Source organism: Trachypithecus francoisi, unplaced genomic scaffold (assembly GCF_009764315.1).
Source record: "Trachypithecus francoisi isolate TF-2019V2 unplaced genomic scaffold, Tfra_2.0 Lachesis_group20, whole genome shotgun sequence".
NCBI classification, from domain to species: domain Eukaryota; kingdom Metazoa; phylum Chordata; class Mammalia; order Primates; family Cercopithecidae; genus Trachypithecus; species Trachypithecus francoisi.
In genome coordinates this window covers 13,119,378-13,253,421 of record NW_022681466.1, presented here as the reverse complement: position 1 = coordinate 13,253,421, position 134,044 = coordinate 13,119,378, and the positions used below count along the sequence as shown (strand labels likewise).

The 134,044-nt window shown below is 56.8% G+C and overlaps 10 protein-coding genes and 1 long non-coding RNA gene across 18 annotated transcripts; 3 read left to right on the top strand and 8 right to left on the bottom strand.

Moving 5' to 3' along the window:
* Window positions 1-4,591: 4,591 nt before the first annotated feature.
* On the bottom strand, window positions 4,592-13,982 carry GCGR (glucagon receptor). Of its 4 annotated transcripts, XM_033182626.1 has the most exons (14): window positions 13,865-13,982; window positions 9,113-9,350; window positions 8,674-8,776; window positions 7,668-7,775; window positions 7,468-7,589; window positions 7,272-7,378; window positions 7,040-7,196; window positions 6,790-6,949; window positions 6,656-6,716; window positions 6,348-6,417; window positions 5,935-6,023; window positions 5,649-5,787; window positions 5,538-5,579; window positions 4,592-5,120 (listed from the first exon to the last, which is right to left on the bottom strand). In XM_033182626.1, the coding sequence occupies exons 2-14, from the start codon at window positions 9,170-9,172 to the stop codon at window positions 4,884-4,886; spliced, it is 1,455 nt and encodes a 484-aa protein (XP_033038517.1). In that variant the 5' UTR covers window positions 9,173-9,350; window positions 13,865-13,982; the 3' UTR covers window positions 4,592-4,883. The 4 variants fall into 4 exon arrangements, with proteins under 4 accessions (XP_033038517.1, XP_033038516.1, XP_033038518.1 ...); XM_033182625.1 differs by having other exon boundaries at window positions 4,601-5,120; window positions 5,538-5,787; XM_033182627.1 differs by lacking the exon at window positions 8,674-8,776 and having other exon boundaries at window positions 4,601-5,120; window positions 5,538-5,787; window positions 7,691-7,775; window positions 13,865-13,959.
* A 12,775-nt stretch (window positions 13,983-26,757) lies between these two features.
* On the bottom strand, window positions 26,758-28,269 carry LOC117066837. The gene is made up of 3 exons (XR_004430516.1): window positions 27,984-28,269; window positions 27,407-27,544; window positions 26,758-27,158 (listed from the first exon to the last, which is right to left on the bottom strand). It is a non-coding gene; the product is annotated as an uncharacterized LOC117066837 (long non-coding RNA).
* Window positions 28,270-45,122: 16,853 nt separating this feature from the next.
* On the bottom strand, window positions 45,123-46,146 carry LOC117066576 (the record flags this gene model as incomplete). The annotated part of the gene is made up of 1 exon (XM_033181950.1): window positions 45,123-46,146. A coding segment is annotated over one exon (996 nt), but the record flags the coding sequence as incomplete, so codon positions are not given.
* SLC25A10 (solute carrier family 25 member 10) lies at window positions 45,228-54,424 on the bottom strand. The gene is made up of 11 exons (XM_033182620.1): window positions 54,036-54,424; window positions 51,150-51,269; window positions 50,510-50,624; window positions 50,368-50,416; window positions 50,073-50,114; window positions 49,217-49,260; window positions 49,003-49,073; window positions 48,587-48,679; window positions 48,211-48,288; window positions 46,345-46,401; window positions 45,228-46,256 (listed from the first exon to the last, which is right to left on the bottom strand). Exons 1-11 carry the CDS (start codon window positions 54,126-54,128, stop codon window positions 46,155-46,157), a joined length of 864 nt encoding a protein of 287 aa, XP_033038511.1. The 5' UTR covers window positions 54,129-54,424; the 3' UTR covers window positions 45,228-46,154.
* A 4,700-nt stretch (window positions 54,425-59,124) lies between these two features.
* MRPL12 (mitochondrial ribosomal protein L12) lies at window positions 59,125-63,667 on the bottom strand. The gene is made up of 5 exons (XM_033182621.1): window positions 63,448-63,667; window positions 62,580-62,766; window positions 62,294-62,377; window positions 59,602-59,736; window positions 59,125-59,519 (listed from the first exon to the last, which is right to left on the bottom strand). Exons 1-5 carry the CDS (start codon window positions 63,519-63,521, stop codon window positions 59,403-59,405), a joined length of 597 nt encoding a protein of 198 aa, XP_033038512.1. The 5' UTR covers window positions 63,522-63,667; the 3' UTR covers window positions 59,125-59,402.
* A 1,301-nt stretch (window positions 63,668-64,968) lies between these two features.
* HGS (hepatocyte growth factor-regulated tyrosine kinase substrate) lies at window positions 64,969-84,722 on the bottom strand. Of its 4 annotated transcripts, XM_033182616.1 has the most exons (23): window positions 84,556-84,722; window positions 82,975-83,059; window positions 82,270-82,345; window positions 81,609-81,701; window positions 79,816-79,939; window positions 78,112-78,164; window positions 77,613-77,681; window positions 76,475-76,599; window positions 74,233-74,311; window positions 74,063-74,161; window positions 73,850-73,945; window positions 73,372-73,428; window positions 72,969-73,007; window positions 72,755-72,898; window positions 72,600-72,659; window positions 71,815-72,028; window positions 71,301-71,473; window positions 71,084-71,224; window positions 70,833-71,007; window positions 66,602-66,735; window positions 66,400-66,519; window positions 66,086-66,172; window positions 64,969-65,595 (listed from the first exon to the last, which is right to left on the bottom strand). In XM_033182616.1, the coding sequence occupies exons 1-23, from the start codon at window positions 84,590-84,592 to the stop codon at window positions 65,485-65,487; spliced, it is 2,391 nt and encodes a 796-aa protein (XP_033038507.1). In that variant the 5' UTR covers window positions 84,593-84,722; the 3' UTR covers window positions 64,969-65,484. The 4 variants fall into 4 exon arrangements, with proteins under 4 accessions (XP_033038507.1, XP_033038509.1, XP_033038508.1 ...); XM_033182618.1 differs by lacking the exon at window positions 72,600-72,659; XM_033182617.1 differs by lacking the exon at window positions 73,372-73,428.
* Window positions 84,723-84,739: 17 nt separating this feature from the next.
* Window positions 84,740-87,451, top strand: ARL16 (ADP ribosylation factor like GTPase 16). The gene is made up of 5 exons (XM_033182623.1): window positions 84,740-84,963; window positions 85,062-85,120; window positions 85,538-85,651; window positions 86,476-86,591; window positions 86,746-87,451. The coding sequence occupies exons 1-5, from the start codon at window positions 84,903-84,905 to the stop codon at window positions 86,915-86,917; spliced, it is 522 nt and encodes a 173-aa protein (XP_033038514.1). The 5' UTR covers window positions 84,740-84,902; the 3' UTR covers window positions 86,918-87,451.
* A 10,148-nt stretch (window positions 87,452-97,599) lies between these two features.
* Window positions 97,600-104,780, bottom strand: CCDC137 (coiled-coil domain containing 137). 2 transcript variants are annotated; one of them, XM_033182612.1, is made up of 6 exons: window positions 104,539-104,749; window positions 102,856-102,989; window positions 100,375-100,603; window positions 98,754-98,836; window positions 98,427-98,506; window positions 97,600-98,089 (listed from the first exon to the last, which is right to left on the bottom strand). In XM_033182612.1, the coding sequence occupies exons 1-6, from the start codon at window positions 104,670-104,672 to the stop codon at window positions 97,880-97,882; spliced, it is 870 nt and encodes a 289-aa protein (XP_033038503.1). In that variant the 5' UTR covers window positions 104,673-104,749; the 3' UTR covers window positions 97,600-97,879. The 2 variants fall into 2 exon arrangements, with proteins under 2 accessions (XP_033038503.1, XP_033038505.1); XM_033182614.1 differs by having other exon boundaries at window positions 97,654-98,089; window positions 102,856-102,986; window positions 104,539-104,780.
* A 4-nt stretch (window positions 104,781-104,784) lies between these two features.
* On the top strand, window positions 104,785-106,420 carry OXLD1 (oxidoreductase like domain containing 1). Its single transcript, XM_033182615.1, has 2 exons — window positions 104,785-104,919; window positions 105,837-106,420. The coding sequence occupies exons 1-2, from the start codon at window positions 104,860-104,862 to the stop codon at window positions 106,254-106,256; spliced, it is 480 nt and encodes a 159-aa protein (XP_033038506.1). The 5' UTR covers window positions 104,785-104,859; the 3' UTR covers window positions 106,257-106,420.
* Window positions 106,421-117,925: 11,505 nt separating this feature from the next.
* Window positions 117,926-120,793, top strand: PDE6G (phosphodiesterase 6G). Its single transcript, XM_033182611.1, has 3 exons — window positions 117,926-118,503; window positions 119,583-119,623; window positions 120,112-120,793. The coding sequence occupies exons 1-3, from the start codon at window positions 118,358-118,360 to the stop codon at window positions 120,186-120,188; spliced, it is 264 nt and encodes an 87-aa protein (XP_033038502.1). The 5' UTR covers window positions 117,926-118,357; the 3' UTR covers window positions 120,189-120,793.
* A 1,669-nt stretch (window positions 120,794-122,462) lies between these two features.
* Window positions 122,463-129,439, bottom strand: TSPAN10 (tetraspanin 10). Its single transcript, XM_033182609.1, has 3 exons — window positions 128,805-129,439; window positions 125,618-126,255; window positions 122,463-123,321 (listed from the first exon to the last, which is right to left on the bottom strand). The coding sequence occupies exons 1-3, from the start codon at window positions 128,838-128,840 to the stop codon at window positions 122,928-122,930; spliced, it is 1,068 nt and encodes a 355-aa protein (XP_033038500.1). The 5' UTR covers window positions 128,841-129,439; the 3' UTR covers window positions 122,463-122,927.
* Between the last annotated feature and the right edge of the window lie 4,605 nt (window positions 129,440-134,044).

The following is a 134,044-nucleotide window of genomic DNA, read 5'->3' as shown; positions in this document are numbered from 1 at the left end:
GGGAGGCTGAGACGGGCGGATCACGAGGTCAGGAGATCGAGACCATCCTGGCTAACAAGGTGAAACCCCGTCTCTACTAAAAATAAAAAAACGGCCGGCGCGTGGGCTCAAGCCTGTAATCCCAGCACTTTGGGAGGCCGAGACGGGCGGATCACGAGCAGGAGATCGAGACCATCCTGGCTAACACGGTGAACCCCGTCCCTACTAAAAATACAAAAAATTAGCCGGGCGAGATGGCGGGCGCCTGTATCCCAGCTACTCGGGAGGCTGAGGCAGAGAATGGCGTAAACCTGGAGGCGGAGCTTGCAGTGAGCTGAGATCCGGCCACTGCACTCCACCTGGGCGACAGAGCGAGACTCCGTCTCAAAAAAAAAAAAAAAAAAAAAAAAAAATACAAAAAACTAGCCGGGCGAGGTGGCGGGCGCCTGTAGTCCAGCTACTCCAGAGGCTGAGGCAGGAGAATGGCGTAAACCCGGAGGCGGAGCTTGCAGTGAGCTGAGATCCAGCCACTGCACTCCAGCCCGGGCGACAGAGCAAGACTCCGTCTCAAAAAACAAAACAAAACAAAAAACAACAACAAAAAAAACAAGTGAGGAAACAGAGACCTCTTTCAGGGGGGTTAAGTTCTTATGAAAATTGTAATTAATACTTATCGAGGCCGGGCGCAGTGGCTCAAGCCTGTAATCCCAGCACTTTGGGAGGCCGAGACAGGCGGATCACGAGGTCAGGAGATGGAGACCATCCTGGCTAACACAGTGAAACCCCGTCTCTACTAAAAATACAAAAAATTAGCCGGATGCAGTGGCGGGCGCCTGTAGTCCCAGCTACATGGGAGGCTGAGGCAGGAGAACGGCGTGAACCCGGGAGGTGGAGCTTGCAGTGAGCCGAGATTGTGCCACTGCACTCCAGCCTGGGCGACAGAGCGAGACTCCATCTCAAAAAAAAAAAAAAAATACTTATCGAACATGAACAATTTCCTAATAGCCGATATACCCAGCTCACATTTCCCACATGACTACATTAGCACATTCCCGGTGGGTTGTTGACAGCATGGGAAGGCGGAGCCCATGTGTCCCCAGCCTCCATCTGTAACATGCCCCTCCTTTTCCGCCATTCGTGTAAGGACCCCCGGGAGTTTGACAGTTGTGTACCCCACATTCTGCCTTTGGCTGGCTGCATCCTTGTGGTGTCAACAACCCTGTTTCCCCTGTACTTCTGTCAAGTGAGGTGTGGTGCAGAGGCCTGATTGGATTCCTAGGAGACTTCAGGTGTCAAAGCATCTGGCCGCTGTGTGGGTCTGGGGTAGAAGCAGGGGTCCTGTTAGGAGTGGACAGTGGGAGGAAGAAGCTGGGGGGAGGGTGAGCAGCTCGCTGTGGACATCCAGCTGTAGCTGCCAAGCTGCAAACTGGGTCTAAAGCGTGGGTTCAGCAGGGCCACAGGCGGGGAGATATACAAAGAGTTCGCTGAGCACTGCTGATTTTTAAAAATTGATCAAGAAGAAATGAGGGTGGTGCCTGGTTCGTGAACACAACAGGGAGAGGAGGAAGGAAAAGGAACAGCGGAGGGCGAGGTCAGAGAAACAGCAGGCAGGGGGAGGACCCGGGGCCGAGTGCTGCCAGGACGTCTGGGGTAGGCTGAGCCAGCCCACGTAGTGGACCTGTAGCCCCAGCCATCTCCCATCCACCTTGCCTAGAGATGACCACTTGGAACTCTTCACTTCATTCTTTATTTTTAAATTTTGCTCTGTATTTTTATTTCTAACGTGAATTATTCTCGATTTTTCCCATTTTGTTGTCTCCCCCATCCCCAGTACAGACGTGATATTCCCGTCTACCACCCTGGCTAGAGTGCAGTGGCGTGATCTTGGCTCACTGCAACCTTCGACTCCCAGGTTCAAGCGATTCTCCTGCCTCAGCCTCCCGAGTAGCTGGGATTACAGGTGCCCACCACCATGGCCGGCTACTTTTTGTGTTTTTAGTAGAGACGAGGTTTCACCATGTTGGCCAGGCCAGTCTTGAACTCCTGACCTCAGGTGATCTGCCCACCTTGGCCTCCCAAAGTGCTGGGATTACAGGCGTGAACCACCGCGCCCGGCCTCATGTATTTAGTTCTCTATGTACTAGTCACTAATTAAGTCCTGAGCTCTCTCCTCTAAATCTTAGTGCATTCAATCACTTTCATCCCCTTGAGGGTGTCTCTCCTGAGCCTTCTGCCTGGCTCAAGGTCCCCTATTCCTGTGACGCACCTCTGGCTCTCCTAGGTTTGATCCTTGATGTGGTTCATGTCTTCCTTTTTCCTGGTCTCCACTCTCATTTTAGTAGTATGTGTGTGTCCACACACACCAGATTCCAGGGGGTCAAAGTCATCTCCCTCCCAGCCATGCACACACAGCATACAACTCTTGCAGATACCCCTTTGGGGTGCCGGGCATCATATACCTGCCCCATTGTATACACACAGGTGCGTATTTCCCTTCTTCCACATTCACACAGCCTTCCCCATGCAGCATGCTCTCACACACACACACACACACCCTGCTAGCAACACCCATACATTCCTGTGGGAGAAGGGGCTGAGGCACAGGAGGTAGAGGTGGGAGGGGAGGCAGAGATGGGGAAGGGGCAAAGGGCCCAAGTTGGAGGGAGATACTGTGTGGACTGACTTAAAAAAATGGGTCCCGGCTGGGCGTGGTGGCTGATGCCTGTAACCCCAGCTCTTTGGGAGGCCGAGGTGGGCAGATCACTTGAGGCCAGGAGTTCAAGACCGGCCTGGCCAACATGATGAAACCCCATCTCTACTAAAAGTACAAAAATTAGCCAAGCATGGTGGCGGGCGCCTATAATCCCAGCTACTTGGGAGGCTGAGGCAGAGAATCGCTTGAACCTGGGAGGCGGAGTTTGCAGTGAGCCAAGATCATGCCACTGCACTCCAGCCTGGGCAACAAGAGTGAGACTCCATCTCCAAAAAAGAAAAAAACAGTCCCTCCACCTACCTGCCTGCAGGGCTGCCTGGTTAGGGCCAGTGTTTATTGCCTGGGTGAGTCCACCCCCTGCCAGTCCCCAGCTCTGCCCAACTCCACCAGCCGCTCCAGTTCCCTTAGGGATGAGGGCGGGGCAGGGGTGAAAGAGGACAAGGGCAGAGGGACTTGGGAATGGGGAGGGCTGTCAGGAGGCCCCAGGTGAGGGGCATTTCCCTAGGGCAGTCACCGGCCCTGAGCTCAGCTGGCGTGAAGGAGAATGTCCACCTCCCTTGTGCTGACTTGGAGCAGCCTTGTGCCCACACAGGCACCCGGGCATCCAGGGCTCAGAGGAGAGCCAGGACCTGAGGCCGGAGGGGGTAGAGCTGGCCTGAAGTCTTAAGGTCTGAGGCCACAGGCCTCCAGCAGGTGCAGCTCAGGGGACCGTCTCCTGGCCTCGCAGCCCCAATCACAGCAACCCCAGGGCCCCAGAAGGGTCTAGCCTTGCCTAATTAGCTGGCTTCCCTCCCTGCTGTCCACAGGCCCTGTGGTGGGTGGCAGGGTGAGGGCCCCCCCAGGAGGGCCCCAGTGCCTGGCGGGTGAGTAATTCTATTTACCTTTCCTCAGAGGCCTCCTGTCCCCTCATTTGCCCCAATTAGTCCGGCTCTGCCCGAGCGGCTCCAGCCCACGTGGCCCAGGCAGGGGCTGTGAGCACCCCTTCCCCCAGGGCCCAGCGGCACCTCCCAGCAGCTCCTCAGAGCAGGGGCACCTGGCTGGCTCCCTCCCCAGCCCATGGACACACCTCAGCAGGTCTCACAGCACCTACCGTAGGGACCACCCGGAGGACGGACCACAGGCCCCTCATGGTCTTCCACCCGGGACTTATCTCCACCCCCGCTGTGTGGTCCCTGGGCCCTTAGGTTCAGGGTGTGCCGCAGACAGTGGGAGACCCCACCCTCAAGCACCTCCTGTGTCCAGCATGCAGGAGGCAGCGCTTTCCTGGTGCTCCCTGGCTGGCAAGCAGGGCACCCACCCACCATGCAGTGGCAGGAGGACTGGCGTAGGCTGGACCTCTGTGTGGCGCGCAGCGGGTCCTGTGCAGAGTTTGGGCAACCTGCACTGCTTCGTCACCTGGACCCGAGGCAATGTTCAGGCCCATTTCTTCCTGCTTCAGTCTGCTCTGTGGCCTGCAAATTGCCCGAGGGGGCTGGAGCTGAGATGAAGTGGAGGCCAGGAGGCTCAGAGGAAGGGCGGGCTGGTGAGCCAGGTACCGGTGTCCTCACTGCCTCCAGGGAGAAGATACCCTCTGGGTGAATCCAGTGCTCATGGGGTGGGTTGGGGGACTGTGATGCCTCATGCTCCCTTAGCCACTGTGCCCCTCACAATGGTGACCCTCTGGTGGCCAAAGCGTCCAGGGGGACTGCCCACCAGAACCAGGATGGGGAAGTGGCCAAGGCCTGCTCAGATGGGCACAGGCTGGCTGCCTTCGGGATCCTCTGGGGTTCCAGTGCCAACTCTCTGTGAACTGGGACAGCAGGGGTCTTTCAACAACCCGCACTGGCGCTGACCACCCACTGCTGTTCCATTCCCACTGCTTCGGCCCCACATTTCCAGCCCTGCCTTCCAAGACATGCGCGGTGACCACGTGAGCTCTTTATTGTTAGAGAACATCTCCACACACATAGCACGTGCCAACATACATGGCGACACTGGTGAGCAGTTCACAGCACAGCCCCCACCCCCGCCCTGGACTCCTCAGCTCGCCCCTGCACCAGGGACAGGGCAGGTGCAGGGAGAGGAGGCCCCATCTCGCGGACTGCCACACTGGGGGTGGGAGATAGGCGGGGACTGCTGTTGGCTCCCCGCCTCAGCTGGGCGTCCGGTTCTGGGTTGTCCAGCGATGCTCTCTAGGTGCCTGAGTCCAGCCCTAGCTGGGGTCCCAGCAGGGTTCAGAGGGGTTCTCAGTCAACCTAGAGAGGCCACCAGCCAAGGGGATCTCCGCAGATGAGTCCTGGCTGCCACCACCCCTCCCAGACTGCAGCTTCTTGCCAGGAAGTCCTCGGCCAGGCGCAGATGGGGCCTTGTGGTTGCTGGTGCTCCGCTCCTCCTGCAGCACTTTGCCCAGGCGCCAGCGGTGCCAATGCCGCCGAAGCTCCGACTGCACCTGGGGTGGGGGGTGGGGCAGGCCAGTCCCGGGGTCTGCCTGTCCTCTCTGCCCCACCGGGACCTGCTGTGGGCCCCGTCGGAGATGCCCAGTCTCCACTCTGAGGCATGCAGAGCGACACAAGCTCCCTGCTGGGCACAGCTATGCCACCCAGCATCGCCACGGAAAGCACAGTCTGCAGACACCTGGGAACCCCCACTGTGGACACCCTAGCGATGGGCTGAGGCCAACCTGTCTTGGAGGTCTGACACCCAGCGCCACGGCAACTGCACCCAATAAGAGCAGGTGGAGGGAAAGGCTTGGGCCACATGTGTTCCAACCCCTGGGCAGGGGTGGGGCTGGCATCCCTGTGCCACTCTCTGCCCCTGACCCTGACGGCCAGGGCTGATGGTCTCAGACGCCCCCACTCCCACCTACCTCCTTGTTGAGGAAGCAGTAGAGGACAGCCACCAGCAGGCCCTGGAGAGAGATGGTGGTCAGGGGTGGCATGCTGCGCCCCGGGTGGGGGAGCCGCGGGCGGGCAGGCACCTGGAAGGAGCTGAGGAAGAGGTCAAAGAAGAGCTTGGCAAAGCGCAGGGTCCCCTGGGCGTGCTCGTCCGTCACAAAGGCGAAGACCACTTCGTGGACACCCAGCAGGGGGATGAGGGTCAGTGTGGACTTGGCCAGCCTACAGAGGCAGAGCCTGAGTCACCCACCACCCTCGCCCTCCGCCCGCACCATCCACGTGGAGCTTGGAGTCCCCACCCCCAGCTGCCCTCTGGCCCTGAGGGTCTCCAGGTCTCGAGGCGCCGGCCCACCGTGGCACTGCACCCACCGGAACTTGTAGTCTGTGTGGTGCATCTGCCGCGCCCGCAGCTTGGCCATGAGCAGGTGAACAATGCGGACGAAGATGAAGAAGTTGATCTATGTGAGAAGGGCACGAGTCAGGGGCACCCTGAGCCCCAGGGGATGGCTCTGTGCCCTTGGAAGGCCCCACCTGACCCTCCTGCAGGTGGGTCTGGCAGCCAGATAGGCCCTGAGCCACAGAGCCCTGGGGCTGGTGGGCACCCAGCCAGGGAGGAGCAGCCTGGCTCAGTGCCTAGGGTGCTGGCCAGTGTCCTGGTGTCCTGTCTGGGTGCCGGCTCCCTCCTGGCCCTCCCAGGCAGGACGCTGCTGTCTCCTGGGGCAGCTTCAGGACGCCAAGGGAGGAGGGGCCTGGCTTGCGTTCCTTGCTCTTCATTTCCTCACCAGGATGGCCAGGAAGACAGGGAACCGTGGGATCCACCAGAAGCCCATGTTCTTATTGCTGGTCCAGCACCTGTGAGGCCGGGCCACTCACAAACTGGGGCACAGCCCCCAGCCCCTCAGCCCCTCAGCGCCCCGGTCCTGATCTTGTCAGGATCTAATTCAGGCCTCAGGAAAGGAAGGGAGAAGGTCACGAATGACCACCCTCCCCAGGCACCAGGCTCATCCCCCGCCCCTCCCTGCCTCGGGCCAGAGCTCCACACCCCAGGTCCCCGGCCCCTTCCCCGGGCCATCCGGCCACTCATACTCACTGGTTGTTCTCGAACAGACACTTGACCACCACCCAGGGGATGATGAACAGCATGGGGGCACCTGTGGGGGCAGCAGCTGTGGTCTCAAGGCCCGGCCAGCCGGCCCCGACCCCCTCCCGTGTCGGCCCACTCACCCCAGCCGATGCCCAGGTAGAGGCTGAAGAAGCTCCTCTCAGGGAGGGTGGCCAGGCCCATCAGGTTGTGCAGGTACAGGCCCTCCACCAGCAGCCAGCAGTAGTTGGCCACGACGCCATATTGCATGAACACCGCGGCCACACGGCAGCCGGCCACCGCCTGGCACAGGTGCAGTGTGAGCGCGACCACGTGGCCACCTGCCTGGCTGCCCGCCCGCCTGCCTGTGTGGGGCCGCCGACGGGGACTCACTCCATCACTGAGCCAGGTGCGGACACTGAGGTCGTCGCCAATCTTCTGGCTATAGCGGGTCCTGAGCAGCCCATCGATGACCAGCACGGAGCTGGCCTTCAGCACGAAGGACGCAAACAGGTTCGCATGGATGGCGTTGCGGGTGCAGTGCAGCTTGCTGTGGGGACAGCCAGTCAGCGACCGCCCTCCTCCCTGCCCTCTGCGGCCGCCCCGGGCACTGGCGGGATCCTACCTGAGGCCCCCCAAGATGGCCAAGGCGAGGAGCAGGGCCCCCAGGGACAGGCTGTAGCCCACCGTGTACATCACCTGGAAGCTGCTGTACATCTTAGCCACCTCCTTCTGCGAGTTACAGTGGCCTGTGAGGGCCGGGCGGGGACCCTGTGCCCATTCCCATCCAGCCCCACCACACCCGCCTGCCGCCGGCTGACCTGGACCTCAATCTCCTCGCTGTCCATCTGGCACTGAGAGGCATCACGCCAAGGCTGCCCCCGGGGTCCGCGCACCCACTGACCATCGGGCCCACATCTCTTGAACACGAAGCGGTGTTGCACTGCGGGTGTTGGGGGAGGCTGGGGTCAGCCCCACCCCTGGGCCTGCCCCTCCCACAGTTCCTCCCCTCTATGGGTACCTTTGTGGTACCAAGGCAGGTACCAGGGGCAGGAGATGTTGGCCGTGGTATTGGCGGGGGTGTCTGGCCAGCAGGAATACTTGTCGAAGGTTCTGTTACAGACCAGCTCTGCAGGGCAGGGCAGGGTAGGAGAAGGGGCTCCCTCAGCAGGCCTCTTGCCTCTCTCTGGAAGCCTGAGCTGGGCTGTCACCTCCCCCAGGACACGACCTGGGCTGCTTCCTCCCCCCCGACCTTCACCTCCCCCATCTGACCTCCACCTTCCTCACCTGACCATCCATCTCCCCTGGGCCAGCCTCCCCTAGCACTCCCAGCCCATCCCGGAGTTCCAGCTCTGCAGGACACCTTCCCTCAGAGAACCCCCATCTCAAATGTCCCCCAAACCCACACTGGGGTCCCCCATTCTCCGTGACTTTCTCGCAGTACCTCCCTCTCTGGGGGCCGAACCCCAAGGCCATTTTCATCCACTCCAGGTGCACTGCCAAACCTGTGGCTGCCACACCCGCTGCCCTCTGCCCAGTGGAGTCTGCCTCCCTCGTCTGAACCGTGGCACTGCCTCCCAGGTAAGTCCTCCAGCCCTAGCCTCGCCCTGCACCCCAAGTGTCCAGGCCATGATATGCACTCTCCACCCAAGCCCTCCCAGGCCTGTGTGCTCTGCTGACCCTCTGGATCCCACCTCCCACACCCTGGCACTGTCTGCCCACTGAAAACTCCATGGGGCTATAGGCGGTATTACGCGTCTGGGCCGGGGGGCACGCAGCAGCAGCCGGTTCTGGGGCAATTCCACTGTTCTGTTATTTCCTGGCTCTGCGGCCTTAGGCAAGTCCCCAGCTCTGTGGCTCAGCTACCTGGCTACCTCACCTGCCCATGGTGGTGGGGTCTGAGGAGTGACAGGGCCCCTTGGCGGGGTCCTCAAGGCCTGCATAAGCACCCAGGAACCTTCCCATGAAGAGAGCTCAGGAAATGCTGAGGCCAGGCACAGGCTGAAAGGCTCTGGGTGGGGGCTCACCCGTGGGAGGGGGCAGCAGGCTCAGGTTGTGGTGACACTGGTCACCGTAGAGCTTCCACTTCTCAAACAGGAAGTCCATCACCTGAGCAGAGGGGGCCTGTGGCTGGGGGACACATGCACAAGCAACCATACAGACAGGCAGGCAGGCAGATGGACACACAGATAGACAGACACGCAGACGGACAGACAGACAGACACGCAGGCAGGCAGACAGGCAGACAGATAGGCAGACAGGCAGACAGACAGACAAATAGGCAGACAGGCAGAAAGAGACAGGCAGGCAGACGGACAGATAGGCAGACAGGCAGACAGACAGATAGGCAGGCAGGCAGATGGACAGGCAGGCAGACGGACAGCCAGGCAGGCAGGCAGACAGACAGCCATCAGTGTGCAGTCCTCAGGAGGGCCCCTGGGTGCTGAGGGTGCTGTGAGTCCTCACCTGGCAGGCCAGCAGCAGCAGCAACAGTAGCAGGGGTCGACGTGGCTGATAGGGGGGCATGCCTCTGGGCAGCTAGCTGCCTCCCACATCTGGCAGGGGCTGCACAGCTGGGGCAATGCAGTCCTGGTGGGTGTGCGTGCTCCTCCGAGGGCAGCTGCGTGGCAGAGCAGCAGAGCCTGGGGAGCCCTGGCCAGTGGGGGGGCCCTCCCCTTAAGCTGCCCCTCTGAGCCTCAGAGTCCTACGGATAAAGAGGGAGCTGGGGGCTGGGCATGGTGGCTCACGCCTGTAATCCCAGAACTTTGGGAGGCCGAGGCGGGCAGATCACAAGTTCAGGAGATCGAGACCATCCTGGCTAACATAGTTGAAACCACGTCTCTACTAAAAATTAAAAAATTAGCTGGGCGTGGTAGTGGGCGCCTATAGTCCCAGTTACTCGGGAGGCTGAGGCAGGAGAATGGTGTGAACCTGGGAGGCGGAGCTTGTAATGAGCCAAGACGGAGCCACTGCACTCCAGCCTGGCAGACAGAGTGAGACTCTGTCTCAAAAAAAAAAAAAAAAGTGGGAGCTGGGAGGGAGGAGACCCCAGCAGGAGTCACTCCTTGCCAGTAGGAAGTGGAGCTGGCTTTCCTGCCACCCAGGGCTGGCTGGCTGGCAGTTCTGAGGGTCCCAGAGCCCCTTGTCTCAGTGCTGTTGGCAGCCACCCTCCTGCTGGGTGACCTAACGCTCTTGGCAGGGGACCAGCCTCCCCAGATGCTGACCTCCTCCCTCAGTTGACAGCCCCCCATCGGTTCCGGTCCTCACCATCCTCCTCACCTATTCTTAGCCCCTGGGAAAGTTGGCTTGCCAGGCTGACCCAAGCCAACGTGCCGAGCCTGAGGGTGGTGGTGCCCAGACCTTCCATCACTTGGCCCCAGTGCCACGGTGAGCAAAGTGGCTGGGCTGGTTTGCAGCTGTGCCAGGCCAAGTGTGTGGGACCCACACTCGGGGGTCTGTGTCACATGCATGCCCCTGCCCAGCACTGTGGTGCCTAGGTGCCCCATGGGTGCCGTGCAAGGCTTGGTTGGGCTTCCTGGGTCCCATGGGACACTACAGGCTGGCTGCACATTCCTTTGAGATTAGCACTGCCAGCGCCGGCTGGGAGGAGGAGCTGGCCTAGGGTGGGGGCACAGGGTGGGGAGGACAGCCCCCGTGGTGCCTGCCAGGGCTGTGGGAGTCACAGCACCTGGTCCCAGGCCAGAGCCAGCATCTGAGCTGGGAGTTCGGGGTGGCAACAGCTCCACAAATTGGCTTTTCACTGCTGCAGAGCCTAGTTTCTGCACCAACCGAATTCTGTGGGAGAAGCAGGGAGGGTCTTCCCGTGGGGCCTGTGTGCAAGTGCCAGGGCCCGCGAGTGGCTGGCTGTGAGCCCCCAGGCTGCGATGAGCTCCTCTTTGGGGCACCCTCAAACGGAATAAGAGGTGTGGATGGATGGCTGGGCAGATGGAGGGCCCGCCAGCTGGAAGGCAGTGCCAGGAAGAAGCCAGGGAGAGGGACGAGGAGAAGGGCGAGGGCTGCAGCTGGAGCAGATGATTTCCGGGCAGGGCTGGACAGCTGGCTGCCATGGGACAGCCTGGATTTTAGCCTCCTCCAGGCAGCTGCTGGGTGAGCCTGCGTGGGGCCAGCACCACCTGGGGCTCCTCCTGCTAACAGGGCCTGAGATGCACCAAGCAGGGTGACAGCTGAATGACAGGGACAGGCACCTGCGTCACAGCCTGCTAAGGGGCTCCCAACCGCAGCCCTTGGGCCCTGGGCTCAGGTAGGGGCCGATGGGAGGCAGGACCTGTGCATCGCTGATCCCCAGTGCCTGAGCCAGATGAGCAGCCATGCAGGCTTAGTACTGGGGCGAAGGACCCATGGAGTAGGGAGGGGCTCTCCCTGGTGGAGAAAGCAGCAGGCGGGTGGGGGAGGAGCAGTTTTGGCGTCCCCAGCTCTGGGGTCACCCAAGGGGCCTTATCTTTCCTGATTCTGCTCAAACAGCCCCATCTGCTGCCACTGCCCTGGGCGGCTCTGGCCACTGAGCTGGGCTGGGTGAGGAGCAGCAGGAGCCGCCTCTCCCCGCTGTGTGCATCCCCAACCCAGCGGGGTCCTGGAGGAGGGGCCCTGGGGGAGGGGCACTGCTAGGTCGGCAGGCTCAGGGGTGCAAGGGAGGCCTGGGGCTCTGGGCAGGGGACGAGGAGAGAGACAAAGAGCAGCTGGAGCAGGGTGGATGGTGGCGATACAGGCAGGGGCCAAGGAGGAAGGACACTGGCTGATAAGCTGTTCTCTGCCTGGGGGCCCTGCAGTGGGGTTGGGGACATGTGTGCTCACCCTGGGGAGAGGACAGCCCAGCCAGGAGCTTCCTGGGCAAAATGACAGCCCCTTAGAGCCCAGCATGGCCAAGCCTGGCTCTGCCCCAACTCTGCCAGAGAAACAGGAGCCATTCAATGACTGCCATGTTGACCCCAGAGCCACTGGGAGCACCCCCAAGCCAGTGCGAGAGGAGATGGTGCCTCCACACACAAGGTCCTCGAGTGCCCAGGCCCCACCTTCCAGCCGTGCATGCAGTCTGGAGACCCCAGCGAGCTGAGGGAGCAGTGGGCTGCCCAGTCCCCCAGGCCTTTCTTTGAAGCAGTCAGGGCCCAGAAGTGGGGAGGAAGAGGGAGTGGGGCTCTCTGTGTCCCCCCAACCTCAACAGAAGGTTGGGAAAGTGGGGCTGGGGATCCTGGAGGATTCCCCCGACAGCTCAGCATCCACAGGCCACAGGTGGGCTCCCCATCAGGGCACCCCTAGTCCTGGATCCCTAGGGGTCAGGGCCTCTGAATACAAGAGGTGGAGTGGGGGGCAATTCTCCACTGGGTCTCTGATAGTGAGGCAGGAGGTGTAGAAGTGTGGGAGTCCTCCGTTCCCTGCGGGCGGTGGGTCCCATGTGGGTAGGGAGACTCCAGCCCCTCATCCCAACAGGGGTGGGTGGAGCCGGAGGGTGGGCCAATTTCCAGCTGAGCACCCAGGAGAGAGCCCAGCCTGGAGAGCAGGGCTGAGACCGCTGTGGTCCTGGGACGGGGATGATGATTTAACTTCCCAAGTGGGGACCCTGCCCCGTCACTGAAGGTGACACCAGCCTGAAGGGAAAAAGGGAGGCTCCTCTGATGATCTCACCCAGCCCTCTCCCCCAACAGGAGACACTGACACCCCCGGGCCCCTGTCAGGCCGAGATCAATGTCTGTTGACTGAAGAATTGGACAGAAACTCCCAGCTGTGGAGGTGCCACTCGGGGCTCCCCAAGGCCGCAGTGCCCCTTATTACCCTGCTGGTGACGCTGCTGGTAGGTGGTACGACCCACCAGGGACCCCACCCTTAGCCTTCACAGTCCAGGTGATCAAGCTCCTTCTCAGGCCTTGGAGTCAGCTGAGAATTAGGGGAGGGGCTCCCGAGGTGCCCAGTGCGGGGGGGTGGTTCCCGAGGTGCCCAGTGCGGGGGGGGTTCCCGAGGTGCCCAATGCGGGGGGGGTTCCCGAGGTGCCCAATGAGGGGGCTCCCAAGGTGCCCGGCCCGCCTTTCCTAGCCCCTCCACCGCACACAACCCCCTTCCTCCCTCCCACAGCCGCCTGCCGGGCCACACCAGCCACCACCAGGCCTTGGGGCCACCTGAGCTCCACTGCCCCGCCCCTCTGCAGGGCTGGCACCCCCTGTCCTGTCCCATGTCCGCCCTGGCAGAACACGTGACTCTTGGGTGCTCATGGTTCCGTCAGGCTCCAATTCCCACTGGGGGTGGCTGAGGGACCCGCAGACCTGGAGCTGGGTCCCTGGATGGGTGGAGCGGCCACTGGTTCAGGAAGGCAGCGGGGCTGCCAGGGCGTCCGCAAGGGGCCTCTCAGACGCTTTAAGGGGCCGGGATGTTTTTGTGAAACCAGAGAAGGCAGCGGAAGGTCAGGGCACCAGGGCGGGATCAGGGGCCACAGGCTGTTGACAGAGCCCGATCCCTGAGCCCTCACCTCGTGGGGGCGGGGCAGGCCTGGGTGCCAGCCTGGGTGCGCCCCGATCCCCCAACCCTCATGCCCCCAATAGCAAGGGCAGCAAGCAGCCCTGGCCGGTCCTTGGAGGATGCGGGCGCCGAGAGGGCTGGGGTCGGTCGGTTCGGCGTCGGAGCCTGAGCCCGGTGGCCGAGTCGGGCCGGTGGTGGGGGCGCCGGAGAGGCCGGAGCCGGGCAGGGCAGTGACCCGCTTGCTGGGGTCAAAGTCGCCAGTGTGGGCCGCGGCAGAGGAGCGGCCAGGCGGGGCGCAGACACCCCTCACCCCATCCCGGGCCGCATCGGTGCCACCGGGCAGTCCGGGGGCAGGAGCCCGCCGAGGGGAGCGAGCGCTGGAGAGACCCCGCGCCTCGGGGGCGCGTCCGCGGCCCTTGTGCGCTCCCAGGGCGGCGGGCCCGGGGCCCAGAGCGGGGAGTGTGGCCGCCGCAGGGCGCCAGGCAGCCAGCGACATCCCCCCCCCGAGCCGCGCGCCCGGGACCAGAGAACGGGGGAGGGGCTGAGACCCCTGGGCCTGCCCGACGGTGCGAGACCGGGTGGTGTCCGAGCCGGAGTTGGGAACGGGGGTGTCCGACGGGACTGAGGACCGCACCAGCCCAGGCCCCGGAGACCGCCCGGCCGGCTCCCTCCTCCCCGCGCCGGCCCCGCCGTCTCTGCCCCCACCGGCTCGGCTCCCGAACGTCCCCTCGGGGCCGCGGCCCAGGTGCTCACCGCGCGGCGCTGCGGGGGGCTCGGCTCGGCTCCCCGCCGTCCTCCGGGCGCGCTCGGGTCGGGCGCCGGTGACCGCTCGTCTCCGCAGCGCTGCCGGATCGGGGTCGGTGCAAACTTTCCGGCTGCGACGCAGGGCGAGGGCGGCGGCGGAGGGCGGGCGCGGGGGCGGCCCCGCGGGGGTGGGAGCGACAGCCGAGGGTCCCCGCCCGCCCTCCGCGCAGCCTCCCGGCGAGCTTCGGTCCTGCCCACCCTGCGCGGGGAGCCCCGGCGAGCGCCTGGTATCCGCGGAGCGGACCCCGCCGCTGGCCATACGCAGACCCGGCGCCCTGAAGCCCACCCCGCGCCCCACAGACCTTTGTCCCACGGGTCCTGGTTCCGCAGACCCCAATCCTGCAGACCCCGGACCCCGCGGACCCTGGCCCGGCAGGTGGTGGTCGCGATGGGTCCCGGCTCCCGGCGGGGACACCCTGGGACGTGGAGGGTCGCGGCGGGGCGTGGGGGCGGTGGCTCAGCGCCCCTTCCTCTCACTCCCTCCGCGTCCCTGGGCGCCCCCTCGCCCGCTTTCTCTCGCGGCCCCAGGTTCTCACCGCTTCTTTCCTCCTGCCTTCCTGATTTTCTGGAAGGACCGACACCCCCGCTCGCCCCCACCGCGGCTCCGGGTTCCTTTCCCTGCAGAGCAATGGGGGCTGGAGTGGGGCCGACATGGGTGACATGGGTGGGCCGGCAGGGCGGTCCCTGGGGTGCCCTTTAACTTTTTTTGTGCCACATTTCCCGGTCTCCGGCCAGTCCTGTCCTCTAAGGCACCTCCAGCAGCGCTGACCCTGGTCCCCCACCTGCTGGTCCTGCGGCTGCGGGGCGCTCTCTCCGTCCCACCCCCTCCTTCCACACCACCTCCTTTCCTGGGAGTGGAGAAGCCCCAGCCAGAACCCCTGCCTTCCCCAAGAGGCACGCTAAGGGGGACATTCTCCCCTTCCTCGTTTCTCCTAAAGCCAACATCACGCCTGGCTTTGGGGCCGCCAGAACCTCAGCCCGCGTCCCTCCCCTTCTACCTCCAGCCTTCCCTGCTCTGTGCCCAGTGATCTTGGGGTCACCACAACCCCATGGACGCCTTGAGACCTCACGTTTCCTGGCCTCTGGGACACTGATAGTCATGCCTTCCTTCTGGAAAGTTCTTCCTGAGGCTGTGGGTTCCAGGATGAGCGCTCTCCTCTTCCCACTTCCTCCCCTTCTCCTTCCCCCTCCTGCCTTCTCCCTGGAGAGGTCTTCCTCCAAGTCCCAGTCTTCTTCCCCACCCAGAGCCCCTCCCACTAACACTTGTCTTCAGTGTCTGTCTCTGTCCGGATGGTGCCTCCGCCCCCACTGAGAAGCCCTCCCTCTGGCATCTCCACTCCATCTCTGGGTCCTGCTGCTCCTGTATTTCCCTAGATCTGTCCTGGCCACCCTCATCCTGGGACATGCCCTGCTCATGGAGGGCTCCTTTCATAGATGCTGTCCTTGGTCTTGGGGGTCCTTTCTCCTTAATTCTGCTTCTGTTTTAGGGGACTTTGGAACCCAGAGTCCTAACCCCAGCCATTCCCCCTCCCAGGGGCCACTTCCCTCTGAAGCTTAGCCCAGCTCTGTGACCCCCACAGGCCTGCCCCCACCTGGTCCTCACTCCCCTGCATAGCCACACTGTGGGGACTCCATGCTTCCCGGCCCATAGGAAGCCCTGTTCGCGGAGAGGGGCATTCTGTTGTAGTCCCAGCAGTGGCCAGAGGCAAAAGTCAGAAGGCAAAGGGCATAAAAGTTTGTCTGTACCTGCCAGCATCTGCCCTTGCTACCGCATCCTCTCCCCTCTGCGCCCAAACCATCCCTCAGCTCCTGCCCCCACCTCTCCAGAGGCGCAGACAACAGGGTTCTGATCTTGGCTAACGGTGCTCCCCCCACCAGCCTCAGTCTGAGACCTCTGTGAATGGGGGTGATGGGATGATGGGGACCACCTCCTGGTGGCTGCAGGGACTTGGGTGAGGGTGCTGCAGGCTCTGCCTAAGTCAAGTGCTGCGGGGCTGAGGAGACAGTGCTCCGGCCCTGGAGATGAGTCCTCCCTGCCCTCCTGTGTCCAGCTTTGTTTCCTGGAGGACAGGTCCCTGCGGGGCAGAGGCCCAGCAGTCCCAGGTAAGCGCTGGGTGGCTGGAGTCTGGTACCCACAGGAAGAGAAGTAGAAGAATAAATTTGGAGTGTGTGAAGGGGGCAAAACTTGAAAGGTTCGGATTCAGTGTGGGGAAGGAGAGGGAACAGATGGGGTGGGGACCCTCCCCTGGGTTGAGTGACCCTTATTTATATGACTGAATCCATGACAAGATTCTTTGCTTGACCAAACTGTAGTCTGGCTTCAGAACCTTCTCGCAGGCTCATCTGCATTCTGCCTTGTAAAAATCCAGATTTAGCAAGAACTCTGCTAAGTTAGTTTGGCAAGAAGCCTCCATCCCCCACATCTGATCAGGATCCTCAGCCTCCACCACCCCCGGGCGATGTCTGCTCACCCTGACTGCCTTCAGTAAGCTTCCTGTTACCTGGGTAGGGTCCTCAGCCTCTGTCACCCCCAGAATCCTCCAGACAGGTGTTTCGTCCCAGTTATTTTCCACCCACTGACCCCGCCCTGCTCCTGGGATCTAAATCCCCACTCGCCCATGCCACATTCAGAGTTGAGCCCAGGTCTATACTAAAATCTTTTCTCCCCTATTACAATAGTCCTGAACAAAATACGTTTTTCAACTGCTATCCAGTTCTGGTTTCCCTTACATTGGTGAGCCATATAAACAGAGGGCAGCTGGGAATGGAGGGGGCGGGGCCTTCCCACGCAGCAGTGGGGGTTGGGGGACCTGCCCTCCATCCAATCCCTAGGGCCCTCCTCATTGCAGGGGGCCCTCTTGGAGGTGTGCTTGGTCCTGTGCTGCAGGGTGTGCTGGAGCGGGGCTGGGGGCTGGTCTGCACCCCCAATCCCTGAGATGTGGGTTTGTCTGTGCTGAGGATTCTGGAGACGGCACCTGCAGAGCTTAATTTTGGCGTTCGGCGAGACTTCTGGAGCCCATACTGCCCGCAAGGCTCGGTGCCTGCCACCGAGACTCAGAAGCCCCACCCTGGAGTTCTGAAAGAGGCTGATGAGGAGGAGGGTAGAAAGGGGCAGCCAGAAGCCAGGGTGGAAGGACCAGGGGTGGGAGGGGAGGCTGCATCTGGGTCCAGAAAAGGTGGAAATGCAGGAAGGGAAACAGGAGGGTGGTGGGGCCGCCCCTCAGAGAGAACCTCTGTGAGCATTAAAGGGCATTTTTCCCCAGGTGTCTTTACTGTGCATTAATATATTTTTACTTTGATACAGTTTTGTAACCAGTGTTTCTCCCCACAACCTATAACACAAGCATTTCCTCACATTAATAAGAAGGCTCCTCCACATCATTAGGCAGAGGCACTTAGTATTTGACGGTGTGGGATGGTCAGGTTTTACTCAACCACTGCAGTACTAAGAAAGGCACAAATCTTATGACAAAGTGAATGGACCTGCAAACTGCATCCTAGCACCTTTTGCCCTTAGATGTGAATGCAAAGCAAGACCTCCAGGTATATGAGGGCGACCAATCACTTGGAAAAGAGGAAACTGGAGGAAACAGAGCTACTGCAGAGAACAGAAGAAAACTTCAAGAATATTTTAACCACTCTGATTATCCTTAGAGATATGAAAGGATGATGACCCCATAAAAGCTAGAACAGAATGCTTTGGAAAACAAGCAGAGGACAGGAAGAGCCCTTGCCAGCTACAAATAGAATATCTGAAATTTAAAAAATTTAATAGAAGGATTGAAAAATTGAGTTGAAGGAATCTCTTGGAAGAAACAACAAAAAGGCCGGGTGCGGCGGCTCCACCTTGTCATCCCAGCACTTTGGGAGGTTGAGGTGGGCTGATCGCCTGAGGCCAGGAGTTCAAGACCAGCCTGACCAACATGGAGAAACCCCATCTCTACTAAAAATACAAAATTCGCCAGGCGTAATGGCGCATGCCTGTAATCCCAGCTACTCGGGAGGCTGAGGCAGGAGAATTGCTTGAACCCAGGAGGCGGAGGTTGCAGTGAGCCAAGATCACGCCATTGCACCATTGCCTGGGCAACAAGAAAGAAACTCCGTCTAAAAAAAAAAGAAGAAGAAGAGAAACAAGAAAAATCAAAGAGGAATAAAACATAACAGAGATTGGAGGGTTCACTAGAAAGTTGAGGCTGGGTGTGGCAGCTCACACCTGTAATCCCAACACTTTGGGAGGCTGAGGTGGGTGGATCACTTGAGGTTAGGAGTTCGAGACCAGCCCGGCCAACATGGTGAAACCCCGTCTCTACTAAAAATACAAAAATTTGCCTGGTGTGGTGGTGGGCTCCTGTAGTCCCAGCTACTTGGGAGGCTGAGGCAGGAGAATCACTTGAATCTGGGAGGTGGAGGTTGCAGTAAGCTGAGATCGTGGCACTGCACTCCAGCTTGGGCAACAGAGCCACGCTCTGTCTCGGAAAAAAAAAAAAGAAGAAAGTTGAGTGTCTGAGGTTGGTTGGAGTGGCTCACACCTGTAATACCAGCAGTTTGGGAGGCCAAGGCAGGAGGATCGCTTGAGTTTAGAAGTTCAAGACCAGCCTGGAAAACATAGTGAGACCTCATCTCTACAAAAAAAATAAAATAAAAAATTAGCCAGGCATGGTGGTACATGCCTGTAGTCTCAGCTACTTGGGAGGTTGAGGTAGGAGGATTGCTTGAGCCCAGGAGGTGGAGGCTGCCGTGAGCTAAGATCGTGCCATAGCACTCCAGCCTGGACAACAGAGCAACAGCCTTCCAAAGTGCTGGGATTACAGGCATGAGCCTTGCACCTGGCTGGTTTGTTTGATTTTTTTTTTTGAGACAGAGTCTCCCTCTGTGCCCAGTACAATGGCGTGATCTTGGCTCACTGCAACCTCCGCCTCCCAGGTTCAAGTGATGCTTGTGCCTCAGCCTTCCGAGTAGCTGGGATTACAGGTGTGCACCACCATGTCCAGTTATTTTTGTACTTTTAGTAGAGACAGGGTTTCACCACTTTGGTCAGGCTGGTCTCAAACTCCTGACCTCATGATATGCCCACCTGGGCCTCCCAAACTGCTGGGATTACAGGTGTGAGCCACCACACCCAGTCGCATAATTTAAACATTCTAGATAGTCTTTACCAGATTTTTTTTTTTTTTTTTGAGACAGAGTTCTGCTATTGTTGCCCAGGCTGGAGTGCAATGGCACGATCTCAGTTCACTGCAACCTCCACCTCCTGGGTTCAAGTAATTCTCCTGCTTCAGCTTTCCGAGTAGCTGGTATTATAGGCATGCACCACCATGCCTAGCTAATTTTGTATTTTTGGTAGAGACGGCAGGGTTTCTCCATGTTGGTCAGGCTGGTCTTGAATTCCCGACCTCAGGTAATCCGCCCGCCTCGGCCTCCCAAAGTGCTTGGATTACAGGCGTGAGCCACTGCGCCGGGCCTGCCTTTTACCAGATATTTGTTTCATAAATATTTTCTTCAGCTCAATGGCTTGCTTTTTTTTTTCTTTTTTGAGACAGAGTCTCGCTCTGTCGCCCAGGCTGGAGTGCAGCGGCACAATCTCGGCTCACTGCAAGCTCCACCTCCTGGGTTCATGCCATTCTCCTGCCTCAGCCTCCCAAGTAGCTGGGACTACAGGTGCCCGCCACTGCGCCTGGCTAATTTTTTGTATTTTTTTTAGTAGAGACGGGGTTTCACTGTGTTAGCCAGGATAGTCTCGATTTCCTGACCTTGTGATCCGCCCGCCTCGGCCTCTCAAAGTACTGGGTTTACAGGCATGAGCCACCGCACCTGGTCCCCCCTCTTTTTTTTTTAAGACTGAGTTTTGCTCTTGTTGCGAAACTCCACACCTGGCCATTCTTTCATTTTCTTAATCATTTTGCAGAGGGAAGTTTTTAATTTTGATAAAGCCCAAATATAAAATTTTTTCTCGGCCAGGTGCAGTGGCTAATGCCTGTAATCCCAGCACTTTGGGAGGCCAAGGCAGGCGGATCACAAGGTCAGGAGTGTGAGACCAGCCCGGCCAATATGGTGAAACCCCCTCTCTACTAAAAAAAATACAAAAATTAGCCAGGCGTGGTGGTGCATGCCTGTAATCCCGGCTACTAGGGAGGTTGAGGCACAAGAATCACTAGAACCCAGGAGGCAGAGGCTGTAGTGAGCCAAGATTGTGCCATTGCACTCCAGTCTGGGTGACAGAGGGAGACTCCTTCTCAAAAAAAAAAAAAAAAAAAGATTTCAATTGAGATTCAGTTGAATCTATAGGTGAGTTTGGAAAGCACGAACATCTTCACAACACTGAATCTTCCAGTCCATAAGCGTGATAGATCTCTCAATTTATTTGGATCTTCTTTAATTTCAGCAATGTTTTTTAGTTTTCAGTATGCCAAACTAGTACATTTCTTGTTAGATTCTTCCCTTAATATTTTAGGATGTTCAAAGCTATTATAAATTTTAATTTTGGCCGGGCGCGGTGGCTCGTGCTTGTAATCCCAGCACTTTGGGAGGCCGAGACGGGTGGATCACGAGGTCAGGAGATCGAGACCATCCTGGCTAACACGGTGAAGCCCCGTCTCTACTAAAAAAATACAAAAAATTAGCCAGGCAAGGTGGCGAGTGCCTGTAGTCCCAGCTACTCAGGAGGCTGAGGCAGGAGAATGGCGTAAACCCAGGAGGCGGAGCTTGCAGTGAGCTGAGATCCGGCCACTGCACTCCAGCCTGGGCGACAGAGCGAGACTCCATCTCAAAAAAAAAAAAAAAATTTAGTAGGGTGTGGTGGCATGTACCTGTGGTCCCAGCTACTTGGGAGGCTGAGGTAGGAGGATCCCTGAGCCTGGGAGGTTGAGGCTGCAGTGAGCTATGATCACACCACTGCACTCCAGCCTGGGTGACAGAGAGAGACCCTGTCTTAAAAAAAAAAAAAAAAGAAATGAAAAGAAAAGAAAAGGAAGAGAGACGAGGACACAGATACACACAGAGGGATGACCCTGTGTGAGGACTCAGGAGAAGAGGGCCATCTACAAGCCAGGGAGAAAGGCCTCAGGAGGAACCAACTCTGCAGACACCTTGGTCTCGAACTTCCAGCCTCCAGGCCTGTGGGAGAATGGGCTCCTGCTGTTGGAGTCCTTTCTGCGGCACCTTGTTACAGAAGCGCCAGAAACGAATGCAGCTCTACTGCAGCATGGACAGCGAGCCTCGTTCCCAAAGCCAGAGTGCAGACGGGGCCAACACTCGGGCCCAAGCTTTGATCCCAGGGTAATGGAGCCTGGTCTGCCTCCCGTGTTGGAGTCAGGGCCCTGGTGGCAGCGAGTGGGTGGGATGCTATGACCTGGACGGGGTATTGGGTAGAAGCCTCTTAGATCCCTGCCCTCTGTTCCCTCCGCAGTGGCGGGAGTGGCTCCCACTGCCAGGATCTTGCAAAGGTCTCCCCCAAGGCAAGTGTCCTCCTTAGGGTCTGTCCTGTCTCCCGTAAAATTCTAGGCCAGTAACTAGGGCGTTCTGTCCCTGTGACTGGAGGGTGTGGGTCATTCTGCAAGGAGCTGCGGCCGGCAGGACGGGGCGGACAGGTAGAAATGGAGATGGAGGATGCTGGAGGGGAGGGTGGCAGAAGGCCCGAGTGGAGCCTTTATTGATTGATAGGATCATTTTCCAAATCCTGGTAAGGATGCCGGGAACCAGGCTGAAACCACTGCCAGGTCAGCTCCTGGGAGCTGGGGGCAGGTGCACAGGCTGCCTCGGCCCAGTGTCGAGGGAAGGCCGGGAGACGGAGGAACAGGAGTGCTGGGTTGGGTGTTTTTAAGCTGGGAGGTGCTAGTATTGGAAAAGGACCTGGAGGACGCTCTGGTCGCCAGGCAATAAGGAATCACTGGCCCTCAGCATCAAGGAGGAGCTCAGTGTTCCCCTGAGCCCGGGTTGATGGCAGGAGAGCCTCCCTTGGAACTGGCTCCCAGTATACTGGGGTGAGGGGACCCCGGAATGGCAGCAACAAGGAATGCGTGGCCCTTCGACAGGAGGCAAGTCAGGCGTGGCTCCCAGGGGCTTGGGCCTGCAAGAGATGAGGACTTGGTATCCTAAGGGCAGGCATAGCTATCTACTGACGATAACAAATCACTCAACACTCAGTGCTGTAGAAGAGTACGCATGCATTTATTTATTTATTTATTTATTTATTTATTTTGAGACAGTCTTGCTTTGTTGCCCAGGCCGGAGTGCAGTGGCGCGATCTCGGCTCACTGCAAGCTCTGCCTCCCGGGTTCACGCCATTCTCGTGCCCCAGCCTCCTGAGTAGCTGGGACTACAGGTGCCTGCCACCACGCCCAGCTAATTTTTTGTATTTTTAGTAGAGACGGGGTTTCGCCGTGTTAGCCAGGATGGTCTCAATCTCCTGACCTCGGAGCACACATTTATTATCTCCAAGTAACTGTGGGACAGAAGTCTGGGTCCCCTGCTCAGGGACTTTCACAAGCCTGCAGCCGAGGTGTTGGCCGGGCCTGTGGGCATCTCAAGGCCCGATCGTGGGGTCCCTTTCCAAGCTCACCTTCTGCCATCTCAGGTCTCGGGTCCCTGACTGCTGTCTGGAGACATCAGTTCTTGCCATGGGGGCTTTTTCTCGGGGCAGCTCAGTACCTGGCAGCTGGCTCTGCTCGGAACGTGTAAGACAGACAGACAGGAAAACAGAAGCCCAGTGCTGGCGTGACCTCCCCTTGGAAGGGAAGCCTGTCACTTTGGCCACCTCCTATTCATAGAAGCGAGCCCACTCCCACCCACGCTCAAGGTGGGGGCAACTCACTGGGCATCAACATGAGTGGGCTCAGGGGGCCACCCCAGAGGCCGTGATGGATACAGGAAGCGATGGATGAGCAGCTGGGAGTGCCGCAAAAGAGACAAGAGTGGGTGACCTGCCGGGCACAGCAGCTCATACCTGTAATCCCAGCACTTTGGGAGGCTGAGGCGGGTAGATCACCTGAGGCTGAGAGTTCGAGACCAGCCTGACCAATATGGAAAAACCCGTTTCTACTAAAATACAAAATTAGCTGGGCATGGTGGCGCATGCCTGTGATCCCATCTACTCGGGAGGCTGAGGTAGGAGAATCAGATTAACTCGGGAGGCAGAGGTTGCGGTGAGCCAAGATTGCGCCATTGCACTCCAGTCTGGGTGACAAAAGCAAAACTCCGTCTCAAAAGAAGAAGAAGAGTAGGTGGCCCCTTGCTGACATTCCAGACCTGAGCCACACAGGGAGGGAGGAAACCACACAGGTCACTTGTGAGCTGTGATTACAGGCCAGGCACAGCGACTCACATCTGTTATCCCAGCACTTTGGGAGGCCAAAACAGGAGGATTGCTTGAGACCAGGAGTTTGAGACCAGCCTGGGCAACATAGTGAGACTCTGTCTCTACAAAAAAAATTTTAAAATTAGGCCAGGTGTGGTGGCTCACGCCTATAATCCCAGCACTTTGGGAGGCCGAGGCGGGCAGATCACGAGGTCAGGAGATAAGACCATCCTGGCTAACATGGTGAAACCCCGTCTCTACTAAAAAATAGAAAAAATTAGCCGAGTGTGGTGGCGGGCACCTGTAGTCCCAGCTGCTCAGGAGGCTGAGGCAGGAGAATGGCATCAACCTGGGAGGTAGAGCTTGCAGTAAGCTGAGATCGCATCATTGCACTCCAGCCTGGGCGACAGAGCTAGACTCGTTTCAAAAAAAATAAAAAATAAAAAATTAGTCAGGTGCAGTGGCACGTGCTTGTGGTCCCAGCTACTCAGGAGGCTGAGGTGGGAGAATCGCTTGAACCTGGGAGGTGAAGGTTGCAGTAAGCTGTGATCTCGCCACTGCACTCCAGCCTGGGCAACAAAGTGAGACTCCATCTCTAAAAAAGTATTAAACATAGGCCAGGTGTGGTGTCTCACACCTATAATCTCTGCACTTTGGGAGGCTGAGGTGGGTGGATCACCTGAGGTCAGGAGTTCAAGACCAGCCTGGCCAAGATGGTGAAACCCTGTCTCTACTAAAAATACAAAAATTAGTTGGGCGTGGTGGTGGGCGCCTGTAATCCCAGCTACTCAGGAGGCTGAGACAGGAGAATCGCTTGAACCCGGGAGGCAGAGGTTGCAGTGAGCCAAACTCGGGCCCCTGCACTCCAGCCTGGGCGACAGAGTGAGACTCCATGTCAAAAAAAAAAAAAAAAGACAAGACGGCAGTGCCCATCTTATCCCTGTTAAATCCATGGGCACGATTCCCACAAAAACCAGATGGGCCCTGGACAACCATAAACTCAATAGAGCAGCAGCCACACAGCAGTGGCTGAGTCAACTTGCTGTCTTCCCTGGAGTGAGCCACACAGCGCTGGCCCACGGTACGTGGAGACAGACCTAGTGAGCGTGTGCTCCCCAGCCCGGCTCAGCAGGGAGGCAGCTTGCATTCACCTGGAGCCCGCTCCGTCCGCAGTCCCTGTCCCACCCGAGTGTGTTAACGCTCCTGCCGTCACCAGCAATTCTAGTGCTTGAAAAGCCCAAATGTCAGTTGAGACATTGTTGGTTGTAAGTCCCTGGAAACTCAACTGAAATGGGCTGGAAAGATAAACGGATCACATCACTAGATGATTTGGGGAGCACCCCCAGGAGCAGCTGACTGGGGGCCTGGCTCCCTCTCTGGAGTTCCCTGTGCTCCGCCCACCGCTGCGTTGGTTTCAGCCCCAGGCAATGGCCACTGTCTTGTCATCTGCACCTCCTGCCACTCACACCCCTGGAAGTTAGGAGAGCCTCCCCTCCACCAACTGTCAAACCAAAGTCTCCAGTTGCCAAAGACCAGCTCAGCCCAGGTCACGTACCCTCTGCGGCTCAGCCCGTGTGACTGAGAAGTCCCAGGAGGAGGAAGGGGAAGTGAGTGTGTCCAGGCATCACGAAGCCTGCTCTGCAGGGCTGCGTGTGTGGAGACAGCTGCTGGAACGCCTTGCCGGAGAGCGGGGTGGATCCAGGGAGGTTCCCAGGTCCCAGACCCACTCCTGGCTGGAGGAAAAGCTAGGAAGATGCCCTCCCGCCTGCAGGCTGGCGCACGTGACTCAGCAGGAACACAGCTGCCTTTCCGGGTGCCTGGTCCCACAGGGAAAGCGCCGGAGTCTCCCGGGGGAAGGGACTGCAGCGAGGTGCCAGTAAAGCTCAGACCCCTTGGGAAGCAGCGAGCCTTCCCAGCAGGGTGAGCGTGCCCTCTGCATCACACAGGGAACTCCCCCAGGAGGTCCTGAGCCATCAGGAGGGGACAGTGGGCCCTGGGTTCTGCCTGACCTGGACCAGGGACTAGGTGCCTACCCCTGAAAGGATGGCCTGCAGAACCCCCAGTGACCGGGACTCTGGAGACTGCAGGGGCTGGGGCTGAGCTGCAGCCGAGAGACCTGCTATGGGAGGTGAGACCCCTTGCAGAGAACACATCACCGCCTTGTTCCTGCCACCAGGTGCGGCCTCGGTGTTGCTCCTGGGTTGGGGGCAGTGGTGGCCGCTGCATCAGTTCCCTCACTGGGGGCTCTTGGGGTTGGGTGCTGGGATAAAGGCAGGCCCCGAGCTTCCGGGATCATGGGTCTGGAATTGTCCCTGGAAAACAGAGCTGGACTCCGTTTGTGCCCTGAGGGCAGGTGACCACACATGCTCACAGGACAGGAGAGTAGACTGCAAGCTGGAGTGGGTTGGAGAGACCCTGGGGTCCCACGTGGGAAACTCAGTGGGGCCTCCTCTGCAACCTGCCTGCAGCTGCCTCCCCTGCAGTGCCCACCCCCGAGCCCTGCCAAGTCCCAACCCAGCCCCACAATCATCCCCCCAAGTTACTCACCTTAGGCAGGCAGAATCTCCCCTCCACACTCGGAGCTGCCGGGGTCTCCCTGCTGCAGACTCTCCCCCAGCAGGGACCCAGACAGACAGACACTGGTGGCTGGACAGATGGGCTCCCAGGTCTAGACCAGCCCAGCCCCTGTGTCTCCAGCGTGGAGTCAGACCCCGGGGAAGGATGCTGTGGCCGCCATCCTCTGTTGCCAGACCATTCCATTCATGTCCCAAGCAAACTGGAAAACACCACCTTTGCCAGCTCCTCTGCAGACAGCCTGCAGCAGGCTGGGGTTGGGTGAGGAGGACCCTCCGCCAGGACAGGCCGCCCCCGCAAGCTGAGCCTGATCACCCTGAGCCTGTTTCACCCTGGACAGCCGAGGCCTCACCCAGGGCCGGCTGGGCATAAAGGAGCCCCCATCACAGTCCTGCTGTCCAGCACCCCATCTGTCCAGGCTGCACTGGGCGTTGCCACCCTCCTCACCCTGCCTGGCTGGTCCAGTCCCAGCCCCATCCCAGCCCCACTCCAGCCCCAAGCCGTCCTGAGCCGACAGCGCCACGTGGCTGCCACCCAGAGGTCACTCAGGGAGTGACAGGCCGCTGGCCAGCTGGATGGACCACCCGCCCCACTGCCTCTGCGGGCTTCTCACTCACCTGTTCACACGCTTATTCATTTGCTCAATGATTCGTTCATCCATCCTTCACAAGGTTGGGTCCTTGGCAGGCTTGGCACAGAGGAAGAACAGGCCTCGTGGCTGCAGGGACACAGCTAGAGAAGACACACCCAGCCCTGCTCCCCTCTGGCTTCCTAGTGGGGACACAACCTATGGCTGTAGTTCTTTTGTTTTTTTTTGTTTTTTTGAGACGGAGTCTTGCTCTGTCGCCCAGGCTGGAGTGCACTGGCATGATCTTGGCTCACTGCAACCTCCACCTCCCAGGTGCAAGTGATTCTTGTGCTTCAGCCTCCCGAGTAGCTGAGGTTACAGGCTCGCACCATCACGGCCAGATAATGTTTTGTATTTTTGGTAGAGATGGGTTTCATCATGTTGGCCAGGCTGGTTTCGAACTCCTGAGCTCAAGTGATCGATCTGCCCACCTCGGCCTCCCAAAGTTCTGGGATTACAGGCCTGGGCCAGTGCGCCCGGCTTAGATGCCTGAAGTTTGTAAAAACAGATGTCACAGAGAGGGGAGGTCAATGCAGGAAGCAAGCTGCCGCTGGATGTGTGGGGGGCCAGGGCAGACAGGAGTGGCCACGAGGGGCAGGAGAAGGGAAGAGAGTCGCACCCTGAGCAAGGCAAGGGCCGACCGGCGGCGGCGTGGTGGAGATGCACAGAGCCACTTCACACCCACTTCGCAGGTGGAGGGCTGGGGGCTGGGTAGAAGGTAGAGCCTGCGTCTTCGGAGACCTCCTGGGCTGCAAGGAGGAGGGGCAACAGGTGAGGATGTGGGCGTGGCCCGGGCAACAGGTGAGGGTGTGGTTGGCCTGAGTGGCAGGTGAGGTGTAGCCCTGGCCTGGGTGGCAGATGACAGGTGAGGCATGGCCTGGGAGAAGGGTGATGGGGCAAGGCGCTCTGCACCTCTCTTTCCTGGGTGCACCCGTGCCCCAGCCTTCCCCTGCCCCATGACCGCGCCCCAGGGTTCCCAGGAGTCTCTGGAACTCACGCAGGAGACTCAGGACTCTTTGGCTGTTCCAGGCAGGCTCCCATCCTCTGAAGGCTTCCCAGGGGAGGGGCAACTGGTGTTACCGGAGGGAAGGGCTCCACTGTGACTTGTTCAGGTTCTTGTGCGCAGAACAAAGACCTGAACAGGACAAAGAAAGCAACAAAAGAAGCAACAAAAGGCAAAGAAAACAACCACAAAACGCAGTAACGAAGCCGCAGAGTCACTGAAGACAACAAAGTGCAATTCACAGCGAGGCAGCGGGCGGAGCAGGCGGCTCCAGAGTCTCTACGGCAGCGCTCCCCAGGGTTTTAGGAAGCCGGGAGAATTTGGTAACACCCCAGGTGCCCTTTAGAGGCCTCCAATTGGTGACTCCTTATGAAGGATTGGCTCACAGCCAATCAGAGGCTGAAGTGGAAACTGTCTTGTTATCACAGGAGTGAGGCTCAGTCTTACCCAGAACCGGCTGCCCCTGCTGTTCTCTTGCTCAGGTCTCAACCCTGAGTCACCCCAATTATTCCCTCCTCTCCTGCTTCACTGCGAGAGAACAAATCAGCCAATGCTTCAAACTGCGTCTCACCTGCAGAGGGCTCCCCGAGGCGCTCATCCTTCCTGGCAGCCCTGCCCTCTTGTCCTGCCTGGCCCCGATCGCGCCCCAATGCACCCCTGAACCCCCATGTTCTCCTTTGTCTCCTGGGTCTGGGCCCATGGGGAGCGCCCGGCAGCCGGCAGGTTGGGGGGAGGGCGCGATTCTGCGTCAGGCCCCGCAGATTGGAGAATCCAGCGGGTGCACATTTGGGCACCAAGACCCTACTTTCGCGGGGCATGGATCCCGGGGAGGGCACGTGTCTCTCTAGGCCTCAAATCCAGGCCAGGAGCAAGGGGTGGCTGGGCTGGGAGGGGGGAGCACCGCCCGGGGCACCAGCAGACAGTGGGCGTCCCCAACTGTCACCCCTCCCTCCATTGCCTACTTGGTTGACTGGGTTTTTTTTTGTTTGTTTTTTGTGAGACGAAGTCTCACTGTGTCGCCCAGGATGGAGTGCAGTGGCGCGATCTGGGCTCACTGCAACCTCCTGTTCCCAGGTTCAAGCAATTCTCCTGCCTCAGCCTCCCCAGTAGCCAGGATTAAAGGTGCCCACCACCACGCCCGGCTAATTTTTGTATTTTAGTAGAGACGGGGTTACACCATGTTGGCCAGGATGGTCTCCAACTCCTGACCTCAGATGATCTGCCCGCCTCCGCCTCCCAAAGTGCTGGGATTACAGGCGTGAGCCACCGCGCCCAGCCCCAGGGTGTTTTTTTTTTAACGGCTTTACTGAGACATAATTCACATGCCACACAATTCAGAATGCGTCCAGCTCAGCCAGTTTCTGCGTCTTCTGCCACAGGCGGTTTTAGATCATTTCCTCATCTCAGAAAGAGCCCTCCACCCTCTTCTTCCCACATCCCTCCCTCCCCAGCCCTAAGACCTGCTGATGTGCTTCTGTCTCCGTGAACTTGCTCAGGATGCCCCTGTGACTGCTACCACACACCATCTGTCCTTCCGTGCCTGCTTATTTCACACAGCACAGTGCCCAAGGTCCGTCGGTGCCGCCGCGTGGATCAGAACTGCATTCTAAGGCCAACGAGTCCACTGCATGGGCGCAGGACACCCTGTGTGGCCATCCTCTGTTGACCGACACAGCTGTTTCCGCCTCTCTGTGATTGTGGATGTGCTGGTATGCACAGGCGCACACAACGTTTTATGTAGACTTTTTTTTTTTTGAGACAGAGTCTCACTCTGTCACCCAAGCTGGAGCGCAGTGGCATGATCTTGGCTCACTGCCACCTCTGCTTCAATGGGCACAAATGATTCTCCAATCTCAGCCTCCAGAATAGCTGGGACCACAGGCACAAGACAACACCCAGCTAATTTTTTTTTTTTTTTTTTGTATTGAGACAAAGTTTTGTCTTGTCACCCAGGCTAGAGTGCGATGGCGAGATCTCGGCTCACTGCAACCTCTGCTCCCAGGTTCAAGCGCTTCTGCTGCCTCAGCCTCCCGAGTAGCTGGGATTACAGGTGTTAGTTGCCACGCCCAGCTAATTTTTGTATTTTTAGTAGAGACGGGGTTTCACCATGTTCGTCAGGCTCGTCTCAAACTACTGACTCAGGTGATCCGCCCACCTCGGCCTCCCAAAATGCTGGGATTACAGGCATGAGCCACCACACCTGGCAATTTTTGTATTTTTTAAAGAGACAGGGTCTCCCTGTGTTGCCCAGGCTGATCTTTAACTCCTGAGCTCAAAGTGATCCATCTGTCTCAGGCTCCCAAAGTGCTGGGATTATAGGTGTGAGCCAATGCGCCCAGCTGGACGTCTTCATTTCTTTTGGGTACTCACCTGGGAGTGGCATTCCCAGGTTGCATGGCCACTCTACGTTTAATTGTTTGAAGAACCACCAGCTGGGACGTCTTCTTTATGCCCAAACCTGACCCACTGCTGCCCTGTCAAGGCCCCTCCCAGCTCCTCACTGCGTGACCTGGCTCTGCCAAGGACTTAGACATTGCCCCGGCCGATACCCCCCACCATGGCTTCCATTGTGTATATTTGTTTATAGAGTTTTGTGCCATGCATATTTTTAAAAATATTATATAATCAAATGTGTATCTTTTCTGTAATTCATGGGTTTGTAATTTTGCTATATCTTGTTAAGGAAATGCTCTTCATCAGATCAAGGAATTGTTCATCTACTCCTAGGTTGCAAAGCGATTTTTTTTTTTTTTTTTTTTTTTTTTTTGAGACGGAGTCTCGCTCTGTCGCCCAGGCTGGAGTGCCGTGGCTGGATCTCAGCTCACTGCAAGCTCCGCCTCCCGGGTTTACGCCATTCTCTCGCCTCAGCCTCCCGAGTAGCTGGGACTACAGGTGCCCGCCATCTCGCCCGGCTAATTTTTTGTATATTTTAGTAGAGACGGGGTTTCACCGTGTTAGCCAGGATGGTCTCGATCTCCTGACCTCGTGATCCGCCCGTCTCGGCCTCCCAAAGTGCTGGGATTACAGGCTTGAGCCACCGCGCCCGGCCTTTTTTTTTTTTTTTGAGACGGAGTCTCACTCTGTCGCCCAGGCTGGAGTGCAGTGGCCGGATCTCAGCTCACTGCAAGCTCCGCCTCCCGGGTTCACGCCATTCTCCTGCCTCAGCCTCCCAAATAGCTGGGACTACAAGCGCCAGCCACCTCGCCCGGCTAGTTTTTTGTATTTTTTTAGCAGAGACGGGGTTTCACTGTGTTAGCCAGGATGGTCTCGACCTCCTGACCTCGTGATCCGCCCGTCTCGGCCTCCCAGAGTGCTGGGATTACAGGCTTGAGCCACCGCGCCCAGCCGCAAAGCAATTTTTAAAAATTGCAAATGAGGCTGGGCACGGTGGCTCACTCCTGTAACCCCAGCACTTTGGGAGGCCGAGGTGGGTGGATCACGAGGTCAGGAGTTCGAGACCAGCCTGGCCAACATGGTGAATCCCTGTCTCTATTAAAAATACAAAAATTGGCCGGGCATGGTGGCTCAAGCCTGTAATCCCAGCACTTTGGGAGGCCGAGATGGGCGGATCACGAGGTCAGGAGATCGAGACCATCCTGGCTAACACGGTGAAACCCCGTCTCTACTAAAAACTACAAAAAACTAGCTGGGTGAGGTGGCGGGTGCCTGTAGTCCCAGCTACTCAGGAGGCTGAGGCAGGAGAATGGCGTGAACCCGGGAGGCTGAGCCTGCAGTGAGTCAAGATAGCGCCACTGCACTCCAGCTTGGGCAACAGAGCGAGACTGTCTCAAAAAACAAACAAACGGCCGGGCACGGTGGCTCAAGCCTGTAATCCCAGCACTTTGGGAGGCCGAGACGGGCGGATCACGAAGTCAGGAGATCGAGACCATCCTGGCTAACATGGTGAAACCCTGTCTGTACTAAAAATACAAAAAACTAGCCGGGCGACGTGGCGGGCACCTGTAGTCCCCGCTACTCGGGAGGCTGAGGCAGGAGAATGGCGTGAACCCGGGAGGCGGAGCTTGCAGTGAGCTGAGATCCGGCCACTGCACTCCAGCCTGGGTGGCAGAGCGAAACTCCGTCTCAAAAAACAAACAAACAAACAAACAAACAAAAACAGCTAGAGCTGATGTTGGGGGTGTGTGGGTGAATTTTGGTAACTTATATTTTGGATATGAGTGAAGACCTCCCAAGTGAGAACAGAGACGATTTACTCAGTGCTTGCCACGGGGAGAGCCAGCCATCGTCACTTACACTGGCAGAGGCCCACAGGTGGACAGCAGAGGGAGGGAGGCACTTAACAGTGGGCAGGAGGGAAGGCTGCTGTGAGGACTGTGGCATCAGCTCACTGCCAGTGGTGACAGCGACAGGAGGCAGCCAAATGCCTAGGCAGATGGGGGTTCCCTGGTGAGACCCACCGCCAAGACAAAAAACAGCCTAAAGACTGAAAGACCAGACTGCTGTTCCCGATGAAACCCACGACCCAGAGTGAGAACCTCTGGTGCTGTTGGCTTTATCTAGGCTTTCTGCATCTACAGTCAGGAAATAGATGTGTCTTTTAATTTTCATTTTGGAGTTGAGATCATGCTAGCCTTCTGTAAAAATTTCAAGACATGGATTTTTCTGTTCCATGAATGTTTGGTAAAAATTCACTGGTAAAACCAGCGAGAGCTGGCCAGGCGTGGCCAGCTCTTGATTCTTTCTAAATTCCTTTTTTTTCCTTTTTCTTCTTTTCTTTTTTTTTTTTTTTTGAGACAGAGTCTCTCTCTGTTGCCCAGGCTGAAGTGCAGTGTCATGATCTTGGCTCACTGCAACCTCCGCCTCCTGGGTTCAAGCAATTCTCCTGCCTCAGCCTACTGAGTGGCTGGGATTATAGGCACGTGCCACTAGGCACAGCTAATTTTTGTATTTTTAGTAGAAACAGAGTTTCACCCTGTTGGTCAGGCTGGTCTTGAACTCCTGACCTTGTGATCCGCCTGCCTCAGCCTCCCAAAGTGCTGGGATTACAGGTGTGAGCCACCGCAACCGGCCTAACTAAATAATGAAATAGTGCCTTCTTTTTTTTTGAGACAGAGTCTCGCTCTGTTGCCCAGGCTGGAGTGCAGTGGCGCAATCTCAGCTCACTGCAAGCTCTACCTCCCGGGTTCACCCCATTCTCCCATCTCAGCCTCCTGAGTAGCTAGGACTACAGGCGCCCGCCACCACGCTCGGCTAATTTTGCTTTTGTATTTTTAGGAGAGACGGGGTTTCACCGTGTTAGCCACCGTGTTAGTGAATCAGATGGTCTCAATCTCCTGACTTCGTGATCCACCCGCCTCAGCCTCCCACAGTGCTGGGATTACAGGTGTGAGCCACCATCCCTGGCCAATAGTGCCTATCAACCAATTGAATGTTGCCTTTTCCAACACTACCTATAGCCTGTGCCTCCCCATTCTGAGCCCATAAAAGCCCCAGACTCAGTCACATTAGGGGGACTTTCCTGCCCTTGGGTAGAGGGACCACCCCCTGTCCCCTCTCTGCGGAAAGCTGTTGCATCACTCTGTGAAACTCCCCGCCTTGCTCACTCCTGATTGTCAGCACATCCTCTTTCTTCTCCAGCACAAGACAAGAATTCAGTAACTGGTGTGGAAGTCAGACTTGGCTGGGGCAGGCTGAGTGGGTGGCCTGTCTCCTGCAGCAGGTAGGGTGGCCGATCTAGGCATGGGCAGGGCATCACCAGCAGGAGATCTCCAGCTTGCAAAGTTACCGAGAAGAAAATCCTGTGTCAGTGGCCCCAAGTGATTGGGAGGGGTTGCATATTTGGGTAGGGGTTGTATATTTGGGTATGGGTATATATTTGGGTAGAGGGTGCATATTTGGGTAGAGGGTGCATATTTGGGCAGGGGGGTGCATATTTGGGTAGGGGGTGCATATTTGGGTAGGGGTGCATACTTGGGTAGGGGTGCATACTTGAGTATGGGTGAACCCTTGGGTAGGGGTGCATATTTGGGTAGGGGGTGTATATTTGGGTAGGGGGGATATATTTGGGTATGGTGTGTATTTGGGTAGAGGTGCATATTTGGATAGGGGTTGCATATTTGGGTGGGGTTGCATATTTGGGTAAGGAGTGCATACTTGGGTACGGGTGCATATTTGGGTATGGGGTGTATACTTGGGTAGGGGTGCATATTTGGGTATGGGTGCATATTTGGGTAGGGGTGCATATTTGGGTAGGGGTTGCATATTTGGGTGGGGTTGCATATTTGGGTGGGGTTGCATATTTGGGTAAGGAGTGCATACTTGGGTACGGGTGCATATTTGGGTATGGGGTGTATACTTGGGTAGGGGTGCATATTTGGGTAAGGGTTGCATATTTGGGTAGGGGTTGCATGTTTGGGTAGGGTGTATATTTGGGTAGGGTGCATATTTGGGTAGGGTGCATATTTGGGTAGGGGTGCATATTTGGGTAGGGTGCATATTTGGGTAGGGGTGCTTATTTGGGTAGGGTGTATATTTGGGTAGGGTGTATATTTGGGTAGGGGTGCATATTTGGGTAGGGGTGCATATTTGGGTAGGGGTGCATATTTGGGTAGGGTGCATATTTGGGTAGGGGTTGTATATTTGGGTAGGGGTGCATATTTGGGTAGGGGTTGCATATTTGGGTAGGGTGTATATTTGGGTAGGGGTATATATTTGGGTAGGGTGCATATTTGGGTAGGGTGCATATTTGGGTAGGGGTGCATATTTGGGTAGGGTGCATATTTGGGTAGGGGTGCTTATTTGGGTAGGGTGTATATTTGGGTAGGGTGCATATTTGGGTAGTGGTGCATATTTGGGTAGGGTGCATATTTGGGTAGGGGTGCATATTTGGGTAGGGTGTATATTTGGGTAGGGGTGCATATTTGGGTCAGGGTGCATATTTGGGTCAGGGTTGTATATTTGGGTAAGGGATGTATATTTGGGTAGGGGCATATATTTGGGCAGGGGCGTATATTTGGGCAGGGGGTGCATGTTTGGGTAGGAGTGCATATTTGGGTAGAGGGTGTATATTTTGGTAGGGGTGCATATTTGGGTAGGGGTTGTATATTTGGGTAGGGGGTGCATATTTGGGTAGGGGGTGTATAGTTGGGTAGGGGTTGCATATTTGGGTAGGGGTTGCATTTTTGGGTAGGGTGTATGTTTGAGTAGGGATGTATATTTGGGTAGGGTGTATATTTGGATAGGGGTGTATATTTGGGTAGGGTGTATATTTGGGTAGGGTGTATATTTGGGTAGGGGTGCGTATTTGGTTAGGGGTGCATATTTGGGTATGGGTGCATATTTGGGTAGGGGTGTGTATATTTGGGTAGGGGTTGTATATTTGGGTAGGGTGTATATTTGGGTAGGGGTGTGTATATTTGGGTAGGGTGTATATTTGGGTAGGGTGTATATTTGGGTAGGGTGTATATTTGGGTAGGGGTGCATATTTGGCTTTCTCTGGTGGGTCTTGTGAAAGGAATATAAATCTTGGGACCCCACAGTCACTGAGTCAAGGGAAGTCAAGCTGGGAAACCCACTTCCCATTTTATTCCTAAATCAGACAGTTACAAAGATTAAAAAGCTACCTACTCCCACACACCTTGCCCACAGGAAACTCCTTGTGGACAGAGGACAGACAGAACTCAGTGACCACTCTACTCACCTGAGACAAATGCATATGTGATTGCCTCATCTGCCTCGTCTGCCTCCTCTGTCCTACTGTTCCACTGAGCCAGACTAAGGCACATGAGAGCATCTGTCTACTCCCCTCTCACCTATAAACAGTGTATTCAGTGAAGGACTCATCAGAGACTCAAAAGAATGCAACCATTTGTCTCCACCTACCTGTGACCTGGAAGCCTCCTCCTCTGCTTCAAGTCATCCTTTCTGGATCAAACCAATGTGCATCTTACGTATAATGACTGATGTCTCACGTCTCCCTAAAATGTATAAAACCAGTCAGGCATGGTGGCTCACTGTAATCCCAGCACTTTGGGAGGCCGAGGTGGGCGGATCATCTGAGGTCAGGAGTTCGAGATCAGCCTGAACAACATGGCGAAACCCCACCTCTACTAAAAATACAAAAATTAGCCAGGCCTGGTACCTGCAATCCCAGCTACTTGGGAGACTGAGGCAGAAGAATCGCTTGAACCCAGGAGGAGGTTGCAGTGAGCCGAGATTGCACCATCGCATTCCAGCGGGCAACAGAGGGAGACTCCATCTCAAAAAAAAAAAAGTATAAAACCAAGCTGTTGGCCAGGTGCGGTGGCTCACGCCTGTAATCCCAGCACTTTGGGAAGCTGAGGTGGGTGGATCACGACGTCAGGAGATTGAGACCATCCTGGCCAATATGGTGAAACCCTGTCTCTACTAAAAATACAAAAAATTAGCCAGGCATGGTGGTGGATGCCTGTAATCCCAGCTACTCAGGAGGCTGAAGCAGGAGAATCACTTGAACCCGGGAGGCGGAGGTTGCAGTGAGCCAAGATCGCACCACTGCACTCCAACCTGGGTGAGAGAGCGAGACTCCATCTCAAAAACAAACAAAAAAAACCCAAGCTATGCCCCAACCACCTTGGGCACATGTCACCAGGGCCTTCTGAGGCTGTCACAGGTGCGTCCCCAACCTTGGCAAAATCAACTTTCTAAATTGATTGAGATCTGTCTCAGATACTTTTGAGTTCTGACCTGTCTCAGGTACTTTTGGAAGCAGGGAGAGAAAGTGGGGAAGCTGACAGTTATTGGCTGAGTCCTGCTGGATGATCTGGACTCTTGCTGAAGAGGTTGAGGGTCAGAGTTCTGTGGTTATACCTACCCATTGTCTGGTAATGTATTCAGTCTCTCAATATTTTTCTAGAACACTATCCATTTCATCTTACCATTCTAATTTATTGGCATAAAGTTGCCTGTGGTATTCTCTCTCTTTTCTCTTTTCAGACAGAGTCTCGCTGTGTCACCTTGGCTGGAGTGCAGTGGTGCAATCTCGGCTCACTGCCAGCTCTGCCTCCCAGGTTCACGCCATTCTCCTGCCTCAGCCTCCTGAGTAGCTGGAAGTACAGGCGCCCGCCACCACACCCAGCTAATATTTTGTATTTTTAGTACAGACGGGGTTTCACCATGTGAGCCAGGATGGTCTCGATCTCCTGACCTTATGATCCACCTGCCTCGGTCTCCCAAAGTGCTGGGATTACAGGTGTCAGCCACCGCGCCTGGCCTGTTTGTTTGTTTTTGAGACAGAGTTTCACTCTTGTCACCCAGGCTGGAGTGCAGTGGCGCGATCTCAGCTCACTGCAACCTCTGACTCCCAGGTTCAAGCAATTCTCCTGCCTCAGCCTCCCGAGTAGCTGGGACTACAAGTACCTGCCACCACATCTGGCTAATTTTTCTATTTTTAGTAGAGATGGGGTTTTGCCATGTTGGCCAAGCTGGTCTCGATCTCCTGACCTCATGAGCCACCCGTCTCAGCCTCCCAAAGTACTGGGATTTTAAGCGTGAGCCACCGCTCCCAGCCAGGTCTGCTCTCCTTTTTGCTTTCCCAGCTTGGAGTTAAGTGATGCAAGAGGGTCTGTGCAAGAGTTTGGCTTCTGGGTGTGGGAGGCCCCCACTCCCGGTGGGAGCAGTGATCCAGCACCGTGTCTACACTTGCTGCATTAATCTTGGGTAAACATCATTGTGGCCCAGAGCCCACTGATCTGCCCAGACAGGGGAGGGGCAAACCAGTGACGGTGTGACTGGACAGCGGTCCTGATCCAGACCCCAAGAGAGGGTTCTTAGACCTTGAACAAGAAAGAGTTCAGGGAGAGTCCATACAGTAAACTAAAAACAAGTTTACTAAGGACTGTAAAGGAATAAGACTGGGCACAGTAGCTCACGCCTGTAATACCAGCACTTTGGTAGGCCTAGGCCGGCAGATTGTCTGAGGTCAGGAGTTCAAGACCAGACCAGTCTGGCCGACATGGTGAAACCCTGCCTCTACTGAAAATACAAAAAATTAGCGGGACGTGGTGGCAGGTACCTGTGATCCCAGCTACTCAGGAGGCTGAGGCAGGGGAATTTCTTGAACCAGGGAGATGAAGGTTTCAGTGAGACGAGATCGTGCCACTGCACTCCAGCCTGGGCAACAGAGTGAGACTCGCACTCAAAAACAAAATAAGGCCGGGCGCAATGGCTCAAGCCTGTAATCCCAGCACTTTGGGAGGCGGAGGCGGGTGGATCACCAGGTCAGGAGATCGAGACCATCCTGTCTAACATGATGAAACCCCATCTGTACTAAAAATACAAAAAATTAGCCAGGCGTGGTGGTGGCGCCTGTAGTCCCAGCTACTCGGGAGGCTAAGGCAGGAGAATGGCGTGAACCTGGGAGGCAGTGCTTGCAGTGAGCCGAGATTGCGCCACCGTACTCCAGCCTGGGCGACAGAGTAAGACTCCGTCACAAACAAACAAACAAACAAAAAATGCCGGGTACGGTGACTCATGCCTATAATCCCAGCACTTTGTGAGGCGGAGGTAGGCAGATCACCTGAGGTTAGGAGTTCGAGACCAGCCTGGCCAACATGGCAAAACCTCGTCTCTACTAAAAGTATAAACATTCACCCTGGCAGGCATCTGTAATCCCAGCTACTCGGGAGGCTGAGGCAGAAGAATCACTTGAACCCAGGTGGTAGAGGTTGCAGTGAGCCAAGATCAGGTCACTGCACTCCAGCCTGGGTGACAGTGTGAGACTCTGTCCCCACCAAAAGCAAAGGAAAAAAAGAAAAAAGAGCAGACATGCAAGAATCAACAAACCCAGGAGCAAAACCAACACCACAAAACAGGCACACACAATACACCCAGGAAGGAACACTCGGGCCCAAAGCCAGCAGAGCAAACAAGAGACGATACCAGGAACAGTAGCATGAATCCGGTCTCCAGAGAGGCGGCAGCATGTCCCCACCAATACACACCAAAGATCGGCTCTTTCTTCTTCTCCTCATTGTCTTCCTGTCGTCGGCTTCGGCCCGAGGCTGATTTGCCTCATGGTCACAAGATGGCTGCCAGCAGCCTCCAAGGCCATTTGCTGTGTGGTTCACACGTGACAGGAGCAGAGCTTCCACCGGTAGGGCCGGGACTGTCGTCCTTGCCCAACCGACAGCTGGCAGAGAAGCTTCCATCCCAAAAGCTACAATAAACATCTTCTTACATATCATTGGCCCAGTGTGGGTGACAGGCCCATGCCTAAACCAATCACTGTGGGCCATGCCGACTGGTTTAAACCAACCCCATTCATGCTGGGAGCTGGGGTCGGGCCCTGGTGTCCCTGAGGCCCAAGGACTGGGGTGGGGTGGTGACTGCTCCAACAAAATAGCAGGCGTTTTACTAAGGGGTGGGGGACAGGATGTCAAATGGCCTTAAACATCATATGACTATTTATTTTAATATTTTATTTATTATGTATTTATTTTTGAGACAGAGTTTAGCTCTGTAGCCCAGGCTGGAATACAGTGGCGCAATCTTGGCTCACTGCAGTCTCTGCCTCCTGGGTTCAGGTGATTCTCCTGTCTCAGCCTCCCGAGTAGCTGGGACTACAGGTGCGCATCACCACGCCCAGCTAATTTTTGATTTTTAGTAGAGATGCGGTTTCACCATGTTGGCCAGGCTGGTCTTGAACTCCTGACCTCAAGTGATCCACCTGCTTCGGCCCCCCAGAGTGCTGGGATTACAGGCGTGAGCCACTGCGTCCAGCCTGAATTGCCACATGAGTATTTATGCACACCCAAAACAAAATGACTGAGAAAGGCAGAGCGCAAGGCAGCAGGTACGGTGATATTAACATCAGACAAAATAGAAGTGAAGACAATGATGATTACATAGGACCTAGAAAGAATATTCCATCACTGAAAAAAAGAATGGTCTGCCTTATGTAACTGTGTGACCATCAGAAGTGTGTCCACAGAGCCTCAATTGCATCGGGGCTCCCAGGGCACCTCCCCTCATGTCTTGCCATCAGAACTGGGTCACATGGAGGCTGGGCGCGGTGACCCATGCCTGTAATCCCAGCACTTTGGGAGGCTGAGGTGGGCAGATAATTTGAGGCCAGGAGTTCAAGACCAGCCTGGCCAACATGGTGAAATGCCATCTCTACTAAAACTACAAAATTAGCCGGGCATGGTGGCGCATGCCTGTAATCCCAGCTACTTGGGAGTCTGAGGCGGGAGAATCACTTGAACCAGGAGGTGGAGGTTGCAGTGAGTCAAGATGATACCACTGCACTCCAGCCTGGGTGGCAGGAGCGAAACTCCATCTCAAGAAAAAAAAAAAAAAGAACTGGGTCACATGGTTTGCCACCACTCACCCACCTCTCCCCTGTCTGGGCAGACTGGTGGGCTCTGTGCCACTAAGATGTTTACTTGAGACTAAAGCAGCAAGCGTAGACACAGGGCTGGATCATGTCAGGAAGGACTGAGGTACACACAAGGTTGGACAGATCCAGAAACACAGGGAGAGACCTTCACATGCAATCTCAGAATTTACAAGGTTGGCTCAACACAACCAAACAAGGACATATAAGATTTAAACATTACGGCTGGGCCTGGTGGCTCATGCCTGTCATCCCAGCACTCTGGGAGGCCAAGGCAGGCAGATCACCTGAGGTCAGGAGTTCGAGACCAGCCTGGCCAACATGGTGAAACCCTGTCTCTACTAAAAATACAAAAATTAGCCGGGCGTGGTGGTGGGTGCCTGTAATCACAGCTACTCGGGAGGCTGAGGCAGGAGAATCACTTGAACCTGGGAGGCAGCTGTTGTAGTGAGCCTAGACTGAGCCATTGCACTCCAGCCTGGGCAACAAGAGCGAAAACTTGTCTCAAAAAAAAAAAAAAAAAAAAAGATTTGCACATTACAATTAGCATGCCTAATCAAAAAGTCATGAATACCTAAATTAAACTGTGTAACGGAGAGGCAACACGTGTTCTTTTCAGACGTTCACACAGCGGTTCACAAAAGTAGCAGTTACGAGACTGCAATAAAAATCTCCATAACTTCAGAAAACTAGCTGGGCTGTGGCTCATGCTGTCCCAGGGCTATGGGAGGCCAAGGCCAGAGGATCGCTTGAGCCTAGACGTTCCAGCTGCGGGGAGCTATTATCATGCCATCAATTATTATTATTATTTTTTGTTGTTGTTTTTGAGATGGAGTTTGGCTCTTGTTCCCTAGGCTGGAGTGCAGTAGCGCGATCTTGGCTCACTGTAACCTCCGCCTCCTGAGTTCAAGTGATTCTCCTGCCTCAGCCTCCCAAGTAGCTGGGATTACAGGCACGCACCACCACACCCAGCTAATTTTGTGTTTTTAGTAGAGACGAGGTTTCTCCATGTTGGTCAGATTGGTCTCGAACTTCTGATCTCAGGTGATCCACCTGAATCAGACTCCCAAAGTGCCGGGATTACAGGAGTGAGTCACTGCTCCAGCCACACACACAAAAAAGTTTTAAGGTATGAGGTTCAGGCCGGGTGCAGTGGCTCACACCTGTAATCCCAGCACTTTGGGAGGCCAAGGTAGGTAGATCACCTGAGGTCAGGAGTTCGAGACCAGCCTGGCCAACATGGCAAAACCCTGTCTCTACTAAAAATACAAAAATTAGCTGGGCGTGGTGGCATGTGCCTATAATCCCAGCTACTCAGGAGGCTGAGGCAAGAGAATTGCTTGAACCCAGGAGGCAGAGGTTGCAGTGAGCCAAGATCACACCACTGCACTCCAGCCTGGGCAACAAGAGCGAAACTTCGTCTCAAAAAAAAAAAAGGAAAATATGGAGAGTCAAGTGATTGGTGATAAGGCAGATGCCCAAGCCATGGTGGGGAGCAGAGCCAGCATTCCAGAAGCTTTCAGAAACCACTGGTGCCACCTCCCAGTTACAGGTTTCCCAACCCACACCCTCTGACTTTATGGGGATTGTTCCCCCCCCCGTTTTTTTTTTTTTTTTTGAGACGGAGTCTCACTCTGTCGCCCAGGCTGGAGTGCAGTGGCACGATCTCGGCTCACTGCAAGCTCCGCCTCCCAGGTTTAGCCATTCTCCTGCCTCAGCTTCCCGAGTAGCTGGGACTACAGGCGCCCGCCACCTCGCCCGGCTAGTTTTTTTTGTATTTTTAGTAGAGACGGGGTTTCACCGTGTTAGCCAGGATGGTCTCGATCTCCTGACCTCGTGATCCGCCCGTCTCGGCCTCCCAAAGTGCTGGGATTACAGGCTTGAGCCACCGCGCCCGGCCCAAGTTTCTTTTTTTTTTTTTGAGGCCGAGTCTCCCTCTGTCGCCCAGGCTGGAGTGCAGTGGCTGGATCTCAGCTCACTGCAAGCTCCGCCTCCCGGGTTCATGCCATTCTTCTGCCTCAGCCTCCCGAGTAGCTGGGACTACAGGCGCCCGCCACCTTGCCCGGCTAGTTTTTTTGTATTTTTTAGTAGAGACGGGGTTTCACCATGTTAGCCAGGATGGTCTCGATCTCCTGACCTCGTGATCCGCCCATCTTGGCCTCCCAAAGTTCTGGGATTACAGGCTTGAGCCACCGCGCCCAGCCTAAGTTTCTATAAATATATTTTCTTTCCTCTTTGTATGTACAGAGGCTTGGAATTACTTGGTTATATGGCAACTCTATGTTTAACGCTTTGAAGAACTGCCAGATTCCTTTCCACAGCGGCCGCACCACCTTCCATTCCCAGCAGCGCTGGATGGTTCCAATTTCTCCACAGCCTCACTAACACTTGCCAGTGTCTGTCCTTTTGATTTTAGCCTAGTGGATGCTGCGGCATCTCATGGTGGTTTTGATTTGCATTCCCTTAATAACTGATAATGCTGAATGGTTTTTCATGTGTTTATTAGCCATTTGTATACCTTCGTTCCCATCTTGTGTCAATAACAAAATTCTTTCTTGTAAGAGTTTTCTTATATATTCTAGACCATAGTCCCTTATCTGATACGATTTACAGAGATTTCCTCCCATTATGCAGGCTGTCTTCCTCTTTCCTGATAGTGTCCTTTATTTATTTATTTTTTTTTTTGAGACAGTTTTGCTCTTGTTGCCCAGGGCTGGAGTGCAGCGGTGCAATCTTGGTTCACTGCAACCTCTGCCTTGTGGGTTCAAGCGATTCTCCTGCCTCAGCCTCCCAAGTAGCTGGGACTGGTGTGCTCCACCATGCTTGGGCAATTTTTTGCTATTTTTAGTAGAGACGGGGGTTCACCATGTTGGCCAGGCTGGTCTCAAACTCCCGACCTTAGATGATCCACCTGCCTCGGACTCCCAAAGTGTTGGGATTACAGGCGTGAGCCCCTGCACTGGAGAAGAGACTTTTCTTTCCCCACTGAATTGTCTTGGCATCCTTGTTGAAATTTCTTGACAATAAATGATTATTGTGTAACTTCTGTAAACTATGAAGTCACTTAAAAAAAAAATGCATGGAGGCCGGGTGCGGTGGCTCATGCCTGTAATCCCAGCACTTTTTGGGAGGCTGAGGGGGGCGGATAACTTGAGGTCAGGAGCTTGAGACCAGCCTGGCCAACATGGTGAAACTTTGTTTCTAATAACAATACAAAAAGGAGCCAGGCTTGGTGGTGTGCACCTGTAGAACCAGCTAGTCATGAGGCTGAGAAATGAAAATCACTTGAAGCCAGTAGGTGGAGGCTGCAGTGAGCCAAGACCTCACCACTGCACTCCAGTCTGGCCGACAGAGCAAAACTCCATCCAAAAGGAGGAAAGAAAGAAAGAAAAAAAAAAGCACAGAGGTGACTGCTGACTCAGCAGGTGACTGCTGACATGCTGACTCAGCAGGGTCCAGCTCTGTCCCTGGCGCCCAAGTGTGAAACTGACTGGCTTCTGACTTTCGGACCAGGTAGTCTGCAGGGCCTATGGGGTAAGCGCCGTGAAACCCCAGGACTGACATTCCCTCTGACCTACCCCCACCCTGGGCCTGTACCCTGGCCCTGGGGAGCTGGGGCTTCTGTGGAGGGTGGGTAGGGAGCCCTGCCCACTGGCCTCCTCTCCCACCCCACCCTCTGCACCCTGCCCTGCGGTGGTCCACTGCCAGGCCTGGCCCTGCCAAACCAGACTGGGAACTTTCATCCCCTGACTGGCACTGTTCCCGTGGGGCTGACTGCAGGGAAGGGCTGCGGGTGATGCCAGCCTCCGGGGTGACTCTGGTATGAGGGCCACTTCCTCCAGGGCTCCCATCAAAGCAGCTCTGAGAATGTGGTCCCTGCATCTGCAGTTTTTGGGATTTGCTGGCCAGAGCTGCCTTTTTGAACCACCTGGTTTCTTAGGAAGCAGCAGCCTTCCCCCAAACCTACCCACCCCCTCCCTGGCTGTGAATTTCCAACCTGGGCACTGGGTACCATGTACAAACCTCAGACCTCCCGCTGATCTCCAGTTCAAACAAAACCAGCTCTTCACAAAATGCACATGGCAGTCAGAGAAATTTGAGCACTGAATGGGTATTTGAGGATATCAAAGTTTTTTTTTTTTCTGAGACAGGGTCTTGCTCTGTTGTCCAGGCTGGAGTGCAGTGGCACAATCATGGCTGACTGTGGCCTAAATCTCCTGGGCTCAAGTAATCCTCCCACCTCAGCCTCCCAAGTAGCTGGGACTACAGGTGTGTGCCATGACACCCAGCTAAGTTTTAAATTTTCTGTACAGATGGGGGTCTCACCATATTGTCCAAGCTAGTCTCGAATTCCTGGGCTCAAGAGATCTTGCCTCAGCCTCCCACAGTGCTCGGATTACAAGTATGAGAGACCACACCCGGCCCACCGTTATATTCTTTTTTTGAAACGGGGTCTCATTCTGTCACCCAGGTTGGAGTGCAGTGCTGCGATCACAGCTCACTGCAGCCTTGAACCTGCAGGCTTAAGCGATCCCACCTCAGCCTTCCAAGTAGCTGGGACTACAGGCTATTTGCACCACTGCACTCCAGCCTGAGCAACACAGTAAGACCCCGTCTTTAAAAAAAAAAAAAAAAAGGCCGGGCGCGGTGGCTCAAGCCTGTAATCCCAGCACTTTGAGAGGCCGAGATGGGCAGATCACGAGGTCAGGAGATCGAGACCATCCTGGCTAATATGGTGAAACCCCGTCTCTACTAAAAAATACAAAAAACTAGCTGGGCAAGGTAGCGGGCGCCTGTAGTCCCAGCTACTCGGGAGGCTGAGGCAGGAGAATGGCGTAAACCCGGGAGGCGGAGCTTGCAGTGAGCTGAGATCCGGCCACTGCACTCCAGCCCAGGCGACAGAGCGAGACTCCGTCTCAAAAAAAAAAAAAGGGGCCTCTTTGGGAGGCCAAGGTATGCAGATCCGCTGAGCTCAGGAGTCTGGGACCAGCCTGGGTGGTAGCACAGTGAGACCCCAATTCTATAAACACATACAAACATTAGCCACGTGTGGTGGCGCACACCCATAGCACCAGCTACTTAGAAGGCTGAGGCAGAAGACTGGTTTGAGCCCAGGAGGCCCAGGTTAGTAAGCCAAGATCGCGCCACTGCACTGCAGCCTGAATGAGAGAGCCAGATCCTGTCTCAAAAAAAAAAAATTAGTGCTTGCTGTTGGTGGGGTGGCCCCATGCGGTCCAGTCTCTACACTGCCTGAGACCCCTCAACCCCAGACTCCTCGTCTCGTTCCCTTCCCCCCAACACCAGTTTTGGTTCCTCCTACTTAAACAATTCCTTCACCCAAAGGCCTCCCAAATGCACAGCGAGGACCCTGGCTCCTCCCCAAAAGGCCTTGGCCTTGTCCTCCTTAGGGGGTGCAGGGGGTCCTGCTGGTCTGGACAGCAAGGCAGCCAGCAGGCAGGCGGTGCAGGCAGGAACAGACGCGGCAGCTCCCGGCATTTATTGACTGCAGCCCCCCACAGAGCACACTGCCCTTCCCAGGTGGAGCGAACCCCAGCGACCAGGGAAGCAGAGAATGCAGCAGCCACCCCGGGGGACTCCTTGTCGGGAGAAGACCCTGAGGAGGAACTGCAGCCCGACTGGGCCATTCCCCCAGGGAGCCAAGCGGGAGGGCCCAGGGACCCGAGGGACACCTGCACAATTCCTGAAGACGAGACCGCCTGCTGGTGAGTGGAGAGGCTTTGGCAAAACTGTTAAAGCCACTGTGGGGTGGATGGGGGCGCACGGGACCTCGGTGGCCTTTCACCCTCACCCGTGATGGCTCCAGAACCTCTCTGGGCCCCTCCCTCCCAGGCACTTGCTTGTGGTCTGCGTTGTTTGTTCCTCCCACCCAGCCGCAGGGTCTTGGGGAGAGTTGCGGCTGCCCGAGGACATGGAAGGTCTGGTCGCTCTCAGCAGATACAAAGTGCACAGCTAGCACTTGGGTGAGCAACAGCCAGGGTGCACCCACACTCTGCCACCCGAGTCCTCGATGGAAAGTGCTGGAAGATGCTGCTTTGGGCCTCAGAGGCAGAAGGCAGGGATAATACCCTCCCCTGGCCCAGGAGAGGGGAGAAATCAGCCTCTGGTAGCCCGTTCCCCTGAGGAGCTGCCAGCGGGAGAGGCAAGGCCACGCAGCGCCCAGCCAGGAGAGCCTGGGAGCCAGAGCAGGGGTGGGGGTGCAGCTACAGCTGAGAGGGGACGAGGCCAGGAGGAGCTCAGCCAGCAGGTGGGGGGACAGCAGGGGCCTGCTAGGGAGGACGGGTGGCCATGGCCGGCGAGGTTGTGGCCCCAGAAGCAGGTGCTGGGCTTGGGACTCTTTGGAAGAACTTAGCGCAGCTGGCCTGGCGGCCCAGCCATTCCCACGGCGGGTCAGGATGGCACTTTGATGCCAAAGTTTTTGCGTAGCTGTTCCAGAAACACAAAAGTGAGCACGGTGTGGGGGATGAGGCGAATGCCAGCTGGGACGAGGCCCTGGAGGGAGACAGGGAAAATGAGAGACACAGAGTCCGAAGGGACCCGCTCCCCATTGCCCGAGCCGCCACCGCCGCCACCACTGCACCTTGTAAAAGGCCAGAGGCCCGAGCTTCGCTGTCTCCACGGCGCAGTGAAAAACGCCCTGCAGAAAACGCAGTGAAACAATCAAAACGGCTGCTTCTCACCCACAAGGCAACGAAAATCCCTCCCAGGCGCCAGCCAGGCACCGTGGCCCGGGGACTCTCAGTGCGGGTTGTGGGTGTGAGTGGCAGCTGCTGGCTGGTAACAGGTGACCACAGGTCTGCAGGCACCGGCCAGGTCAATGGCCGCCCTGCTTGCTCATGCAGTACAACCAGGGCCCGAGGGTGCAGCCCAGGGTCCAGCGGGCGGAGGGGGCTGTGAATAGAACCATGAGAACCAGGGACGCAGCACGGCAGGGTCAGGGAGAAGAGCAGGGACAGAGCCATGGGCTCTGCAAACGTGGAAGCCCCACGGAGCTGGCGGGGGCCCAAGGGAGGAGACCCAGAGCATTTACGAGGCACAAACTGCCATGAGCAGCACCACCTCCGTTAATCTGTGAAAGAAATGTTTTGGCTGGCACAGTGGCTCACGCCTGTAATCCCAGCACTGTGGGAGGCTGAGGCAGGCGGATCACTTCAGGCCAGGAGTTCAAGACCAGCCTGTCAAACATGGCGAAACCTTGTCTCTACTAAAAATAGAAAACTTCACCGGGCACCGTGCCGTGTGCCTTTAATCCCAGCTACTTGGGAGGCTGAGACAGGAGAATCATCTTGATCCCAGGAGGCGGAGGTTGCAGTGAGGGGGGGAAAAAAAAAAAAAAGAAAGTTTTTTTTGTTGTTGTTGTTGTTTTGAGACAGAGTCTCGCTCTGTTGCCCAGGCTGGAGTGCAGTGGTGCAATCTCAGCTCACTGCAACCCTCGCCTCCTGAGTTCAAGCAATTCTCCTGCCTCAGCCTCCTGAGTAGCTGGGACTACAGGTGCCCGCCACTACGCCCAGCTAATTTTTGTATTTTTAGTAGAGACGGGGTTTCACCATGTTGGTCAGGCTGGTCTCCAACTCCTGACCTCATGATCTGCCCGCCTCAGCCTTCCAAAGTGTTGGGATTACAGGCATGAGCCACCATGCCCGGCCGAAAATAAATGCTTTACAACAGAGTCTCACTCTGTCACCCAGGCTGGAATGCAGTGGTACAATCTCGGCTCACTGTCACCTGGACCTCCTGGGCTCAAGGGATTATCCCACTTCAGCCTCCTGTGTAGCTGGGAGGCACATGCCACCGAACCTGACTAATTTTTGTTTGTTTGTTTTTGTTTTTGAGATGGAGTTTCACTCTTGTTGCCCAGGCTGGGGTGCAATGGTGTGATCTCAGCTCACTGCAACCTCCGCCTCCCAGGTTCAAGCGATTCTTCTGCCTCAGCCTCCCGAGTAGCTGGGATTACAGGCACACGCCACCATGCCAAGTTTTTGTATTTTTAGTAGAGATGGGGTTTCACCATGTTGACCAGGCTGGTCTTGAACTCCTGACCTCAGGTGATCCGCCCGCCTCGGCCTCCCAAAGTGCTGGGATTATAAGCGTGAGCCACCGCACTGGGCCCCTAATTTTTGTATTTTTGGTAGAGATGGGGTTTCAGTATATTGCCCAGGCGGGTCTTGAACTCCTAGACTCAAGCAGTCTGCCTGCCTCAGGCTCCCAAAGTGTGGGGTTACAGGCGTGAGCCACTGCGCTGGGCCAAGAAATCCTTCAAAACAGAAACAAGGCAAAGGCACTCAGCGGCGCGACCCTCTCCGGAGGCCAAGTGCTGTGCAGAGATAGGCAACTAGAAGGGAGGCGTCCCCTTCCCCAGGTTCCCAGTGCGAGCGTCCGCGCCCTGGAGAGGTGAGGGGACTCGCTGGGCTGCACAGCCTGACTGCACAGGCAGGGCCCCGCTCACCTGATACTCCCCCTTCGAGTTCATTAGACGGGTCTTCAGCACATCCAGGGGCTGACACAGGAACGTGGCACATCCACCCTGGGGAGGGGGCTCGTCACCAGCGGCCTGCCAGGTACCCCTGGCACCACTGCCAAATCCCACCCGCATGCCAGTCCACAAAGAGCCCCTCGACCTGACTCCCGGGGCCAGGAACATGCTGGCGGGGGCACCAGGCTGACCCATGAGCTCTCAAAGCCCTGGCACCCACTTATGAGCCCCGGGGGGGACTGACAGATGCCCGAGGCCCCCACCTCCCCCAGCGCTCGCCCCATCCTGGGTGCCCTCAGCTCCCAAGGCCGGCCCAGGGACACCCACCCTAGCCACGCCAGCCACTTACCGCAATAAAGCTGGCAACAAAGTGAGTAAAGATGTTGTCAGACAGGTACCCGGTGCTAAGGACCAGCTGCTTGGCCTGGTCGTAGCAGGACAGCTGCAGTGGGACAAGGGCGGTCAGGGCTGCAGTGGGGGGCCCAGCTCAGGGAAAGCACACAGTGCCCCAAGCGAAACCACCTGGCAATGGCCAAGCACCTGCTCCGTCCATCCGTGAGGCCCAGAAAGGGGAGGCACCTGCCAGGGGTCCTTCACAGGCTGCAGCCCTGACCCACCCATGCCCCCAATCCCGCCCCACTAAGGCCACAGCTGGTGGTTCCCCAGGAGGGTCTTGGTGCCCAGTGCCTTGTTCTATGGCCTCTCTGAAGATGGAAGTCAGAGGTCGCGGGCACTGCCCACACCCACCCCACGCAGGAGGCCTACCTGGCCCACGGTGACTAAGGCCCCGCGGCTGGATGCCATGGTCGCACCTGAGAACAGTCTCCTCAAACCCTCTGCACAAGCAAGGGGTGAGGCAAGGGGTGAGGCCAGGCACCTGGCCCAAATCCCTCGGTGCCCAGTCCTGCACAGCGCTGCCCACCCTGACTGCAACCCCAGACCCTCGCCTGTGCACAGCACAGAACAACCTGCCCCTCACCTTCACGAGCCACGCGGTACAGGCCGTCCAGCGCGTGGGCGTAGCTGCCGGGGACACAGAACGACCACATGAGACTCCCCCTGACCACTGGCTCCCGCAGAGGGTCCTCCCAGGCCCTGTTGCAGGCCAGGGGTTCTTGAGGAAGCAGAGGCCTCATGGGCCTGACGAGCTCTCCCTGGGAACATCTGAGGCTGGTCCTACCATCCCATAGCCACCCAGTTCACGTCCCATAGCCACCCCGTCCACCCCGCCGGCCCACAGCCACCCCGTCCACCCTGCCGGCCCTCAGGGAGGAGGCTCCATCTTTTCCAACAGAGCCCCTGGATGGGCACCACTCCTAAAACACAGGTCTCCTGCCTGCCAGCCCCCGGGAGTCCTGAGGGAACACAGTCTGTGCACAGCTAGAAGCCAGAACTCCCCAGGGTCCTTGGAAGCGGCGGGGAAAATGGCTCATGCTACAGTTGGAGCGGACCCCAGGCCCTGGAAAGGCCCCGGGCCATGGCAGGAGGGTACAATTGCCCTGAGCTGGGCAGGGAGGCAGTGCCTCCTTCGGGCATTTCTGTCGCATGCGCTCTCTCCACACCTGGGGCCTTCGCCTCCGCACTCACCGCCCGGAGTGCAAACAGGCCCAGCCCGCAATCCAACCAGGCTCTCCCCACAGGAAGAACCCAAAGGTCCTGGGGGGCAGAGGGACACCCCCGAGTCCAGAACAGCCGTCAGGACCCTCCATGGACCACACAGGCCCCGCAGCCTGCTGGAGTCCCGGCTAGGTCACAGCAGAGCAGCTGGGGGCCCGCTCCCGCCCAAGCCTCCTGCACCCCAACCACCCGAGAAGGCAGGGCTGCCCATGACTCACTTGCGCCGCTGACCCTGGGGCAGCTTCACGTCATTCTGCATCCTGAAACAGAAGCAGGTGGCGGGAGGGGCAGGCGGGCCGAGGGGCCTGGGCAGCCCTGGCAGAGCCCCATAGGCAGCAGGGGAGCTTATGTTGGTCAGCGGGGCCCACAGGACAGGGCACACTGGGCCTCAGGGACACCCACCCTCCTATGTCCAGGACACCAGGGTCTGAGCGGCTTGTTCCAGGCTGACCCCACCCTGCGAGCAGCCCTGGCAGGCCCTAGTCTTGCAGGTAGGGTAGAGGGGACACCAACCTGACGTTGACCAAGTCTGCGGGCGTCCCCACGAAGCCTCCAGCTAAACCTGCAGTGACACAAACCCCAGAGACAAGCAGAATGACACGTGGCGTCCTCAGCCCACCTGGCCACCCCGTGCCCCTCCCACCTGGCAGCTCACCACTGATGGAGCCCAGCAACACCTTCTGGTGGAAGGGGAGGGGCCCCTGGCTGCCCTTGGCCACGCGGTCCCGCACAGTCTCGTAGATGGCGAACCGAGTCAGGGAGTAGGTCATCTGGGGGAGAAGGGGCCGGCTTGGAGGGGTAGGCATGCCCCACATCCCTCAGCCTTACCACCCTGGCCCAGCCAGGGCCCCCCTCAGCCCAAGGGTCCACAGGGACCCTGACGGGCCATTGGGCCAGCATGCAGCTGAGCCAGTTCACAAATCTAGAGCTGCACCCTGCTTTCTCTCTCCCTGGGCCTCAGTTTCCCCACCGGTAAGTGGCGGCCTCAGGCCCAGCCCTGAGAACTGGGTGGCTGCCCATGGAAGGCCCACCCTGGGGTCACCAACTCTCGGCCTGGTAGGTCCCTCCTTGCACAAAGTCTTGAAACAGGGACGGAAGTAGCTTGGAGGCCCACTGCGGGACTGAGTCCGTCTGGGAGCCCCAAGGGGTCGTGGGGAGTCCAAGACTGGCACCCACTGCACACCTGTCTGCACAGCGAGGCGCTCAGGCCGCTGTAGAGCGCCAGGACCCACCGCACACCTGTCTGCACAGCGAGGCGCTCAGGCCGCTGTAGAGCGCCAGGACCCACCGCACACCTGTCTGCACAGCGAGGCGCTCAGGCCGCTGTAGAGTGCCAGGATGCCGTCGGTGCGCACCACCCGCAGTGCCATGCCTGTCATGCGCAGCTTCACCTCCTGCTGCGTCTGCAGATGCACCTGCGGGAGCAAGTGTTCTCAGACCCCACAGCGACCCCAAGGGATCGGTGCCAGGTCCATCCAGAGAGGCGGAAAGTGAGACAGGAGACAGTGATAAGGCCTCCCACGGCCCTGCCCCGGGACTCCACACCCCTGCTTGGAACCAGCTCACACCATTGCTTTCCAAGAGCAACCACATCAGCGGACATGGAGCCAGAGGACATGGAGCTGAGGGTGCCCGTGAGCCCCGCGGGCGCCCGCGCTGCACCTGAGTCCTGGCTGCACTGGCCGCAGGGGCTTGCCATTCTCCTTCTGCAGATGAGGAAACTGAGGCACGGAGCGGTAACGCATCCGCTGGTGCCATCAGGATTTGGGCCCAGCAAGGAGACCCCAGAGCTCTACTTATTATCCACCACACCCTGTCTCAAGAGGGACAAACGTTTACGGGGACTCAGAAACGGCCAGGGAGGCTGCAGGACATGGGAGACTGAAGAGGTAGCCAGAAGGCCTTGAAAGGCAGCAGGAGCTGAGCAGCGGACAAGGGGGCGGTGTGGCTGGCGGCAGGGCACAGCAGCCTCCTCCGTAAAGCACCTAGGAGCTGCGGGCAGGCACTCGGGGGCCGTCAGCCCGACAACCTCCCATTCCGTTGGCCTCCACCACTCACAGGACCTCTGCCTCCTGGCCTGGCGAGCTGAGAGCTCCAGGCAGAAGCGGAGTGGGCCAGGGCCAAAATGGAAGGCCTGCATCTGGCCCAGGATCCCAGCTCCTGGGTCCCACTCCCAGCACTGACCCCAAAGAAACCTATCCACTGCTCAGTGTGACCTGCACACGCATGGCCCCTGTCACACACACCCAGGGGGGCGGCAAAGATGGGTGGGGACAGAGAGGGGCCTCCCATTGTGCTAGCCCAGCAGAACAGAGGGACTGGGCCACACAGGCAGTAGCCCCTGTCTAGGCCAGATGCCACAGTAGGGACTGTAGGGACATGGGACAGAGTGATCAAGAAGCTTTAAGACGATCTTTCAACAGCCAGAGAGCCCTGGTGAGCAGTCCTCAGGGGCACACCTTGACCACAGCCCCATATGCTGCCAGCAGCTGGCCTTCTTCCACCCTTCCAGGCCAGAGGGCAGTCCCACCTCCACACGGGCTGCCTTCCCTGCCTCCCCCAGAGAGTGTTCTGCACCTGATGGGGTGGGGCCAAGAGGCAGTGAGGCTCAGAGGGCTTTCAACACCCAGAGGGCCCGTGGGAGAGGCCCTGGGGGAGGGGCATCTGTGCGGCACCCAGGAGGAAAGGAAGAGCCAGATGCCAAGGAGGGGCTCCTCCTGCCCATGCCAGTGCCTTCCTGTCGCTGGGACTGCATCTCACTGGCCCTGGCTGCCTGTGGCCTGGGAGCTCTGCAGGCCTCTCCCAGGACCAGCGAGGTCTCAGGTACCCCAAGACACCCACATCTGCTCACCCGGCCTTCACACAATGGCCAGCAATGTTGCTCATTAGTAAAGCCAGTCCCCTCAAAAGCTGCTGGAATACAAGTCCCCTGGGCAGGCTGCTAAAATAAAGGTCTCCCAGACAGGTGGCTGCCCAGTGACCACAGCCAGGTTCACAGGGCAGGGCCCGCTGGGCAGACTGTGCAACGCCTCAGGCCCTTTCTTTGTTCTCTGTGGCAAGACAGGGTCAGAAAACAACGCCCCTTGGCTGTCCCTCGGAAACAAGGAGAGCTCTGTCTTATTTTGCCCCATAAGCTTTTTTTTTTTTTTTTGAGACGGAGTCTCGCTCTGTTGCCCAGGCTGGAGTGCAGTGGCCGGATCTCAGCTCACTGCAAGCTCCGCCTCCCAAGTTCACGCCATTCTCCTGCCTCAGCCTCCCGAGTAGCTGGGACTACAGGCGCCCGCCACCTCGCCCGGCTAGTTTTTTGTATTTTTTAGTAGAGACGGGGTTTCACCGTGTTAGCCAGGATGGTCTCGATCTCCTGACCTCGTGATACCCCCGTCTCGGCCTCCCAAAGTGCTGGGATTACAGGCTTGAGCCACCGCGCCCCGCCCCCATAAGCTTTAAAAAAAAAAAAAAAAAAAAAAAGGTAAAAGAACGGTGGCTGCTTCTCGTGCTGAGAAATGCCCACTCTCATAGAGCCAGGACCACACGCATTCAGGGTCTCCCGCATCTCTCCTGGGGGTGTTCTGTGTCTCCCGCATCTCTCCTGGGGGTGTGCTGGTCCTAACATTGCTTCCAGTGCCCACCCAGCTCTCCGGAGGAAGCAGCCCAAAGCCGGGGCACAGGGTCACCCCACTTGCCCAGGGCCACGTCCGGCGGTGTGCTAAGCACCCCTGGGTGGGGGGCGGCTTGGCCCATGCCCTGGGTGTGCTACAGCCAGCACGTCTCCAGATGCCGATACCTGTGCACCTCACAGAACTCCCCCCACGACTTCCAACTGGGCGGAACGAGTGTTCTTGAATGTCTGGGGGTGGGTAGCTCAGACAGGCCAAGTGACTCGCCCAAGGTCACCAGGTATTAAAGTGCAGAGCTGGGGCTGGATCGTCACCTGCTGAGAATTGGGAAGCCGGCCGGGAAGCTGGGGAGCCCGGCTGCGCCCTGCAGGCCTAGAGCTCGGCGGCCAACAGCCGAGGGACACCCGGGATCGGCCACCCGGGCGTCGGGGGCCTCCTCGGTGTCTCCAGGAGGGGGCTCCGGGCACAGCGATCCCCGGGTGCGTGGGGCCGGACTGCTGCCGTTGCAAGCGTCTGGGCGGCGCCAGGGTCCCATCCTCCCCGCGTTCCGGGCCCCGGCCTCACCTTGAGCAGGTCCAGCGGGTGCGTGCAGCAGGCGGCCCCGCAGGAGGCCAGCCCCCCGAAGTACCAGCGCGACACGCGCGCCTCGGCCGCCATGTCCCAGAAGAGCCCGACCCCGGCCCGACCCCGGCGTGGACTGACCCGCAGCGCCCCGCGCCCCGCGCGCGGTTCAAAGCGCCGCCCGCGCACCCGCACCCCGCACAGCCAATGCGCGCGCGCACCCCGGGGGCGGGACCTCTAGGCCACGCCCCCAGAGGTGCAAGCGTGCCCGGCGCCTTAAAGCGGCCGCGGAGGGGCGCCGAGCGCGGTGGGCCCAGCCTGGGGACGCGCGGGTGCTCCGGCGCTGCTGGGTGGCGTCCTCGCCTCCCCAGGCTGGAGCGCGACGCTGAAGGCCACCGCCCAGGAACTGGCCCCAGGCTCACGGGACGGCGGCGGGCGCCCTGCCAATCCCCAAGAGGTCCGGCCTCTGGCCCTGAACCTGCCCCCCGCCTCCGTGACCACCCCGCCGCGCAGGCGCTGGCTCGTGAGTCATCCGGCGGGGGCCACGTGTGTGCGGCGTGAGCCCTGCGTCCACTGGTCTGCAACCCCTGCCCCCACGAGGGCTCAGCCCCGGCCCAACTGCAAGAGAACAGAAAACCGGCTTCGGGAGCCCGGCGCCGTGGCTCACTGCTGCAATCCCAGCTACTCAGGAAGCTCAGGCAGTAGAATCGGTTGAATCCGGGAGAGGAGGTTGCAGTGAGCTGAGATCGCGCCACTGCACTCCAGCCTGGGCGACAGAGCGAGACTCCATCTCGGAAAAAAAAAGTAAAGAAAAAAAGAACCTGCTTGGGGCCAGATTGAATAAAAACTGGGAGAAAATGGCGGTTACGAAGGACTTGCCTCTCCCTTCCCACACACAGATGCCCGGGAGCTCCTGCTCAGTTCTGGTCTGGCCCTGACCAGACGCCCCAGGCAACCACCCTGGAAGTGGGGCCCCGGGGTGGGTCCTGGGGCTCCCGTTCCCACGAGATGCCTGCCTGCATCTGGGCCCCTGCTTGGATTCCATTTCCCTGCGAAGAACAAGGAGGTACTAGTGTGTTCCTGGCCCAGGTGCACCTGCTGGGGAAAATGAAATTTAAGTCCCCAAGGCTGCTTTGGGGCTGGGCCACAGGGATGAAGAAGCTGCAGCTCCACCTTGGTCACTGCTGTCTGGCTTCCCCCACCCTCCAGGGCGAAAGGTGAGGGGCACGAAAAACAACTCGTGGTCCCTGAACCCCTCAAGCACCAGAATGTGTCCAGCTCTGTCTCTGCACATCCAGCGATGCCCTAGCTGTGTCAGACGCGCAAGACACAGGATTTTCAGCTTGGCTGTGGGTTTATTGGGCTGTAACCCCGACATAGGCAGGCAGGCTCTGTATTTGTCTTCATTGGCCAACAGGAGGAGACTGTTTTCTAGACCCTTAGGTGGCGTCTGACCCCATAAGTCATCAGCGGAAGATCTGGGCTGGGGAGTGAGCAGCTGACCAGAGGCGGTCCCTCTGACCCTCAGGTGTCGCCCACACAGACCCTAACTACCTGGCGATGGGGAAGGGTGCCAGGTGGACACGGGGTGAAAACACAGCCACATCTGGTGGGGAAGCAGGTGGAGATGCTCAGGAGGTAGCCAGGAGAGTGTGGCATAGCGCTGTCCACATCAAGCCTGGGCTGGGGCTCCACATGTGGAGATGCTGCAAAGGCACTGCAGGGACTCAGAGGGATCACACTGGACTTAAAAGGCCCAGAGCAAACAGACTCAACAGTTAGGAAGCGGCCTGATCTCAGTGTAAACCAAGATGAGTTGCATCTGTCGGCTCCCAATTACTAAGAATCAGGCTGGCCGGGCGCGGTGGCCCAAGCCTGTAATCCCAGCACTTTGGGAGGCCGAGACGGGCGGATCACGAGGTCAGGAGATCGAGACCATCCTGGCTAACGCGGTGAAACCCCGTCTCTACTAAAAAATACAAAAAAAACTAGCTGGGAGAGGTGGCGGGCGTCTGTAGTTTCAGCTACTTGGGAGGCTGAGGCAGGAGAACGGCGTAAACCCGGGAGGCGGAGCTTGCAGTGAGCTGAAACCCGGCCACTGCACTCAGCCTGGAGCAACAGAGCGAGACTCCGTCTCAAAAAAAAAAAAAAAAGAATCAGAGGCGATGGAAACCTTGAGGGAAGCAGGGCCTGGAGGGCCAGTGTCCCCTGAGTCTGTGAGACACTCCAGGAAGGAGCGGGGCGGGATTGGGCTGCAACCTGTCCCTCCCAAGGCCACCTGCAAGACAGGGCTGGAACAGACTGCTGGCAGATACCCCCAACCCACAGTACACTGGCTCCCAGCTGGAGGAGGAACCGCTCCAAAGCAGAAAGAGCAGGACCCCGAGGCTAAGGAGCAGGAACTGAAGAGATTTACAAAGAACAAAAAAGGCTGGGCATGGCAGCTCTCACCTGTCATCCCAGCAATTTGGGAGGCCAAGGTGGGAGGATCTCTTGAGGCCAGGAGTTTCAGACCAGCCTGGGCAACACAGTGAGACCACATCTCCACAAGAAATCAAAAGATTAGCCAGGCATGATGGCATGTGCCTGTAGTCCCAGCTACCTGGGAGGCTGAGGTGGAAGGATTGCTTGCGCACAGGAGGCCGAGGCTGCAGTGAGCCTTGATCAAGCCACTGCACTCCAGCTCGGGTGACAGAGTGAGATCCTGTCTATATTAAAAAACAAAAATAGGCTGGATGTGGTGGCTCATGCCTGTAATCCCAGCACTTTGGGAGGCTGAGGTGGGCGGATCACCTGAGGTTAGGAATTCGAGACCAGCCTGGTCAACGTGGTGAAACCCAGTCTCTACTAAAAATAGAAAAATAATCCCAGCTACTTGGGAGGCTAAGGCAGGAGAATCGCTTGAACCCGGGAGGTGAAGGTTGCAGTGAGCCAAGATCGTGCCATTGCACTCCAGCCTGGGTGACAAGAGCAAAACTCGGGCTCAAAAAAAAAATGAAATTAAAAAAAATTTAAATAAGGCTGGGCACATTGGCACACACCTGTAATCTCAGCACTTTGGGAGGCCAAGACAGGCGATTGTTTGAGGGAGTTCAAGACCAGCCTCGCCAACATGGTGAAACCCTGTCTCTAATAAAAACACAAAATTAGCTAGGTGTGGTGGCGCATGCCTGTAATTCCAGCTTCTTGGGAACTTGAAGCAGGAGAATTGCTTGAACCCGGCAGGTGGAGGCTGCAGTGAGGCAAGACTGCACTACCAGCCTGGGTGACAAAGTGAGACCGTTTCAAAACAATAAATAAATAAATAAGTAAATAAATAAAACATTAAAAAAATAGAACAGAAGCGCAAGGATCTGCAGGGGACTGAAGTTTGTGAACTCCGTGAGCTGGAGATGCCAGGAGGGCAGTCAGAAGGTGAGGAATCCTGGAAAACAGGAAATGCATCCGAGGCCGGAGACTTTTTCAAACGGTGAATTCAGAACTGTAGGGCAGGGACTCACGAAGATCCCTGGTTGATTTTCAAACGGATCGTAAGTTACGTCAGTAGGCCCAAGGGGGTGGTTGGGGCAGACTGAGCGAGCTCATGGGACAGGGCTTCCCGTCTAGCCTCCGACTGTGGCCTGGCATCCACGGGTTACTGTGGGGGTCCCCCGGCAGGGAGGACGGAGCCTCTCGGTGGCTCCTGCGAGTGACCTGGCAGATGCCTGAGCCAGGGCAGACAGTGAGGAGTCACCGGTGGAGATTTTGCTGGTCTATCTGATCTGGTTGCAGCCTGGATGAATACAGCATGCCTGTCTGATCCCAAGCAGGGCTCGTCCCTGAGCTCAGATATTTGCTGCCTTCCAGAGGGGAAAGGCAGTTGGGGTCAGGTCAGCAGGGCATCAGGCAGAATGCACCCAGCCCCAGGTGGCAGTGTCACCTCCTGAGGGAAGAATCGTTAACCCCTCAAAACAGCTACCATGGTCAATAGGGACTTCCAGGCTTGGGACACAGCCTTTCCTGGGGACAGCAGGTTAGTCAGACAAACTCTACCAGAAGGCCTTGGAAGAGGACCTGGGCCAGGGAAGGTGTGTGTGCCTAGTGAGCCTGAAACTCCCTGCTGCTCCCGCTCACCCAGGAGTCCCAGTCAGTGGGCAGCTCCCAGATGCACGGTGCCCCTTTCTGGTCCTATCCCAAGGTATCCTTCCACCAGCAAAACTGAGGCCGGAGGGCATGGCAGCCCACGGGGCCATCACACTGGGCATGTTTCCTGAAGCAGATGCCGAACGTGCCCTGTCTCTGGCCTCATGGTGGGCCCACAGCTGGGGGGCTGGCCTTGGTCATGGGCCAGCTGAGACAGAAATCCTCTGATTCTCTCCCAGGTTTGGCTGAAAACAGGCGTGCCCAAGAAAAGCAGGCCACGGCTCCTTAGAGTAAGGCCCTGGCCGTTCCAGCCAGTTCATGGGGCCACGCCCCCTGCACTCAGCAGTGGCACCAAGGGGTCTGTAGCCTGAGGGTGGCTGCCAAGGGCTGCCAGCACTGGGCCACACCTCACCAAGTGCAGTGACCAGTGCGCCAAGCTGGCCCCGGCACTCCCAGTCCCCATGTCCACAAGCCCCTCCTGCCACTTTGCCCAGGTCCCAGAATACCCCACTTAAGAACCCCAGAGGAACAGCTGACACCCCAACCCTGCAGATGCCAGGTGCATCCCACACCCCTCCCCACACCCCCCCACGCAGCCCCCTGGCTGGGCTTAGGTTCAGGAGTACTTGCAACGTGAGCCAGGGGTGGCATCACCGGCTCCAAGGCTCCCTCGGTTTCCCATGCAAGTGCTAAATTTCCTGCTGTCTTCAAGAGGGCCACACTGAAAACGGGCAGGGTTCACACTCCAAACCCACCCCTCTAAACAGGACGGGCCCAGGTCCTCCACACCACTGCCGTCCACCAGGCCTGGTGTGGGGTCTCAGGACAGGGCCCTGCACCCAGGGGACCCGATGAATGTCTGTAGACTCTCAGATGTCTGCTGAGGGGGCAGGAACAAGCCCCCCATCCCATACCAGCCCAGATTCCCGCGCTGGCCCTGCAGCCCGGCCTGAGCACGGCACTCCACACACTGAGCTGCACAGTGTATTTTTCTCAGCAGCCACCAGAGGCACATTCACCGGTGGCACGTCCTGGTGGGCCTCCTGGTGCCGTCACCAGGCAGCAGCCGCCCCTCCCGCCCGCCACAGTAGGTCTGTGCGGCCTGTCCGGCCCCGCTGCATGGCGCAGGGGGTTCTCCCAAACGGCTCCAGTGGGCGCCTGGTGCTGGGGGTGGAGCCAGTGGCCACAGGAGGGCGGGACCTCGCCAGGGCACCAGGGACCCCTGAATACAAGTCCTCTGAGCTGGAGCTACTCCAGAACCACCGTGCCGCCCACCGCTTCCAGGGCCGCCTTGATCTTCTCTGCCTCAGCTTTGGCGACATTGGCTTTGATTTCCTGGGGCAGGGACTCCACCAGCTTCTTTGCCTGCCAGAGAGAGCAACGTCAGGGACTGGGGGCCCTGGGCCGCCAAGCGGAACCTGCCTCAGCACCCCCCCGCGGCGCAGACCTGGACCAGGTTGATGCCCTGGATGTAATTCTTGATTTCCTTGATCAGCTTCACTTTGTCCACGGGGTTCGCCTCAGTCAGGCGGACGGTGAAATGTGTCCGTTCCTTCGCTCTGGGGATATCTTCTTCCACTACCTTCGGGAGCAGGAAAGAAGGGGGCCAGGTGAGAAGGGACTGGGGGGAGCTAGCACCTCCACTGCTGGGCCACCCCATTCTAAAGCCCCAAAGGGAGGTGCAGGGGAGGCCCCAGCAAAACCTGGAGTGAGAAGTCATGTCTCCCAACTTGTCAATCCTTAACCAGCTGATGCTTTTTCTTTTCTTTTCTTTTTTTTGGACGGAGCATCACTCTGTCATCCAGGCTGGAGTGCAGTGGTGCCACCTCGGCTCACGGCAACCTCCACCTCCTGGGTTCAAGCGATTCTCCTGCCTCAGCCTCGCGAGTCCAGCTGGTGCTTTCTCTCTCTCATAGCTAGTGAGAGGCAGATCTGCCCAATAGACTTTGTAAACATGCCTCGGCCGGGAGTGGTGGCTCACACTTGTAATCCTAGTGCTTTGGGAGGCCAAGGCGGGTGGATACTTGAGGTCAAGTTTGAAACCAGCTTGGCCAACATGGTGAAACCCTGTCTCTAGTGGTGGCACCTGCCTGTAATCCCAGCTACTCAGGAGGCTGAGGCAGGAGAATTGCTTGAACCTGGGAGGCGGGGGCTGCTGTGAGCGGAGATTGCGCCACTGCACTCCAGCCTGGGTGACAGAGCGAGACTCAGTTTCTTTTTTTTTTTTTTTTTTGAGATGGAGTCTCACTCTGCCGCCCGGGCTGGAGTGCAGGGGCCGGATCTCAGCTCACTGCAAGCTCCGCCTCCCGGGTTTACGCCATTCTCTTGACTCAGCCTCCCGAGTAGCTGGGACTACAGGTGGCCGCCACCTCGCCCGGCTAGTTTTTTGTAGTTTTTAGTAGAGACGGGGTTTCACCGTGTTAGCCAGGATGGTCTCGAACTCCTGACCTCGTGATCCGCCCGTCTCGGCCTCCCAAAGTGCTGGGATTACAGGCTTGAGCCACCGCGCCCGGCCTCAGTTTCATAAATAATAAATAAAAACATGCTTCACAGTTCTTCCCTCAATATTCTACTCCTGTCTCCCTTAGAAAGCATAACTTATGAGACAGGAAAAAATGACACCAAAGTGCTTTGTAGATAAAAAGAGCGTCACTCCTTTCTCAGCCATGCCACAGTGCACATGTAACAACAAACTGACAGCCTGCCAGGGGACTGATGGGCACACTGCACTTCTGAAATGGCGCATGGAGACCCAGCACCACCGGGGGGCAGGGGGCTGCGTGTCCCCACGGCCTGAGAAGGCCATTATAACATCTCCTCCATCCTCAAAAGCAATCCAGTTTATACAATAGGCTCTACAGTAATCCCAGCTATTCTTACCCAAACGCTCGGCCTGAATCTAATCAGCCTTTAAACTACCTTCCAGTTCTCAGGCATGACAGTGATGATGCCCCATGGGCACCCCACGCATCTGGAACGTGGGACACTCTACAGGACACGACCTGGTTCCCCAGTGGGGGAAAGGGGCTGAGAGGAGGGCTCTGGCGGAGAGGTTTACAACCCAATGACCAAATGCAATGGGTGGCTTCAAGTTCACTGGTTTCCCTGCAGAGACTCAAGGACAGAGCTGCCTATTATACCCCTTCGCCTGCGCCAGCCCCTACCCTGCTGCTGCTCCCTAAACTGTCACACACCCTCTTGCCTGGTGGCCCCGGTGCCTCCCCTTCCTCTGCCAGGAAGGCCGTGCTTTCTTCTGCAATTTCTGCCTCCTCTTTGAAGCCCACCTTGAATTTGGAACTCTCCCTCCCACTTGAGCTTCTTCGTGGAGAAAGGGTTGGGGGGAGCTAGCACCTCCACTGCTGGGCCACCCCATTCTAAAGCCCCAAAGGGAGGTGCAGGGGAGGGCCCTCCTTTTCTCCACAATGCTTACAACGTTCTATTTGGTATAATTTCTTCCTTTCTTTTTCCTTTTTTTTTTTTTGAGATATGGTCTTGCTCTGTTGCCAAGTTGGAGTGCAGTAGTGTGATCTTGGCTCACTGCAACCTCTGCCTCCCTGGTTCAAACAATTCTCTTGCCTCAGCCTCCCAAGTAGCTGGGATTACAGGCGCCTGCCACCACACCCAGCTAATTTTTGTATTCTTATTTATTTATATTTATTTATTTAGTTTGTTTGAGACAGTCTCCTGGGTTCAAGCTATTCTCCTACCTCAGCCTCCTGAGTAGCTGGGATTACAGGTGCATGCCACCAGGCCCGGCTACTTTTTTTTTTTTTTTTGCATTTTTAGTAGAGACGGGATCTCACCATGTTGGCCAGGCTGGCCTTGAACTCCTGACCTCAAGTGATCCACCCGTTTCAGCCTTCCAAAGCGCTGGGATTACAGGCGTGAGCCACCACGCCCAGCCTTTTTCCTCTCTTAGCTTAGTGTCTGTTTCCTTCCATTAGAAACATGGCCTCCACATGCAAAGACTTGTACATCCATGGCAGGGAGTAGGTCCCAGGAGGCTGCAAGAGGCCGGCACAGGTGTGCAGGCTGCAACCAATGACGGCAGCTGCAGAACCTGAGATAAGGGACCATGGCACATGAGGCCATAGGCGAACTAGGCACCACAGAAAAGCCTCTTTCTGCCCAGGACTCACCTCCTGGGCTGCTGCAGCAGGGACAGCCCCAGGCATCACACCACCCATTGGCACAAGCCCGACATCCTGGATCTTCAACGTTTTCTGCAGAGATAGAGAACAGTGTCCACAGCGGGCCCTCACACCAGCCCGAACCTACTGAGGAAGGACAATTAGCCTGGCATGGACCTTGCACCTGGACAAACACACTTCTGACAATTTACCAAACTCCCAAAATACACCAGGAACAAAACACAGGGGCTCCCAAACTTCCAGCCCCTGGGTCTGTGCCACTCTCTCACGATACCTTCAGGAGCTCGTTGAGGTCTGAGATTTCCAGGAGAGTGAGGCTGGCGATGTCCTGGACCAGCTGCTGAATCTTGGGGGGGTACTCCTTGGGGGCGTTATCCAGGGGTGCACCAGCAAGCGCCTCACACCTCCGATGGCCGCTACTCCTCATATGTCGCATGGCACAGACGCATGGCACCTGTCGCCTAGCCCCCACCCCCAATTCAAACAGACCTGTCAGTCCTGGAATGGAAGGGGCTGCAGAGACCAGAGGGACAGGACAGAAGTGGGGGACTGATGGGTGCCATAAGCTCAGGCTGGTCATCACTAGGGCCGGAAATGACCTAGCTCCTAACTCCTTGGTCCCAGTCCAGGGTTCTCAGACCTCAAGAGGTCCGTATTGGTAAGATTTGCAAGTTACTTTAAATTCTTCAAAGAGCCTTAGAAAGCCACGTGTTTACTTGCAGCGATACCACTCAAATCTCAAGCTTCTGGTGTGAATGAACTACATTAACCCAGCGGTGGTGAAACTATTACTTATGTGCATCTTCCTGAGCAAAGCCTCCCAAAACGTGGGGCCCCCTGGCCGCAAAACGCCGCACCCACGGATGGGCCTTTGCTGCGGAGAAGGCTGAGGCCGGGGGAGGAGCAGGGAATCGTCCAAGGTCATCTGGGGCCGACCCCGGCGCTTTCCACGGCCCAGGAAGGAAGGGACGTGCGCACCGGGAGGCCTCCTCCCCGGCCTCCGGTAGGACCCCCAAGCCCGGCCTGGCCGCTGTAGGGAGGCCGGCCCCGCTGCCCGCCTCCGCCTGGATCGACCCCTCAGTGCCCGCCCGCCCCCTACCCTGCCCACCGGCCCAGTCCTGGCGCCCCAGGATCCCGCGTACCTAGCAAGGCGGAAGGCCGCAGCCCGAAGTCCAAGGCAAGGCCCCCACAGGGGGCGAGCGGCCACCGGTAGCATCGGTCCGCGGCTTGGAAGGTCACACGCGGTTCCCCGGGAGGAGGCGACGCTCTAGCCGCCTCGGCCGCCGGGCATTCGAGCTGAGGAGCGACGCTCTAGGCGCCGCGGCCGCCCGGCATTCGAACTGGGGAGGGACGCTCTAGCCGCCACAGCCACTGGGCATTCGAGCCGGCAATGACGCTCTAGCCGCACCTCGCGCTAGCCTCGGCTCATCCTGAGATTACCCACAAGGCGGCGCGCCGCGCAGACGCAACATCGTCTTTTGTCGCGGCGGGTGGGCACCGGGCGGCCCTGTTCCCGCCGGGTTTTGGGGTCGCGCAAAGGAGCGACGGGGACTGGGGGCTCCGGATTCATGTGTTCTTTCTCCAGAGCTCACGGGTTTCTGTCCGTGCGCGATACGAGCGAACGTCGCGGCCGAGGCTGGGGCCCCGAAGCCCGCAGTAACCCGCGTCTTCAGCCAGCTCCCTGCCACCAGTGCCGCCGTCGCGGGCGGAGGCGCGAGCTCTGGGCCTTGGCGCCTTCGCAGCCGCAAGCGACATCTTCTTTCCTAGCTAAAGCCCCAAACGCCCAGGTGGCTTCCTGGGAGAGCGCGACTGAGCCTCCGCCTTCAGATCAGAACAGGCGGAGCCCCCAGAGGCGGCCTGGGCCCAGTGCCTGCTTATCCTGCCGGCCTCTCCACACCTGCTTTTTCCCTCTCCGTTCGAGTCCATTCCTTCCTGGAAAAGCCAAAGCCGCGCCCCCCAAGAGGCCTGGATGTGAAGGTGCGTGAGACGCCCTGGCCTCTGGGTGCAAAGGCCGGCGCCTGCCGCTTTCAACACTCGGGAGGCGCGTTTCAGCCCTGCCAGCCCCCGGCCGCGGACTCGGAGCGCTGAGCCCCCACCCTTCCCATCATCCGGCTCCCTTCCCAGGAATGAGCAGCACTCGGGAAGGAAGCTGCAGCGACTACACGGAGGAGGCGCTAAGCCCAAGCTCCTCGCCAGCCACCGGCGCGGTCAGTGTAGAGCCGCGCAGGGCACAGGTGAACCCTGGCACGCAGCCTCAGGGAGGGACAGGCTGGACATGACCCTGCCCGCAGCTGGACCATCAGCCGGACCACCCGGCCCCCGGAGCAAACGCTGATGCAGGGCGGGCGCGGTGGCTCACGCCTGTAATCCCATAACTTCAGGAGGCAGAGGCAGGTGGATCACCTGAGGTTAGGCGTTCACGACCAGCCTGGCCAACATGGTGAAACACCATCGCTACTAAAAAATACAAAAACTAGCCAGGCATGGTAATGGCGGGCACCTGTAGTCCCAGCTACTCGGGAGGCTGAGGCTCAAGAATCGCTTGAACCCGGGAGGCGGAGCTTGCAGTGAGTGGAGATGGCCACTTCACTCCAGCCTGGGTGACAGAGTGAGACTCCATCTCAAAAAAATTAGTAAAAAAAACAAAAAACAAAAAAACGCTGTTGCTTTCTGAAATAGATTTTATTATCGCTGTACCATTCCGGGGCACTGGAGATGACAGCTGAGAAGCAGAGAAGCTGGAGACCTGAAGCCTCCACCCTTGGCTGCGGCTGCCGAGAGAGAGGCCCCTGCAGAGGGAGCCCCAGGCCACACCCAGACACCACAGCCAGCTCACAGTGGGGCCAGAGGGCACAGGCTGCTCGGGGGATGAGGGTCCCCATGCCTGCCACCTCTCACAGACCATACCCCACGGGGCTGGGGGCTTCCCCTGGGAGAAGGTCCTTCCCTCCCACCTTCCCTCCCCATGGCCCAGCCTTGGGAAAGAAAGCAGAGACCAACTCAGGGACTGCAGCGTGCTGAGGACAAGAAGGGAGGTGGGGTTGGGGTGAAAGCCCCCCCTCACTCACAGAGAAGGGACACTACCAGCAGTAGAGGACAGGGAGGTGGGACAACGGCAGTTAGAGACGAGGCGTTTTGGGTGAACTGTAGTGTTACTCCGGACGTGAGCACGGCCTGGGTCAGTCGAATGAGATGAGCTGGGCCTCGCTGCCCTGTGCCGGCGGCCCCTGCACCTGTGGCTGCTGGGCCACGGGGGGCTGCTGCTGGGGGGGACCGCCAGAGGGTGCCACCTGTGCAGGAGGAAAGCAGGAATGGCCCTGGGAGGAAGGCTTTTGTCCCAGCAGAGCCACAGACCCACAAGAGCTTCTAATCCATGTGGAAAGCTTCTACCCCACATGTGGAAAGTGGGGGCCCTGCCAAGGCTGACTGCATGGGTGGTTGATATGGGGGCACCAAATGTATCCATATGGAAGAAGCGTCAGACCATGAGCCCCTGGATAGGTAGTTCACTTTCCTATTAGAAACTGTCCACCGAGTGCAGCTTACGTGGCCTTTGGCTTTCGAGTAAATGAACGTTTTTTCTGTCTACACTTGTGGACACGCATGTCTGCCCTAAGACTTGCGTCCTCGTTCTGTCTGCTGAGAAGGGGCGTTGGGTATGCGTCTCCCCGTGTGCAGGCGTACAGGACAATCCCTACTGGGGCCAGAGGACCCACTGCTAAACCATGAAGGCTGAGGCTGCCCCATGGATGCTGCTGTGAGGCCCTGGGAATGGCTCACCTGCTGGTACATGGGCTGCTGCCCCGCGATGTAGGGCTGCTGGGGTGGCAGAGACGCGTCCTGGCTCGGGAGGGTGGTCATGAGATTCTGTTGCGAGAAGATGCCAGATGTGAGAAAGCAGCCCTGTGACCAGGCAGGCGGGGGTGCTTCTGGCTTGCAGCAATCCAGAGGTGACCACAAGGAGCGCCCAGAGTGGAGGGCGAGGAGCAGAAGGAGTGGAGCCCACCTAGTGCCCGCCAGTCTCGCCAAGGGACCCTCAGCATCATCAACTGCTCCCCCACCCCAGGCCCAGCAGAGCCTGGAGGTTGCTGTACCTGCATGTTGTAGGGCTGGTAGCCCATGGAGACCGACTGGCTCCCCATGTAGCCCATGGTGCTGGACTGCGGAGGCTGAGAGATGGTCGGGAGGCTCTGTGGGGCCTGGGAGGCCACGGTCTGCGGAGGGAATGGGTGCCGTGGGGGAAGGGGCTGGCAACGGGGCTGGCCCGGGCAGGAGGGAAGCGGCCTTCCTGCATACCTGGTAGCCCGCTGTGGGGGTCGGCGGGTAGGATGAGTAGGCGGGGCTGGCGGTGGGTCCGGCCTGGGCCTGGGGAGCCGCCTGCGCCCCAGTGGCCCCTGCTGGGTACATGTAGGCACTCACCATGCTGGGATCTGTGACAAACAAGACAGGGGAGATGGTTCAGCCAGGGCAATGGGGAGGCAAGTAAGGGACGCCCGACTCTTCAGTTTTACTTTTTTTTTTCTTTTTTTTGAGAGAGTCTCCCTCTGTCGTGCAAGCTGGAATGCAGTGGCGTGATCTTGGCTCACTGCAACCTCTGCCTCCTGGGTTGAAGCGATTCTCCTGCCTCAGCCTCCCGAGCAGCTGGGAATACAGGCGTGCACCACCACACCCGGCTACGTTTTTGTATTTTTAGGAGAGATGGGGTTTCACCACGTTTGTCAGGCTGTTGGCGAACTCCTGACCTGAGATGATTGGCCTGCCGTGGCCTCCTACGGTGCTGGGATTACAAGCATGAGCCACTGCCCAGCCAGTTTTCCTTTTTGTTGTGACTTTTGGAACCAAGTTCAGGTTTCATGTTTCTAAAAAAAGGAACATAGGCCAGGCGTGGTGGCTCACACTTGTACTCCCAGCACTTTGGGAGGCAGAGGTGGGCAGATCACGAGGGCAGGAGTTCGAGACCAGCCTGTCTAACACAGTAAAACCCTGTCTCTAATAAAAATACAAAAACTAGCTGGGCATGGTGGCGGGTGCCTGTAATCCCAGCTATGCAGAAGGTTGATGCAGAACTGCTTGAACCTGGGAGGCAGAGGTTGCAGTGAGCTGAGATAGCACCATTGCACTCCAGCCTGGGCGACAGAGCAAGACTTGGTCTCAAAAAAAATAAAATAAACCAACAAGGATGGGAGGAAAATCCTAGAATGGAATGAAATCAGAAGAAAGGAACCAAACTATATATGAAATAAGTGACACGGTCTGACCGACGGGATGGGAGAGTGAATCCTAGTAACTTCTGAACCCAGAATCTGGACTCCACGGCCTCAGGCTACAAATGACAGGAACTACAGACAAATGTTACACTCCAGTTACGAGGCATCGTCTTCACAGCAGGCCAGGTTGGCATTCTTAAAACCACTTTTTGTGTATTCTAGGGCTTAGCAAGTAAGTATATGGAAAACAATGCAAAAGAAAACCGTGCCATTGGATTAAAATTGCAAGTACTGGAATTAACTCATGGATTTTTTTTTTTTTTTTGAGACGGAGTTTTGCTCTGTGGCCCAGGCTGGAGGGCAATGGCATGATCTTGGCTCGCGGCAGCCTCCGCTTCCAGTGATTCTCCTGTCTCAGCCTCCCAAGTAGCTGGGACCATAGGTGCGCACCACCATGCCCGGCTAATTTTGCATTTTTAGTAGAGACGGGGTTTCACCATGTTGGCCAGGCTGGTCTTGAACTCCTGAACTCCTGACCTCTGCCTCAGTCTCCCAAAGTGTTGGGATTACAAGCATGAGCCACTGCACCTGGCTGCACTCATGGTTTTTATCATATACGAAGACGCATGTATTCACACATGCACAGACACACCTATGACCGTGCACTTGGATAAATAAGACACACTTTCCAGCTCTGCTAACAACCTAGAGCTGTGGGCACACCCAGAATATGGATCTTGACTTCTAACCAAGATCCAGACCACCCTCCACTAAAGGGAACTAGGGCTCCTTGAAGAACTGGCTGGTTCCAGGGCTGGGCATGTACAAGACGAGCACAGAGTATCTAGCAACAGAAACTGGGAAGCATCTGAACCTGAAGGCCCTATGCAACAGAGAGCCACTGACGCCTCCCATGGCCCCACCTGGGACATTGTGAGCATCAAAGTAACGGGGCCGGACACGGTGGCTCAGGCCTGTAATCCCAGCACTTTGGGAGGCCGAGGCGGGCGGATCACGAGGTCAGGAATTTGAGGTCAGCTTGGGCAACACAGAAAGACCTCATTTATACATTGTTTTTTCAGACAGAGTTTCTGTTGCTCAGGCTGGAGTGCGGAGGATAATCTCAGCTCACTGCAACCTCTGCCTCCTGGGTTCAACTGACTCCGCCTCTGCCTCCAGAATAGCTGGGATTACAGGCACCTGCCACCATGCCCAACTAATGTTTGTATGTTTAGTAGAGACGAGGTTTCACCCTCTTGGCAGGCTGGTCTTGAACTCCTGACCTCATGATCCACCCGCCTCAGCCTCCCAACGTGCTGGGACAACAGGCGTGAGCCACCACGCCCAGGCTTTTTTTTTTTTTTTTTTTTTTTTGAGATGGAGTCTCGCTGTGTGTCACCCAGGCTGGAGTGCAGTGGCCGGATCTCAGCTCACTGCAAGCTGCGCCTCCCGGGTTTACACCATTCTCCTGCCTCAGCCTCCCGAGTAGCTGGGACTACAGGCGCCCACCACCTCACCTGGCTAGTTTTTTCTTTTTTTTTTTTTTTTTTTTTTTTTTTTAGGCGGAGTCTTCGCTCTGTCGCCGGGACTGGAGTGCAGTGGCCGGATCTCAGCTCACTGCAAGCTCCGCCTCCCGGGTTTACGCCATTCTCCTGCCTCAGCCTCCCGAGTAGCTGGGACTACAGGCGCCCGCCGCCTCGCCCGGCTAGTTTTTGTATTTTTAGTAGAGACGGGGTTTCACCGTGTTCGCCAGGATGGTCTCGATCTCCTGACCTCGTGATCCGCCCGTCTCAGCCTCCCAAAGTGCTGGGATTACAGGCTTGAGCCACCGCGCCCGGCCAGTTTTTTCTATTTTTTAGTAGAGACGGTGTTTCACCATGTTAGCCAGGATGGTCTCGATCTCCTGACCTCGTGATCCACCCGTCTTGGCCTCCCAAAGTGCTGGGATTACAGGCTTGAGCCACCGTGCCCGGCCTTTTTTTTTTTTTTAATTAGCCAGGCATGGTGACGTAATCCTGTAGTCCCAGCTACTCAAGAGGCTGAGGCGGGAGGACTGCTTGAGCCCAGGAGATCGAGGCTGCAGTGAACCACGATCGTGGCACTGCACTCCAGCCTGGGTGACAGCAAGACTCTAAGAATAAACAGTGATGGGCCGGGCGCGGTGGCTCACGCCTGTAATCCCAGCACTTTGGGAGGCCGAGGCGGGCGGATCACAAGGTCAGGAGATCGACACCACGGTGAAACCTCGTCTCTACTGAAAAAAAAATACAAAAATTTAGCTGGGCTCGGTGGCGGGCGCCTGTAGTCCCAGCTACTCCAGAGGCTGAGGCAGGAGAATGGCGGGAACCCGGGAGGCGGGGCTTGCAGTGAGCCGAGATCCGGCCACTGCACTCCAGCCTGGGCGACAGAGCGAGACTCCGTCTCAAAAAAAAAAAAAAAAAAAAAAAAGAATAAACAGTGATGGCAGAGGAGTGTCACCTTTGAAAGAACAAACACTTCTCCATGCTACTGTGAATGACAATAAGTAGAAGAGCGGGCAGAGCACCTCCCGCCACTGGAAAGACAACAGCAGAATTAGAAAGCGCTATTTGGCAAACACCGTAATAAAAACCGGCAACATTAGCAAAAAAATGCTAGACCTTGAGGAGTCCCAGGGTATTTGGAAAGCCTCCCCCAAGAGACATCTGATTACAAAGGGCAAGACAGTCACTTCACAGTGAATAATCCCTGGCAGACCCCGTCTCAGCCGAATGGCCAAGAATGGGACTGACAGGACGCATGTCACCTTCTGTGCCAGAGGAAAAGCACAGCCTTACGGTCACCGCATGGAGACACCAGACAAACCTAAGCTGAGGACAGTCTGCCGAACGACAGGCAAGTGCTCTTGGGACAGTCGATGTCACAAAACACAAAGGCTGACTGGGAAACACTCTAGATTAAAGGCAACATTAATTAATTAATTAATTAACTGGACGGCGGGCCGAATGCCACGCAGCAGTGGGCGTGCCGTTTACAGGACACCACTGGGACAGTCCGTGAGGGCTGAGCCTGCTGTGGACGAGGATCGAACTGCTGGTTTCAGGAAATGCTCGCTGTCGCATTCAGGGGAGAGGGCAGCACCTGCCATGCATGGACTGAAGCACGCCTCCAGCAGGAAAGCCTGCGTGAGTGCATTTGCGTGAAAACGGGAAAGCAGGGATAACATTCACATCGGGGCAATTGGGAAAACCCTTCGCACCATTCTTACTGCTTTTCTGTAAATTCATTTAAAATAAAGACGAGGGAAAAAAAGTGTGCTTTCTGCCCCGACCTGTCCTTACCAGCTGTGGTGCCGGGCATGCTGGCGTAGGGGCCAGCGGCAGGGGCCGGCTGGCTCATGTACACGCCATGCATGGGGGAGCCCTCCACCGAGCCGGCGGGGCTGAAGGTGCTGGGGAAGCTGGCTGGTCCCGAGGGCTGGTAGAGCACGCCTCCGGCCGTGGGCATGGCCTGGAGCTGGGGACGAAGGAGACAGTGGTGAGAGTTGGTCCTTAGCCCACGAGCCTCTGGGTGGCAAGAGGATGGCACATACCTGGGCGTAGGGCAGGGGGAAGGCAGGCATCTGCGCACGCATCTGGACCGTCTGCTTCTGCTGCTCCAGCCGCAGCTGCCGCTCCTTCTCCTGCTCCTGCAGGCGCTGGATGGCCAGCTGCCTCTGCACCTCCAGGTACTCCTGTGCGGCAGAAAGGCGGTGGTTACCCTGGGGGCTCCCCAGCTCGCCCCGGCCCGTGGCTGGGCAGCCACTGCACCTGCTTCTTCTGCCGCATTATCTCCAGCTTCTGGGCCAGCTGGATCTGGCGCTGGCGCTCTGCCTCCTCGGCTGCCCGGCGAAGCTTCTCCCGGTGCTCTTCGCGCAGGGCACTCAGTGCCCCCCGGGCATCACGGATCTGTGCCAGCTTGTCCTGCAGCCCCTCATAGTACACTGTGGGCAGACGACAGAGCAACCCTGACCGCTCTGGCACAGTGCCGAGAAGCTCCTGGGTGGAACAGACACGTAGACAGGCTGCCCTGTGCCCAAACTTCTGCAGAGGGCTCTGAAGGCACTGGGCTCTAGGGGAGGCAGGCAGAGGGTTCTGGGCAGGGCAGGGCAGGGCACGGCATGGTCATCCCTGAGACCACCTCCCACTGAGACCCTCTGGAGGAGACCACGGCCCCAGGGAAGGACTCACAAGAGCCCAGCATCCTCCGGGGAGGCCCTGGCCCAGGACGGCACTCACAACCCCCAGCTGCCCCCGGCCAAGGACCCGTGGCGCGGGCACCTACACCTGCGCTCGTCCAGCTGGTTGAGCAGCTCCAGCAGCTGCGGGTGCATGCCGTTGATGGACTGGAAGAGCGAGAGCACGGCCGAGTCGTTGGTGATGCTGCGGCCTCGCATGTGGTTACTCTTCATGCGGTTCACGAAGGTGGTGACCGCGTTCTGCAGCGCCTTCAGGAACTGCTCGTGGCTCTCCTCGGACTCGCCGTTGTGGAACGGTGGCTGCAGGCAGAGCAGGGTTCTGGATGAGTGCGGCCACGCCCCAGCCAGCCTCCCCAGTGGGGCCTGGGATGGAGGCACCTGGCTGCACTCAAGCCTGGAGCACAGTCCGTCCGCTCCTTGTAGAAGCTACCCCTTCTACAGCCGAGGAAGGCGAGGCCCTGGAGGCGGGGCCCTTGTCCAGCAGCAAGCCCTGCTCAGGACGGAGCGCGCTCAGGGCCCGTGCCTGCTGGCATGGGGCCTGCCTCCCTCTCCAAGGCCCTGTGCTCTGACAGCCAACCAGCCCAGAAGCCCCAGGTAAGGCCAAGGCCTCATCTGGTGGTTCTAGACTGCTCTGAAATATTCAGGTCCATGTTAGGTCCACAGAGTGGCCCCAGCTCTGGACCACAGCCTGGTGCAGACAGTTTCCATTGGGAGAGGCCACTAAGGGCAAGGCAGGCCGGGGCTGGGTTGGGGCAGACACCCTTGCTCTGGCACAGCCCTCTGGTTAGGGCAGGCACCTGTGCCATGTGCCTGGTGCTATGAGCCTGGAGACTGTATTTTGCCCTGGCCCGTGGAGGGAGCCACAGCTTACCTCACTAAAGGGGCCACCAGAGGGAGGAATGGCCTGAGAGTCTGTCTCCGGGAGGGGGTTCTGGAAGAGAGAGAATGAGTGGGGCCTCCGACCTGTCCCACATCCACCCCTTCCAAGGGACCCTGCCACTAGGAACGCCGGGAGCAGCCCCTCACCTCCACCACGGTGGCGGGGGCTGCGTGCCCCTCCCCAGGCTGTGCAGCCGGCTCCGTCAGAGGCACGGGTGCCGACGGCGTGGGGCTCTTACGAGCCTCCTCCTGCTTCTTCTCCCAGTAGTTCCGGTTGAGATACCGCGCGAGCTGCAGACAACAAGGGGGTCACTCCCAAGGCCAGAAACCGTGAGAGGACACACCTCACACCAGGCCTTACCTCAGGGTCGATGTCCTCAGCCAGAGGCGCCGACGAGTTCTAGGGAGAAAGGGGCATCTGAGTGTCACAGGCAACAGGACAGTTGCTCGGGCAGGGACAGGGATGGCCCCAGTGCGGCAGATCCTGGAGACCAGAGCTGCAGCCTGGGCCCTCCCTCCGTGCCCTCCTCTGGTTCCTGGCATCTCAGTGGCCATCTTTTCTCCTCTTCCAGATGCTTAGAACTCCACAGAGGCTGGCAGCACTGCCGTCCTATGAGACTCCTAACCTTGCTATGGGAGGAACAGGGCAGCACCGGGCCAGCCCTGGGGCCTCAAAGTGGACACTGGACAGCCCCCATGGTCCTGCATGTGGGGCCCTGGCCAACAGCCTGGGAAGGAGGGGAAGAAGGAAAGGGGTGGCTCACTGGGGCAGAGCTGTTCTGAGCCCCTGGGCCTGCAGCGGCCTGGCCACTCCACAGAACCTACAAAATTTTCAACCTGCCGTCCCTGACCCAACCCCCTGCAAAACAGGCTGCCTCTTCACCCCCTATTGAGAGCGGGGCTGAGGCCAGGGAGAGGTGATGTGGATGCCCCAGAAAGCAAGTCTTTCAGTTCCTGTGGGGCGGGAGGGGTGTGGAAGAGACGGGGTCTCACCAGCAAGGCGCCTTCCCCACAGCCTGTCCCATGTCCTCAGTCCCAAGGGCCAAACCAGGGACCAAGAGGAACGGGGGCCTGGAGCCGTGGGACTCTGCCCTGATGTCTGCCCGTGTGCTAGGGCTGTCCTCTCTGGGAAGCCCAGGGACCTGCATCCCCTGCCAGCCCCACTGTATCAGCCTGGGGACCCCACCCCCATCAACCCTGCTGCCTTCCGGGAGAGGCAGCTCCAGCCTGAGGGCCACTCACCACAGGTGACGAGTACAGGCTGCTGGCGGGGGGCGCCGAGGAGGCTGAGGGCGTGGGTTCTGCCTTGGGGTACGAAGTGTACGTGGACTTCTGTCTCTGAGTCAGAATTAGGAGGGGCATCACTCAGGTGCAGGAGATTGCCCTCTGGCCCCACCACAGCACATCCAGGGGAGCTGGGCCCTTCCTGAGGCTGCCCCGCCCCACCCGGCTTACCAGCCTCTCCTTCTCCTCTGCCTCCGACTGTGACAGCGCCAGGGCCAGCTGCAGCTCCTCCTCCTCCTGCAGGGCCGTCTCATCCCTCTTGGGGGGCAGCTGAGGACAAGCGGGGAGGGTGAGGGGGGCCCTGGGGAAGATGTGCCCACGAGACGGAGAGGGTTGAGTACCTGGGACTGCTGAGACAGGGGGCTGGTCAGGTACTCGGGGGGCAGCTCAGTGGTGGAAGTGGCCTTTCCTTCCGCTTTCCTGTGGGCACAAGGGATGCTGCAGGTGACCATGCGCTGATGCCACCCTGCCCCCGCCAAAGCTCTCAACTGCACCTCCAGGGGCTCCTCTAAGTGTCCCCACAGAGTGATGACAGTGGTGAAACAGCCACAGTGTCCCAAAGGCCACACGCTAGAGCAGAGCAGGGCAGGACTCGAGGGCATCACACCAGCCACAAGGGCTTGGGTGAGTCCCTCAGGGTAAGCCCCAGGTCCTCTCCTGAAAATGGACATTCAGGACACCAGCCAGGCCTGCGAAGACCTTCCTACAGCACTCGGGAAACCAAACACAGCACTGCCACTGTGGGATGGGCCCCACCCAAGAAGGGGCAGACCGGGCAGCACCTGTCACGCCCAGTAAGCTCTTCTGGGGCACCCCAGGCAGTCCAGGGACCACAGGCTCACAGCATGGTTGCAATTTCAAACCACGCATGCTGACCTTCGACCTAGGGCTCTTTTCTTTTTTCTTTTTTTTTTTTGAGGTAGTTTTGCTCCATCGCCCAGGCTGGAGTGCAGTGGCGCGATCTGGCTCACTGCAACCTCCACCTCCTGAGTTCAAGCAATTCTCCTGCCTCAGCCTCCCGAGTAGCTGGGACTACAAGCGCCCGCCACCTCACCCAACCAATTTTTGTATTTTAAGTAGAGACAGGATTTCACCATGTTGGCCAGGATGGTTTTGATCTCTTGGTCTCATAATCTGCCCACCTCAGCCTCCCAAAGTGCTGGGATTACAGGTGTGAGCCACCGCGCCCAGGCGACCTGGGGCTCTCTTCTAAAAGAAAAGTCCACGTGAGGCAGACCCACACAGCCCCGGGACAGGGAAACACCGGCCAGTGTGTGTGTGTGAAGGCGGCAATGGTGTTGGGAGACCCTGCCATGGAGCCGCTGGGTCACAGCAGACTCACGCATGTGGGCAGTGGCTGCAACAGACAGGACACTGACGTGGCTCAAGGCAAGTTCTTTTTTTTTTTTTGAGAGGAGTCTCGCTCTGTCACCCAGGCTGCAGTGGCATGATCTCGGCTGACCGGAAGCTCTGCCTCCCGGGTTCACGCCATTCTCCTGCCTCAGCCTCCCGAGTAGCTGAGACTACAAGTGCTCGCCACCACGCCCGGCTAATTTTTTTTGTATTTTTAGTAGAGATGGGGTTTCACCATGTTAGCCAGGATGGTCTTGATCTCCTGACCTTGTGATCCACCCGCCTCGGCCTCCCAAAGTGCTGGCATTACAGGAGTGAGCCACCGCGCCCGGCCAAGTTCTTCTCAGTTACAGGAAGGAAAAGGAACTTCCCGGGCAGCAGCCCATCACCAGACATGGCTGGCTTGGATGGGACGCCCTGAGAAGGGCATGGCCTCACTCCTGGGCTCCCCGAACCTAAGCAGGTGGAAGTCTCAGACCTGAACAGAGGGCCAAGGGGCCACGGCCTGACTTTCCAGAAATGTCCACGGAGCGACACAAGGAGGCAATGACATGGTCCAAAAAAAGGGAACTAAGGAGGGAGCGCAGCCCACACAAAAAACACGCGCAACCCAGGCCAGACCCACGGCGATGCTGCCGGGACCACGGCAGAAACGGAACTGTGGACCACAGAGCAGAAACCAACGCTGGGGGCAGCACAGTCCTGAGCAACCACTGTGGCCACGAGAGCACTGTCCCTGTCAGGGACCGCACGCGAAGATCTGGGTGCCGAGGGGCGTGGTGTCTGCACTCATGCAAATTCAGGATAAAACCCGTGTGAACACACGCACACGCGGGAGAGGGGAGGCAGAGCAAACTCTGCGGCAAAACACCGACCGCTGAGGCACCGGCCACGGCCCCGCAGCTTCTCTGTGCTACTCTTGCAACTCTTCTGTAAGTTTTATTCCAAAAGTTGAAACGCAAACAAATCCAAACCCGAACCCAAGCAACAGGTCTGTCGGGCAGCTTCAGTCCCCGGAGCCACAGCACCCAGTCTCGCACACCCACCCGCCCTAGTGTGGGGCAGGGTCCGAGGGCATGCAGCCACCCTGGGTTTCCCTTGACCTTCCAGCTGCTGTGCGGTGAGGGCCCTCTGGGGTCTGCAGGCCTCGGGCACCATGGCCAACAGGGACAGAAAGGCCAGCCTGGAGATCCTGCCCCGCCGGCAGCCCGAGCGGGGGCGGGGACTCACCTGTTCAGCTGCTCGTAGCAGGGCTCACACACGCGCACCTCCTTCTCGATGCCGAACTTGGGGATGGTGGAGTACTTGGAGGAACATTTTCCACAGAAGATCTGGCCACATGCCCGGCAGTGGTGCTGCAAGACGGGGGTCTGGTCACAGGCACTGGGGACCCTGATGTGCCACCCGGCCCAGAACCGCTCCGTACAACACTGAAGCTGAGCCTCACAGGTGGGGAAGGCAGGGGACAAGCAGAACAAATGCCTGGGAGGACACTAAGGCCAAGGAACATGGACATGCTCCCAGGAATCTCAATACCAGCCACCGTTTTGGGGAAAATAAAGTAAGTTAAAAAGAAAGGCAGAGACAAAATACACATCCATTGTGCTGACGAGAGCTTCTGTAAGTGCAGTGGGTGCTGGAAGCTGCCGACACCCCAAACCCCAAGCATTCCCAGTTACCAGCCTGGAGGGGGCTTTGGTGTGAAGACGGCTCGAGGGGTCAGAATCCAGATGGGCTACGCCACACAGAGAAGGGGGCCACATGGCCCTGGCAAGCAGGAGAGTGACTGTGGCAAGGCCTGTAGCCCTAGTTTTTTTTTTTTTTTTTTTTTTTTTTTGAGACAGAATCTCGCTCTGTCGCCCGGGCTGGAGTGCAGTGGCCGGATCTCAGCTCATTGCAAGTTCCGCCTCCCAGGTTTACGCCATTCTCCTGCCTCAGCCTCCCGAGTAGCTGGGACTACAGGCGCCCGCCACCTCGCCCAGCTAGCTTTTTGTATTTTTTAGTAGAGACGGGGTTTCACCGTGTTAGCCAGGATGGTCTCGAACTCCTGACCTCGTGATCCGCCCGCCTCGGCCTCCCAAAGTGCTGGGATTACAGGCTTGAGCCACCGCGCCCGGCCTAGCCCTAATTTTAAGACATTATAATTCCAGAGTGAGGCTGGGCCCGGCCCAGGCAGCGGCATCAGGCCCTCATGTGGGCCCTCACTGTCCCCCTCCTGACGCCCCACTGCCACCCACTGGGAGCTGCACTCACCTCCTGAACCACCCACCAGGAAGGAAAGGCCCAGCCGGGACGGTGGCCTTGCACACGGCAGGGGACCTGGTGTCTGGCCGGGGCTGTAGACAGAGCCCCCCAGGTGGGAACTCACCTTACGGGTCATCACCCCGAACTGCACCCTGCAGCGGTGGCACTCCTCAGCATCCACCCAGTCCGGAGCCTGAGGAGGGGCGGCAGTCAGGACCACAACGCTCCCCTCTCCACCAGCTCCAGAGGCACAGAGTCCCCTGCCCCACAGAATGGGCCCAGAGAGGACCCTAGCACAAGCGAGAGCAATGCCCCGGGCCGCCCTCCCAGCAGCGTGGCCTGGGGTGAAGCTGCTGAGGCCTGAGGAAGGGGTTTCCTCATCAAAAGCGCTTGTTTTCCTTTCCTGAGCCCCCAGCCACTCTAAAGGCCCTCGAGCCACGTCTCCACCTCACCCTCCAGAGACGGCTGCTACACCTCCGCCCAGGACACACAGGCATCCTCAGCTCCCAGAAAGATGGGAGCTCAGCCACCAACCCCCAAGCAAGCCAGACTCCCAGCGCTCCCCTCCTTCACACTTCCTGAGCAGCCCAACTCCAGGACCCCCGGTGGCCACCCACACTCACTCTCTCAGCAGCAAACATGGCATCGCTCTCTTTGAATTCTGGAAAGACGTGTCCTGGAGAGAGGAGGCATGGTCACTGTCCGCTCCTGCCTGGCCTGCAAGACCTCCCGAAGCCCCTTCCTCACTCCTGGCAGCTGTGACACAGCAGTGACTGTGCACCCAAGTGAGGGCGTCTGGGGGCACGGAGATAGCCTCCTGCCCGCAAGGCTGGTGTCTCCACGGAGCCTCCGTCCTCGCTGTGGCGGCACACGAGAGCCAGGCCCTGCTGCCCGCTTCCTGAGACACCGCTCCCCCCCCAATCAGGGCATCAGGCCTCTGCGCGTCCCCGCCTGCTGAGTGGCTCCCTCACCCTCTGCTCTCTGGCCAGGGCTCCCACTGTTCCTGAGGACAAGGCCTTGAACTATTCTTGTTTTTTTTGAGACAGTCTCGCTCTGTCGCCCAGGCTGGAGTGCAGTGGTGTGATCTCAGCTCACTGCAAGTTCTGCTTCCTGGGTTCAAGAAATTCTCCTGCCTCAGCCTCCCGACTAGCTGGGACTACAGGTGTCCACCACCACGCCCAGTTAATTTTTGTATTTTTAGTAGAGATGGGGTTTCACCATGTTGGCCAGGCTGGTCTCGATCTCCTGACCTCAAGTGATCGGCCTGCTTCTGCCTCCCAAAGTTCTGGGATTACAGGCGTGAGCCACCACGCCCGGCCGGCCTCAAGCTATTCTTGAGACACAAGACCCCAGAGAAAATCCAGGAAAGCTCCCACCCCAGGAAGGAGACATGAGCACAGACCACCAGCGTCCACTACCCCAAAGTTGAGAGCCCAAGGCGGCTCGTGCAGCACCCCTGCGTTTGTCCATACTGGTCCTGCCCACCCTGCAGCCACAAGGCAAGCGTCCAACTCCTGCAGAGGGGACACACCAGCCCTGGAGCCCGGAGCCCGCCCCATTCCCCACACTCTCGGCCTCGTCTTTAGCAGAGCTCAGGGCCACACAGGACCTGCACGGATGGGAGCAGCCATGCCCACCTGTCTCTCACTGAGTGGGCCCCGAGCACCAGCCAAGACCTCCAAATGCATCCTGAAGCCCCCACCTCTCTCTGCACGATCCCCCAGTTCTCCACGGCCACAACGGCCAGGAGGGACCCTCAAGAAACACACCTCGGCCGCCACAGCCGAGACAAAACCACCAGAGGCCTCCTGCTGCGCCGAGAGCAGCGCTGAACTCCAGCCCACAGCCCGGAGGCCGTCGCTGTGCAGGCCCGGCCGCGCTCTCCTCTGGGCACGCTGGCCACCTTTCTGCCCCGGGGCCTCAACCCTGAGTGTCCGCCCACGAGTGCTGTCTGCCCGCTCATGTCAGCTCTGACTTCTGTTCCAGTCTCGACACTCGGGACAGCTCTTCCAGAGGCCTTCCCTGACAGCACAGCCAACCGGGCCCCCAGGAGTCCTGCCACTCTGAAACAGACGGTCTGCTGCCTTTTCACCTGCGTGTTGTCTAACATCACTGCCTGCCTCTGCCCGTGGCTCATGGTCCAGAAAGGCAGGAGCCGCTCTGAGCCCGCCCTCACACACACGGTCTTCCCTGGCTCCAGACCACAGCCCTCCTCCCTCCCACCACGGGGAACAGCCCATCTCAGGCCGCTCGCTACTGTGCCCGTTGGGCCTGACTGTCCAACAGTTCCAAGCCTTGGTCTGGTCCCAACCTCGGTCCTGACTCACCCTCCACCTTCATGATCTGGTAGGTGTCCTGGACCACCTTGTACTTCGGCTCATTCCGGAAGGCATGCGCCCAGGCCTGGATCAGGTACAGGATCTTGTTACGGACGTTTACCTCCACTTGTCTCTGCAGGCAGGGAGGAGGGGGTGAGGGTCGCAGGAGACTCCAGGCGCCAGAGGCCTCGGTGTGAGGAAGCAGCTGGCAGAGCTCAGCCTCTGAGCAGAAGTGGCTGACACAGAGGCCAGGGAGGGCCCCCGAGTGGGGCGTGGGGGCCATGCACCGACCTGTTCCCAGACCCTGACTTCAAACCTCATGCCTGCCTCTACTTGCTCAAGACTATGGCTCTTCTCTAACCACTGCCAAAAACCAGGAGGCTCACTGGAGTCAAACAACACCGCATCTCTGTGCTCCTGACCATCTGTCTCTCCCTTTCCCCACGGGACCCGCCCAGCCCAGGATCCTCAGTTTCCGTCAGGCTCCAACAGGCAGGGCCCAGCAGGCCTGACGGTGGCAGCCTAGTGTTGGGGCTGAGAACACAGGGGCACTGCGGGACTCCGGTTAGGCCCCTCCTTCCAGTCACAGCCGGGGAGACGCCAGGGGGCAACTGCTCCAGAAACGCCCCCAAATTCAGAGTGGGCTCCAAGCCCCCTGCAGCCACCCTTCCCCCAGGTGAAAGCACACCCTGGCCTTGCACCTAAGGCCCTCTCAAGGAGGCCGTCCCAGTGTGACGTGCAGGATGGCGTGCGATCAGAGGCTGGTTCAAGGAAGCCCTGGGGCATCTGCACGGTGGCCTGAGCTCCTTCCAGAACCTCCCGGCATCCTCAGCGGCGCCTTCCCTCCAAGGCTCTGCCCCGCCCCACAGAGGAGTGAACCCTCAGCGGCGCCTTCCCTCCAGGGCTCTGCCCCTCCCCACAGAGGAGTGAATCCTCAGCGGGGCCTTCCCTCTACAGCTCTGCCCCGCCCCACAGAGGAGTGAACCAGCTCAGGATCTGCAGCCTGATTGAAGGAGCTTGGGGGCACCAGGGTCGGGCAGGGCCGGACTCTGGCATCTTCTGCCTCTCAGCCAGGACAGGAAGCCAGCCAAGGTGGCCAGTGAGGGCCTTTGGGAGGCCTGGCTGTTCACTGGGATCCCCGGGCAGGTTCTCAGCTGTGTGGGTCCAGGGAGTCCCCTAAGAGACACAGGCCCAGCCCACAGGTCGGGACAGAGGGGGATCAGCCTGACCCCACGGGACACCCTTTTCCCTTGACACCGGCGGCAGCACCCCCGCTGCATCACAGTCCCCGGCACAATCCCCTGGGGATCTGGAGGGCTTTTCCTCCTCTGCCCAGGAAAGCGTGAAGCCCCCACTCTCCAGAACAGCTCCTATCCCCCGCCAGACACATCCGATCTCACAAGCCGCCACTCAGAGCCCTCCCAGGCCGGCCTGTGGGATGTGGCCAGGCTGCCCTCCAGACCACAGCCATTCACACGATACCAGCGCCTGCCCGGCCCACCCAGCGGCATCTACTCACCTTCCCGAGGACAGCAGGTGCCCCAGCCCTGCCTCCCGGAAGCTTCCCCCAGGTCCCAGGGTTGCTGTCACCTCAGTGCTCCAGACACAGCACCCCAGGCCGGCTCCTGCTAAACCCTGGCCTCCCACTTGTGAGTGCCAGCTTGCGCCGTGCAGGGACCACCGATCCGCACCTGCACATTTTCCGCCACACCTGGTGCTGTTCTGTCATCGGTGTCCAGTAAACACCTGGAGAAGCAAAGGTGCCAGCCTGGGTGGCCACCCACTTGCCCCGTCTCACCCACCTTCAGCAGGTCCTTCAGCTCCTCCATGGTCTGCTTGTTGGCCACCTCGTCATGAACTGTCTGGCCACAGTTCTTCACCACAGACTCCATGACCTGCAGATGCCCAGGAAGGGAAGGGTGGGGCCGGTGATCAGGGCAGGGGCCCCTCATCCTCCTGGATGGACCCACCTCCCTGTGGGACAGCAGAACCCTTCAACAGGCCCATCAGGCCACTGGGCGGGTGGGGAACCTGGTGGGACAGCAGAGCCCTTCAACAGGCCCGACAGGCCACTGGGCCAGTGGGGAACCCCAAGCAGCAGCATCTGAGACTCAGTGGCCTGCACGGCACCGCTCCCTGTGATGCCAAGTCTCACTGCCAAGCACAGCGACAAGATCCGCTTTCTGGTGTTTAGTGTTTACTCACGCAGGACGGCTGAAGAAGTAGTGCTCACTCCCTCCCCCATCTCCCGTCTCTCCCGTCTGTCCCTCAGCGTGACCCCTTCCTAGGCGGCACTGTTCACACAGGCACTCAAGGATGAGTGGTAACTCTCCTGCTTGATGTATGCCCAGGGAGGTGGGCAAGGCCACAGGGCAAACTCTTCTCATGCTGTCCTGACTAGTGGGGGGTGGGGGGTGAGGGGTGGGGACCCTGGGGGCCACTGAGGCGAGGGAGTCCACTTACCTCCAGAGCATACAAGGCCACGTGTGGGTTCTTGTCATTGACTTTCTTCTTGATGGAATTCACAGCATATTTTGCTCTGAAAGGGAAATGATGTTGGTAAAAGCAGAGAGAAAGGGGAAAAAAATAGTCTCAGCAACCAAGATGAGAAAAGTTCATCTGCTGCCAGGTGCAGTGGCTCACGCCTGTAATCCCAGTGCTTTGGGAGGCCAAGGCAGGAGGACTGCTTAAGCCTAGGAGTCTGAGACCAGCCTGTGCATTATATCAAAAACCCAACTCTACCAAAACACAAAAAATTAGCCAGGCGTGATGGTGAATGCCTGTAGTCCCATCTACTCGGGAGGCTGAGGTGGGAGGATCGCTTGAGCTTGGGAGGCAGGGGCTGCAGTGAGCTGAGATCACGCCACTGCACTTCAGCCTGGGTGACAAAGCAAGGCCCTGTCTCAAAGAAAAAAATGTCTGTCTACCATCTGAAGTGTCTGAGAACCCGAAGCAGACACAAACATAACCAGGTCATCTGCAAGCTGTGCACAGAAAACCCCTTAATTGTCCAAGACGTCAAAAAATCCTAGCATGGAGACCATACAGTTCTCTACGAAACAGCCTAACGTGGTCAGCTACATTGTGGAGAATCAACGGGAACCAAGCAAGCCCAGCTTAGTGCACGGCTGCTCCCCCCGCTTCACGACACAGGCCCCGCGAACTCACTGCGTGTCCCCTTGGCGGATCAGGTCGCAGATCTGTAGAATGGACTCCCAATCCGTCTCTAGCAGGAGCTGGCTGGTCGCCTTGTCTGAGTGAGAAAATGCCGTGAAAGGGGAGGTCATCCTGCTGGACTCCCCACACAGCACCCCAGCTTGGCAGCAGCAGGGGGGACTCCCTACTTCCCCTTTAGACATTTGGACCACATGAAAAACCACGAGAGAATCCTCCTGAGCACGCTGATGGGAAGGGAAGTGCCATCGTTCTCAGGGAAGCAGCAAAGAGCGTGAGAACAGCATACCAGGTGCTGGTCCAAGCCCTCCCACAACCTGCGAGCGAGGTAAAGACACTCAGCAGAGAAGCGAGGGCACTGCCGTGAGTCACACAGCTCACCAGAGACACAGGCTGATTCACTCTTAAACATCAGGCTCAGCTGCTTCTCAACAAAGAACTCTATCACCTGTCCCTTGGAGTCGCCATTTGCCCAGATGCTCCCCATTTCAATGGGATCTTAGCTTGGGCAAGAGCTAGAGAAGCCTGCAGTGTAGACTCCAGGCCCCTCGCTCCAAGTGCTTTGGGAATAAGGGCACAACGGCGCTCCAAGGAGGACTCGCCAGCTAATACCTGTCATCACACCACATGACTGCTGTCTCCAACAACTGGTCCCTCTGAGGAGCAGCTCCAGCTCTGCCCACACCGCCTTCCCCGGATACAGAAACGATCTAACAAACCAAGCCACGTCCACTTTCTATACTGATTCAGTAGTTAACCTCTGGATTCATCCCTGAAGCACTGAACTACCTGTGTGGCTGAGATACTCAGTCTGCTTGCAGGTTCCCTGGGCAAGGAAGGTGTCTCATTTGAAGTCTCCTTGTAAACCATACTTAACAAAAAGGCAGGCTTGGGGCAGCCCATTCGAGCACCCAAGCGCCTACCCTGAAACACAAGACTCATTTTCCCTACAGGGCACGTGCACATCAACATTCTTCTTCCCTCCTAAAACGTGTCAACTCCAGGAGACTCAGAGAGAATTAGCTTTCACCTCCAAAAACGTGAGAAAACGCCTTCCTAAACCATTAGGCATTTCCCGAAGCCAGTGTGGGAACAAAAGGTGGGTCTGGGACTCGCAGCCCCCTAGAGAGCTCGAAGGTCCCAGAGAGGACACTGCTGGCTCTACCATTCGAGACCCAATGTTTTGGGTCAGAAGCCCAAGTGCGAGCCTAACATCCGACTGGGTCACCCACTTTCATGACTCAGGCCTTGTGGCCCACTCGGCCGGGTGCTCGTCGGTCAAGGGGAAATCGGCCAAATATACGGGCCCGCAAAGGAGCGAGAACGCCGAGCGCCCCCGGCGCCCTGCGCGGACCCTCACAGAGCCCAGGTTCGCCAACGCCCGACGCACGCAGACCCCACGGTTGCGCCGAGGGTCCACGATCGGCCTCTCCGCGCCGAGGAGGACAGTGGGCCTGGGACAGGCGGGTAGGGCGACCGGTACGCGCCCCTCGGGCCCTCGGGGCCGCGCTGACTCAGCGCCGGGCGGGGGCTACGGGCTGACAATGGTCGGGCCGTCGGGTGGGGATGCGTTACCTAGAAGACGCTCGAAGGTGCCGCTACCTCGCCCCATGGCGACCTCCAACACAGACCCGTCGCCGCGGGCGCTCCCCTGATCCCAGCTGGCGCGCCCCCCGACTTCCGCTTCCGCCTTGTCCCTTCAGTGCGCGCACGCGCACGTCACCGCGCCGTTCCTAGAGCCGCGAGGAGGCGGAGTCTTCGCTCTCCCGCTAACGCTGCCCGCTAATTGGGCTCACCCTTGGAACCTGATCCCTAAGAACCAATGAGTAGTCCGGGGATGAGAACTATCCAATGAGAGTGGCCGGTGGGCGGGCCTTGCTCCGCGGGCCGAGCTACGGGTGCCGGGTGGAGCGAAGCACGGAATGTGTCTCCTGCTGGGGGCCACGGGCGTCGGGAAGACGCTGCTGGTGAAACGGCTGCAGGATATCCTTCCGCGCGGGGACGGGACCGGGGTGCGGGGGTCACCCGGACGGGGGCGGGTACTCACCCCTTAGCTGCTTGGGTCCTTGACCGCTCTGTACAGGTGAGCTCCCGGGATGGGAAGGGCGACCTGGGGGAGCCGCCCCCGACACGGCCCACGGTAGGTGTCCGCTCCCACGGGTAGAGTTGCGCGGGGTTCGCTCTGCGCTTGGTGAAGAGCTCCAGGCTCCTCTAAGTGCACGCCGAGGCGCAGCGGGTCAGATCTTGACTTAAGGCCAGCCTTCGGGAGCGTGGAGGAGGCCCGAGCTGAGGATACCTGGCGCGGGATGCGGGGGCCTGCCGCCCTCCCCGGGCACTTCTCCCCTCGCAACGGGTTCCTGTGGCTGGTCACCCCCACAGCGAGTGCAACTACTGATGGGCGGCGGTCCTTGCTCGCCGTTACTGCTTTAGGGACTGAGCCCTTGGAGAATGGGTCTGCGGGGTTCAGGCCACCGCGTAAAGTGTGGGCACGGTGCTGTTCAGGAGTTCACAATGGTACAGCACTTGTATTGTGTCTGCATCGTGGTTTTTCCTATAGGTGGGCACCAATCTTACTGACATCGTGGCACAGAGAAAGATCACCATCCGGGAGCTGGGGGGGTGCATGGGCCCCATCTGGTCCAGTTACTATGGAAACTGCCGTTCTCTTCTGGTATGTTGTAATCCTATATGGGCTTCCTTTAGGGACCTGTGTCTGCATTTCTGTGATGTCCAATCCACAACCTTGCTGTGTGGGGGTTTGGGTTATTTAGTGACTATACTGGTCATGGAAACAGGTCGGACGGTAGTGTTGTTTCCTGCTGGGCACCACGTCTGGTTTCTGGTGCTTGCGCTCCCAGGCCCCCGGTAGGAGTTCACAGAGCTTGCTGAGGGCAGGGCTGCTGCTCCGCAGAGAACAGACTTAACTCTCTGTGTCGCTCCCTGGTACGTCTCTGTTTATGTTGGATGTATACGTGCCTCTGGTTGGTCCCATCTTAACAAGGCCTGTGCCCCAGATTCCAGTATGGAGAACTGATGGCCACGTGAGGACAGAGATGAGTGTCACCAGATCGTCCTCATAAAACTCGATTCCCTCTGCTTCTGCCTGTTCCCAAAGCTTTGTTTAAAGCTGTTTTGGGCTGGGCGCAGTGGCTTACTCCTATAATCCCAGCACTTTGGGAAGCTGAGGTGGGAGAATCACGAGGTCAGGAGATGGAGACCATCCTGGCTAATGTGGTGAAACCCCATCTCTACTAAAAGTACAAAAAATTAGCCGGGCGTGGTGGTGGGTGTCTGTAGTCTCAGCTACTCGGGAGGCTGAGGCAGGAGAATCACTTGAACCCAGGAGGCGGAGGTTTCAGTGAGCCGAGATGGTGCTCCGTCTCAAACACAAACGAACAAAAAAATGCAATTTTGCTCTTCCAGTGCTAGGTCTGTGAGGCCCAGGGAGGAAGTGTGGTACCAGGGCGTTGCTGCCATCTTTTTCTTTTTCCCCAGTTCATGATGGACGCCTCTGACCCCACCCAGCTCTCTGCATCCTGTGTGCAGCTCTTAGGTCTCCTTTCTGCAGAACAACTTGCAGAAGCATCGGTGCTGATACTCTTCAATAAAATGTACGCGTCCCTGGGCTGAGAGGCAGCACAGCAGGGGCGGGGGCTCCCTGGGAGTACAGCCGGGAGCATGGCTGGGTAGGGAGGTGGTGTGGCTGGGGGTCCGGGGCAGGTGTGTGGCAGCCACTACTCTGATGGGCCACTTCTTTCACTCCAGCGACCTACCCTGTTACATGGCCATGGAGGAGATGAAGTCATTAATCAGGCTTCCAGACATCATTGCTTGTGCCAAGCAGAACATTACCACGGCAGAGATCAGCGCCCGTGAAGGCACTGGCTTGGCAGGGGTGCTGGCCTGGCTCCAGGCCACCCACAGAGCCAACGGTTGACTGCACGGCAGAGGCACGGCTGACCTGCGCTGGGGAGAGGTGGCCGGGGGCAGTATGGCTTCGCTGCCACGGGCAGAATAACCCAAAGTAACTCTACATGATGGGGCTCTGTGCTGAGATGCAATGGTGGGTAAACTAAGGCATGCGGAGATGGAAGTTGACATCTGGCCTCTGAAAAAACTGTCTGCAGGGGCCAGGCACGGTGGCTCATGCCTGTCATCCCAGCACTTTGGTAGGCCGAGGCGGGCTGTGATCACCTGAAGTTAGGAGTTCGAGACCAGCCTAACCAACATGGAGAAACCCTGTCTCTACTAAAAGTACAAAATTAGCCGGGTGTGGTGGTGCATGCCTGTAATCCCACCTACCTGGGAGGCTGAGGCAGGAGAATCCCTTGAACCCGGGAGGCGGAGGTTGCAGTGAGCCAAGATCACGCCATTGCACTCCAGCCTGGGCAACAAGATGAAACTCCATCCTAAATAAGAAATAAAAATATAAAAACCTGTCCCCAGACTGGGTGAGCAGGGCCTGCAGGTGGCCGAGTGTTCTGTGTCCTGGAGTGGTGCTGTTGGGGTTGGCTGTCCTCCTTCCTAGAGACCTGCTGGACTGCCCCCGAGGCGTATGGACTGGACAGTGCCACTGAGACCTGGCCTCTTGCTATAGCACAAGCTCCAACCTGCTGAGCCACTGGCACCCTGACCCCACGTCCGTCACAGACGGCATGAGGCAGGTGAACTGAGTGTGGTCTTAAGAGCCAGGCCTCAAGTTAGAAAAGAGCTTGTGGCCGGGCGAGGTGGCTCACGCGTGTAATCCCAGCACTTTGGGAGGCCGAGGCAGGCAGATCACGAGGTCAGGAGTTTGAGACCAGCCTGGCCAACATGGTGAAACTCTGTCTCTACTAAAGATATAAAAAATTAGCTGGGCATGGTGGCTTTTGCCTGTAATCCCAGCTGCTCAGGAGGCTGAGGCAGGAGAATCGCTTAAACCTAGGAGGCAAAGGTTGCAGTGAGCCTAGATCGCGCCACTGCACTCCAGCCTGGCTGACAAGAGCGACACAGTCTCAGAAAAAACAACAACAACCACAAACGAACAAGAGCCAGCATTTTCACTTGTTCAGTAAACAGGTATTGCCCTGAAATGCCCACAGGTGTGCCAGGAGGGGCTCAGATGAAGCACAGGAAATGGCCATGCCACCTGCAGTTCCCCAGCGGCCTGCCTTGACTTTGGTTCTCAGCTGTGGCCGCATGTGGGAGTGTTGATTTGACGGGTCAGTGTCCTGCGGCTGCTGAAACAACAGAAATTTGCTCTCGTGGTTCTGGAGGCTTTTACCAGGGTGGTTTCCTTCCAGAGGCTCCGAGGGAGCATCTGTGCCTTGCCTGTGTAGCGGCTGCAGTGCTCCTCGGCATGTCTGGGCTGTGGTCTGCAGAGCCTGTTTCCGCCCCCATCTTCACGCAGCTTCTCTCCTGTGCCTCTGTGTTCTCTCCTCTTACAAGGACATCTGTCATTGGAAATACAGGATGATTCCTCATTATATCTGTAAATGCTCTATTTTCCAAACAAGGTCACCCTTGCTTGTTCCAGGGGTTATAACTTGGGCACACCTTTTGGGGACCATCATTTGACTACAACGATTGAATAAGAAACCCTATAGTCTTGAGAATACATGGGAATTTTCTACAAATGTTTTTGCAGCTGGAAGCCTAGGCTCCTTCGATCATGGAAGGAGTTTCGCACCCACCACCCTCCTCCATGTCACAAACCTGCTGTACTTTGCTTGTGGGGAAAGGGGTCTTTATTCCCATGGAGGGCTGTGTGCGATGCCTGGGAAAAGCTCTCAGCATGGCGTGCTTCAGGGTGGCTCAGGCTCCAATCTCTGCTTTCCAGTGTGTCATGGGCTCTCAACTGTACACAGCCTGTGCCTTGTTGGATGCCACCTTTTTTTTTTGTTTTGAGACGAGTATCACCCAGGCTGGAGTGCAGTGGTGCAATCTCGGTGGCTCACTGTAACCTCTGCCGCCCAGGTTCAAGCAATTCTCCTGCCTCAGCCTCCTGAGTAGCTGGGATTATAGGCGCCCGCCACCACGCCCCGCTAATTTTTGTATTTTTAGTAGAGATGAGGTTTCACCATCTTGGCCAGGCTGGTCTTGAACTCCTGACCTTGTGATCACCCACCTTGGCCTCCCAAAGTGCTGAGATTACAGGCGTGAGCCACTGTGCCTGGCCTGGATGCCACCTTCTTAGACACCACGTGAATCTCCATGCGCTGCTCCCCCTGCCCCTTACCACCACCAAGCAGCTACTAGACACCTGAGGTGTCTGTCCTGTTAATACCATGGGATGGAAAGATATACCTTTTATCACCCGTAAGGGTGACAGCCAACACTTCTAACAAAATACAGGTGAGCAAGAGAAAAGCATTAACAAATTTACTTAATTATTTGAGATAAGCTCTCACTCTTGTCTCCAAGACTGGAGCACAGTGGTGGGATCACAGCTTACTGCAGCCGCAACCTCCCAAGCTCGGTCAGTCCTCCCACCTCAGCCTCCTGGGTAGCTGGGATTACAGGCATGCACCACCACGCCTAGCTAATTTTTTATATTTTTGGTAGAGACGGGGTCTTGCTGTGTTGCCCAGGCTGGTCTTGAGCTTCTGGCCTCAAGTGATCCTTCTGCCTCAGCCTCCCAAAATGCTGGGATTACAGGCATGAGCCACCGTGCCTGGCCTAAAAGCATAACAAATGTATTAGTTTGACATGACAGCTAGGCACGGTGGCTCACACCTGTAATCCTAACACCTTGGGCGGCCAAGGTGGGCAGATAGCTTGAGGCCAGAAGATTGAGAGAGACCAGCCTGAACAACATGGCGAAACCCCTTCTCCACTAAAAATGCAGAAATTAACCCGGCGTGTTGGCGCCTGCCTGTAATCCCAGCTACTTGGGAGGCTGAGGCAGGAAAACCACTTCAGCCCAGAAGGTAGAGGTTGCAGTGAGCTAAGATCACACCACTGCACTCCAGCCTGGGTGACAGATTGAGACTCCATCTAAAAAAAATGAGTAAAGTTTTACATGACACAAGAGCCTTCATCTATAAAGACCCAGGAAAACCTTTACTTACTTATTTTTGAGATAGAGATTCGCTCTGTCATCCAGGCTGGAGTGTAGTGGCACAATCTTGGCTCACTGTAACCTCCGCCTCCCAGGTTCAAGCGATTCTCCTGCCTCAGCCTCCCGAGTAGCTGGGATTACATGTGTGTGCCACTACGCCCGGCTAATTTTAGTATTTTTAGTAGAAACGGTTTCACCATGTTGGCCAGGCTGGTCACGAACCCTTGACCTCAAGTGATCCGCCTGCCTGGGCCTCCCAAAGTGCTGAGGTGATAGGCGTGAGCCACTGTGCCTGGCATGAAAATCTTTATTTTTATATTCAGGTTTGACGAGTGAACAGGCATGCAGAAATGTGATTCGACACACAGGATCTGGCCTAACATCCGTTTAACTGGGGAAAGCCAGCAAGGCCGCTCTGTACAATTCCCCTTCCCCTGGGGATGGGGCAGAGCCCCTCGGGAATGAGGATCTTCCAGGGAGAAGGGAGAGAGGGACCTTGCTAGGTTTTATGGCTGGCTTTGGGGGAGAGGAGTTCTAGTTTCTATGACCTGCCGTGGGGAAAAGAATTGTTTCTGCGACTCACTTTGGGGGAGAGAAATGGGCAGGAACCAGGAGGGAAAGACAAAGACCTGGCTTCTGAGGCTTTCCAGTCTCCTCTGGGTCAGAGTAGTCTGCATGCCAAGGTGCCATACTTTGGGGTTTAATGAGCCCTAACAGCAGGTCCTTGCAGATGTCGCAGGCCACTTGTGACCCCAGTAATTGCCTTTCAGTTCCCCAATTTCAGAGGACTTTAGCAAAGTCTGGTTGAAATGGCCAAGTGTGGGCCGGGCGCTGTGGCTCAAGCCTGTAGTCCCAGCACTTTGGGAGGCCGAGGCAGGCGGATCACGAGGTCAGCAGATCGAGACCATCTTGGCTAACACAGTGAAACCCCGTCTCTACTAAACATACAAAAAATTAGCTGGGCGTGGTGGTGGGCACCTGTGGTCCCAGCTACTCAGGAGGCTGAGGCAGGAGAAGAATATAAAACCGGGAGGCGGAGCTTGCAGTGAGCTGAGATTGCACCACTGCACTCCAGCCTGGGCGACAGAGTGGGACTCCATCTCAAATAAAAAAAAAAAAAAAGGAAAAGAAGGCCGGGTGCAGTGGCTCACGCCTGTAATCCCAGCACTTTGGGAGGCGGAGACGGGTGGATCACAAGGTCAGGAGATCAAGACCATCCTGGCTAACACGGTGAAACCCTGTCTTTACTAAAAATACAAAAAATTAGCCGGGTGTGGTCGTGGGTGCCTAAAGTCCAGCAACTCGGGAGGCGGAGCTTGCAGTGAACCAAGATCATGCCACTGCACTCAAGCATGGGCGACAGAGTGAGACTCTGTCTCAATAAAAAGAAAAAAAAGAAAAAGAAATGGCCAGGTGTTAGAAGAACCTCTTCAAAGCTGAAATTCATTGAGTTCTTCAGCTGAGGGCATAAGAATCCCAGATGTAAGGTTAGCAAGAGTTAGGAGTTCTGGAGTCTTCCCTGCAGGCCCAGGCTCTTGACCATGAAGAGCCAGAAGCTCCCAGTATCTGCTCCTCCTGTGGCTCAGCAGGGATGTGTGTTAGAGCATGTTCAGAATGAAACCGGTGCACTTAAGCCTCGAGGACCTTTTGAAGTTGTGTGGCCCACGTGGCCTCGTGGCAACACAGATGCTCCAGCACCCGATGTGTTCAGGACTAGGTGGGGGAACCTTCAACCCTGGAAACATCCCCTTGCTGTGTAGACCAGCCTGCCCCATGGCCAAGGGCAGTGAGAACCCCGGCCACCCCTTGGGTTGCACGACTGTCTGTGCTAGAATTTTACCCTTCCTGGGCAGAAAAGCTCAACATTTGGCTCAGGACATAACTGGGAAGAAATATCCACCATGGGGCCGGGCGCGGTAGCTCACACCTGTCATCCCAGCACTTCAGGAGGCCGAGGCGGGTGGATCACGAGGTCAGGAGATCGAGACCTGGCTAACATGGTGAAACCCCGTCTCTACTAAAAATACAAAAGAATTAGCCGGACATGGTGGCGGGCGCCTGTAGTCCCAGCTACTCGGGAGGCTGAGGCAGCAGAATCGCATGAACCCGGGAGGCGGAGCTTGCAGTGAGCCGAGATAGAGCCAGAGCCACTGCACTCCAGCCTGGGTGACAGATCAAGACTCAGTTGCTTAAAAAAAAAAAAAATGAAAAGAAATGCCCACCATGATTTTTGCTGTGAGGCATGAAAATATAAGGTGGCAGCCTGAGGTGCTTGTGGCCACCCAGCTGGAGGCGGGTGGGCTGCGCTTCCGAGCTTGCTCGGAGGAACGTTCTGTTAGTTGGGAAGAAGTGCCTTTTCTGAAGAAATCCTTGGTGCTGGACATGCTGATCCTGAATGAGTCCTAAGGGTACAGATTTCCAAGACCCGAGAAGACCACAAGCCTATGTTCCCAGCCAGCGCTGGTGGTAGCTGGGTTCCAGGCAGGTGGAGCCAACGTGGTCTGGAGCTGGCAGCCACACTCTGGCACCTCCTCAGGTGGTTTTCAAGGGTGGGTTCCAGCCAGGGAGCCCTACACAGGCGTGGCATGACGCCATGGGAGGACAGTCTTGGGATGGGTGGATAAGGACCCTCCTTGTCTGCTCCTGACAGGCTGGGTGCTGCAGGCCACTTTGAATGACCCACGTTCCCAAAACCATCAGGTCCCCACTTTGCTGGCACACGGTGTCAATTGGGGTGTCCTGTGGGGTGGATGAGGGGTGCTGGGGACTCCCCTGGCCTTGTCACCCAGACCCCTACCGGACTTTAGGGTCCCTGTGCTCAGCGGCTGTTCTGGGCCCAGGCACGCTGGACCCCCCGTCAGTGCACATGCCGGAGCCCATTTCACTCCTGAGTCTGGGAAAACTGATGCTGCTGAGGACCCCACTGTTGTGAGTCATCTCTGCCTGTGGGCTCTTCTCAGCGCAGATGTAGCACCTGGATATGAATTTTTTTTCTTTTCTGTTTTGGAGATGGGGGTCTTGCTCTGTTACGGCCCAGGCTGGAGTGCAGAGGCACAATCACAGCTCACAGGCCCATACGGTGCAGCGGCCGGGCAGAGGCACTCCTCCCTTCCCAGACGGTGCAGCGGCCAGGCAGAGGCACTCCTCCCTTCCCAGACGGTGGGGCAGCCGTGACCCCTCGGGTTTGAGTGATCCTCCCATTTCCGCCTCCCGAGTAGCTGGGACCACAGGCACGGTGCCACTACAGCTGGCCTGAATTGTCTTTAACGGTTTGGAGTGCCCATGAAACTAAATGCTAATTAAACGATAGCTGTGGGGAAAAGAGAGATCAGACTGTTACTGTGTCTATGCAGAAAGAAGTAGACATAAGAAACTCTCATTTTGTTCTGTACTAAGAGAAATTCTTCTGCCCTGAGATGCTGTTAATCTGTAACCCTAACCCCAACCCTGTGCTTGCAGAGACACATGCTGTGTTGACTCAAGGTTTAATGGATTTAGGGCTGTGCAGGACGTGGTTGGTTGGTTTTTTTTTTTTTTTTTTGGTGAGACGGAGTCTTGCTCTGTCGCCCAGGCTGGAGTGCAGTGGCCAGATCTCAGCTCACTGCAAGCTCCGCCTCCCGGGTTTACGCCATTCTCCTGCCTCAGCCTCCCAAGCAGCTGGGACTACAGGCACCGCCACCTCGCCCGGCTAGTTTTTTGTATTTTTAGTAGAGACGGGGGTTTCACCGTGTTAGCCAGGATGGTCTTGATCTCCTGACCTCGTGATCCGCCCGTCTCGGCCTCCCAAAGTGCTGGGATTACAGGCTTGAGCCACCGCGCCCGGCCCTCTGATTGTATTTCTAACTTACCATCTCCTGTGAGTGAGGCTGGACTTCTTTTATTTTCTTTTTCTTTTTTTTTTTTTTTTGAGATGGAGTCTTGCTCTGTCGTCCAGGCTGGAGTGCAGTAGCGCAATCTTGGCTCACTGCAACCTCCGCCTCCCAGTTCAAGCGATTCTTCTGCCTCAGCCTCCCAAGCTGCTGGGACTACAGGCGCCGCCACCTCGCCCGGCTAGTTTTTTGTATTTTTAGTAGAGATGGGGTTTCACTGTGTTAGCCAGGATGGTCTCGATCTCCTGACCTCGTGATCCGCCCGCCTCGGCCTCCCAAAGTGCTGGGATTCCAGGCTTGAGCCACCGCACCCAGCCGTGCTTCGTTAAAAAAGTGCTTGAAGGCAGTATGCTTGCTGAAAGTCATTGCCATTCTCTCAACTCGGTACCTGGAGACACAATGCACTGTGGAAGGAAGGCCGCAGGGACCTCTGCCCAGGAAAGCCGGGTATCGTCCAAGGTTTCTCCCCATGTGATAGCCTGAGATAGGGCCTCGTGGGAAGGGAAAGACCTGACTGTCCCCCAGCCTGACACCCGTAAAGGGTCTGTGCTGAGGAGGATTCGTGAGAGAGGAAGGCCTCTGTCTCCTGCCTGTCCCTGGGAATGGAATGTCTTGCTGTGAAACCGGATTGTATGTTCTATTTACTGAGCTAGGAGAAAACCACCTTAGAGCTGGAGTGAGACGTGCTGGCGGCAATGCTGCTCTTGAATGCACCAAGATGTTTGTGTAGGGAGATGTTTGTGTACGGGCACATCAAAGCACAGCACCTTTCCTTCAACTTATTTCTGACAGAGATCTTTTTTTTTTGAGACGGAGTCTTGCTCTGTCACCCAGGCTGGAGTGCAGTGGCCGGATCTCGGCTCACTGCAAGCTCCGCCTCCTGGGTTTACGCCATTCTCCTGCCTCAGCCTCCCGAGTAGCTGGGACTACAGGCGCCGCCACCTCGCCCGGCTAGTTTTTTGTATTTTTTAGTAGAGACGGGGTTTCACTGTGTTAGCCAGGATGGTCTCGATCTCCTGACCTCGTGATCCGCCCGTCTCGGCCTCCCAAAGTGCTGGGATTACAGGCTTGAGCCACCGCGCCTGGCCCAGACAGAGATCTTTGCTCACGTTTTCCTGCTGACCCTCTCCCCACTGTGACCCCTATTGTCCTGCCACCTCCCCTCTCTGAGATGGTAAAGAGGGTGATCAATAAATAGAGGGAACTCAGAGACCAGTGCCAGCACTGTCCTCCGTCCTCCAGATGCTGAGTGCCGTTCCCCTGGGCCCACTGTTCTTTCTCTATACTTTGTCTCTGTCTCTTATTTTTCTCAATCTCTCGTCCCACCTGACGAGAAACACCCACAGGTGTGGAGGGCTGGCCCCCTTCAGATAGCATTATACAGTATGTGAAATTACATCATTCATCTTTTTTCCTCAAAAAAAAATCACATTAATAAATGTGTGATAAGGTTGGCTGCTGGGAGGCAGAGGTTGTGGTGAGCCAAGATAGCGCCACTGCACTCCCGCCCAGGCCACAAGAGCAAAACTCCATCTCAAAAAAAAAAAGAAAAGCAGGAGGGGTGAGCTGGCCTCTCCTGAAACCCCAGCAGTGACAGAAGTCAAGGCAGGCTAACCTCTTAAGCCCAGGACTTCGAGACCAGCGTGTCACTGCACTCCTGCCAAGGTGACAGCAAGGCCCTGCCTCAAAAAAACAAAAAAAATAAAAACACCAAGTACAGTGGCTCACGCCTGTAACCCCAGCACTTTGGGCAGCCAAACCAGGTGGATCCCTTGAGTCCATAAATTCGAGACCAGCCTGGGCAACGTGGCAAAACCCCATCTATACAAAAAGCACAAAAAATTATTTGGGTGTGTTGGTAAGTACCTATTGTCCCAAGTACTTGGGAGGCTGAGGTGGGAGGATTGCCTGAGCCCCGGCTTGAGGCTGCAGTGTGCTTATGCCACTGCACCCCAGCCTCAGCAACATAGAGGCCCTAAAAACCACCAGGGGTTTCCCTCCCAGCAGCTGAAATCTGAGAATCGTGGATGCAGTGGAGAGCATGAGTGCTCGCCCAGCCTGTGGGATGCCTTCACTTAGCCACGCAGGGGCCGACACACGCCTAAAACCAAACGCACCCAGCGAGTGGGAGTGCCGCCCACTGCCGTCCCAGCCCATTCCCAGGGAAAGGCCACCCCCTTCCAGCTGCTGCATGTGATCTAGGGCTGAGTTCTGGCTGCTGCAAAACCAACATCCCAACGCCAGGGCTGGGGCCACCGGGTACATCACAAGGTGGGAAAACCATTCATCCAACAGAAACACGCCCGTAAGAGGAAAACAGCCCTAACTTTAAATATATATTCTCCACATTAAAACTTTTAACTAAAAGGTAAACTTTAATGTCGAAAATGCAAACTTGGGGAAGACAGAAAAGATCACATACAAGGCTGTCACTTCACAGTTGGAAGGTTGCACAGCGGCCGGGCAGAGGCACTCCTCACTTCCCAGACGATGGGCAGCTGGGCAGTGGCACTCCTTCCCAGACGGTGGGGCAGCAGCCAGGCAGAGGCGCTCCTTACTTCCCAGATGGTGGGGTGGCCAGGCACAGGTGCTCCTCACTTCCCAGACAGGGCAGCGTCTGGGCAGAGGCGCTCCTCTCTTCCCAGATGGTTGGCAGCCAGGCACAGGTGCTCCTCACTTCCCAGACGGTTGGCGGCCGGGCAGAGGCGCTCCTCACTTCCCAGACGGGGCGGTGGCCAGGCAGAGGTGCTCTTCGCTTGCCAGATCGTGGGCAGCCAGGCAAAGGCGCTCCTCCCTTCCCAGATGGTTGGCGGTGGCTGGACCCAGGCGCTCCTCCCTTCCCAGATGGTTGGCAGTGGCTGGACCCAGGTGCTCTTCCTTTCCCAGATGGTTGGCGGTGGCCGGACCCAGGCGCTCCTCACTTCCCAGATGGTTGGCTGGCAACTGGGCAGAGGCACTCCTCACTCCCTAGACGGTGCTGAGCAGTCGGACTCCATTGCTGGATGTGTGACTTGGGTTTAAGCCTCTCCCTTCTGCCCTCATCTGGAAATGCTGAGAGCCTGGGCCTCCCTCCTTTGGCACTGGATGGAGACTGAAGTCTGGCAAGGCCCTGCCCTCAGCAGGAACTCCCCCTGGGCCCCACTCTGTGACCCCGACCCCAGGCCAGGATTTTTCCTTTACTTTCTCCAGCCACTTTGGGCCCCCCGGCTCTCTCAGAGCCCTGTGAGGTAGGTGACAACCCCGTTCCCACTGTTTTTTTTTTTTTTTTCTCTTTTCGTGTATTTTTAGTAGAGATGTGGTTTTACCATGTTGGCCAGGCTGGTTTGCACTCCTGACCTCAGGTGATTCACTTGCCTCGGCTGCCCAAAGTGCTGGGATTATAGGTGTGAGCCACCGTGCCCAGCCCCCAGTTCCCACCTTAGTGTATGTGTTGTCATCACGTTTCACCCCAACCAGACCTTGGGTGGGCAGCCTCTGTGGGGACCACTTGCAACTGACCTGTAGTCATGGTCGCCTGCAGAGCCCTCGCAGGTGGTCCAGATGTGCCCAGTGGCCCTGCCCCGAAGTGTCTTCCCTGCCCGTGGCCTGCTCTGCCTGATGTGCACTGTGCGCTCGGCTCTGCTGACTCCCAGGGCCTCCGTCACACACCGGGCCAGCCTCATCAGCTGTCTCACTAGTTGGTGTTCAGGAACAGGGACCCAGCCCTTCCTAAGGTGTACCTGGGCTGAGACTCAGAATGGACGTTCAAAACAAAGACATGGAGCTGTGAGTGACACCGGGCCCCACGGGCCGTCTGTCAACCAGGCCTTGGCCCTAGTCCGTCAGACACTTACCCCTTGCAAGATGTGGACCCGCTAGTGCCCACTGTGTGAACAAGTAGCTCGAGGCCCCACCCCACATTGCTGGCATGGCCTGCCTCTCCCCGACCCAGGTGTGGCAGCTCCTGGTGCCAGTTTCCCAGGAGCATGGCCGGGCCCCGGGTGTCTCTCCATCATGGCTGCGGCTCTGGCTTCTTCCGGGAAGTGAGGTGGGGTCGCTCCCCGTGCAGCAGCCGCCGCCGCTGCTTCAACACCCTGTAGGCCTGCACGGCCCGCTCTCTTTCCTCCCCCACAATCCGCTGGCGGGCCAAGGAGGCGGTCAGAGGCTGGGACACGGCGCTGGGGCTCAGAAGCATCCTCAGCATCTGCGATCTCCTGCCAGGCTGTGGGAAAGAGGAGAGGGTGAGGCACAGGCTGGGAAAGGAGGGGACGCCACAGAAAGCCTCACAGCACCAACAGCTCTTCCGCCAGCGAGAATGCTGCACTCTCAGGCCACACACCAGACAGTGCACACGTTGGCTGAGGATTTTTTTTTTCTTGACAAAGGATCTCGCTATGTTGTCCAGGGTGGTATCAACTCCTGGGCTCAAGCGATCCACCTGCCTTGGCCTCCCAATGTGCTGGGATTACAGGTGTGACCCACTGTATCCAGCCTGTGCAAGGCTTCTGTTCCCTGGCAGCACTAGGGGACAGACTCAGTTGTCCCCATGCCCCACTTACCTGGTCCTTGCTTACACTCCTCCGGGGCCTGGCAGTCAGCTCTGGGGGCTGCAGGACAACCTCTCCAAACGTCACCGTGTCTGGAGGGGCAGAGTACAACTGAGGACTGCTGCCCACAGCCACTGCACCTGACACCGAGTGCCACCACCCGCCCACCTCCCTCCCATAGGGCTGGGACAGAACACCAACTCATCCAGTGGTCTAATGGCTGTGGACCCCAAGGGAGACCACAGGTGCCCAGTGCAGCCAGGGCTGGTGGGGAACAGAAGGCCTGTGCCCAGGCCCCGTCCGGACCACTGCTGACACCATGGCTTTGGGAGGAGCTACCTCGGAGCAACTCCTGCTCCAGCCTGTCTGCAGCCTTTTCTTCCTTTTTCCGTTGGACTTTATCTAGTCGCCGCTTCTGGAACCTGGGGAAGAAAGCACATGTCATTCGGATTCCTAAATTCTCTTTCCACCCAGGGAGGAGGCAGAGGCCGCCCCGCCCACAAGGATCCTCTGTGGCAGAGCAGGGACCCGAGAACAGGCAGCTGCCTCCAAGTCCCCGCTCCCCTCACTGCCCCACCCACTCCAAGTCCCCACTCCCCTGACTGCCCCAAACCACAGCTGCCACCAGAGAAGGCTCTGAGCCCAGCAGGCCTCTCAGGGGTCCCCTCAGTGGTTCTCAGCCGGGGCCGGCTGCCTCCCAGGGAACATGTGACAATGTGTGCAGACACGCGGGCGGTCTCATGAGCAGGGATCAAGGCTGGGAGTGCTGCCAAAGACCCCCCTACAGAGACTCATCCAGCCCATCCGGTGCTGCTGTGTCTAAAGGGCCTAACAAGTATCGTGTGTCACATCTCCCTCAATGTGAATCTGGAAGCTTCACCTTCAGCGACAGCTCTGGAGATCACCGTGGCGCCAAGTTTTATCTAGGACATGTTCTCTGGGATGAACTTTCATTGGCTAAGGTAATTGTAAGGAATACAACAGTCCAGAAACAGGGAATCTACAGAGCTGAAAGCAACCTCTCTAACCTTCAAAGCTTTTTTTTTTCTTTCTATTTTTTGAGATGAAGTCTCGTGCTCTGTCATCAGACTGGAATGCAGTGGCACGATCTCAGCTCACTGCAACCTCTGGCTCCTAGATTCAAGCGATTCTCCTGCCTCAGGCTCCCAAGTAGCTGGAATTACAGGCATGCACCACCACATCTGGCTAATTTTTGTGTGTGTGTTTTAGTAGAGATGGGGTTTCATCATGTTGGCCAGGATGGTCTTGGTCTCCTGACCTTGTGATCCACCTGCCTCGGCCTCCCAAAGTGCTGGGATTACAGGTGTGAGCTACTGCACTTGGTCAAAGCATTTAGAGAATTAGAAAGGTGCGGCTGGGCAAAGCTTTTGTTGAAACTGCCTCCCCATCCTGCCTACAGGGATGGGCAGAGGAACTAATGCTTGTGGTGGGCTTACTACTCCTGCCAGCCACCATCCTTAGGAACGGAATGAGAAATCCATCTGAACCTTGTGGCCACTCTACAGCGGAGGAAGTCCAGGCTGAGGAGATGCCACAGAGCGGCAGGGACAGCAGAGCCAGTACAGCCAGAGCTCTCGAGTCTCTTGGACCAGGAAGGGCCCCAATGGAAACAGAACCCCCGGGCACGTCACCCTCAGACCGACCCCCCAAGGGCTGATTTCCACAGGGCCAGGGCTTTCTGGAGCTTCTCCTGTGAAACGCAAGGACCAAGCGGGGTCTCTGCAGAGTTCCCAGTTCCACAGCCTCCTGCAGGCCACACGCTCGCTAGCTCCCAGCTGGACGATCTGACTCGCCAATTCCCAGGGCTCCAGCTTGGTTTCCCTGAATCCGGGCTGCCCCATAGCTACGAAACAGGGTCCCTGCAGAGGGCCATCATGGGAACCCAATGTCCTCCCTCCGGCTCCGGGGGCAAGCCCCGACCCCTCCTGCCACCACTCACGCTTTTTTTGCTTTTTTCTGCTCAGACCTCTCCGTGGGAGCCGCCTGTACCTCTGGCTGCCGGGGGACCTGGTTCTTGCTGAGGAACAGCACGTGCTGGGCCTCTTGCTGCATGCGCTGGAAATAGGCCCTGTCGGATTCCCCCTTCCTCTGTTTGAACTTGGGGACGGCAATGTCGGGCTCCACTCCCTTTGCTTCCTTCTCCAATGTCTTTCTGAAGGTCACCTGGGCTGAGGACAAAGGGAGGCCTCAGAGGAGACACGAGGCAGACAGTGGCAGGCAGGTGGCCCATGTTCACTTTCCCTCCTGAAGCCAAAAGAAGGGAAGACCAGGTTGGCTGGAAGCAGCCCAACGATAGCAGCTGAAGAGGATCTAGAATGCCCAGCCTGGCATCCCCGGGATGCACAGCTAAAAAAGGAAAGCAAAAACAACCTAAGTGTCCAGCCCTAGGTGGCTGGTTGAATGTACAGAATGCATTCTCCTCTGAGCACCCACAGACTCCACCGCACAGAATGCACTCTCCCCTGAGCACCCACAGACTCCACCGCACAGAATGCACTCTCCCCTGAGCACCCACAGACTCCACCGCACAGAATGCACTCTCCCCTGAGCACCCACAGACTCCGCCGCACAGAATGCACTCTCCCCTGAGCACCCACAGACTCCACCGCACAGCTGAAGGAAGCCCAGTGGAGCTACACATAGAAACGTGGGCAGACCTGCGACACCACTGTGAACACAAGCACAGGACCCGAGGCGAGTGTAGAACACAGGCGTGGACGGTGCCGTGTGGAACAGGACAGGCGAGTGTAGAACACAGGCGTGGACGGTGCCATGTGGAACAGGACAGGCGAGTGTAGAACACGGGAGTGGACGGTGCCGTGTGGAACAGGACAGGCGAGTGTAGAACACAGGAGTGGACAGTGCCAGGCAGGGGGTTGTGTTCATAAATATATGAAGACATGCATATTGCCGGGCATAGTGGTTCACACCTATAATCCCATAACTTTGGGAGGCTGAGGTGGGCGGATCACTTGAGGCCAGAGTTTGAAACCAGACTGGCCGACATGGCAAAACCCAGCCTTTACTAAAAATACAAAAACTAGCCAGGTGTGGTGGCACAGGCCTGTAATCCCAGCTACTTGGGGGGCTGAGGCACAAGACTCACTTCAACCCGGGAGGTGGAGGTTGCAGTGAACACTTTGGGAGGCTGAGGTGGGGAAATCACTTGAGGTCAGGAATTCAAAACCAGCCTAGCTAACATGGTGAAACCCCATTTCTACTACAAATTCAAAAATTAGCTGGGCTTGGTGGCGCATGCATGTAATCCCAGCTACTTGGGAGGTTGAGGCAGGAGAATTGCTTGAACTGGGATCTCGCAGGCAGAGGTAGCAGCGAGCCGAGATTGTGCCACCGCACTCCGGCCTGAGCTAGAGCAAGATTCTGTCTAAAAAAAAAAAGAAAAAAAAACACGCAAAAAAATGTAGCCAGGTGTGGTGGTGCGCACCTGTAATCCCAGCTACTCAGGCAGCTGAGGCAGAAGAATTGCTTAAACCCAGAAGGTGGAGGTTGCATTGAGCCCAGATCACGCTACCGTACTCCAGCCTGGGTGACAAAGCAAGACTCCATCTCAATAAATAAATAAATAAACAAACAAATAAAGGTGCCAATGCAATGCAGCACGGTTCAGAATGTGCCATCTGCTACCCAGGCCAGTGCGCCTCCTCCCTGCACCTTCCTCACCTCTATCTCACCATCCCGTTGGCAGCCATATAACCCCCAACGAGAAGCCTCCAGTTTATACACAAATTATAAAACAGCTTTGCTGTAAAATCAGTCCCACGTTTGGGAAGAGAAATGTGTCTACATCCAAAATATACACACAATGGACACCATTTCCCAACGTGCCCAGAGCGTTACCTGTGGGTTGCAGCGGTGGGCATGTGGCCACCCTACCCAGACTTAGGGGAGGAAGGGCAGACTTCTCAGAGAGGCCTGATCAAATTTCCCCCTTCAGCTCCTGACTCCACCCACTTCTCTCTACCATGGCTTCAGCACTCTTGTCCCAAGAACCATGGCTTCTCCCTGGCAGCAGCGCCGACACCTGCCAGGTCCACTCTCGCTCACTACAACGCCACTCGGTGACCTTGTTTTGCTTACAGTAAACATGAATTGGTCATGCCCTGCTAAAAACTCTGATGGATCTTCGCAACTTTTCTGGGGGGAAAAAGGCCACTCCTTAGCCTGGCTCCTGAGGCCCCATCATGGGTGCTCCCGGCCCACCCCACAGTCTCCTTCCAAGCCTCCTCTGGAACCACAGTGCCACCTGCTGCCAGCCACTGCTTTGGCCATACTCCCCCCACCTTCTGGGCACTGGATCTTGGCATATTTCCTCTGCCTGAAACGTTCTGAAGTATTTGGGCGATTGGGCGGGTTGAGACACACAAAGCTTCACTGCCGCCCAGTATGGGCCTGCACACACCTGCTTTCTTCCTCTTCTTGTTACTGATCGGGTTTTTCATCTCCTGGCGGCTCCTCATAATCTCCCGGAGACGGAAAGGGATCTCCTGTTCATCCTGGTTCTTGGGCTTGCAGTTCACTTTCTTCTTCTCTTTGCTGGGAGGAAGAATACGGGGGTGAGACCCGTTGCAAGTAAAGCATAAGCAGAATCAATAAGAGAAACAAAAATTGGGTCTGGCAATAGAATTTACAGGGGCGGGCCGGGCGCGGTGGCTCACGCCTGTAACCCCAGCACTTTGGGAGGCCAAGGCGGGCGGATCACGAGGTCAGGAGATTGAGACCATCCTGGCTAACACAGTAAAACCCCATCTCTACTGAAAATACAAAAAAATTAGCCGGACGTGGTGGCGGGCGCCTGTAGTCCCAGCTACTCGGGAGGCTGAGGCAGGAGAATGGCGTGAACCCGGAAGGCGGAGCTTGCAGTGAGCAGAGATGGCGCCACTGCACTCCAGTCTGAGCAACAGAGCGAGACTCTGTCTCAAAAAAAAAAAAAAAAGCATCTACAGGGCCACATCTGGCTTCTGTGGTGCAAGCAGTCCAGGGAGCAGGGATCTTTCCTCTCCGTCTCACTCAGTGGCTGTCCCTGAACCGCTTCCTCACAGGACGTGAGGCTGAAAGGCACTCCGAAAGCCTAGGAGGCCTTTCTGCCCTGACCTCTGTCAGGCCTCTGAGCCCAACCCAAGCCATTATATCACCTGTGACCTCCACGTATCCATCTGGATGGCCTGAAGTAACTGAAGAATCACAAAACAAATGAAATTTAAATGGCCTGTTCCTGCCTCAGCTGATGACATTCCACCACAAAAGAAGTGAAAATGGCCGGTCCTTGCCTTAACTGTTGACATTACCTTGTGAAATGCCTTCTCCTGGCTCAAAAAGCTACCCCACTGAGCACCTTGTGACCCCCCCCGCCCTGCCCGCCAGAGGACAACCCCCTTTGACTATAATTTTCCTTTACCTACCCAAATCCTATAAAACGGTACCACCCCTATCTTGGTTCGCTGACTCTCTTTTCGGACTCAGCCCGCCTGCACCCAGGTTATTAAAAAGCTTTGCCGGGCGCGGTGGCTCAAGCCTGTAATCCCAGCACTTTGGGAGGCCGAGACGGGCGGATCACGAGGTCAGGAGGTCGAGACCATCCTGGCTAACACAGTGAAACCCCGTCTCTACTAAAAAATACGAAAAACTAGCCGGGTGAGGTGGCGGGCGCCTGTAGTCCCAGCTACTCGGGAGGCTGAGGCAGGAGAATGGCGTAAACCCGGGAGGCGGAGCTTGCAGTGAGCTGAGATCCGGCCACTGCACTCCAGCCTGGGCGACAGAGCGAGACTCTGTCTCAAAAAAAAAAAAAAAAAGCTTTATTGCTCACACAAAGCCTGTTTGGTGGTCTCTTCATACGGTCACGCGTGAAAACCTCATCCAGAACCGCAAAGACTGGACAGTGGGACGCCATAAAGGCAAAACCTGGGACTCCCTCGCGCCTCCATTCATTCAACCGATCCTGGCGGGGCGCGGGCACAGAGGACAGCACTGAGTCCCGCCTGGGGAAGGGGTCAGAGCAAACGCTCCCTAGGGTGTCCGGGACGGAGCCTTCTAGGCGTCTCCTTCTTAGGGGGAGTGCGGCGGCCTCGCGGGGCAGCGCACCCACCTGCGAAGCCCGGGCCACGGGGCTGGGCGCTGCTTCCCCAGCGGCTGCACTTGCTGCCGCCGCCGTGCCCGCCGGGGACTCCCAGGACCCGCCTGCGCCCTGGGCACCGCTGCACCGCGTCCACCTCGCGCCATCTCCACTCCGGGAACTTCCCTAGCGAAGCCACTTCCGCCTTCCTGCACGGTTCCGCCACCGATGGGCACTTCCGCTTCCTGCGCTCAGCCCCTCTCTCGCTGGAGCGGCGCTACTTCCTGAAGGTCCGGGATTGGCCGGAGCGCCCGCCGCTCACTGTCAGGGGTTGCGGGATCCAGGCCGCGGGCGATGCTGCTGCGGAGCGTCGTCGGGGGAGGCCGGGCGGTAGCCGCCGCGGCCCGTGGCTCGGCAAGTACCGGGAGGGGTCCGGGCAGCACTGAAGGGTACATCCAAGAGGCCGCTGTCCAGCGGCCCGCACGTGCCGGAAGGAGTCCCCCTCCCCTCCCCTGCCTTCCGCTCCCCTCCCCTGCCCTCCGCTCCCCTCCCCTGCCCTCCGCTCCCCTCCCCTGCCCTCTCCTCCCCTCTCCTCATCTGTGGAGGGGCCGCTTAGTCCCGGGAGGAGAAGCAGCCCAGTGAACGGCCACTTTCCTGTTTATCAGTATCTGCCGAGCTCCTACTGTGTGCGAGTCCTGGGCTGTGGGGACTGGCCGTGGACACGGAGCTGATGATGCTCTTCGCAGGACTAGTTAGAGAAATAAGTGAAGTTGGTAGCGTGTCAGTCCGTGATCCCGGGTAGGTAGAGCAGGGGAGCGAGGGAAGGCTGCCTATAGGACCTTCACGCTGGGATGACAGGGACCTGAGAGGCCTGGGCTTTGTGACAGGGAAACTTGGATAAAGGGTGGTGTGATTCTTCTGGTTGGTCTATTAGAGGAGGGTGGCGGGGCTTGATTATACTGGTAGAGAGGTGCTGGGCTGGCCGGGAGCTTACAGGGTTATACCTCCCCCATACTCCTGTCCACAGAGCAGCCGTTTTAGCTGGAGGTGGCAAGTGCCTCCCCGACCCCCCACCATCTGCTGGAGTGCACACCCGGCGCCATGCCCTGATCCTGGCACTTCTTGTAAATTACACCGTGTCATATCCATTGCACAGTAGGGAAACTGAGTCTAGAGAGGTGAAATAACATGTCTAAAGTCACAGAAAGTGAAAAAGCTGAGGACCTGGAGCCACTTGCCCAATGCCAGGAGAGCTGAAATGTCCTCTCTGCTGGGGGTAGACCAGGCCTCACCAGCTTCCTGGACAGTCATATGTTTGTCTGCATCCTTAGGGGGCTCCCCCGCTCTCCAGCCGAGACTGCGGCGAGAGGCTTCCTGGAGGTGGCAGCTTTCTTCAAAGGCACCATCCCGGAGTGCAAGCCCCTGATGGGTGCAGAAAATTCAGGAAAGACCACATAGAGGCGGGCTCCCAAGCAGGTGCAGACAGCACCAGGCCACCCAAGGCCTCACTGCCCAGCGAGGGCCCTTCAGAACCCCAGTACCCTCTGCCACCTGAGCTCCAGCCGCCCACAAACTGCTGCATGAGTGGTTGCCCCAACTGTGTGTGGGTGGAGTATGCGGACAGGCTTCTGCAGCACTTCCAGGACGGTGGGGAGCGGGCCCTGGCTGCCCTGGAGGAGCATGTGGCTGACGAGAACCTCAAGGCCTTCCTCAGGATGGAGATCCGACTTCACACCAGGTGTGGAGGCTGAGCCAGCCCTGCTGGACTCCCACCCCCAGGACGGAGTCCGGGACACGGCCACAGCCTCCTTCCTTCACACCCCCTCACAGACTCCTTGTATCCAACGGGAATGGGAAAATTATTTATTGACTTCACCTGAGAAAAAAATAAATTCTCTACGGTGGTTTCACAGGAGGCTTTTGTTTTGGGGGTGGTTTTTTTGACAGTGTGTCTGCCAACCAGAACTGCCGCTGCTCCAGCCTCAACAGGAGGCTTTTGTGTAGTTGTCTGTAAGGCCTGTGTTGCATCTTGAAAGCGAGCAGGTCCGGGTCGACATTATGCATCTCCAGAACCCTTGCAGCCATCACTCTGCTATGAGGGCAAAATAAGACCCCCGGCCGGGCACGGTGGCTCACACCTGTAATCCCAGCACTTTGGGAGGCCTAGGCGGGCAGATCACGAGGTCAGGAGTTCGAGACCAGCCTGACCAACATGGTGAAATCCCATCTCTACTAAAAATACAAAAATTAACCAAGTGTGGTGGCAGGCGCCTGTAATCCCAGACTATAATTCCCCAGGAGGCTGAGGAACCCAGCAGGCGGAGGTTGCAGTGAGCTGAGATCATGCTACTGCACTCTAGCCTGAGTGACAGAGCAACACTCCAACTCAAAAAAATAAATAAATAAGACCCTTTTTCCTTGAACAGTCAAATGACAGTGACCCCAGCGCCCCTTCCAGGCCAGGTCCCAGCTTCCCCCAAGTCCTGGCAAAGTCCTTCTCTGCATGCTGTCAGTGTGCAGCAGAAGGAAGGCCATCTGATCTCATGGAGTCGCTGTGGCAAAGCCTTTGGCAGGCACAGAAGCCCATGGGCAGCCTGGCAGTGCCCGTCTGTCCAGGTACATCAGTCCCCGGCAGGGGTCCTCAGGTGCCCTTCCACCAGCCTGGCAGAGGCTGCAGATCAGCCCTCAGTGGCCCAAGCACTACCTGGAACCAGTTCTTCCAGCTCGTTCAGCCGCAGCTCCCAAGGGAGTTGGTAAGAGCGGCAGCATGTGGCCAGGCATGGTGACTCACGCCTGTAATCCCAGCATTTTGGGAGGCCTAGGTGGGCAGATCACCTGAGATCAGGAGTTTGAGACCAGCCTGGCCAAACATGGGAAAACCCCTTCTCTACTAAACTTACAAAAATTAGCTGGGCACAGTGGTGGGTGCCTGTAATCCCACCTACTTGGGAGGCTGAGGCAGGAGAATTGCTTGAACCTGGGAGGCAGAGGTTGCAGTGAGCCGAGACCGCACCACTGCACTCCAGCCTGGGCGACAGTGAGCAAGACTCCATCTCAAAAAAAAAATACAAAAGTTAGCGGGGCATGGTGGCACACACCTGTAGTCCCAGATACTCCAGAGGCTGAGGCGGAATTGCTTGAAGCTGGGAGGCGGAGGTTGCAGTCAGCTGAGATTGCACCACTGCACTCCAGCCTGGGTGACAGAGCGAGACTCCATCTCCAAAAAAAAAAAAAAAACCGGCCGGGCACGGTAACTCACGCCTGTAATCCCAGCACTTTGGGAGACTGAGGCGGGCGGATCACGAGGTCAGGAGATCAAGACCATCCTGGCTAATATGGTGAAACCCTGTCTACTAAAATTTCAAAAATTAGCTGGGCATGGTGGTGGGCGCCTAGGCAGGAGAATGGCGTGAACCCAGGAGTCAGAGCTTGTAGTGAGCTGAGATTGCACCACTGCACTCCAGCCTGGGCGACAGAGAGAGACTCCATCTCAAAAAAAAAAAAAAAAAAAAAAAAGAAATCTGAGAAAACAAGGAAGGAAAACAGTCCTCAGTGACAGTCAGGGAAACCTGCCTTAACCAAGTGACCTGTTCTCTAATTTCACCTAGATGAGTTTTTAATCTTTGCAGATACATTTGTGTAAGTACAGGATGTGGGATTTGCAACCTTATACGTTCCTCCCTGCTCAGCTAAGATGTAATCTAAGGCTACCCTATTATCTAAGATAACCTCAGCCAGTGAATGAATTCCTCTCTGCTGAGCTGCCTTGCCGACACACTTTTCTCAGCAAGAATTCCCGAAGTAAGATTCCTCATCCTGTGCTAACGAGATGCCACTCCCCACCAAGTCACCCAAAGACCCAGGTACATGTTTTTGGTGCCCAGGATCACCGAAGCAAGTCCGTCCGTGGACTGCTTAGTTCTGCAGCCTCCGCCTCCTGGGTTCAAGCGATTCTCTTGTCTCAGCCACACAAGTAGCTGGGACTACAAGCGCACACCACCAGGTCCAGCTAATTTTTTGTATTTTCAGTAGAGATGGGGTTTCACCACGTCACCCAGCTGCTCTTGAACTCCTGGGCTCAGGTAATCCACTTTCCTTGGCCTCGCAAAGTGCTGGGATTGCAGGTGTGAGCCACTGTGCCCGGCCAACTGCTTAGTTTTCATGAGTTGTTTAGTTGGTGAGAGCTATGAACCAAAAGTATCCGAGACAGGCCTCAATCAATCTATTTATTTATTTATTTATTTAAGACAAAGTTTTGTTCTGTGGCCCAGGCTGCAGTGCAGTGGCATGATCTCAGCTCACCACCACCTCCACTTCCTGGGTTCAAGCAATTCTCCTGCCTCAGGAACTGGGACTACAGGCGCGCCCCACTGTGTCTGGCTGTTTTGTATTTTCAGTAGAGACGTGGTTTTGCCACGTTGGTCAGGCTGGTCTCGAACTCCTGACCTCAAGTCATCTGCCCACCTCAGCCTCCCAAAGTTCTGGGATTACAGGTGTGAGCCACCACGCCTGGCCAATTTATTTATTTTTTATTTCAATAATTTTTGGGGAGCAGGCAGGTTTTGTTTCCAGGGATGAGTTCTTTAGCGGTCAATAAGTTTAGAAAGGTTATTTTGCCAAGGTTTAGGACATGCCCATGACACAGCCTCAGGAGGTCCTGGCAACATGTGCTCAATGCGGTCACATGTTGCTTTTATACTTTTTAGGGAGACATAATATATCAGTCAATACCTATCAGATGTACATTGGTTTGCTCAGGAAAGGAGGGACAACTTGAAGGGAGGGGGCTTCCATGTCATAGGTAGATTTAAAGATTTTCCTTTTTTTGAGACAGAGTCTCACCCTGTCACCCAGTTTGGAATGCAGTGGTGCTATCTCAGTTCACTGCAACCTGTACCTCCCGGGTTTAAGTGATTCTTCTGCCTTAGCCTCCTAAGTAGCTAGGATTACAGGCACCTGCCACCATGCCCGGCTTTTTTTCTTTTTTTTGAGACAGAGTCTCACTCTGTTGCCCAGGCTGGAGTGCAGTGGTACTATCTCGGCTCATTGCAACCTCTGCCACCCAGGTTCAAGTGATTCTCCTGCCTCAGCCTCCCGAGTAGCTGGGATTACAGGCGCCCGCCACCACGCCTGGCTAATTTTTGTAGTTTTAGTAGAGACGGGGTTTCCCCATGTTGGCCAAGCTGATCTCGAACTCTTGACCTCAGCTGGTCCACCTGCCTCACCCTCCCAAAGTGCTGGGATGACAGGTGTGAGCCACCGTGCCTGGCCGAATAGTCTCGTTTTGTTTCTTTTCTTTTCTTCTTTTTTTTTTTTTTTGAGATGGCGTTTCCCTCTTGTTGCCCAGGCTGGAGTGCAATGGCATGATCTTGGCTCACTGCAACCTCCGCCTCCTGGGTTCAAGCGATTCTCCTCCCTCAGCCTCCCGAGTAGCTGGGATTACAAGCATGCGCCACCATGCCTGGCTAATTTTTTATTTTTAGTGGAGACAGGGCTTCTCCGTGTTTGTCAGGCTGGTCTCAAACTCCCAACCTCAGGTGATCTGCCTACCTCAGCCTCCAAAAGTTCTGGGATTACAGGCATGAGCCAGCGTGCCCGGCCTAATAGTTTCATTTCATGTAAACATAAGTAACTTCCAAACAATTACATAGAGGACTAATATTGTACCTGGCATTTAAGTAATTGGAACCAGTTCTGCAAGTGACTGTGTTTTGCGTTACTGTGAAGATATGAAAATGTGGTGGATGACAATTAAAAGAGTGTTCCACATCACCATTTAATTTATTTTTTATTTTATTATTATTGTTATTATTTTTTGAGACAGAGTCTCACTGTTGCCCAGGCTAGAGTGCAGTGGCACCTTCTCGGCTCACTGCAGCCTCTGCCTCCCGGGTTCAAGTGATTCTCCTGCCTCAGCCTCCCGCGTAGCTTGGACTACAGGTGCCCACCATCATGCCCGGCTACTTTTTGTATTTTTACTAGACACAGGGTTTCACCGTATTAGCCAGGATGGTCTCAATTTGACCTCGTGATCCGCCCGCCTCGGCCTCCCAAAGTGCTGGGATTACAGGCATGAGCCACTGCGCCCAGCCCATATTCCTTCTTAGTAGGAATCAGATGTATTAGATTGAATGGAAAAGCACTTGTCACCTCTGGGCTGGGGTCACAAATTGAAACGCCTCCTATGTCACATATTACAGGCTCATGTCTATCTGTGGCGACAAGGAGTCTCGTTACTCATGCTTCATTTGCTGCTCTTTTAAGTCAACAACCTCCCTTTCCAATAAAAAGTCAAACTTACACCTCCTGCCTTTGTAGTTCTGGTACTCACTTTACTATGTAATAAAAGTAGCCTGTTGGCCAGGTGCAGTGGTTCGCGCCTGTAATCCCAGCACTCTGGGAGGCTGAGGCAGGCAGATGACCTACGGTCAGGAGTTCGAGACCAGCCTCGCTAACATAGTGAAACGCTGTCTCTACTAAAAATACAGAAATTAGCCTGGCATGGTGGCTTATGCCTGCAATCCCAGCTACTCTGGAGCCTGAGGCAGGATAATTGCTTAAACCCAGGAGACAGAGGTTGCAGTGAGCCAAGATCACGCCACTGCCCTCCAGCCTGGGTGACTGAGTGAAATTCTGTCTCAAAAAGAAAAAGATGTGGGGGCACGGTGGCTCACACCTGTAATCCCAGCACTTTGGGAGGCTGAGAAGTGTGGATCACAAGGTCTGGAGTTCAAGGTCCAGAGTTCAGCCTGGCCAACGTGGTGAAACCACCTCTCTACCAAAAATACAAAAAAATTAGCCAAGGCCAGGTGCGGTGGCTCAAGCCTGTAATCCCAGCACTTTGGGAGGCTGAGACGGGCGGATCACGAGGACAGGAGATCGAGACCATCCTGGCTAACACAGTGAAACCCTGTCTCTACTAAAAAATACAAAAAAAAAAAAAACAACTAGCCAGGCGAGGTGGCGGGCACCTGTAGTCCCAGCTACTCGGGAGGCTGAGGTGGGAGAATGGCGTAAACCTGGGAGGCGGAGCTTGCAGTGAGCTGAGATCCGGCCACTGCACTCCAGCCCGGGAGACAGAGTGAGACTTCGTCTCAAAAAAAAAAAAAATTAGCCAAAAAGAGGCTGAGCATAGTGGCTCATGCCTGTAATTCCACTTTGGGAGGCTGAGGCAGGTGGATCATGAGGTCAGGAGTTCAAGACCAGCCTGGCCAACATTGTGAAACCCTGTCTCCACTAAAAATACAAAAAAAGTAGCCGGGCGTGGTGGCGGGCGCACACCTGTAATCCCAGCTACTTGAGAGGCTAAGGCAAGAGAATCGCTTGAGCCCAGGAGGCAGAGTTTGCAGTGATTTGAATGGCACCACTGTACTCCAGCCAAACAACCAGTGTGAGACTCTGTCTCAAAGAAAGAGAGAGAGAGAGAGAAAGAGAGCGAGAGAGAGAAAGGAGAGGAAGGAGGAGGAGAGGAAGGAAGGAAGGAAGGAAGGAAGAAAAGAAAGAGAAAGAAAGGGAGAAAGAAACAGTCGATTCTGGAAAACAAAAAGAAAATCAGTAATATTTCAAACAAAAAGTCAAAAATATTTACTATAGTCGTTTATTCGTTTATTCCTATTCCCATGTAATTAACTTTTTTTTTTTTTTTGAGACAGAGTCTCACTCTGTTGTCCAGGCTGCAGGCTGGAGTGCAGGGGTGTGATCTCGGCCCACTGCAACCTCCGCCTCCTGGGTTCAAGCAATTCTCCTGTCTCAGCCTCCTGAGTAGCTGGGATTACAGGCACACACCACCATGCCCAGCTAATTTTTGTAGTTGTTTTTTTTGTTGTTGTTGTTGAGACGGAATCTCACTCTGTCGCCCAGGCTGGAGTGCAGTGGCCGGATCTCAGCTCACTACAAGCTCCGCCTCCCGAGTTTACGCTATTCTCCCGCCTCAGCCTCCTGAGTAGCTGGGACTACAGGCGCCTGCCGCCACGCCCGGCTAGGTTTTTGTATTTTTTTAGTAGAGACGAGGTTTCACCATGTTAGCCAGGATGGTCTTGATCTCCTGACCTCGTGATCCGCCCGTCTCAGCCTCCCAAAGTGCTGGGATTACAGGCTTGAGCCACTGCGCCCAGCTTGTAGTTTTAGTAGAGATGGAGTTTCACCATATTGACCAGGCCGGTCTCAAACTCCTGACCTCAGGTGGTCCACCCCCCCGGCCTCCAAAAGTACAGGGATGAGCCACCATGCCTGACCTATTTTACTATTTTAGAGTTGAGGTCTCACTCTGTCACCCCGGTTAGAGTGCAGTGGTACAATAATAGCTCTCTGCAACCTTGAATTCCTGCAGCCACCGATATTTCACTACTGCATTCCAGCCTGGGCGACAGAGCCAGATCCTGTCTCAAAAAAAAAAAAAAAAAAAAGATACGGATTGCAGTCTTGTTTCCTCTGGGGCTGAGTGAGGGATTGAGTCATGTGGGACAAGAGGTTTTTGACTTATTCCATTTATTGCGGCATAACTTGAATCCAGCTGTCCTTTCTGGACTAGCGATTTTTGCCAGTCTCATGGCTGGAGTTTTTTTTTTTTATTATTTTTATTATTATTATTATTTTTTGAGATGGAGTCTCACTCTGTCGCCCAGGCTGGGGTGCAGTGGCCGGATCTCAGCTCACTGCAAGCTCCGCCTCCCGAGTTTACGCCATTCTCCTGCCTCAGCCTCCCGAGTAGCTGGGACTACAGGCGCCCGCCACCTCGCCCAGCTAGTTTTTTTGTATTTTTTAGTAGAGACGGGGTTTCCCCGTGTTAGCCAGGATGGTCTCGATCTCCTGACCTTGTGATCCGCCCGTCTCGGCCTCCCAAAGTGCTGGGATTACAGGCTTCAGCCACCACGCCCGGCCGGCTGGAGTTTTAAAATCAAGGCTATAGGGTCTTTGTTTAGGTCTGTTTGGAGCTTTATGTATTTTCATGTGTTTGTATGTTGTCCATGATACATGATACCAAAAAAGGAGTACTCATACATTTTATTTTATTTTACTATTTATATTTGTATTATTATTTTTTGAGACGGAGTCTCACTGTTGCCCAGGCTGGAGTGCAGTGGTGCGACCTTGGCTCACTGTAACCTCCGCCTCCTGGGTTCAAGTGATTCTCCTGCCTCAGCCTCCTGAGTAGCTGGGACTACAGGCACCCACCACCACGCCCAGCTAATTTTTGTATTTTTAGTAGAGATGGGGTTTCACCATGTTGGCCAGGCTGGTCTTGAACTCCTGATCTCAAGTAATCCGCCTGCCTCGGCCTCCCAAAGTGCTGGGATTACAGGCGTGAGCCACTGTGCCCGGCCAGGTTTTGTTTTTAATTTTTCAAAATTTTAGTATTTCTTCAGAGATGGAGTCTCGCTCTGTTCCCCAGGCTGGAGTGGTTTGACCATGGCTCACTGCAGCCTCAAGCTCCTAGACTCAAGGGATCCTCCTGCCTCAGCCTCCCAAGTAGCTGGGTCTATAGAAGTGAGCCACTGTGGCTGGGCACAGTGGCTGACATCTGTAATCCCAGCACTTTGGGAGGCCGAGGCAGGCAGATCACGAAGTCAGAAGATTGAGACCATCCTGGCTAACATGGTGAAACCCCGTCTCTACTAAAAATACAAAAAATTAGCCAGGCGTGGTGGCAGGCGCCTGTAGTCCCAGCTACTTGGGAGGCTGAGGCAGGAGAATGGCGTGAACCCAGGAGGCGGGGCTTGCAGTGAGCCGAGATCGTGCCACTGCACTCCAGCCTGGGCAACAGAGCGAGACTCTGTCTCAAAAATAATATAAATAAATAAAATAAGAAGTGAGTCACTGCACCCAGCTAATTTTTCTATTTTTTGTAGAGATGGGAATCTCACTATGTTGTCCAGGTTGGTCCTGAACTCCTGGCCTCAAGTGATCCTCCTGCCTCAGCCTCCCAAAGCACTGTTTGAGAGCCCCTGCTCCAGGCCGAATTATGGGTTTTTATTTATTTATCTATTTATTTTGAGACGGAGTTTCACTCTGTCACCCAGACTTGAGTGCAGTGGCATGATCTCGGCTCACTGCAAACTCTGCCTCCCAGGTTCACGCCATTCTCCTGCCTCAGCCTCCTGAGTAGCTGGGACTAGAGGTGCCCACACCACACCTGGCTAATTTTTTTGTTTCTAGTGGAGTCATGGTTTCACCATGTTAGCCAGGATGGTCTAGATCTTCTGACCTCATGATCCGCCCACGTCAGCCTCACAAAGTGCTGGGATTACAGGCGTGAGCCACCGTGGCCAGCCTGAGTTACGGGTTTTTAAAGGTGCAGAGGCAGAGGTCACAGGCACAGTCGTAAATGAGTACACAGAGGCTGCACGCTGGTTTTGGCATAAACGGCAAGCAGATCTTGAAGTTGCAGCCCATCAGTCATAGGTGGATTCAGAGGTTTTCTGATCTGGTGTGGAGGCAAAGCTTTGTCTGAAACTTTGGGATCCGCAGGAAAGAATGTTAGCTCTGGGTTTTGGGCATGGCCTCCTCCAGGCCCCTCAGGAAGAAATTTAGGTAAGAGAAGGGTGGTCAGAGGCCAGTCCTCAGCTCCTGCTCATCTGAGGTCTGTGTGCCAGCATGCCCCTTGGGTGGGAGTCCCAGTTTCTGGTAAACAACTAAGGGGCACCTGCTAAGATGGCAGGGTTCGCGTCTATGGAGACTCTCGGGACTCTGGCTTCCATCTGTTGTTTGAAGCTCCCGTGACCTTTCTGTGGATTGGCTGCTCATTTGCTTCTCAGGGATGGCTAGGGGCCTGGATTGCCCTTGAAGGAACTCAACATTGTCCTTGCTTCTGTGCTTGGGGAGACCCACAGGCCCCTAAGAGGGGTCCTTGTTTGGTTTCAGGAGCAGCAGGTGCAAAGGCCCTGGGGTGGGAGGGGTGAGATGGGAGACCACAGCAGTGGGTGAGGACCAGGCTGCAGAGGGCTTTGGGGACCACGAAGGTGGGCTCTTCAGAGGTCAGGCAGGGTCAGGAAAGGCAGTCAGGAGGCCCCGGCCAGCGGTCACTGTGGGTGCTTCCATCTGGAAGATGGGCAGCTGCAGGAGCCTGGCTGTTCAGGGTCACACTTCTCTCCCTGTCCCGGCCCCATCTGCCGGGTGTCCTTCCTTGGAGCCCTTGACGGCAGCTGAGCCCCTCCTCCCCATCCCCAGAAACTTTGGTGGTTGTGTCCCCGCTTGGGGCCCAACAATCTCATTAGCGTGGCACTGAGACGCCTAATCAGCTCACGAAGCAGCAAGATAAATGCCCGGGCTGGCACCCTGCGGAGGAAGGCCCGGTACTCATAGCATGGACCCCTGAGACCTGCCCTGCACTTGGTGAGTTGTGGCCAACCCCGCTGTCTTTCCTCGCAGCCACCTCCCCCAGTGAGTTAGTGGGGATCTGCCCATCGCCCACAGGGCAGGGAGCTGACAGGCTTTTACCACCGTGGCTGAGGCCCGGGTCTGCAGAAGCCTACCCACCACTCTGTTATTCAAAGAGGACTCCCAGCCAACCACCTCCTCTGCTCCCCCATGGTAACCAGTGCTGCTGCCATCCCCAGGCCAGTGATGGTCTGGGAACCTCAGGCCACATGGGCTCAGCTGACCTGAGTGGATGCCAGTCACAGGCTGGGTCGGGCCAGGACAGTGCAGGCAGCGGTTCCCACGTGGATGGCATCTGATGGTTGGAGCGCCGTCAGGGCCGAGAGCTGTCCAGGACAGCCCATGTCCTGGGGCTGGGGAAGCAGCAGGATGGGGCCTGTGCTGTCTAGGATATGAGGATTGGGTGCCGTGGGATCTGAGCAGCTGGAACCACCAGGCTCCTGAGTCTTGGTTTTGCACAGGCTGGTGCTGGTCCTAGTCCTGGGGACAGAGGCTGAACCTTACTGAGGGAAGGCGCCATGGTAGGGTCTATCCCAATCTCAGGTGCCCAGCACCCCTTGCAGAGCCCTCCTCCCCGGAGTGGGCCACCTGCCCTTGCTTTCTGGTCACTCCCACGCCTGAAGCTGGGTAAACAACTGGTGGTAGCCCAGGGCTGGAGTCAGGAATCCCAGCAAAAAAGACCAGGGGCAGGAAAGGGGACCCTAAGAGGTGGTCCCTGGGGCATCCAGTGCGGGCAAGCAGCCCCTCCTGTCTGTCATGTGCCTCCTTCCAGAACCTTCTGGCAGCATGTGCGGCTGGCAGCAGCTCACCAGGAGATTAGGAATCCCCCTCTGCTGTTAATAGGCTTAGGGAAGCTGAACTGCCCTTGGCCCAGGTCACTGGGGCTTAGGGCATCTGGGGAGAGGCTCTAGGGAGAGGAGGAGGAGAGGTCACCCTGTCCAGTGGTGCAAGGACACTGGCCTTGTCCAGAGCAGCCGAGGCCACTCAGCCACACCATGCCAGGCGGGTGACCCTGCTCCCCAAGCTGGCTCCAGGAACAGAGAGGGCCTGGGGATTCCCCAGGAGGGGAGCCACACGCCCAGTACCCTCCCTCCCTGAGCCTCAGCTTGTCCCTCTGTGAAGTGGGGTTGGGAGACACAGGGCTTCACAGCTCAACACCGAGACTCTGAGACAGGCCCCTTTCCCAGGGTCGCCCTGCCTGGCAACCCTGCCCCTCATTTTGTGGGTCATTTTCCATCAGCGCTGCGGAGTGCCTGTCATGGTGCCGAGGGGCTCAGGGATCCCTCCGTGAGTGGGTGAAGGGAACTGACAGCACCCCAACCACAAAGCGCAGACAAGAGGCAGAAAGCAATAAACCCATCAATAAGAATCAGAGGGCAACAGCCCGGGGAGACGCCCACCAGCCCAGAATGAGGGCTAACGCGACGCGTGATGAGAAACAGCAAATCAGAACCTCAGGACACGGGTTGCAGCGCGGCAGTTCAGGGGAGGCCTGCCTGAGCGGGACCTGAGATGGAGGCAGCCCACCCCACTAACCATCAGGAAGGGCCGTTCAGAGGCGGGCTCATCTGCAGGGCCGGGCAGGCGGGGGAGGGGCCACTTGGGTCTCATCCCAGTCCCAGCAGGAGCCCCAGAGGACTTTCAACAGAGTAGCAGCTGGACTGGGTGCGGTGGCTCACTCCTGTAATCCCAGCACTTGGGAGGCTGAGGCGGGTGGATCACGAGGTCAGAAGTTTGAGACCAGCCTGGTCAACATGGTGAAACCCCGTCTCTACTAAAAATGCAAAAATGCAAAAATTAGCCAGGCGTGGTGGCAGGCACCTGTAATCCCAACTGCTCGGGAGGCTGGGGCAGGAGAATCACTTGAACCCGGGAGGTGGAGGTTGTAGTGAGCCAAGATCATGCCGCTGCACTCCAGCCCTGGCGACAAGAGCAAAACTCTGTCTCAAAAAACAAACAAACAAACAAACAAGAGTAGCAGCTGAATGCTCCCCAGTCACACTCCCCTGGGGTGGGGAATGTGGGGGAAGGAGCAGGAGGTTGTCAGTGGTCACCCACAGAGAGGTGGTGAGGACTCCAGGCTCAGGACCTGCCCCAGGCTGGGAGGCTAGGTTTGCTGTGGATTGTGGGGTGGGGCGAGGGAGGCCAGGACGCAGGGGAGAGGCCGGAGCTGTGTGTGGCCAGCGTTGCTGGGGGGGCATCCACTAGGCAAGGGGAATAGGAGTGCGCCAGTGGACGGTGGGCGGCCCGAGCAGGGCTAGCAGGCTAGCTGCCCCAGGGCAGATTGCAGGGGCTGCCATCTGGATGACGCTGGGGCTGGCGGGGCTGGGTCTCAGCCCCTCCACCCGTGGGTTGAGACCCCCACAAGGGTTGGAAGCAGGAGCGCTGACTGAGACCCGGGCCCGGTCTGTCCCCAGATTGCAGCAGGAGGGAGTCCAGGAGCCAGGGTTGCCACGGTGTCTCCGTCAGCCTCGCCATGAACCTGGAGCCGCCAAAGGCTGAGTTCCGGTCAGCCACCAGGGTGGTTGGGGGACCTGTCACCCCCAGGAAAGGACCCCCTAAATTTAAGCAGCGACAAACCAGGCAGTTCAAGAGCAAGCCCCCGAAGAAAGGCGTCCAGGGGTAAGCAGAGTTGGGGGATGGGGCCTCTGAAAGCTGCACAGGAAGGGGAGGCACAGCAGGGCCTTGGGCCACTTTACTGGGTGAGTGATCCGAGCCTCACAGCTGGGGTAGGTAGGGCGGTGCCTGAGGGCCTGAGCAGGGTTGGAGGAGGGGGAAGGGGAACTGGGGGCTCCTGTCACCCGCTCCAGATGCTACTGCCAACCATGCTTGGAAATATAGCCACTGCCGGCCAGGCGCCGTGGCTCACATCTGTCATCCCAGCACTTTGGGAGGCTGAGGCAGGCAGATCGCCTGAGGTCGCAAGTTTGAGACCAGCTTGACAAACATGGTGAAACCCTGTCTCTACTAAAAATACAAATTTAGCCAGGTGTGGTGGTGGGCGCCTGTAATCCCAGCTACTCGGGAGGCTGAGGCAGGAGAATTGCTTGAATCCGGGAGGCAGAGGTTGCGGTGAGCCGAGATCGCGCCACTGCACTCCAGCCTGGGCAACAAGAACAAAACTCCGTCTCAAAAAAACAAAACCGCCGGGCACGGTGGCTCACACCTGTAATCCCAGCACTTTGGAAGGCTAAGGCGGGCGGATCACGAGGTCAGGAGATTGAGACCATCCTGGCTAACACGGTGAAACCTGTCTCTACTAAACAATACAAAAAATTAGCCGGGCGAGGTGGCGGGCGCCTGTAGTCCCAGCTACTCAGGAGGCTGAGGCAGGAGAATGGTGTGAACCCAGGAGGCAGAGTTTGCAGTGAGCTGAGATCACACCACTCAAACCATACACCAACCACGCAGCCCCTCCGTACTCCCTCAGGGCACGCACCTGCCCAGCACCCTGGTGCTTGCACCTCCTTTTCTGGGCCTCAGCCCCATGATGCTCGGGGTAGCAGACTCACCCTGGGTCTGTGAAGGACGCCCCCTCAGGCCCACCAAGCCTCGGGAGGTTGGGGAGGAGGCGGGCCTCTGCCCACTGGGCTCCCAGACAAATGCCTCATCTCCTAGGAAGGCTAGAGATGACCTCAGGCCTCAGGCTGACTGAGCCAGGGCTGGGCCCCGCCATGTCCCTGACTGCTGTATCCTTGCAGGTTTGGGGATGACATCCCTGGAATGGAAGGCCTGGGAACAGGTACGACGGCTGCCAGTGCCAACCTGAGGTCTGCCCAGGTCCCACCAGGCACACCGAGCACGCCCAGGGCCCAGTGCAACCCACCTCAGCCCCCACCTCCCTTGCTTTTCACTTAAGAGACCCCCAGCCTGTCCATCACTTCTTCCCCCAACACTGAGCTCCAGATCCACTGGATCTGGAAGGTGAGGCTGTTCCCATTTGGGACACTTGTACCAGGTGAGGGGAGGGGTCTGGGAAAGAACAGAACGCCTTGCTGCCTCCTCCCCCTTCAGCAATCCCCACCCTCCTCTGGTTCCCTCCCCTGGACCTGCTGCACCCTCCTTCCCCTACAGCCAGTGTGTCCCCATAGGAGGGCCCCACGCCAGGTTCTGCACGCCCCCACTCAGCACACTGTAGGGCTACACCTGGGCTGTGGGAAACAGGGCCATAGGGGATGGGGGTCCCTGGGCCATGGAATCCTCTCTGATCCAGGCCCCTTTCTCCCACAGACATCACGGTCATCTGCCCTTGGGAGGCCTTCAACCACCTGGAGCTGCACGAGCTGGCCCAGTATGGCATCATCTAGCGCCAGGCCCTGCTGAGGCCCAGACCCTCCCCCTCCTGCCCTCTGTGCTCTAAACCCTCCCCTCCTGCTCTCTGCGCTCTAAACCCTGCTCAGGATTCCTGTTGAGAAGTCTCCCTAGCCCAGATGGCACCTGGACACCAGTGTGGGATTGTGACCTCAGGTCACCCCTACATATTAATACGTCACCAGGAACCCACCACCTCCCTCCAGGATGCCGCCTTAGGGGCTGGCCAGGCCCTGCTCAACATCGGGCCCACCCCTCAGTCCTGCCTGCAGAGAGGCTTGGTGAGTCTCCACTCCCAGGGAGAACGGGAAGTGGACCCCAGATCATCCCCTCCTCCCAACTGGAAAGCTAGGGCAGGGTCTCCCCAGAGTGCCTCTGCACCCCAGACCCCTGTCCTGCCTGTATGGGAGTGCAGAGGAGCTCCCTCTCTCTGCATCCCTTCCCAGGTGGGTGCCCTTGCTTTGGAAATGCTGGGTAGCAGGACTCCAGGTGTGTACAGTGACCAGATGAGGCCCCATGCTTATCACACCAAGGGGCCATCCTTCTCAATACAGCCCGCCCTTGCAGTCCCTATTTCAAAATAAAATTAGTGTGCCCTCGCCTGCCCGTGGCATATTTGTGCATGGGACAGGGCCTGTGGTGGGGTCACTTGAGCAGGAACACATGGGTGAAGGGGTAGGCAGTGGGCAGTGGGGCAGGAGAGGCTGGCCTGACTGAGCGGGAAAACAGACCTTGGGCTCACACCCTCACTGAGCCTTGCTGGTGGCCCTGAGACATGCAATGTCAGGCCATGGCTGGGTCAAGGCAGAAGGCCTTGGTGCACAGCCAGGGGCCATAGTCAATGAAGCATGCACGTGGCTGGAGCAGGCCTCACAGAGAAGGTGAGATGGGACATGGCTCATGCTACATGCTGTGAGGCCGGAACTCCTACTCCCAGCTCACAAGAGAGAAACTGAGGCACAGTGACACTAGCAACTCCCCCAGAGCACCCAGCCAGCTTGTCCTTAGACAGCGCCCACTAAAACTGGCTGTAGCTGGGCATAGTGGCTCATGCCTATAATCTCAGCACTTCAGGAGACCAAGGCAGGAGGATCACTGCAGCCCGGGAGTTCAAGACCAGTATGGGCAACATAGCAAGACCCTGTCTGTATTTGAAAATAGCAATAATGAGGCTGGGCACCGTGGCTCACGCCTGTAATCCCAGCACTTTGGGAGGCCAAAGTGGGCAGATCATTTGAGCTCAGGAGTTCAAGACCAGCCTGACCAATACAGAGGAACCATCTCTATTAAAAATATAAATTAGGCCAGGCACGGTGGCTCAAGCCTGTAATCCCAGCACTTTGGGAGGCCGAGACGGGCGGATCACGAGGTCAGGAGATTGAGACCATCCTGGCTAACACGGTGAAACCCCGTCTCTACTAAAAATACAAAAAACTAGCGGGCGAGGTGGCGGCGCCTGTAGTCCCAGCTACTCGGGAGGCTGAGGCAGGAGAATGGCGTAAACCCGGAGGCGGAGCTTGCAGTGAGCTGAGATCTGGCCACTGCACTCCAGCCCGGGCGACAGAGCAAGACTCCGTCTCAAAAAAAAAAAAAAAAAAAAATACAAATTAGCGTGGTGTGGTGGCGCATGCCTGTAATCCCAGCTACTTGGGATGCTAAGGCAGGAGAATTGCTTGAACCGGGAGGCAGAGGGTGTGGTGAACCAAGATCACACCATTGCATTTCAGCCTGGGCAACAAGAGCAAAACTCCATCTCAAAAAAAAAAAAAAAAAAAAAATTGTCTGGGCGTGGTGGCAGGCACCTGTAGTTCTAGCTACTCAGGAGGCTAAGGTGGGAGGATTGCTTGAGCTAAGGAGGGAGAGGCTGCAGTGAGCTGAGACCCTGCCACCGCACTTTAGCCTAGGTGACAGAGTGAACCCTGTCTCAAAACAAAACAACAAAAACAAAACATGCCCATTTGTGACTGAGATCCCACTCCTGACACCACATCCAGGGGGAAGCAAGAGCTCTGCAAGCTGGCCCAGCAGCAGGCGCCCTCACAGTAGCCCCGTTTATATGGACCAGTCCATTCACAGAAAGGGCCAGATCTGACTCTGGACAGACCCTCTGGGATTCCACTTACGGTGAAAGCCCAAAACAGGCCCCACGGGCCCTGGCAATGAAGTCAGAGCAGGGCAGTCTTGGGGCTGAGCTCGCCGGCAGGGGCTGGAACTCCCCGTTCGGACCTGTGGTGGATTCACAGGCTTAGATGGGTAAGAATTCCCCACGCTGCCTCGAAGATTGGTGTCTTTACTGTGTGAATGATACACCCCAATGAAACATTTACTCTTTCCCCAAAAATGCACTTGGCAGGGAGAGGCCTGGACCTTAGCTCCACCACCACGAGCCCAGAAAGGGTGGCGGCCCCAGGGGAGGGAGGTGCCAGGAGGTGGGAACTGTGCGCCTGGGGGGGAGTGGGGGTTCGGAGGTGAGGGTCAGCTCCAGGATTTCCTCCGGCCCCTCGTGCTCCTCACGCCAATACCGTGGGTTTGCCGGGCGCCCTTCGTTGTGGGCTGGCGTGGGGGACGCAGAGCGCGCGGCGTGGGCAAGCTAGGTAGGTCCCACGGCGAAGTCTCCGGAAGCCGGAGCGAAATCAGGGGTCGGCGGCGGCGGCGCAGGCAGCGCGTTTTAGCCAACGGACGGGGGTGCCCCCTGTATCCCTGTGCGTGGCAGCCTCGGAATCCAGGGCGTGCGCTCAGCCCCGGGCGGGTTTGGCAGCGGGCGGGGCGCCGGGGCCGGGGCTCTGGGGGCCAGCGCGGTCCTCCCCGCGCGCTCCGGGGCCCGACGCCGCGCCCCTGCGGGCAGCGAGTACCCGGAGCAGCCGGGCGACCAGCAGGAGCTCTGCGCCCTGCAGCAGCACCACCGCGATTGCGTAGCCGCCCGAGGCCGCCAGGTTTGCGCGCAGCCACCGCCGGAGCGGCGGGCCGCAGCCCTCCAGGTGCACCACTCTCTGAGCTGCGTCCGCATCCAGGCCCAGGACCCCGAAGCCGCACTGGTCGTTGACAGAGGCTCCATCTTCTCGGGGGTCGATGCAGCAGGAGGCAGGAAGGCTGCAGGCCTGCACCCCGGGGGAGCTGCAGTTAAAGTACCTGCAAAGTGCACGGAGGCGTTAGTTCTGGCGGGGAGGGCCCGCTCTTCTGGGACCAGGCACAGAAGCCAATGTCGCCTACCCACGTTCACTCTTCCATGGCCACACAGGCACATGCACACACGTACATACATCCGCATATTCGCACACACACCTGCACACACGGACACACACAGCACCTGGCTCTCTATAGCGTATCCCTGTGCATGGCAGTCCTCCAGCTTGCAGGTAGGGGTGGTGGCTGTGTTGACTAGCAGGAGGATATTTAATGAGACGGTTGAAGGGGAAACAGACAAGCATTGATGAGAGGACCTCCCTCCGCAGAGGCTGCTGAGTTCATTGAGAAGGTAGAGTTGGAGCGGGGGAGGGTGGATGGAACTCTGGCAGAGGCTTCTGGAATGGTCCACAGGTCTTACTGGGAAAAGCAAGGGCTTGAGAGGCAGTACCCGGCAGTGGCAGAACGCAGGGGCAGGGGAGGAGCTCCCAGGGTGGCTGGGGAGTGTTGATCTCATCACAGCCCAGGTCAGGCAGTCCCCAGGTGCCCTAGGCATCCACTGGTGTCCGGGGCTCTGCACACGGGCCCAGCAGACCTGCAGGCTCATCCCCATGCCCTCTCCACTCTAGAAGAGTGTTCTCCACTTAGGCAGGGGAGGGGGTCGAGGCCAGCAGCAGAGGTGGCATCACGACACTCTAGGGAGGCTGCCACCAACCCAGTCACACTGGCCAAAAAGCAACCTATGTGGTGGTTCGCAGAGTCTGGAAGGACCCCACCTGTTAGCCACTGCTGGGTCCCGATGGCCAGTTTTCAGAGTCGCCTATGACTTCAACTGTTGTGTTCAGCTGCCCCGATACCTGCACCAAGAAGGCTTGGGAGACAGAGTGCATATCCTCTGTCCTGGGTGTGGCACGGAGAGTACGTGCTGCTTGGGGTGTGCATGCGCTGAGGATAGCTAATGAAACAGACAGCTACCCTCCCTCCAGTGCGCCGAGATCGAGCCACTGCACTCCAGCCTGGACGACAGAGCGAGACTCCATCAAAAAACAAAAACAAAAACAAAAACAGACAGCTACCCTCAAGCAGAACATAAGAAAATCCTGCACTGGATCCTAAATGGACAGCGTTTAATCACACTCACGGCGGAGGGAAACTGTGGAGTCAGATTCCGGAATAATGTCCGGAATTCATCTGAAAGTCATTTTCTTTCTTTCTTTCTTTCTTTTTTTTTTTTTCGGGACGGAGTCTTGCTCTGTCACCCAGGCTGGAGTGCAGTGGCCGGATCTCAGCTCACTGCGAGTTCCGCCTCCCAGGTTCACGCCATTCTCCTGCCTCAGCCTCCTGAGTAACTGGGACTACAGGTGCCCATCACCACACCTGGCTAATTTTTTCTATTTTTTAGTAGAGATGGGGTTTCACCGTGTTAGCCAGGATGATCTGGATCTCCTGACCTTGTGATCCGCCCACCTCTGCCTCCCAAAGTGCTGGGATTATAGGTGTGAGTCACCATGCCCGGCCTTTTTTTTTTTTTTTTTTTTTTTTTTGAGATGGAGTCTCGCTCTGTTGCCCAGGCTGGAGTGCAGTGGTGCGGTTTTGGCTGCAACCGCCACCTCCCGGGTTCAAGCGATTCTCCTGCCTCAGCCTCCTGAGTAGCTGGGATTACAGGCACCTGCCACCACTCCTGGCTAATTTTTGTATTTTTAGTAGAGAGGGGGCTTCACCATGTTGGCCAGGCTGGTCTCAAACTCCTGACCTCAGGTGATCTGCCTGCCTCGGCCTCCCAAAGTGCTGGGATTACAGGTGTGAGCCATCGTGCCCAGCAGAAAAATGACTTTCTAAGTCTGCGGGTTCAGCTTCTCCACTAAGATCCTGGGTAGTCCTCCTGGCCCTGGCAGGGGGAACAGAATCACACTGGAGGCTGTGGGGAACGCAGGGCTGACTGGGGCCCTGAGCCCAAGGAACAAGGAGAGGCAAGCACCCCTGTACCTTGTGTGCATGACACGTGTGTGTATGAACATATTTCAGTTTGAGTGTGTGCCTGAGTGTGAGGCCGTTTTGTGTGTGCACATGAGAACATGTTCATGTCAGTGTAGAGGAGTGTGTAGGTGTGTGTCCACACCCATGAAACCTGTGAGCACGAGACGTGTCCGTGTGGATATGTGTACATGTGGGTATATGTGTGCATGCATGTGGGCATGCACGAATGCCTGTGTACATGTGAGTGACTGTGTGTACACACACGAGGGTGTGTGGCCTCTGGGATCCTGTGGCGGCCCTGTCCCTCGCCCACTCCAAGACTCACAGGTTCTGCTGCCAGTCCTGGTAGGAGGCAGCCCCGCAGCACTTCAGCCCCAGCTGGACTTGGTCGAGAAGGAAGCGCAGGTCTGCGTCGTCCTGGTAGTGAGCGATGGCCACATGCAGGGTGTGCTCCAGGCTGTCTTGCAGTGGGCCCCAGAGGGCCACCACCAGAGCCCCTGCCAGGGCCTCAAGCACCAGGAAGGCAAGGATGCCCCCGGAGAAGCCATGTAACAGGCAGGTGTTCTCACAGAGGGCGCCCAGGCAGCCAGCCAGGCTCACTGCGCTGACTACCAGCCCCCCCAGTGCCAGCCCCAGCATGGGGTCTGCGGGCAGGGGCCCCCCCAGATCACTTCCCAGAGACCCCTTGACGGCCAGGCCCCAGAGCCCGATGGCCAGGGCCAGCAGCCCCAGCAGGGAGAAGAGGAAGTTGGAGAAGAAGATCAGATACTTGACACAGCTGCTCCCTATGGACAGGGAAGGGGCTGGTCCTTTCCCGGGGGTGCCCCTCAAGGCCTGGCGCTTGGTCTCCGGGGGACAGCAGCTGCAGCCCCAGGCGTCCGCCTGGTCCTCCCAGGGCACTGGATCTAGACAGCCTGCGGTGGGTGGACTGTGCACAGAGAGGGGCTTCTGGCCTGCAGTTTCCTGCAGAGGGAAGAGTAACAGGGTGAGACCGCATTCCCCCAGACTCTGTGACAATGGTGAGGGTCAGGGAAGAGCTCAGTGGCAGAGCCCTCAAGGGATGGGAGGATGCCGGATGGCGGAGGGCAGAACTGGAGCTCAGAGATGTGGACAGCCAGGGGCAGGGGGCCCTCAGGGCTGTCCTGCTTGGCTGGGCAGCAGAAGGGACCATGAGGGCCCCAACTCTGCTGCCTATTAGTGTGTGGACCCCCACCTTTAGAACAGGGTGATGAGCAGATCCTGAAAGGCTGTGGTGAAGACCAGGCAGGGTGGCACTCAGTGAACACACCCACTCTCTCCCAGTCCTACGTGTGGTGGCTGCGGCCTCCCTGGGTCAGGGCCACCCTGGCTTTCCTGCAGTGCACAGGCAGGGCTGCTTCCCCAGTGTTTGAAACAGCATCTGTCTGGATCAGTCTGTATGTGCCTGTAGCATGGACCTTGTGTAAAGGGGTTCCCTCACCAGCCAGAGGGGCTGGCCCACATGGCTGCCCTTTCCCTTTCCCTCTGAAACCAGTCCTCACATCCCAGCACCCACTCATTCAGCCCCACCAACAGCCCACACCGAGTGCGGACATGGCACTGAGCCCTGCTGCCAAGGACAGGACAGTGCCCTGCCCAACAGGCTCCCAGGACAGGGAGGAGGGTGTCCAGGAGCCCAGGGAGACCATCTGAGGGCTTGCAGGGCCTTCAGAGGGGACCCCCTGGCCCACTGGCAGGAAAGGCCTGCTGGTCTCTCTCTGTGGGGGAAGAGGCAGCCCTGCAGGTGCCCAGTTCTGCCGGGAACAGAGGTTTTTGAAAAAGGAGAATAAGGAGCCATGGCTGGGCTGGACGCTGTGGCTCATGCCTGTAATCCCAACACTTTGGGAGGCTGAGGCGGGTGGGTCACCCGAGGTCAGGAATTCAAGACCAGCCTGACCAACACGGAGAAACCTCATCTCTACTTTTAAAAAAAAAAAAAAAAATTAGCTGGGTGCGGTGGCACATGCCTGTAATCCCAGCTACTCGGGAGGCTGAGGCAGGAGAATTGCTTGAACCCAGGAGGCAGAGGTTGCATGAGCAGAGATCGCACAACTGCACTTCAGCCTGGGTGACAGAGCAGGACTCCATCTGAAAAAATAAATAAATAAAAATAAAAAGAAGCCATGGCTGTGTGCTGGGCAAGGATCCTATTCCAACCCAGTTTCACCAGGAAGAAGCTGATTGCAGCATCAGGCTCTCGGCTCACTGCAGCCTCAAACTCCCGGGCTCAAGCCATCCTTCCTCTTCAGCCTCCTGAGTAGCTGGGACTACAAGTACTGCCACCATGTCCCGGTAATTTTTTGAAATTATTATTATTATTATTATTATTATTTTGAGACGGAGTCTTGCTCTGTCGCCCAGGCTGGAGTGCAGTGGCCGGATCTCAGCTCACTGCAAGCTCTGCCTCCCGGGTTCACGCCATTCTCCTGCCTCAGCCTCCTGAGTAGCTGGGACTACAGGTGCCCGCCACCTCGCCCGGCTAGTTTTTTGTATTTTTAGTAGAGATGGGGTTTCACTGTGTTAGCCAGGATGGTCTCGATCTCCTGACCTCGTGATCTGCCCGTCTCGGCCTCCCAAAGTGCTGGGATTACAGGCTTGAGCCACCGCACTCAGCCAATTTTTTGAAATTATTTTTTGTAAGTCAGGCATGGTGGCTCATGCATGTAATCCCAGCACTTTGGGAGGCCGAGGAGGGTGGATCACGAGGTCAGGAGATCGAGACCATCCTGGCCAACATGGTAAAAACCCGTCTCTACTAAAAGAGTCAGCTGGGTGTGGTGGCGTGTGCCTGTAATCCCAGCTACTCCAGAGGCTGAGGCATGTGAATTGCTTGAACCTAGGAGGTGGACGTTGCAGTGAGCCAAGTTTGTGCCACTGCACTCCATCCTGGTGACAAAGCCAGACTCCATTTAAAAAAAAAAAAAAAAAAAAAATATATATATATATAACATTTTTTGTAGAGACAGGGTCTCGCTACATTGCCCAGGCTGGTCCTGAACTCCTGGGCTCACGCAATCCTTCCTCCTCAGCCTTCCAAAGTGCTGGGATTACAGGGGTGAGCCACCGTGCCCGGCCCCACAGGAGGGTTATTTATCACCCCCAAGACCTCAACAAGTCACTTGAAGCAAAAGGACAGGCTGCCAGTGCCTGGTTGGCCAGACCGGGGCTGCTGTGGCCAGAAGCCGTTGGAGGCTGGCTGCAAGGGACGTTTGCCTTCACCCCCTCCTGCACCCTGAGCCAAAGGTTGCCCCCAAGGCCCTTAGGGAGACCTGGCAGATCCCTTGACCAGAGGCCAGCACGGGGCTGACAGAACTGTAGCAGTGGGGAAGGGGGAGGGGGCTGCCTAGAACCACCCCCCAACCCAATCTCAGCATTGAGGTGTGGGGTGGCACCAGGGGCGGGGGTGGGTGCGAACCCAGCCCAGGGACTTCCCTTGGGACCTCAGGGCTGGGGACATCTCCAGCCTCAGGGCAAGGCCACTTGGCACTGCTCACCTGGGGCAGTAAGGGGCTCCTCTCCCCTTCCTCCATCCTTGATGCTGGAACAGAAAGCCCCCAGCACAGGCGCCGGGAGAGGTTCGCTGGCTCCTCTGCGGCTGGGCTGCTGGGCTGGTCCTGACCGTGGCCCTGGGCTGGTCTGTGAACGGTGCAGCCCTGGGCATGGAAATGGGGGAGCTGCGAGCCCCACCCAGATGCCGGAGTCACAGTTGAGTCATGTGAAGAATCACATTTTAGAGCTTAAGGCGGCCTCTGCGTGTGGAGACACATTTCTCCCCAGCCCTGGCTCTGTGGATCCGTTAAGCTCTGCGCAGGTGCGATGTTTGGGGGCCAGCCTTGTGGCTGTCACTGCAGGGCCCCCAGGCGGACTTCAGCTCTGCAGGATCAGCAGCTGCTCCATCAGCTCCCAACCAGGGAATCAGACCTCGGCAAATTGGTTCCCAACCCCAATCCCAAGAGACCCATGGGCAGCCCCAGTGCCAATCTATCCCCCGGGTTTGTTCACTGCACGAATGAAGCAGCGTCCACCCACCAAACCACCTCCTTCCTGGTTTTTGTTTTTGTTTTTGAGACTGAGTTTTGCTCTTGTTGCCCAGGCTAGAGTGCAATGGCATGATCTTGGCTCACTGCAACCTCTGCATCCCAGGTTTAAGTGATTCTTCTGCCTCAGCCTCCCTAGTAGCTGGGATTACAGGCATGTGCCACTGCGCCCAGCTAATTTTCTGTATTTTTAGTAGAGACGGGTTTCTCCATGTTGGTCAGGCTGGTCTCAAACTCCCAACCTCAGGTGATCCGCCCGCCTTGGCTTCCCAAAGTGCTGGGATTACAGGCATGAGCCACCGTGCCCAGCCCTCCTTCCTGGTTTTAAGGTACTGGGCTTGGGGCTTCCCCACCTCCTGAGCCTCTCAGGAGCAGGAATGTGCTGTGGTCACCACTGTGTGCTTATGCCTGGACTAGGGTGCTCCAGGGATCTCTAACGTGGGATGCCACCTGCCACCAATTCTGTGCCACCTTGGGCATGCCCCCTCCCCAGCCTTGCTGGTTCCATGTGGGATGTGTGAGGTGTAGATATGTCTGTCAAAGGTGCTGGGAGCTCATGAGACCTCTGGAGGTCTTGGGCAGAAGAGACTTCAAGGAGAGTCTCGCTTCAAGGAGAGCCTCTGCTTCAAGGAGAGCCTCTGCACATTTTCATGGCAAGAGAAAGAGTGAACACCTGGGATCTGCTGCACACCACATGCTGTTTCCACCGTCACCTTGCCCCTACGCGGGTGTGTCAGCTTCTTTTGTTTGACTCTCTCCTTAGCTGTATCCACCGCTGATCTTGCTCACCACTTGACAATCCAGCCAAATGGGCGGCTTGCTGGTCCCGGGCCTGGCATCCATGCTGTTCCCTGAAATCTCCTCACTGTGCCATCCCTGTCATCTAGAGCCCTCCCTGTCTCCCCAGCCAGCTTCAGACCATTTCCTCCACAAAAGCCTCTTCTCCAGCCTGGGGAGCTGTAGCCCACCCTTTTCTGGGCTTCTGGAACACCTTTTACCTTTTACAGTATTACAATGTGCTTGACTTTGCTTCACTTGGTAGTTGTCTGTGTTCTTGCTTCATGTCTCCCTACTAGCTTCCCACAGAACAATATGATTTGGGCATAAAAGAATGAAGTTCTGTTTTTTGAGACGGAATCTCGCTCTGTCACCCAGGCTGGAGTGCAGTGGCACGATCTTGGCTCACTGCAACCTCTGCCTCCTGGGTTCAAGGGATTCTCCTGCCTCAGCCTCCTGAGTAGCTTGGATTATAGGTGCATGCCACCACACCCAGCTAATTTTTTGTATTTTTAGTGGAGATGGGGTTTTGCCATGTTGGCCAGGCTGGTCTTGAACTCCTGATCTCAGGTGATCCACTCACCTTGGCCTCCCAAAGTGCTGGGATTACAGACATGAACCACTGTGCCTGCCACATTTTTATTTGTTTATTATTTTAGTTTTTTATGTTATTATTATTAATTAATTTTTCTGAGACAGAGTCTTGCCCTGTCACCCAAGCTGGAGTGCAGTGGTGCGATCTCAGCTCACTGCAACCTCTGCCTCCCAGGTTCAAGCGATTCTCCTGCCTCAGCCTCCTTAGTAGCTGGGATTACAGGCACGTGCTACCACGCCCAGCTAATTTTTGTATTTTTAGTGGAGATGGGGTTTTGCCATGTTGGCCAGGCTGGTCTTGAACTCCTGATCTCAGGTGATCCACTCACCTTGGCCTCCCAAAGTGCTGGGATTACAGACATGAACCACTGTGCCTGGCCACATTTTTATTTGTTTATTATTTTAGTTTTTTATGTTATTATTAATTAATTAATTTTTCTGAGACAGAGTCTTGCCCTGTCACCCAAGCTGGAGTGCAGTGGTGCGATCTCAGCTCACTGCAACCTCTGCCTCCCAGGTTCAAGCGATTCTCCTGCCTCAGCCTCCTTAGTAGCTGGGATTACAGGCACGTGCTACCACGCCCAGCTAATTTTTGTATTTTTAGTAAAGACGGGGTTTTACCATGTTGGTCAGGCTGGTCTTAAACTCCTGACCTCACGATTCACCTGCCTCGGCCTCCCAAAGTGCCGGGATTAAAGGCAAGAGGCCTTTATTTTATTTTTTTTAGACAAACAGCTGTATTTGAAAGATGGGGATGGCTGGGCACAGTGGCTCACGTCTGTAATCCCAGCACTTCGGGAGGCCAAAGTGGGCGGATCATGGGGTTAGGAGTTCAAGACCAGCCTGACCAATATAGTGAAACCCTGTCTCTACTAAAAATACAAAAATTAGCTGAGCGCGGTGGCTCACGCCTTGTAGTCCCAGTTAGTCGGGAGGCTGAGGCAGGAGAATAGCGTGAACCTGGAAGACAGAGCTTGCAGTGAGTTGAGATGGTGCCACTGCACTCCAGCCTGAGTGAGACTCCATCTCAAAAAAAAAAAAAAAAAAAAAGAGAAACCACGTCTACTGACACCTCCATCTGGGATTCTAGCTTCCAGGACTGTCAGAAAGTAATTCCACGCCAGGTACGGTGGCTCATGCCTATAATCCCAGCACTTTGGGAGGCTGAGGCGGGTGGATCACGAAGTCAGGAGATTAAGACCATCCTGGCTAACATGGTGAAACCCCGTCTCTACTAAAAATACAAAAAATTAGCCAGGTGTGGTGGCAGGCGCCTGTAGTCCCAGCTACTTGGGAGGCTGAGGCAGGAGAATGGCGTGAACCCAGGAGGCGGGGCTTGCAGTGAGCCGAGATCGTGCCACTGCACTCCAGCCTGGGCGACAGAGCGAGACTCCGTCTCAAAAAAAAAAAAAAAAAAAAAAAATAAGATTAGAAATTATGGTTTAGGAGTCATGTAGCTGGAGGCTACAAGATTCTAAACCTCCCAAATTGCTCCTCAGGATAACATCGCTATTATAAAACAGATCAGTGCTTGAGATATTTTGCAGACTCTGCAATCCATGGATCAGCTGGCACCACCCAGACTGATAAACTGGTTCATATCTTGTGGCCCCCACCCAGGAACTAACTCAGCACAAGAGGACAGTTTTGACTCCCTATCATTTCATCTCTTACCCAACCAATCAACACTCCCTACTTTCTGACCCCATACCTACCAAATTATCCTTAAAAACGCCAATCCCCAGTTGGGCACAGTGACTCACACCTGTAGTCCCAGCACTTTGGGGTGGCCCAGGAGGGCGGATCACCTGAGGTCGGGAGTTCGAGACCAGCCTGACCAACATAGAGAAACCCTGTCTCTACTAAAAATACAAAATTAGCCAGGCATGGTGGTGTGCGCCTGTAGTCCCATTTACCCGGGAGGCTGAGGCAGAAGAATCGCTGGAACCCAGGAGGTGGAGGTTGCAGTGAGCCGAGATCGCACCACTGCACTCCAGCGTGGGTGATACAGTGACTCAGTCTCAAAGAAAACAAAACAAAAACAAAAAAAACAAGCAAAACTCTAATCCCCAAATTCTTGAGGACGCTAATTTTTTTGAGTAGTAATAAAACCTCAGTAACCTGTACAAGCTGGCTCTGTGTGAATTAAACTCTTTATTGCAATTCCCCTGTCTTGATAAAGTCTAGGCAGTAGGCAGGGACAACCTGTTGGGCAGTTACAATGGCACCCTTAGCAAACTAATACAATTACTAACAGAATTTAATCAATTAACACAATTTTTTTTTTTTTTTTGGAGATGGAGTCTCACTCTGTTGCTCAGGCTGGAGTGCAGTGGCACGATCTTGGCTCACTGCAAGCTCTGCCCCACGGGTTCACGCCCTTCTGCCTCAGCCTCCTGAGTAGCTGGGACTACAGGCGCCTGCCACCATGCCTGGCTAATTTTTTTTGTATTTTTCAGTAGAAATGGGGTTTCACAGTGTTAGCCAGGATGGTCTAGATCTCCTGACCTTGTGATCTTCCCTCCTCGGCCTCCCAAAGTTAGCCACCGTGCCAGGCCTCAATTAACATAATTTAACATAGTTTAAAAAAACCCTCACGGTAATTGTGATGTTGTGAAATATGTATATATTTGTTCTTTCGGTTTCCTGGCATCCAATTCCTAAAATCCTTAGAATCTGTGAAGTGATGTCTTTGTTTGTTTGTTTGGAGATAAAGTCTCACTCTGTAGACCAGGCTGGAGTGCAGTGGCACCAAGTTGGCTCACTCCAACCTCCGCCTCTAGGCTTCAAGAGATTGTCCGGCCTCAGACTCCTGAGTAGCTGGGACTACAGGCACGTGCCACCACGCCCGGTTAATTTTTGTATTTTTAGTAGAGACAGGGTTTCACCATGTTGGTCAGGCTGGTCTCGAACTCCTGACCTCAGGTGATCCACCTGCCTCGGCCTCCCAAAGTGCTGGGATTACAGGCGTGAGCCACCGCGTATGGCCTAATCTTGTATTTTGAGTAGGGACGGGGTTTTCACTATTTTGGCCAGGCTGGTCTCCAACTTTTGACCTCAGATGATCCATCCACCTTGGCCTCCCAAAATGCTGGGATTACAGGTATGAGCCACCGCGCCCGGCCTGAAATGCGGTTTAAACTCATTTGTTTTTCTTATGTTAAATTTTAAAAATACTTTAAAAAATAACATGAAGGTGTGATCCTCCCTTCCTGAAATTGTTCATCTACTTACTTGTGCATGGAGAGAAGTTCGGAATGCTGTTTCCCCAATTATAATACGCTACAATACGCAGCAGTAGTTATTTTTGGGTGAGATTTCGGATG

What these genes read in the sequence shown, in the direction of transcription:
- SLC25A10 (XM_033182620.1), bottom strand. Translation starts at nt 54,128, where the DNA reads ATGGCGGCCGAGGCGCGCGTGTCGCGCTGGTACTTCGGGGGGCTGGCC. An exon ending in GCGCCTCGCTGTGCAGACAG is followed by an intron (nt 50,625 to 51,149) that starts GTGTGCGGTGGG and finishes CTTCTCCCCCAG; the next exon opens with ATGACCTACTCCCTGACTCG. An exon ending in TTGTTGCCAGCTTTATTGCG is followed by an intron (nt 48,289 to 48,586) that starts GTAAGTGGCTGG and finishes CCCCCTCCCCAG; the next exon opens with GGTGGATGTGCCACGTTCCT.
- OXLD1 (XM_033182615.1), top strand. Translation starts at nt 104,860, where the DNA reads ATGCTGCTGCGGAGCGTCGTCGGGGGAGGCCGGGCGGTAGCCGCCGCG. An exon ending in CCGCCGCGGCCCGTGGCTCG is followed by an intron (nt 104,920 to 105,836) that starts GCAAGTACCGGG and finishes CTGCATCCTTAG; the next exon opens with GGGGCTCCCCCGCTCTCCAG.
- CCDC137 (XM_033182612.1), bottom strand. Translation starts at nt 104,672, where the DNA reads ATGGCGCGAGGTGGACGCGGTGCAGCGGTGCCCAGGGCGCAGGCGGGT. An exon ending in CCGTGGCCCGGGCTTCGCAG is followed by an intron (nt 102,990 to 104,538) that starts GTGGGTGCGCTG and finishes TCTTCCTCCCAG; the next exon opens with CAAAGAGAAGAAGAAAGTGA. An exon ending in GGAGTGTAAGCAAGGACCAG is followed by an intron (nt 98,090 to 98,426) that starts GTAAGTGGGGCA and finishes TCTTTCCCACAG; the next exon opens with CCTGGCAGGAGATCGCAGAT.
- MRPL12 (XM_033182621.1), bottom strand. Translation starts at nt 63,521, where the DNA reads ATGCTACCGGTGGCCGCTCGCCCCCTGTGGGGGCCTTGCCTTGGACTT. An exon ending in GCGGCCTTCCGCCTTGCTAG is followed by an intron (nt 62,767 to 63,447) that starts GTACGCGGGATC and finishes GGTGGGGGCTAG; the next exon opens with GCGACAGGTGCCATGCGTCT. An exon ending in CTGCTGCAGCAGCCCAGGAG is followed by an intron (nt 59,737 to 62,293) that starts GTGAGTCCTGGG and finishes CTGCTCCCGAAG; the next exon opens with GTAGTGGAAGAAGATATCCC.
- GCGR (XM_033182625.1), bottom strand. Translation starts at nt 9,172, where the DNA reads ATGCCCCCCTATCAGCCACGTCGACCCCTGCTACTGTTGCTGCTGCTG. An exon ending in CCTGCCTTGGTACCACAAAG is followed by an intron (nt 7,590 to 7,667) that starts GTACCCATAGAG and finishes CAACACCCGCAG; the next exon opens with TGCAACACCGCTTCGTGTTC. An exon ending in GCACCTGGCTCAGTGATGGA is followed by an intron (nt 6,950 to 7,039) that starts GTGAGTCCCCGT and finishes CACCTGTGCCAG; the next exon opens with GCGGTGGCCGGCTGCCGTGT.
- PDE6G (XM_033182611.1), top strand. Translation starts at nt 118,358, where the DNA reads ATGAACCTGGAGCCGCCAAAGGCTGAGTTCCGGTCAGCCACCAGGGTG. An exon ending in CCGAAGAAAGGCGTCCAGGG is followed by an intron (nt 118,504 to 119,582) that starts GTAAGCAGAGTT and finishes GTATCCTTGCAG; the next exon opens with GTTTGGGGATGACATCCCTG. An exon ending in AATGGAAGGCCTGGGAACAG is followed by an intron (nt 119,624 to 120,111) that starts GTACGACGGCTG and finishes TTTCTCCCACAG; the next exon opens with ACATCACGGTCATCTGCCCT.
- TSPAN10 (XM_033182609.1), bottom strand. Translation starts at nt 128,840, where the DNA reads ATGGAGGAAGGGGAGAGGAGCCCCTTACTGCCCCAG. An exon ending in GGAGCCCCTTACTGCCCCAG is followed by an intron (nt 126,256 to 128,804) that starts GTGAGCAGTGCC and finishes TTCCCTCTGCAG; the next exon opens with GAAACTGCAGGCCAGAAGCC. An exon ending in CAGGACTGGCAGCAGAACCT is followed by an intron (nt 123,322 to 125,617) that starts GTGAGTCTTGGA and finishes TGCACTTTGCAG; the next exon opens with GTACTTTAACTGCAGCTCCC.
- ARL16 (XM_033182623.1), top strand. Translation starts at nt 84,903, where the DNA reads ATGTGTCTCCTGCTGGGGGCCACGGGCGTCGGGAAGACGCTGCTGGTG. An exon ending in CGCCCCCGACACGGCCCACG is followed by an intron (nt 85,121 to 85,537) that starts GTAGGTGTCCGC and finishes TTTTTCCTATAG; the next exon opens with GTGGGCACCAATCTTACTGA. An exon ending in GAAACTGCCGTTCTCTTCTG is followed by an intron (nt 85,652 to 86,475) that starts GTATGTTGTAAT and finishes CTTTTTCCCCAG; the next exon opens with TTCATGATGGACGCCTCTGA.
- HGS (XM_033182616.1), bottom strand. Translation starts at nt 84,592, where the DNA reads ATGGGGCGAGGTAGCGGCACCTTCGAGCGTCTTCTAG. An exon ending in CCAGATCATGAAGGTGGAGG is followed by an intron (nt 78,165 to 79,815) that starts GTGAGTCAGGAC and finishes TCCTCTCTCCAG; the next exon opens with GACACGTCTTTCCAGAATTC. An exon ending in CATGCCCGGCACCACAGCTG is followed by an intron (nt 66,736 to 70,832) that starts GTAAGGACAGGT and finishes TGTTTGTCACAG; the next exon opens with ATCCCAGCATGGTGAGTGCC.